The 144,179-nt window shown below is 41.9% G+C and overlaps 1 protein-coding gene across 2 annotated transcripts; it reads left to right on the top strand.

The window, feature by feature from the left end:
- The first annotated feature begins 39,169 nt into the window (after positions 1–39,169).
- Positions 39,170–139,801, top strand: INPP5F (inositol polyphosphate-5-phosphatase F). Of its 2 annotated transcripts, XM_043551921.1 has the most exons (21): positions 39,170–39,355; positions 39,386–39,504; positions 67,627–67,707; positions 92,855–92,991; positions 96,577–96,705; positions 104,118–104,285; positions 104,663–104,719; positions 107,439–107,637; positions 109,127–109,306; positions 112,800–112,867; positions 113,360–113,484; positions 114,694–114,771; positions 116,484–116,604; positions 121,599–121,727; positions 124,009–124,126; positions 125,040–125,238; positions 126,530–126,601; positions 126,776–126,849; positions 130,284–130,412; positions 131,221–131,308; positions 137,058–139,801. In XM_043551921.1, exons 2-21 carry the CDS (start codon positions 39,408–39,410, stop codon positions 138,205–138,207), a joined length of 3,399 nt encoding a protein of 1,132 aa, XP_043407856.1. In that variant the 5' UTR covers positions 39,170–39,355; positions 39,386–39,407; the 3' UTR covers positions 138,208–139,801. The 2 variants fall into 2 exon arrangements, with proteins under 2 accessions (XP_043407856.1, XP_037760022.1); XM_037904094.2 differs by lacking the exon at positions 96,577–96,705 and having other exon boundaries at positions 39,170–39,504.
- The last annotated feature ends 4,378 nt before the right edge of the window (positions 139,802–144,179 follow it).

Here is a 144,179-nt window from a genome sequence, read left to right as displayed (position 1 = left end):
GCTAGGCTCCTTGCATTGGAGAACAAACATCTTAATTTTTGCTGTTTGGCCTCACTCACATTCTGTACTCTATTAGGCACGGTCATTCTACAGTCAGTATAACCTATTAGACTGGTATCTACACTACCCTTCTTCCTACCCATGGCTGTATCCTCTCTTACTTCGTTTTCTTTCCTCTCAATGCTAAAATCCAGCGTGGAGATTACCTGGACATCTCCCAACCATCTTCCCCAAATTCCTAGTTTAAAGCTCTCTTAATCAGTTGTGCCAGCCTCCATCCTAGAAGTCTATTTCCTTCCCTACTCAGATGAAGTTCATCCTGAGAGAACTGTCCTCTGTCCATAAATGCCTCCCAGTGGCCATATATCCCAAAGCACTCCTTATAGCACCACTGCCTAAGCCATGTGTTGATAGTCATAATCTTGTCACACCTTTGTTGCCCTTCTCTAGGAACAGGCAGAATCCCACTAAAGATCACCTGAGCCTCGATTTCCTTAAGCGTCTTCCCCAGCCTAGCATAGTCTCCCTTAATACTTTCCAGCGAGAATCTAGCCGTATCATTTGTTCCCACATGAAGGATAATTAGGGGATTCTTTCCTGCTCCCTTTAGAATCCTTTTCAACCTCAGGTCTACATCCCATATCTTAGCACCTGGAAGACAGCACACCCTCCTATTCTCTGGATCATCTCTGGTTACATCCGCAATACAGCGGTGCATAGACAATCCAGGAAGTTTTTGGAAAGCGTAGGGGACAATTTCCTGGTGCAAGTGCTAGGGGAGCCAACTAGGGGGGGCGCTTTTCTTGACCTGCTGCTCACAAACCAGGTAGAATTAGTGGGGGAAGCAAAAGTGGATGGGAATCTGGGAGGCAGTGACCATGAGTTGGTTGAGTTCAGGATCCTGACGCAGGGAAGGAAGGTAAGCAGCAGGATACGGACCCTGGACTTCAGGAAAGCAGACTTCGACTCCCTCAGGGAACAGATGGCCAGGATCCCCTGGGGGACTAACATGAAGGGGAAGGGAGTCCAGGAGAGCTGGCTGTATTTCAAGGAATCCCTGTTGAGGTTACAGGGACAAACCATCCCGATGAGTCGAAAGAATAGTAAATATGGCAGGCGACCAGCTTGGCTTAATGGTGAAATCCTAGCGGATCTTAAACATAAAAAAGAAGCTTACAAGAAGTGGAAGGTTGGACATATGACCAGGGAAGAGTATAAAAATATTGCTCGGGCATGTAGGAAAGATATCAGGAGGGCCAAATCGCACCTGGAGCTGCAGCTAGCAAGAGATGTCAAGAGTAACAAGAAGGGTTTCTTCAGGTATGTTGGCAACAAGAAGAAAGCCAAGGAAAGTGTGGGCCCCTTACTGAATGAGGGAGGCAACCTAGTGACAGAGGATGTGGAAAAAGCTAATGTACTCAATGCTTTTTTTGCCTCTGTTTTCACTAACAAGGTCAGCTCCCAGACTGCTGCGCTGGGCATCACAAAATGGGGAAGAGATGGCCAGCCCTCTGTAGAGATAGAGGTGGTTAGGGACTATTTAGAAAAGCTGGACGTGCACAAGTCCATGGGGCCGGACGAATTGCATCCGAGAGTGCTGAAGGAATTGGCGGCTGTGATTGCAGAGCCCTTGGCCATTATCTTTGAAAACTCGTGGCGAACGGGGGAAGTCCCGGATGACTGGAAAAAGGCTAATGTAGTGCCCATCTTTAAAAAAGGGAAGAAGGAGGATCCTGGGAACTACAGGCCAGTCAGCCTCACCTCAGTCCCTGGAAAAATCATGGAGCAGGTCCTCAAAGAATCAATCCTGAAGCACTTAGAGGAGAGGAAAGTGATCAGGAACAGTCAGCATGGATTCACTAAGGGAAGGTCATGCCTGACTAATCTAATCGCCTTTTATGATGAGATTACTGGTTCTGTGGATGAAGGGAAAGCAGTGGATGTATTGTTTCTTGACTTTAGCAAAGCTTTTGACACGGTCTCCCACAGCATTCTTGTCAGCAAGTTAAGGAAGTATGGGCTGGATGAATGCACTATAAGGTGGATAGAAAGCTGGCTAGATTGTCGGGCTCAACGGGTAGTGATCAATGGCTCCATGTCTAGTTGGCAGCCGGTGTCAAGTGGAGTGCCCCAGGGGTCGGTCCTGGGGCCGGTTTTGTTCAATATCTTCATAAATGATCTGGAGGATGGTGTGGATTGCACTCTCAGCAAATTTGCGGATGATACTAAACTGGGAGGAGTGGTAGATACGCTGGAGGGGAGGGATAGGATACAGAAGGACCTAGACAAATTGGAGGATTGGGCCAAAAGAAATCTGATGAGGTTCAATAAGGATAAGTGCAGGGTCCTGCACTTAGGACGGAAGAACCCAATGCACCGCTACAGACTAGGGACCGAATGGCTAGGCAGCAGTTCTGCGGAAAAGGACCTAGGGGTGACAGTGGACGAGAAGCTGGATATGAGTCAGCAGTGTGCCCTTGTTGCCAAGAAGGCCAATGGCATTTTGGGATGTATAAGTAGGGGCATAGCGAGCAGATCGAGGGACGTGATCGTTCCCCTCTATTCGACACTGGTGAGGCCTCATCTGGAGTACTGTGTCCAGTTTTGGGCCCCACACTACAAGAAGGATGTGGATAAATTGGAAAGAGTCCAGCGAAGGGCAACAAAAATGATTAGGGGTCTAGAGCACATGACTTATGAGGAGAGGCTGAGGGAGCTGGGATTGTTTAGTCTGCAGAAGAGAAGAATGAGGGGGGATTTGATAGCTGCTTTCAACTACCTGAAAGGGGGTTCCAAAGAGGATGGCTCTAGACTGTTCTCAATGGTAGCAGATGACAGAACGAGGAGTAATGGTCTCAAGTTGCAATGGGGGAGGTTTAGATTGGATATTAGGAAAAACTTTTTCACTAAGAGGGTGGTGAAACACTGGAATGCGTTACCTAGGGAGGTGGTAGAATCTCCTTCCTTACAGGTTTTTAAGGTCAGGCTTGACAAAGCCCTGGCTGGGATGATTTAACGGGGACTTGGTCCTGCTTTGAGCAGGGGGTTGGACTAGATGACCTTCTGGGGTCCCTTCCAACCCTGATATTCTATGATTCTATGATTCTACAGGCCTGTCTATTCTTCTCAGTAAAGAGTCCCGGATCACATAGACCTGCCTTTTCCTGGTGACGGTGCTATTCTCCATTCTATCCCCTGTTCCCTCTGGCTGCAAGTTCTTTCCATTCCTATTCTCCCTTGTAATCCTCTTCAACCCATCCTGTATCCTCCTGGGGCTCATATTTGGTGTAGTCTCCATTAACTCTTCCCCTTGCTGGCACCTGACCAAAATGACCAATGAGGAGACAAGATACTTTCAAAAGCTGGGGGGAGGGAGAAACAAAGCCTTTCTCTCTGTCTGTGTGATGCTTTTGCCGGGGACAGAACAGGAATGGAATCTTAGAACTTAGTAAGTAACCTAGCTAGATATGCGTTAGATTCTGATTTCTTTAAATGGCTAAGAAAATAAGCTGTGCTGAATGGAATGCAGATTCCTGTTTTTGTGTCTTTTTGTAACTTAAGGTTTTGTCTAGAGGGATTCTCTATGTTTTGAATCTAATTACCCTGTAAGGTATTTACCATCCTGATTTTACAGAGGTGATTATTTTTACTTTTTCTTCTATTATAATTCTTCTTTTAAGAAACTGAATGCTTTTTCATTGTTCTTAAGATCCAAGGGTTTGGGTCTGTGTTCACCTATGCAAATTGATGAGGATTTTTATCAAGCCTTCCCCAGGAAAGGAGGGTGTAACATATGTGAAGATTTTGGGGGGAAAGACGTTTCCAAACGGACTCTTTCCAAATTATATCCCTGTTAGACGTTTGGTGGTGGCAGCGATAAGTCCAAGGGCAATAGGTAAAATAGTTTGTACCTTGGGGAAGTTTTAACCTAAGCTGGTAAAAGTAAGCTTAGGAGGTTTTCATGCAGATCCCCACATCTGTACTCTAGAGTTCAGAGTGGGGAAGGAACCTTGACAAAGGGCTTTAAGAACTTATCTGATTTTCAGAAATACTCAGCAGTAGCAAATTTCACTGATTTCAGCTCTTCTGAAAACGAGGCCACTGATTTGGCTACCTAACTGCAGGCACCCAAGTTTGCACATTTTGGTCTACAAATAGATCATATGCTAGAAATATCTATCATGACGAAGTTAACCTCAAAAGTCCTGGGCCTATGATGTTAGGACGAGCATTTTGGAGTCAGCTAAGCAGGCAAGCAAGTAGCAGTAACAAGGGTAATTGGGCTGCCTGCCTCCTAGGCAGAAGGACCTTGAGTATCTGGCTGGCTAGCAGGTATTTAGCCACTCTAAGTGCATTGGTCTGCCTAGGGGAGGAGCTGTTCCCATTTGCTGGCTCTGCACAGTGGAGGAGAAGGGTGTGATCTGGTGGGAGAGGAACAAAGAAGTAGATTGGGGAGAGGTGGATGGGGGAGGAGAAGCAGAGCTGGACTGGACAAAGAGGGGAGCTCTGACAGATGAGAAGGTTGGAGCATATTCAGAGAGAACATGTGGAAGGAAAAGCACACAAAATGTTGGGGCTATGGGAGTTCATTAGATTGATCTGGCCATTCTGCTTAAAGGAATCCTAGCTTGTACCTAGTAAAATATGGTTGGTAGCCTGAGGAACAGGGAACTGTAAAGGGGGTTTTACATTATATTTGCAGTCCCCAGTCCTCCCTGCTGCTTTAGCTACAAAAGAATCAATCCTGAGGATCTGGTCCCATAAGTTCAATCAAAACAGCTGGACTTTCCAAAGAAGCAAATATGTGCAACAAACTACTCACAGACCTGCTCAGGGAATTTTTTCAGCATTTTAAAATAAATACATTTGTGAAAACTACAATCTACTTCTGGACTTCTACAAATAGGGGAAGATGTGAAATTCATTAACTTTTTTTTAAAGCAAGTTACTTTTCCAAGTCTAATCTTGTCCCAAACCATTATAATAGTTGACTTCTGTGAAGAAAAAGTTTAATGTTACATTTCTATGCGACAGACTTTATATTGATAAATATTACCTGGAGATATACCTTTTTCTACAAGAGGTTGAACTGGCAGTTTAGTTGATTCAAGAGAAAAAAATCTCAAGCTAGGATCCAGAGTGATAAGGGATTTCAAATTACCCTCGAGGGATATGGTATCTTCAGAAGGGTTCAATAATTTTCTCTAATATAAAAAGGTTCCTTTTAAATGGGTCATATCATGCTATCATTTTTTAAGTAAAATTCTTTCTCTCTCTCTTTCCCAGGAAGAAAATGACAATTTATCAGTAGTTTCTTGGACAAACAAGTCTATTCATATCTTTTAAATTTTGCTCAGGAATGTCTTTGACCTTGTCTCTAAAACATCCTCCATGGTAATGTTGACTCAGTCTGCTTAAAATAACAAAGTACTCCCAGCTTTATCACACATTGAGTAGAGACAATCAGGTTTTATAATTGATCTGGGAGGTATAGGTACTGTAGATGGGTGGTATTGTGGCCTAATTGAAGTGACAGGTGGAGGGAAAGGTATGCTAAAAATATGTGTGACACTGACAGGCCAGCTCAGGTCAGAATAACAGGCCAATTAACTTGTGGGTGAATATCAAAGGAATGTTAAGTGTACTAGTTCACTTGAGTGTTAATTTAGTTCAAAGGAAATGCAAATAATATTGTCTCAACCTGTTGATTGCTATCGATTTACATTATGTATATCCCTGTGCTTAATTAACCCTAGATCAAAAGCGTGTGTTAGCATTAAGATGAGAATTTACTTGATGTGTGAACTTCATGAAAACTAATGAAGGATTGTTGCATGTGGTTACATTACAATTTACATGGCATAAATCCCAGTAATTACATTTGCCCGTCAAATGCAACTGAAGCCTTGGAAATGTAAATGAAGAAGGTTGCTAACTTCCAAGCATAGGTCATTGTATTCGACAGTGGAATTTCACAAGCTCAGTTTGCATTTAAGAGCCTATGCTGTGATGAAAATACTTGCCAGATTGCTTTCCATGGAAAGCAGCCATAAGAATGGATCCAGGGATCAATCCTGTACCTCTGAGTTGTTTGGACACTTTCAGGAAGCATTCCAGATGTAAGACAGAGATCCCCAAAGTTATTTTGGGTAGTCCTGAAAGAGTTATGGAAAACTAGCAGATTATTATATCTCTGCTACCACTTTGGATTTACAAACTTGGATTCATCTGTTGATGTATTTTACATGCTTTAACCTCTCTAACTCTCATTTCTTTTTCTTACTAATAAACCTTAACTCATTTCTTTGCCTTTGCTAATAAACTCTAATTTACTAGAGAAACTGGCTGCCAGTGTTGTTTTTGGTCTAAGATCAAGAGTATCCATTGATCAGGGTAAGTGACTGATCCTTTGGGATTGGGAGCAACCTAGTGTGAAGTGATTTTGGTTTTAATAACCTCTCATCAAAGTCTAGTTTGTCTGGGCAGCAAGATGCACTGGAAAGCCTAAGTGGACTGTTTGTAGCTTCATGGTGAGACCATTGTAATCCAGGAGCACATATTTGTTACTGGCTTGGTAAAATTTAATTATAGAATACCTCCAGTTTGGGATGTCTGCCCTGTTTTCTGAGAAGCCTGACCTGAGTCTGGCACTCTCAGTTGTGAGCTACTCTAGACTGCCTGACAATCACATAAGGAAAAGACAATGATTTACATATTTAAACAAAAGTGTTATACAGGCTTTTAGAAAAGGAGTACTTGTGGCACCTTAGAGACTAACCAATTTATTTGAGCATAAGCTTTCGTGAGCTACAGCTCACTTCATCGGATGCATACTGTGGAAAGTATAGAAGATCTTTTTATACACACAAAGCATGAAAAAATGGGTAATTTTTCATGCTTTGTGTTTAAAAAGATCTTCTATACTTTCCACAGTATGCATCCGATGAAGTGAGCTGTAGCTCACGAAAGCTTATGCTCAAATACATTGGTTAGTCTCTAAGGTGCCACAAGTACTCCTTTTCTTTTTGCGAATACAGACTAACACGGCTGTTACTCTGATACAAGCCTTTATTCTTTACCTGGCTCCCTGCAGGCAGTCTTCTGCACCTGTGTCTAGTGCCACTGACTTCCAGGAGGCTCTGTGTGGGTGCAGGGATCTGCTCATATCCGTAAAGGATACTCAGGGTCTTTATCTTGTGTACTATGGAAACTGATGTACAGAGCAGTTAAGTGACTTGTCCAAGGTCACATATTCAGGAATAGAACTAAAATGTTCTGACTCTCAGCCCTCCATCTTAAACACAAGACCATTTTCTCTCCCTACATTACATAATGACTGACATATAATAGCACAAAAAATGCAGAGGCCAGCAAGAAATAATGTTAGCCTCTATATAGCAATGATCCTCTATTCTAATTATGCAAGTATAAAACATTTCATCTCTGAGGAAAACACTGTTCTTTTAATCTTTGGGTTTAGTCCTTTGACTTAATTCTGGAGCAAATGATCCAACAGTCACAACTTTCGTACATGGCTTCTTATGCACTATGGGGAAAAAAGCTGATGGAAAACAATTGACGTTAAACAGCACTTACAGCTGTGGAGATTCCACTTTTAGAGAGGAGGTGTAGCGTTCCTCTTGGAACTTTTATACAGTCTGTATTTGTCTTGCCAAATGTTGATGTGTTTGTTTGCCATATGAGTGTTTTAAGTTGAGGTTCTGTAACTGTGACTTCAGCTAGAGGGCAGTGTGTGTGTATTAGTGAGGCAGGCTCAGCATCTTCTTCCTCAGCCTGATTCTGTTGCCCTGCACCTGTTGCCCTAGTCATGCACACCCATACCAAGTGAGTGACAAGTGCATGTAAAAGAGTACCAGATCAGAATGGTACCGTTTTACACTCATTTTGCACTGATGTCGATGATTACACTAGGTGCAGAACAACAGAAAACCAGGCCCCTTCTGTTCATCGAGGTCCAGATTCTGATACCATTATACATACAGTACCTTACTCAACCAAGTCCCACTGAAGTCAGTGGGGTCACTCACTGAGTACAGTACTACTCCGTATGAGACTTTGACTCTAAATTAACTTGTGACACAGGTTACTGCTACCACTATCTACAGACGTTAAAACTTTTGACAACACTGCTCAATATCAGGATATGAATAAGTGCTAGCTGGGGAAAAGGTATAAAGTATTCCATACACTAATTTTGTTATTTTCACAGAATACACAAATACATTGATATATGTCAGCGGGACTGGAAAATGCTCATATCATAGGAAAGACACAGTTAAGCGTGGCTTGAGAAGGGGAAACAGGAGAAAAGCGACAAGAAAGAAAGGAAGCAAGATTAGAATTTCTTGATGGTTGTTTACATCATGTTCCACCAAGGGAGATTTTGGCACTGGCTAAGCCAGGTATTTGTCGTCATGCAGCCAACATAATTGTAAACAACTGATGAAAAGAGCTGTGACGTTGCTCCAGTTTTTGGCAACCCTTCCTGTTTTTTGTGAGGTATTTTATGCCAAGTCCCACATGGCACTTAAAGACAGGAATTTTTCTGCCAAGAAAGGAAATACACACATTGTTTTCTATTTATGGCATTTTGTACTTCCCTGGAGCCCCTACACTGCTTGAAACTATAAATTATTCTTGTTAATCAAGCTAATAATAGACAAAGAGAAACTCTGAAGTACTTTAAAGTCCAAGGAAAACAACCAGCAACAGTGATGAAAAATATCTTGATACGTATTGTTCAAGTTTCACCAAGCTTTCTCAGCCAGACCCAATAACCTAAAAAGCTTTGGAGCATTTTATTTACCTATAAAAGGTCAAATTTTGACCTTCGCTATGTCGGTGTAACCCCACTAAAGAGAGACGTAACTGTGGACATACCTTCTCCGCAGAAGGGCCTACACTAGTTAAACTCAGGTCTTGTCTACACTACCAAGTTTTGTCCCCAAAAACTGCCTTTTGGCGACAAAACAGCAAGAGCATACACACTACAATGGGAATTTTGTTGCAAAAAACGCCCAGTTTTGGCAACAAAAAACTTCCACCCCTACGAGAGACTTTTGTCTTTCCCCCTCCTTTACTGTCGACAAAGAGCCAGTGTAGACACTGCTGATTTTTTTGTCTGCAGAACTGGCTTCGGCCAGTATCACACAATGCCTGCCCTGATTGCTCTGCTCAGTGTTTTGATCTCTGCTGCCCTGCAGGCATGTACCCCACCCCTTTCAAAGCTCGGGAAGTATCTATGTGCACTCCATTTTGGAAACAAACAAAGGGCATGGCTACACTTGCAGATGTAGAGCGCTTTGAGTTAAACCCGCCTTTGGAGAGCGCAGTAGGGAAAGCGCTGCCGTCTGTCCACACTGACAGCTGCAGGCGCACTAGCGTGGTCACATTTGCGGCACTTGCAGCGGCCCTGGGAGCGGTGCATTGTGGGCAACTATCCCACAGCACCTCTTCCCATTCTGGTGCTGTGGCTTGTGGGAAGGGTGCAGGGAGTGCGGGGCACTCTGGGTCCTGTCCCAACGCCCCGTAATGCACCGGTTCGCATCCCAGCAATCCCTGTGCTTCCGTCCACATTTGGCGCCATCTTTCAACGTTTTTTGTACTGCGCGCTCTCTCTTCCCTTTCGGTCTGTGGGAATGGAGCCCGAACTGCTGAGGAGTATGCTGACGAGTCTCGCCAGCATGTCACGTTTGGCAGTCGAGTTATTCCTTATGATCCAAAGTGACAGTGAGAGCTCCGACGATATCGACTCGAGTAATGCATATGACACGAGACTGCTTGTGGCATTCATGGACATGCTCACCACCGTGGAACACCACTTCTGGGCTCGGGAAACAAGCCCTGAGTGGTGGGATCATATCATCATGCAAGTCTGGGATGATGAGCAGTGGCTGCAGAACTTTCGGATGAGAAAAGCCACTTTCATGGGACTGTGTGAGGAGCTCGCCCCCACCCAAGGACACGAGATTGACAGCTGCCCTGACGCTGGAGAAATGGGTGGCTATTGCAAGCTGGAAGCTAGCGACTCCAGACAGCTACCTATCGGTCGATAACCAGTTTGGAGTGGGAAAGTTGACCGCTGGAATCGTGTTGATGCAAGTTTGCAGGGCCATTAATCGCATCCTGCTCAGAGGAACCATAACTCTGGGTAACGTGTGACACTGTGGATGGCTTTGCACAAATGGGTTTCCCTAACTGCGGAGGGGCGATAGATGGCACAATATTCCAATTCTGGCACCATCCCACCTAGCCTCCAAGTATGTTAATCGGAAGGGGTATTTCTCTATGGTTCTCCAGGCACTTGTGGATCACCATGGGTGTTTCATTGACATTAACACAGGCTGCTCTGGAAAGGTGCATGACTCATGCATCTTTTGGAACACAGGCCTGTTCAGGAAGCTGCAAGCCGGGTCTTTCTTCCCAGACCAGAAGATCACTGTAGGGGAAGTCGAAATGCCCATTGTAGATCCTGCTTACCCTTTAATGCCGTGGCCCATGAAACCCTACACAGGGAGCCTTGACAGCAGCAAGGAGCAGTTCAATAACAGGCTGAGCCGGTGCAGAATCACTGTGGAGTGTGCTTTTGACCATTGAAAGGGCCACTGGCGCTCTCTGTATGGGAAGCTGGACCTGGCCAATGACAGCATCCCCGCGGTTATATCCGCTTGCTGTACCCTCCATAACATTTGTGAAGGGAAGGGTGAACAATTCGCTCAGGCATGGAACTCGGAGGTTTAACACCTGGAGGCTGAATTTGAACAGCCAGAGAGCAGGGCTATTAGAGGGGCCCAGCGTGGGGCTGCAAGGATTAGGGATGCCTTGAGGGAGCAATCTGAGGCTGAAAGCCACCAGTAATGTCTGGTGCCCTGCATGGGAGCGAAGGGCAGTAATTCCAATGTTTGTAGGAATCTGTGTTTGCTATGCTGACTTGCAGTGCCTGTTTCTTTCCTGGGCTAAAGTATCTTTTACTTTATGCAATAATAAAGAATGTTTTCAAAGCCAAAAAAATCCATTTATTGAAAAGAAAATTCATTTATTGAACAGAAACACAACTGCTTGGGAAACAGAAAGGGCAAGGGGGTGGGGTGGGGAATGGTACAATCACAGATTTGCGAATGTCCTGTTATCATACTCAGCCTTCCTGTCTGGAGTGCTGTGCAATGAGTGCTGCACTTCAGGATGGCTGTACTGCATGGTGATGGGGGTTGAGTGCAGTGGGTAAGGGTCGTAGTTTTCAGGGCTGGGTGGTGAAGCTACGGGTGTTGGAGGCAGCTGGTGGCAGTAAGAACCCGGATGTTGGGGAAAGCGGGTTGAAGGTGACATGGGGGCACAAGGGAAAGAGTTTTGGGACAAGGGCTGCAGGGGGTGGGGGCGGTAGTGCTCTGCCTGCATGGCTACGCGCGCCTGGATTGAGTCCGCTTGGCGCTCCATTATGCTTATCAGCCGATCCGTGCCTTGCTGCCGGAGCACCGCGCTTTTGTGCCGGCGCTCCTCATTCTGCTGGTGGATCCTCCTTTCATTGTCCCGCCACTCCTGCACTTTTCTATTTTCATTACTTGAAGGCTGCATTACTTCATGCAACATGTCTTCCTTGCTTCTACGTGGCCTCTTTCTGATTCTTTGGAGTCTTTCGGCCGGTGATAACATGGATGACTGAGATCTCAAGGTTGCATCTGTAAAGGCAAAATGCAACACTTAACAGAGGGAGCATTATTCACACCAGAGAGAGCAATGATTCCCCCATACTTAAGGGCAAGTACAGTCTACACAATAGCATAATTTGCCCATCCCAAAGGGAGCGCACATAACCCACAGGAGCCCCAAAATGGTGAGTAAGCATAGGGTCAAGTGTGACTGATTGTTTCACGGCTGTACTGTCCTCTGGGTTTCTGTGCCTTGGGCAGAGCCAATAGCGGCAGGGGGCCCCTATACTGAACACTGTCCCCACATTTTCCACAGGAGTTCGTCCTGGAAGATATCTCGCTGCTGAGGGTGACCTGGGAAGCAAGGGAGGGTCTTCTACTGCAATGCGGATTCCGACCTGGCCCATATGGAGCTTGCCTGTGTGCAGCAATGGTCCCCCCACCCCTCACAGCACCGTGGCACGGACAAATTAGCCTTACTGGGACAAGGACCACAATGGCTCTCCCGAGAAACCTGCGCAAGCGCATTGCCTAAGTTCTGGCTGAGACCTTTGAAGAGATCACTGAGGCCGATTACCGTGATGTGAGAGAGCACATCAACGCCCTCTTCCGCATCTAGGCATGCACGCAGCCCTAACCCTCCTCACCCCAAGAGCCCGCACAGAATAACTTCCTTCCCAAAATAAAAGCCACTTACCAGGAACCTCCTCTGGTGTTTGTCCTTCCCCAAGCACCAGCCGCCGTAACTGGCTACCTTCCTCCTGGCTTGTGAACAGCTCCTGGCTGCATGCGTCTAGGGACTCCGGGGTGTCTTCCTCTGCCTCAGCACCCTCTCTCCTGCTTTGCTGTTCCTCCTCCTCCTCCTGCCTTGTTGAACTGGGCTCTGTAGTGTCCATGGTGGTACTCGGAGTGGAGGTATTGCAAGTATTGCGCCCTCAAGTATTGCATCCAGCTCTGTGTAGAAACAGCAGGTCGCAGGGGAAGCACTGGAGCAGCTGTTTGCCTCACGGGCTTTGCAGTAGGCATTCCGCAGCTCCTTCACTTTAACCCTGCACTGCAGTGCGTCCCGGTCATGGCCCCTTTCCATCATGTCCCTTGATATCTGCCTGAAGGTATCATAATTCCTATGGCTGGAGCTCAGCTGGGACTGGACAGCTTCCTCCCCCCAAACACTGATGAGGTCCAGCACCTCACCATTGCTCCAAACTGGGATCGACTGGCGCATGAAGGCATGGTCACCTGGAAAGATTCGCTGAGAGAACTCCATGCCTGGCTGAGCAAACAGGACGGGGATTTTCAAAATTCCCAGAGAATTTAAAGGATGGCTCTGACGGTTGGTCACCTGAGGGCAGGGCAGTAGAGTTCAAAGTGATGACCAGAGTGGCTAGAACAGGCATTGTGGGACACTTCTGGAGGCCAATCAGAGCACATTGACAGGGCGTCCACACTGGCGCTGCGGTGCTCCAGCAGCGGCGCACAAAACGTTATTCCACTCGCCGAGGTGGAGTACCAGGAGCGGATCAGCCGTGGAGTCAGTTCGCTCTACATGCCTTGCCAGTGTGGACAGGTAGTGAGCTAGGGCGCCCGGGGCTCCTTTAATATGCTCTAACTCGCAAGTGTAGCCAAGCCCGCAAAGAGCAAATCATTGGAATGCTCCTGTTCTGCCCGGCACTAGGAACATAGCTGCAGGCAGACTGCTGCTGCAGGGGGAGGGGGACAGATTACTGCGCTGCTTTGCCATTCCTCAGCACGGAGAGCTCACAGAGCTACTCATGATGCTGCTCTTGGCAGCTGAGGGGACTGTGGGAGAATTCGGAGAGAATCCCAAGATGCGCAGCGATCAGCTCTTCCTTCCCACAACACTGCACTGTGGGACACATACCCACGGTGCATTGCTTACCCGTCGATGATGGTGTCCCCAGTGTGGACATGATCTGTCGAGGGAGGGAGCAAGTGTGAACACCCTTTGGTGATTTTTGTTTTGTCGACTTTTGGGTGTCGACATAAGTTTTGTCAACAAAACTTGGTAGTGTAGAGAAGCCCTTAGGCCTTTAATGTAGAAGGGGTGGTGTGTGTGAGGCTCTTGGTACAAAGGTATGTTAATCAGGCAAGTGTGTAAGAGTATACATAGTGTTGGGAGAAGCTGACCAGTTACAGAGCTACTATTAAACCATGGATGTACCTATGAAAGGGTGCTGAGGCCCTACTTGATTTCCAGCAATAATCAAGGCATGAATGCCCTGCTCAACCCTCAGGCAGGTGTTAAAGAAAGACTAATGAGGCAGGGCTATGGACCAGACAATTAGTTCTCACTTCATAAAGGACTTTGTGTTCATTGCTGGACAAGATGAGCTACTCATCAGCTTACTGTTTTATATTGTAGTGTTCTGTATTGCCTGGGTAACCCATTTAGGAAAAACAGATGACTTTCTGGTGTAAGTTCTCTGTGAACTTTATTAGAGTAAGACTGAAGAAAAATGCAGCCCTATGCAGTCAATTAAAGTTGACATCAAGCTGCATAAAATGCCAGCTGCTCTGGCCTTACTGCACCATATGAAACTACATTGTTGAATCTTTTTCTTGAGATAAGTTATTTGCATCTTTTCTGTCCAGTAGTACAGTGGAAAGCCCCTGGCGGGCCGGACCAGTTTGTTTACCTGCCACGTCTGCAGGTTCGGCCGATTGCGGCTCCCACTGTCCTCGGTTCGCTGCTCCAGGCCAATGAGGGCTGCGTGAAACGGCACGGGCCTAGGGGCGTGTTGGCTGCCCTTCCCACAGCCCCCATTGGCCCGGAGCGCTGAACCGCGGCCAGCGGGAGCCGCGATGGGCCGAACCTGAGGACGTGGCAGGTAAACAAACTGGTCCGGCCTGCCAGGGACTTTCCCTGAACAAGCGGCGGACCAGCTTTGAGAACCACTGCAGTAGTACCTTCCATCATCCAGATAAAGGACCAATCCTGAAACGCTTCCACACATGTGTAGTCCCTCAAGTATTGCTGGCAGTATCTTACGCCTGCCTGTAGTCCTTTATGTGTTTTGTCAAGGATGCCAAATTAAGATCAATATTCATAATTAAACCAAGTAATCGTTATGCCTGTGAACACACTGGATAGCAGAGTTTGCAAGATGATACAGGTAATTTTAGACTGTAGTAAGAGAGCATGAAGCAGATCATATAAGGCCAAATCCTTCTCACTTATTCATGCAAACAGACACATTGACTTAAGCTTAATATTATATGTTAATACTGAGTAACTGAGTGCAACACATGGAAACCAATCCACACAATACTCCACAAATGTTAGTAATATGCATATTACTTTTAAGGAATAAAATAGTTGAGCAAGTCATTTCCTATATGTAAAATAGGAATGTTTTTCTAGGCATTGATCCAAAGCCCCCTGAAGACAATGGAAACACTCCAGTTGGCTTTGAGTCGGACACTTAAAAAGGTTTGGTATGGAAGGAGGAAGGAAAGAAGGAAAAATGTGGATTTTTCACCTTTATTTAATAACGTTTCTGATCCCTGACATTTCAAAACATTTAAATGGAAATAAGCAACAGATAAACTTCAGAGCAAGAGTCTCACATCTAACACTTTTCTCCTTTTGTTGAGCAAAGTTTTGTGTTGTTGTCAAGTGCTGATGGTGATACTAATGCCTTAGTATTATTCTGATATAAAATATTGAAATTAAACAGATATTATTCACAGCATTAAATATTTAAGATACCCCTTTACAAATGCTTCAAAAGCATGTTTTATGGCTGTAACGTAAATACTTTGAATAACTTTGACAAGCAAGCAGAGGAAAAGAGATTTGTAAATCAGGACAGCCGACAGTGTTACTTTTCTTCACAGGAGTTCTTGTTTAAAGACAGACTTTGCAGAATGTCTGTTTAAGGCATATGTGACAAAGGGGGAATTTTCTGTAATACTTGTACGCATCCATGCCTCAGTTTCCCTCTGAATGTGGCACTGCTAACTAGTGGGTGCAAATGGGTTAACACTATTCCTGGAACAGCACAGGAGGCAGAAGGGGTGGGTGTGTGACCTTGCTGGGGGGCGGGGTTGGGAGGAGAAGATATAGGATCATTAAAGAACTGACTGAAACTGGCCAAAGTCAACAGAGGGTCCAGCAAGAAACAAGGATACTTCAAAGACTGAACTATCAACACCTAAGAGCAGGAAACCTCAGCAGGCGGGATTCTTGAGCTGCTGGAAAGCAGAGGTGTCAGGCATCCAGAAGAAGGGGGCTTTTTGGAAGAACCGAAGAGCCTGGACTGGAGGTGGGGGAAGAGAGTGAGTGCCAGAGATGGAGTCGATTACAGTTAGCTTGTCCATCAGGGCACTGGTTTGACCAAGACGGACTATGGCTTTTCTCCTGCCTCTCTGGGCTCACCTAAGGACTCTCAGAGTCTGTGTGCCAGGTGACTAATACATGGTTACCTTGTTTTGAAGACACAGCTTGTATTGCTGTAAATACCCACAGAGCATTGTGCTTTCAAGGAGCACAGTACAAGCCTCCTGCAGGAGTTTGGCTTGTCTGGATTCGCTGCAGGGAGCCACAGAGAAAGACAGGGAACACTGGTGCACAGGTCTCACACCAAAGACAATGTCTGTAGCCAATCCTATCTCAGGATTTATTAATTAAGAAAAGAAATGAGTTATTACTAGATTAAAGCAGGTATACACACAAATGAGTTACGGTCTATGGTTTAAAAAAATGATGGAGTTGTACTAATCTGTTAGTTCTGAATGTCTTTTAGGGCCAACCCAGCTTGAGCCTATGGATCTCTGCTTCTGTTTCATAGCTCCAGCCCTCAGAGAGTCCAAACAGCAAAATAGATGAAAAAGTTTTTTGTCAGCTATTTTTATTTCCTTCTCTCAGAATTCAAGCTGATGGGGTGAGCACTTTGGCCTATAGCCTCTTCATGGGACCAAGGGGGTAATTAACAACGTCTTTGTATTGTGATGTCCCACGGTGGCCCATTTAGTTTAGACAGGCCTTCTTGATGGGAAGGACATGATCCTTCCTGACTGGGTTCACAGTTTCAGAGCAAACATTTTTTTAAAGATACAAAGCAAAAACTGAAATATTACCTTATAGCATGTGATAAAGGTATTATAAGTGAGATTAATGCATGCAGCATCTTACAAATGTTTCATAAAGTCAAAACACTAAACACAGTTAGAAGTCCAATACCCCTCTTAACCATACTAGCACACAGGTGAAACAGACTGGTTTCCATCAATGAATTTGTTCGTGCTCGGCTGAGGCCTAAAGCTTTGGCAAGAGCTGGCACCTGGTCTGCCAGTGTCACAGATGGGCAATGAGATATATGGCATTTTACCTTTACAGTACATTACCAATATAAGTGTACCCTAAGTAAGTAGTTTGGTGACCAAAAATTACTTCCACCTTATCGTTGTTTGGTGGCTATGAAAACCTAGCTTGCGTTCTCAGTTCAGAGGAGCTGAACAAAACTGCACTAATACCCTTTTCAGGTAATACCCTTCTCAGGAAAAGCGAGGAAACCTTACACCTGTAAAGGGGGCTGCCTGGAAACACGGCAGAATCACTTTGGCCAGGCGGTGATGTGAAGAAATTTGCTCTGATTCTTCCTGTGCTGTACCTGATCTGCAGATAGAGGACTTCTCTCCCTGACTGACAAGCCAGAACATTTCATGAGCAAATAATATTGTTTCTTAGTCATCAGAAAATACAAGTAAACATGTTCCCCTGGTTTTTACACTGTCAGCATTTTATTTCAATGACATCATCCACCTTAGCTAGAGCCGCACATCTATCCAACAGCTGCTGCTAAATCAGATCCAACCACTTCCCATTTAGTCAAAATATTAATTGAAAATCAAAAACAAAGCTATCAGGTTATGTTATGAAAGAATGAATAATGATACCACAGCAGTATTTGCATATTATTAGCCCACACACTTCCTCTCCGCCAGCCACTGTCAATGAACTGCAAAAATGCCCCGTTTTTGTGCTAACTAGAGCTGACAGGATCATTAAAACCCTGCCAAACTGTGAATCCAAGGAGAGCACAGTGAAAGTCAATGGAGAAATACCCAAGGGGAGGAAAAACCCTGAACACGGAAGATCAAAACAAGTTCTGTCCTTGAGCGCATGTGTGGAGCACTGAATTCCTTCAATCAGTGTGCTCCTTGTGCATATTGCACTAAATCAGTGAATTATTTGTAACATTCATAGATGAGGGAAGCCATACAACAAAGATGAAGTTATTGACACAGGTATGTAGCACCTCATAACATGATATGTGGCAGATCTTAGTGCAAACTATGGAAAAACACAGAAGAGGGGAAATACACAAAATCCTAGCTGAGAAAGTAGGAGGCAGGATGTAAGAAGGTTCTGAACATTGGCCCTAGCCCAGGAAAGCACTGAAACATGTAGTTAACTTGAAACACTTGAATAGCCCCCTGAACGTCAATGAGCTAAAAGTTAAGCATGGGCTTAAGTGCTTTGCTGGGTACTCAGTACTTTTCAGGACCAGACCCGTAACCAGATCGTGAATGATAATATTTAACATGGAGATTTCCCCCTCTGACTGTCCTATCACATGTACTGTAGAACAAACACCAGATAGATGTATGTAATGCACTAATGGAGAGAGACTATATTTGAGCTATTTTAGTCTCTTCAGAGAAAAGATTAGAAAAAAAAAACACTGCAGGCCTCCCAACCAATGAAGTTGATGGCTTAAATGGGCAAATGCTTACATTTATTTCAATGAGGCACAATGGGTACGTCTCCCCAATCAGAGATGTGAGTGCAGCTCGGCTAGGCATACTGCCTTCCTCCCTCTGCCCCCCCCCCCCCAGCTTTAATTTAGCTAGCATGGCTAAAAATAGCAGTGAAACTGTGGCAGCACAGGTTCAACTACAAATAGTACCTTTCTGGGTAGTCAGGCTACCCCATGTAGTCCAGCAGCCAACAGACTGGGGGTGAATGGATGGTGAATGACACCTGGTCAGATGATTGGGAGTGGTGGCTTTGAATGACCGCCCAGGCACTAGCTCTTAGAAATGGATTTAAAGATACTTTCGGCTGAAGTATGGGCAGGGCCACAGGTGGGCTGTGACAGCAGGTAAGAGTGGGTTGGCTCCCACACACCCAGTGGGCACTGCAGTCTCCTTAGGCAGGGGCTGTATTCACAGAGCCGAATGCGCCAGCCCCATGCATTCTGCGTGAGGGAGAGAGTACGGGGCCCTCTGCGGGGAACTGTGACTCTCCACTGCCATGAGGTGGGCCGGGCGGCTCGGTATCCTTTGCTGCCTCGTCCCTCCCCCACCCCGGGCTGCGAGCCTGAGCTGCTGTCGGCTATAGTGCTGTTGGCCACCCCTCCTTCTAAATGGAAAAGCATCAGGTTTAAGATGGATTCCAGGATCATGTGACATGTTCACATGTCCTGTGAGACTTCATTACCCACTGGCTGGCACACACCTATACAGGAAGGCTTACAAGTAAACAGAGCCATTTACAACTAATTGTCCTAGTTAATGGGAGCCATCAAGATTTCAAGCCACCATTAATGGCCCACACTTTGCATAGTTACAACAGGACTTCAGAGTAATACTTCATATTTCTAGTTTTAGATACAAGAATCTTACATACATACAAATAGGATGAATACACTCAGTAGATTATAAGCTTTGTAATGAGACCTTACAAGAGACCTTTTGCATGAAGCGTATTCCAGTTACATTATATTCACACTCATAAGCATATTTTCATAAACATATGGAGTGCAACGTCACTCTCACTTAATGAAATTCACCTTTGCAAAGGCACATCATGTAGAGACATTTTTCTTGTTTTAAATCACAACCTGTTCCTTTGTTCCTCCAAACAGCAAAAAGGGGTCAGAATGATTCCAGCAGCCACTGACCAGGGGAGAATCGCACAAGAGGCAGGAACTGACTGCTAGTGTAATGCCAGAGGAGCTAGCTCCTACACCAGCCCAGTATAGGCGGCCTGTCAAAAGAGGGATGGAAAGAGGCAGTATTAGGAAGGGGTGTGATGAAGTGCCATTCTGCTAATCTTCCACTGCCATGATATCCTATAAGGACCATACACGTGGCATAAATGAGAGTAGCCCTAACTAATGTTGAGGCCAAGGGTAGCATAATGACCCATAGTTTCAGGCTGTAACCTGTTCCTTGACACTCCCCCCTCACAGAATCAGGAAGCTGTAATCAGCTCCATGATACACCCCCCCTCCCACACCTGCTCCAAGTGGAGCTTGAACGTAGTGACATTCCATAAGCCCCCTGCATAAACACCACTACGTGTACTATTCAGGCATCAGAAATAAAACGTTCACTCTTCCAATCATTTTTCGTTTTACATCTGCAGAGGCGCCATGCCCTGAGTTGCTCCTTGCTCAGCAACAAAAGAAAGAAATGACCAAAAATAGGCTGAGGATATACTTCCTGAATCCAGACAAAACAGGCAAGAGAGAATGGGGGAGGAAAAACAGAAAGCAGAGGAGAAGAGAGGAAGAAGCTTGCAAAAGGAGTCAAGAAAATGGGAAACTAAGAAGAAACTAAAGCTAAATGATAAATAAAAGAAAGATATGTTTTAGCCCAACAGTGAGCAATTGCAGCTTAGCTTCTGTATAATAAACTGAACATACAGTATGAAATGCAAACATTTCAGCCCAAGTATCATATTCCTGCATATTTTCTAAAGATATATATATGGAAGGGAAAGAAGGTAAATTAGGGAAAAAAAGAGAGGGATTAAAGGGAGGAAGAAGAACCCTTCCTTTGAGTGACATCCTCTCTCCTGTGCTCAGGGAGAGTTCTGGGATGTTGGTTTCTTCCACTTCTTAGAAAGAGTGACATCTTCTAAGATCATTACATTTCTGTTTGCTGTAGTGCAGGTTATAATCCACAGTGTAGCCTGAGGTCTGGAGTAATCCCTTCCTTACTGCACAGTAGAAAGTACAAAACTGAATGAGTTGGCTGACGCTATCTGGTACAGCTGAACTTGTAGCCTGGTAAATTGTTACAGCTGCCCCCCAAATGTGTGAATCATTGCTGTAGGAGCTACAGTCTGAACAGCAGCAATGGACATGGGTCTCATTGACAGAATAAACAAGATAGACATTTTCTGCTGACCTCCTCCTGGCCACCCTTATGCTAAACCAGCAATATTTATCTGTGGCCAAATGTATCCAGTAGTGTCACCATTTATTTATCTTGGGAGCGTGTGTTATAACAAATGATGTACTGTGAATGCTGAAATCACTATCCAAATTAACAAAGTAACTGAACTTGTCAAAAGCAGCACTGAATGTGTCAGGAAAGACCATGGATTTCATAACAGTTAGAGTACGTTTAAATAAATATATTAAGCTGTTGTATAAACCACCTTGGTTGTGTCAAAACAGAAGGATCAATGCCTTATGTGTTGCTTTACAAAGATTCTCAGCACTAACTAGTTTATCCTCTGAATGTCTCCAGTCTTAAAATTTGTAACTAAAGCTTCAAGGTGCTGCTATTCTTATGGAATTTCAGTTGAGCGAGGCACATTCTTCCAATGTCCCTGAATAGCTTTTAAACAAAAGTATTTTATGCCTAGTTATGGAAGACCAAAATCTCTATTTGAAAGATAGCTTGGAGTGTTGCTTAATGATGCTAACATTGCAGCTGACACTTGGGAGATCCTGAGAGCTCATCAAAGAAAAGAAAACTGCAATTGGGAAGGGACAGGTTATCTTTGAGGAAATCAAACTTTAGCCTCTCACCTGGAAAAAGCCTAATTATAAAACTAGTCAATCAACCTTTGCCATCACCAAGACAGTGCTTTCCACATTAATGACAAGTATTGATAATGATCAGTTCAATGTCTTCCACAAATATGTTTCTCTTCATTTGCTACAGTTGATGAAGAATAAATGTAAACTGGATATGTCTCTTGCTTCATGGTCTCTGGAAACTGAAGAAAATACTAATTATGTTTGACTAATGCTAGTTAAATTACTTGCTACTCTCAAATGAGCTAGGACCTAAGACAGCTATTGCTCCAGTTGCTTTCTGAAGAACAGGAATGACATACTGTAACTGCGCCTAATGCTACTTTTGTTCATAAAAATAAGTTGCATTTTTATAGATTTTTTTTTTTTTAATACAACTGATGTTGTATCCAAGAAGGACCAGTTTGGCACCTCCTTCTAGTGGTCACTCCATCACTGCAGTGGCCTCTCCTCCTGTACTTCACAGCACTCCCTCTTTATGACTCAGCCCTCCAGCTAGGTCACTATATAGTCTTGCCCTTCCAGGGTATCAAAGGCTTTCAAGACCAACCGTCTCTATACACTGTCCCAGGCAGTCCTCGGAGTGACTTCCCACTCTGTGCTACTTCCCTACCAGCTGGTAGGGGAACTCAGGCCCACCCGCTATTCCTGGTTCCAACCTAAGGACCCTATAATCAGCAGCCAAGGTCTATACATTCTCAACCCCTCACTGCATTTTCCCTAGGCTTCTTCCTGCTCTGCCTCCCACATGCTTTCTTCCCTACAACTCCTCTGGGTAAACCTCTTCCAATATCAGGGACAGGAGTCCAGGACTTTTGCTGCCACCATAGATTTCCTCTTACCCAGCTCTCTAGCACAGACAGCAAATGCAGACTCTCACCCTACAGCCCTTTTCTGCCCTCAGTTGCCTGGCTTTAAATAAGCCCAGCCTGGCTTCATCTTCAATTAGTAAAAAGAAAAGGAGTACTTGTGGCACCTTAGAGACTAACCAATTTATTTGAGCATAAGCTTTCGTGAGCTACAGCTCACTTCATCGGATGTAGCTCACGAAAGCTTATGCTCAAATAAATTGGTTAGTCTCTAAGGTGCCACAAGTACTCCTTTTCTTTTTGCGAATACAGACTAACACGGCTGTTACTCTGAAATCTTCAATTAGTGAATCTCAATCAAGCCTGCCTCTCCTCCAGCTGCAGCCTATAAGGTTAATTGGCCCCATCTGAGTCACCTTATCGCCGTCAGGGCTGGTGTGGGGTCAACACTCCATCACAGGGACTTAAACAAGTACTTAAATACGCTGCTTAACACAAATGGACTGATTACAGTGAAGTAAGTCCTGAAGTGGTTTACTGAACTGGGGACCTTATTAAGCCCTGAGCTGCTGTCTTTCAACTGAGATTCTGACCATTTGTGGTTATTTAAAAAAAATCCCACAGTACTTTTTGAAAGACTAGTGATGTTAGCATTGGTTTCCTGGGTAAGATCCAGTTGAGTAACTAAATTCCAGTTAACAATATCTCTGTAATTGTAGGCCCATAAATTAATATTGTTATTTGGAGTAACAAAAGGAAAGTGTTTCAACACTTTCAATCAAACACAGTAACAATTATGAAAGTTCATTTATTTTCTGCTTTTAAATTGTTCTTATATTCAATATCCATAGTAGTACTAGCTGTAATTTTTAAATAGTTCAGAAAAATCAGATGTGAATACATTTAATTTTCTTACAATCAGATTATTATTAATAGATGATATCCCTACATAACATCTTTTAGCCAAAGAACCCAATAACTTCTACCAATGTATGCAAATCATGGGCTTGGATTCCTTTTGCATCAAAAATACCCCATCTCTCTTTTAAGGCATCATGGTCAAGGGTATCATACTGGTGTAACACTATGGAGAATCAGGCCTTATCTATCTTCAAAACGCTACGTAAATATTATCCAATCTTCACAACACCCCCGTGAAGTAGTTATATTGGTGCAACAGTTGACATCAACATAAAATAATATTTTTTAAAGAAAGAATGAAGCACTGTGTACATTTGATATCTAGTGAAATGAAAAGGTAGTAGTGTATTATAACAAGTTTGACAGCCACATAATCTGTCCTCCATAGTACTGGTGTGTGGATTACACAGAGAGGAGCTTTGGATTGTTTATGTATATTTAAATTTATTCTTTTAGATCTATCCCTTCAAAGACAGGACTTCTAATATTATCTATATGGAACAAACCATTATTGTACTGTATTTCTGTGTACATCTGATATGCCTTTGAAAATGAATATGTGCTTATGGGAAAATCGATGAGAAATGCTGAGTAGCCATTTAAACTCTTTTGCCTGGTATCTGTAGGGTGACAAATTAATAGCACAGTTTTGCCTGTGACATTGACCTCTGCATCTAGAGATCAGTCAAGAGAGGAGCTCAGCTGAAAAAGGTAGAATGGTATAGTTAAAAAATAGTAACTTAATATTTTTAAAGGATGTGTGTCCAAGAAAGCATAGCAAGTCTTCTTTATACAATTGCCACAAGTGAAACACTGAGAGCTATTAAAGTCTATTGTATCAAATGTAACAGAGTTCAGATTCATTTCCATCCTCTGTATAATTTTCTTTTCACATATAAAGAGAAAAAAATACACAAGAGAACTCACATCATAGGAATTTATCTAAAGGCACAATGCCAACTTGTTTAGATCCAAAAATTGATATACCTTATAAATAGTCTGCTAAGAAAACTCATGCATACTATATATATCATTAAAAAAATTCCACCGCTCTGGCAAGGAAGACAGGCAGACAAACAAGAAAGTCAGCATTTATATACTATTCATAGATTCTTGCAAAGGATCCCAGGTAGTAGGACTCTGTCCTTGACTCCTCTACACCCTGTCTCTGGATGATCTCATTTACATTATGTTAACTATCATCCTCATGCTGTTGACTTGCAGCTCTCTCCATTCCAGATCTGTCTCCTCCTAGACAGACTAAAATCTCAGCCTGTCTCTCTGACATTGTGACATGGATAGCCAGCTTATGTTCAACATGGCCAAAACTGAGCACTTAATCTTTCTCTCCAAGAATTACCCCCTTAATGAATCACTGGACATAATCACCATCTTTCCTGTAACCTGGATGTTGTCTTTGACTCAACCCTCTCTCTTGACCAACGTCTAAATTTTGCTGCTTTTTTCTGCACAATATCCCTGAGATCTGGCCTTTCCACTCCATCCACACAGCTACATCTCTTGTCTGGGCCTTAATCTCACATCTCAACTAATGAAACCTCCTCCCCTCCGGATTTGACAAAGCCCATTTTGTGCCACTTTATACTTGTTCAGAAGACTGCTGTAAATATCATCCTTCTGGCTTGTCACTTTGACCACACCATCCTTTCTTTAATGTCTATTTGATGGCTCCTCTTCCTGCATTCCATCAAGCACAAAGTACTCACATTCACTTTCAAGGCTCTTTATAGTATGGGCCCACCCAACCTATCAATTCTTATATGTACTGTGAGAATCTGCAGGGCTGGAACCTGGGACCATGGGGGTTCTGGGCCACTGACACCTCTGCATTGCGACTGGAGGCCTAGGCAGGGCTTCCCGGAGAGGATGCTCCAAGGCTGGGCTCGGCAGGAAGTACTGCCGAGTAGGACCTGAGTGTCAGTCCCTCACAGCCCACTGATTGGCCAGTACTAGTACTAGTACTTAAACTAGGAAGAAGTGAAGGGAAGCTGTCTCAGCAACAACACAGACTGCCTGCCTGTCTCTGCTCTAGACCCTGCTTGCCATAAGACCATACAAACTGCCATACTGGGTCAGACCAATAGTCCATCTAGCCCAGTATCCTGTCTTCTGACATTGGCCAACACCAGGTGCTTCAGAGGGAATGTACATCAAATGATCCATCCCCTATCCATCCACTCCCAACTTCTGGCAAACAGAGGCTAGGGACACTCAGACCACGATATTGAAGCCCTGCCCTTCCTGACTAATAGCCATTGGTGGACTTATCCTCCGGGAACTATACACTAAATTCTGGCTTCTGACCTTGGTTTGTCCTTGACTTCACTATTTGATTGCTGTCTGTAACCTGATGCCCAACCCTGATCACCCTGTAACCTGACCGTGCCTCCTGATGCCTGATTCTTGGTCTGCCCACTCACCCCTCTCAGACTCTGACCTTTTGGTACCTGACTCCTGACTTCTGCAGTACTTAGCACAATCGTGCCTCATCTCTGATTGGGATCTGTTGGTTCAGAGTAAGCTGTACTTTTGAACCCTCACCCAGTGTCTCCATGGGTTTACTTTCCAACTTACAGGCTTTTGCCTGTATTTCTCTGACTGGAATCCTATGAGTCCCTCCACTTTTAGATTGGTCTGCAGACTACAGTACCTCCATTTACCAGCTGTATGACCTGAGCAGGTGCAAGTGGCTTTGGACCCTGCTATTGACTTATCTCTGGGAGTTGTGACCAGTTTGAAAATACACTGACAGAACGGTTTGTTCAAAACAACATATTTGTGTACCTATAAGAATATCACAAGCAGAGAGAAAAGGGATTAAAGTAACAAAAGCCTAAAAGCATGTTTTCACATCTGCCTCCTGGAAGTAGGTAGGTCTGACGTAGCCCCCATCCTCCTAGGAATCAAGTTGCAGCCTGCTTTTTTGCAGACTCTCTGCCTCCTGCCTCCGCAAAGACCCAGCATTTTAACCACTTGCAAGTTCTTTATATGAGGCCTCAGGGTTTCAAGCTGGAATCTCTGTCATCCCCCTGACCTCATGGGACCAGCCAGAGCCTGATTCCACATTAATGGATGTGGACCTCAAAGGAATTATCAGGAATTGTATGCACCATTAATTTTAGAAGTATACCAGAGGTAGAGTTCAGATCAGAAGCTAAGCTTCAGCAAAGCCTGTATATGGGATTTTATTTAATTGGTATGGGAAGCAGTGGTTTCAGTTCAGGGATTTTGGGCCCCATGCAACCTTTTAAATAGAAGATCAAGACTTTCAAGCCTATGACCAAGAGGCAGTTAGAGAATGCTGGGGGTGAGAAGGTTCTGAGAGCTGGATTTTGACAGTTCCATCTGACACTTCTGAGCTCTGATCTACACTAAAAAGTTAGGTTGACACAGCTAAGTCACTCCAAGGTGTGAAAAATCTCACACCCCTAAGCAACGTAGTTAAGCCGACCTAACTCCTACTGCAGACGGCGCTAGGTTGACAAAAGAATTCTTCCCTCAACCTAACTACTGCCTCTTAGAGAGGTGGATTATCTACACTGCTAAGAAAACCCCCTCATTGGTGTAAGTAGCATTTACGCTGCAGCTGTGCCACTGTATCATTTCAGTGTACACAAGCCCTTAGGATCATATCAAGTCTGGGGTAGACACAGGGGGCACCCCAAACACATCAACTCAGCAACTGCCAGCTCTGGTTCATGTAAAATGTAAAGTATAAATGAAAACTGAGTTATGGTATCAGTTGAAATCAAAGTTTCTTTGAAAATTTCCCTTAAACCACTCCTTGACGATGCCTGCTCCGTCAAACGTTTTCTTCACATACTTTTGGGGAGGAAGGAGTGTGGGGAATGGTAAGAACATAGAACATAAGAATGGCCACACTGGGTCAGACCAAAGGTCCATCTAGCCCAATATCCTGTCTTCCGACAGTGGCCAATGCCAGGACCCCCAACGAGAATGAACAGGTCATCATCAAGTGATCCATCCCCTGTTGCCCATTCCCAGTTTCTGGAAATTTAAATGATGTACTTAAATATAGTTTTATTCTGAATACAGTTCCCATTCACTTAAGTAGTGGTGACTGAGAATGACCAGTTGCGACCTTGAGGCTTATGCTGACAACCTTGTGGGGCCTAGGACAAATTGAAAAAAAAAAAAAAAAGTCTGATCCAGCCTTTAATGGGAGCAGGACTGGGTCTGATGTTTGGTAGTGTGTGTCAATGAGGGAGCACTCAGATTCAGAATGCGTCAGCTGTAAAAGCATTCAGTTCAATAGTATTGTTGCACCTTTTCAGAGCTCTAGGGATGTTTCAGCTGGGAGTAGAAACTGATGATGGAAACTAGTATTTTCTTTGATGCAGTTTTTATTTTAAACAAGGAACAAAGAATCCTGCTTCTCCAAATGCAGGAGGAATCAAAGGCAAAAGCGTTAGTCTCTTAGCTTACAGGCCAACCTTCTTTTCAGTCAGCATCCCTGACATCTCCGCAGGTTTCTCTCAGGGTCACACTGTGCTTACAGGCTTCTGCTTGAATTTCCTCAGGCTGTCTGTCTATCTTTCTTTGTCCACAACCCCACCCACACCAAAATCCCCACTGCTCATATAGTCCTGGGCAGTTCGCATTACACATTTGTCATAGGTGGGGCATTGTGATGAATTTATCCTTACAATTATGTTAATTGAAGGGTGCATTCATTCCCTTAAATTCTCAATGAAATTTTAATCCAACGCATCACAAGGTTTCACCCCGCTCGTAACACCCACCCCCAAACTCCGTTTCACTCATCATCCCAAATGGGGCCTAAAAAATGGTGGCACCCAATACCCCATTCCTCACAGAAAGAAAAGAAATAATTTGACAAATCGAACAAATTAAAATGATACACGGCTAACTATTTACATATATGCAGTGTCTGTCAAGATGTTTTTGCATCACTATCACAAATAGATTTTTATTCCCACTCAAACCTCTGTGGAACTTTTTGCTCCCTGATAGACTTTCTTTCAGTCACGAAGGACGGGTCCCTTTCAATCTGCCCCTGAGAAATGCCTGTTGTTTCCGTAGAATTTGCTGGCTGAGGCAGACTTTTTCCATTTGGGGAATGGGGAATTCAGCTCTGTAACAACTTTTGCAGCCTCAGCTTACACAGCTATGTTCTCAGATTTGGGGTGGCAACCATGCTGAAATCCTGTACCCTGGATACCTCCTTAGGTTTGTGGAACCATATCAGATCACCTGTTTTAAGAGTGTCTCCATGTGACCTTACATTATATAGCTTTTTCAACAATTTATCTCAAGACAACCTAAACTTTTGCAGTAATAAGCCACAAATCTGTAAAATTCTTTGTGTTCTTGTGTCAATACTGCCCCCCAAACCATAAGCACTAGCATCTGTGGCCAATATGAAAGGGGTTTTGAAACACACACAAATAGAGGGAAAGTCAGAAAGGCCTTTTTCAGCTCTGAGAATACTATATCATACTTTACCTCACTGCTGAAATGGTTTCTCTTTCTCATCCAATCTATACAGCGTTTTTGCCAACCCACAAATAAATCTTCTATAATAAGAACACAGCCCCTTAGTGGATGTCTAGGTAGTTGGCCTTTTCTGTAAAGCCTCAAGTTACTTTTTGTCAGTAAAAACTTCCCCTTGTAGTTTTCCTGTTCACCAGCATATGCCAGATATACTGGTTCATATTTTGCAACAGTGGTTCCTTTTTAATATTTGCTACTTGTCAGAAACATTCAGCAAATGAACAGGTATCAGTTCTTGTTTCAGATCCACAAAAACTTTAGCAGATAAAATCTCCTCTCCCCAGTCCTAGGTCTGAAAACAATTTTGAACCTCTCCCCACCTTTCCCTTCCTGAAAGCTGCTATAGCATATAGTTGTTACAATGGTTTCTGTCCTTAAGGGCATAATTCATTTACTGCAAACTAATTGTCTACAAACTATGTATCTCATGCAGGCCATATTTTTAAAGGGAATGTCCATAGACTGAATTTGTAAGACACCTTTACTGGCACTAACTACACAGATATTAGCCATAAGAAAATCCAGACCAATTATCAGTTCATCCCCAATTGCAGCCACCCAGACTTCTTATGTGAATTCCAGGAAGTCCAGTCTTTAAACCTAATTTTCAGACAGGTGCTCTTGCCCCAGTCATTGTCTCCACTTGAAATCAGATAGGTGGTTCAATTTTGGAACCCTGATTTCCCAGCTTTTTTTAGCCTGTATAGTTTAATAACTGTTGTGTTCAAGCTACTGTTCGTCACTGCTGAGCATTTTACCAAATTCTATTACACACTCAATAGCCAAACTCCCATTAATCTTACTTAATTACCCAGATCTACACCAATACTGTGGAGCTGCTCCTTGTACCTCCACCAAACGTTGCCCCCACAACTTGGTGTTCCCCCATTTCTTAAACTGGGAGAGGGGCTTCCACCAGACACATGTGATATGTTGTCTTGGCCTACACTAAGTTTATAACAATCCTTTTTGTGCCAATTTTGTCATAGTATCAGCATTTAACTAATCTGTTTCCTTTCATTTCTGCATTACAGTATACTCCCAATTATCCAAATAGCATGGGGGACATTGCTGTTAGTTGGATAATCAGGAGTTTCAATAATCAAGACGGTAGCAGCCATTTGTCAACGAGGCAGCCTCCCCTGCAGACAGTGGCTCATCTTCCTCCCAGTCCTGGCCAGGGGTCTCTGCTCTGCCCCACTCGCTCACTCCCATGACAGTGGGGCTGCAGAGGGCTCCCTCTGCTGTCACAGGGCTGGTCGCACCCAATCCGTAGAGGCACAGATGCTGGCTTGGCAGGGCAGAGCAGAGGCTTGGCCGGGTGTCTCTGCTCTGCCCCTCCAGGACCTTGCCCCTGAATGGACAGGATGTCACCGGCCCTGCAGCTCTGCTGTCACGGCCTCACTCCCAAGTCAGCGGGGTGCAGAGGGTGTGCCCTCCCCCGAAGCCAGGGGCTCGTACTCCTCTTTGTCGTCCTGCCGAGGCACTTCTTCTTTATTATCTGAACCTCTGCGTTATCCAGATTCCTTTCGTGTTCCCCAGCATGAGATACCCTGAGGGACAGAGGAGGGATGCAGCTAATGCAGAGGTTTGGATGACGGGTTTGGATAAATCTGAATATCCTGTATTGTCAGCTTTCCTTGTTTTACAAACTGAATTTATCAGTTTGTCTCATTGTTCAATAAAGGTCATGAATCAGATGAGAATCCCCTTTTCTCTCATACATATTAGTTGCAGAGCTGTAGTTACAGGACCCCTGGTGATCCGTCTCCATCTTTCTTGCTAGTGGCTGCTTCCTCTTCTGGTACACTGCTGCAAGGAAAGATTCAAGTCGGTGACAGTGTGCACCCTCTCTGCATGTATATGGTCTCCTTCCACTGATCTTGAGCTGCAAGTTCAAGTCCTGCTGAACACGTATAAATTAGTTCATTTTCAACTTATCCTGGAAGGCCAAAGTGAATACAAGAGAATGGCCATAGTGGGTCAGACCAACGGTTCATCTAGCCCAGTGATCCATCTGGCAGTCAGAGGCTTAGCCATCTTGGTTAATAGCCATTGATAGACCTATCCTCAATGAACTTACTTCATTCTTTTTTGCTTTTGGCATTCAAAACATCCCCAGGCAATGAGTTCTAAAGGTTGACTTTGTGTTGTGTGAAGTACTACCTTTTGTTTGTTTTAAACCTGCTGTCTATTAATTTCATCAGGTGACCCCTCGTTCCTGTGTTCACGTAACACCTTCCTTATTCACTTTCTCCACACCATTCATGACTTTGTGGACCTCTATCATAGCCGCCCTTCGTCGTCTCTTTGCCAAGCTGAACAAGTCCCAACCTCTTTACTCTCTCCTCACATGGAAGCTGTGCCATTCACCTAATCATTTTTTGTTGACCTTCTCTGTACCTTTTCCAGTTCTCATGTATCTATTTTGAGATGGGGGAATCAGAACTGCACACAGTATTCAAAGTGGGGGCATACCATAGATCTATATAGTGACATTATGATATTTTCTCTCTTGTTATCTATCCCTTTCCTAATGGTTCCGAACATTCTGTTAGCTCTTTTGACTGCTGCTGCACATTGAACAGATGTTTTCAGAGTACTATCTAGAATGACTCAAAGATCTCTTTCTGGAGTGGTAACAACTAATTGAGACCCCATCATTTTGTATGTATAGTTGAGATTATGTTTTCTAGTGTGCATTACTTTGCACTTATCAACGCAATTTCATCTACCATTGTATTGTCCAATCACCCATTTTAGTGAAATCCCTTTATGACGCTTCACAGCCTACTTTAGACTTAACTATCTTGAATAATTTTGTATAGCCTGCAAACTTTGTCACCTCACTGTTCACCCCTTTTTTTAGATCATTTATGAATGTTAAGCAGCACTGATTCCAGTATCGATCCTCTCTACCTCTACCACTGTGGAAACTGACCATTATTTCCTACGCTTTGTTTCCTGACTCTTAACAGTTACTGATCCATGAGAGGACTTTCCCTCTTATTCCACAACTCCTTACTTTGCTTAGGAGCCTTTGGGGTGGGACCTCGTCAATGGCTTTCTGAAAGTCGATGTACACTATATCAACTGAATTACCCTTCTCCTCATGTTTGGCCCTCCTCAAGGAATTCTAACAGATTCTAGCAAAAGCCATGTTGATTCTTCCCCCAACAAATCATGTTCATCTATGTATCTGATAATTCTGATAGAAACTATGGTAAAGAACAATTTGCCTGGTACTAAAGTTAGGCTTACTGGCCTGTAAGTGCCAGGATCACCTCTGGAGCCTTAAAAAAAAAAATCACCATTATATTAGCTACCCTCCAGTCATCTGGAACAGAGGCTGATTTAAAGTGATAGGTTACATACCACAGTTAGTAGTCCTGCAATTTCATACCTTAGTTCCTTCAGAACTCTTGGGTGAAACCCATTTGGTCCTGGTGACTTATTACTGTTTAATTTATCAATTTGTTCCAAAACCTCCTCTATTGACACCTCAATCTGGGACAGTTCCTCATATATCACCTAAAAGGAATGGCTCAGGTATGGGAATCTCCCTCACATTCTCTACAGCGAAGACCAATGCAAAGAGTTCATTTAGCTTCTCAGCAATGGCCTCATCTTTCTGGAATGCTCCTTTAGCACCTCGATTGTCCAGCGGCCCCCTCTGATTGTTTGGCAGGCTTCCTGCTTCTGATGTGCTTACATTTTTTTGCTGTTAATTTTTGTCTCCTTTGCTAGGTGCTCTTCAAATTCCTTTTCAGCCTGCCTAATTATGCTCTTACACTTGATTTGCTAGAGTTTGTGTTCCTTTCTATTTTCCCCAGTAGGATTTGACTTCCAATTTTTAAAGAATTCCTTTTTGCCTCTACCAATCTCTTTTACTTTGTTTAGCCATGATGGCTTTTTTTTGCCCCCTTAGTATTTCTTTTCATTTGGGGTATACTTTCAGTTTGAGCCTCTATTACAGTGTTTTAAAAATGTTTCCATGCAGCTTGCACGCATTTCACTCCTGTGACTGTTCCTTTTAATTTCTGTTCAACTAGCATAAGCTTCCTCATTTTTGTGTAGTTCCCCCTTTTAACATTAAATGCTACTGTGGTGTGCTTCTTTGGTATCTCTCCCCCCCGCAAGGATGTTAAATTTAATGACATTATGGTAGCTATTACCAAGCAGTTCAACTATATTCACCTCTTGGACCAAATCCTATGCGCCACTTAGTATGAAATAAAAAATTGCCTCTCCCCTTGTGGGTTCCAGGACTAGATGCTCCAAGAAGCAGTCATTAATGATGTCTAGAAATTTTATCTCTGCATCCCTTCCTGAAGTGTTATATACCCAGTCAATATGAGAATGAATTATTATGTTTTCTGCTTTTGTAGCCTCTCTAATCTCCCTGAGCATTTCACAATCACCATCACCATCCTGGTCAAGTGGTTGGTAGTATATTCCTACTCCTATATTCTTATTGTTCAACCATGAAATGTCTAGTCATAGAGATTGTATGGTACAGTTTACTTCATTCAAGATTTTTAATTATATTTGACTCTATGCTTTCTTTTACATATAGTGTCACTCCCCCCCAGCACAACCTACTCAGTCATTGCTATATATTTTGTACCCTGGCATTACCGTGTCCCATTGATTATCATTGTTCCACCAAGTTTCTATGATGCCTAGTATATCAATAGCCTCATTTAATTGCAGGCCCTCAAGTTCACCTTTCTTAGTATTTCGACTTCTAGCAGTTGTATACAAGCACTTATAAAATGTGTCAATATTTAATTGTCTGCCTTCATGTGATGTACTTGAATGGGACTCTTTCATCTGACTGTTTCGCTTCAGCTCCTACCTGTGCTTTTAACCTTTCCTAGGATACAGAGAATTGCCATTAATAGATCCTCCCCTAAAGGATGTTTCTGTCCAAACCAAGTGCTTCTCCGCAGCTTTCCCCCTGCTCTTAGTTTAAAAACTCCTTGGTGACCTTTTAAATTGTACATGCCAGCAATCGGGTTCTGTTTGGTTTAGGCGGAGCCCATCCTTCCTGTATAGGCTTCTCCTTTCCCAAAAGGTACCCCAGTTCCTAATGAACCTAAAACCCTCCTCCCTCCACCATTGTGTCATCCACTTATTGAGATCCTGCAGTTCTGCCTAACTGATCCTGTGTGTGGAACTAGAAGCATTTCAGTGACTGCTGCCATGGAGGTCCTGGACTTTAATCTTACCGAGCAGCCTAAATTAGGCCTCCAGGACCTCTCTCCTATCTTTCCCCATGTCACTGGTATGTAAATGTACCATGACCACGAACTCCTCACCAGCACAGCAATAAGTCTGTCTAGATGTCTCAGGAGATCTGCAACCTTCTCACCTGATAGGTAATTCACCATGCGGTTCTTCCTGTCATAACAAATCCAATTATCTATATTTCTAATAATCAAATCCTCCATCACTATTATTTGTCTCTTCCAAATAAGTGGTAATAAGAGGTATTCTCAGGGTGAGAAGATACCATAACATCTGGAAGCAGGGTCTCAACTATAGGATCGTTTCCCTTAGCTTCACTTTCGTCCTCCTCAGTAGCACTGACGCCATCAGACTCAGGGTGGGACCATTCTACTGTGCATGGAAAGTCTCGTCTATGTATCTTGGTCTCACTTAGCTGCTCCAGTTCAGCCATGGTGACCCAATAGCCTGTAACTGGTCTCAGACAGTCATGAGCTGATTGCACTGAATGCACATATACACCACTGCCCACAAGGCAGTGATATCTGGGGATTTCAGAAATGCAAGTCTCTGCAGATCCGCTGCCAGTTCAGGTGCAGTTTCTTCTTTTCCTCTCCTTCTAGCTCTTAGCTGTACCCTGTCCAGTTCAGATTGATGGCTAGCTCCAAACCACATGTCAAGGGCTTGTACCTGGTCTGGATAAACTCAGTCTCTTTTCAGTGGGTAAATTCTGCAGTACAATCACAGCTGGGCCACCCACATTGGCTTCTTGTTAACATCCCTTTCTGTTTTTCTTCCCAGGCATTCAGTTGAGCTATAATGTTAAATTGAACTAAATAACCCTTACAGGGAGACAGTGGGCTTTTGTATTATTTGAGCTGGAACAACCCATCCTCTTCCCTCTGTGGGTTACAAACAGAGTAGAAAACTATTAAGTGTCCAGTCTTACCGAAGTCCTCTGGCTGGTTCCATTCCTCACCCAGGTAGTTGCTTTCCCCTGTAGTCTGTGACCTTTCCTTCTGGAGATAAATTTTCAGCAACTTAAGTCTTTGCTGCAGTTCATCTCTGTTGGCGAGCTCCAGGTTGACTAAAGCTTGTTTAGTCTTCCGTCTTTCATGGAGGAACTTCTAGTGTCCAGCAGTCAGATTGTTGGCCACCTTGTCAATTCATTTTACTATTCCAGCTTGGGAGTTTTGAAGTTGAGTTTCCCCATCTATTCAAACACTTTGTAGTTGCTGCTCTAACAGAGATTTGACCTCTCCCTGCAAGTCAATCCTTAGCTCTTTCTGGGAAGGCTCTAGATGCTGCTTTAGTTCCTTTTGGGACGCCTCCAGTTCCTGTTTTAATTCCTGTTAGTTTTAATTCCTGCTGGCTATTTTTGATTACTGTAATCACCTCCGTTACTTGTTCCTAAAAGGTATATGCAGTCACCACACACTCCTAGTGGCCCAGGGTGATACTACAGGTGTGCCCTCACCTTAATTTTCTCAAGTGGAATAGCAATAGATTCACTTTAAACATCCAGAGCAAGAAGACACCAACATATGTTCATACAATACCATAAACCCTTTTTAAATTACACTTCAAGACAGGAATCATTGTAACAAACAATTCTTCAGGACTCTGGACCAAGCTTCCAAACTTACACCCAAGTCCACACCCAAGTCTCTGACTCAGTAGGTTCATCTCCTGGTATCTGACAGAACAACTGTCTTGCCCCACTGCACTCTACCTGACTTCTCTTCTCCTCTCCACCCTAATTTCCTGTTCCTATTCACCTCCAGGGCGGGATCAAGTTCTCCTTGATTAGAGCTGTTCTGCAGGTTGTAGGGTCCAGCCTGACCCTTAAAGGGGTAGTACCTTTTTTTTTTTAAACCTATTACATTCTTTCACAGTTCCATTTTGGTTCAACAGGAATCCCAGCTTACAGTCTCTCTCCTTGGACACTAGAGCCTACTCTCCCACTAGTGTTATCCATTTTCAATCTCAGCAGCTAGTCAAAATTCAGGGTCCGGAAATGTTCCAATTGGAAGCAGAAACTGATGATGGAGTCTGCTTTTTTCTTTGATTTATTTTGCTTTTTTATTTTTATTTTTACAAGGAATGTACAGACCCGTTTCTCCAAATGCAGGATGAATCAAAGGCAAAAAGAGTAGTTTCTTAGTTAATAGGCCCAAGCTTAGGGGTATGGAACGCCTTCCATATGAGGAGAGGTTTCAGAGTAACAGCCGTGTTAGTCTGTATTCGCAAAAAGAAAAGGAGTACTTGTGGCACCTTAGAGACTAACCAATGTATTTGAGCATAAGCTTTCGTGAGCTACAGCTCACTTCATCGGATGCATTCTGTGGAAAGTGTAGAAGAAGATCTTTTTATATACACACACAAAGCATGAAAAAATACCTCCCCCCACCCCACTCTCCTGCTGGTAATAGCTTATCTAAAGTGATCACTCTCCTTACAATGTGTATGATAATCAAGTTGGGCCATTTCCAGCACAAATCCAGGTTTTCTCACCCCCCCTCCCCCACACACAAACTCACTCTCCTGCTGGTAACTTCATCGGTGAAGTGAGCTGTAGCTCACGAAAGCTTATGCGCAAATAAATTGGTTAGTCTCTAAGGTGCCACAAGTACTCCTTTTCTTTTTGCGAATACAGACTAACACGGCTGTTACTCTGTAACTTTGCTTACAGGCTTCTGCTTGGATTTTTTTTCAGGCTGTTTCTGTCTCTCCCTCTCTGGTTCTCTGTTCTGCTTTCCATGCACCCTTTTTCATACCCAAAACATTACTCACAATACTCAGAGGGAAAAAAAAACAACTAACAAACAAACACCCCTCCACCCCCATAGCCCAAAACTCCTGGGCAGGTTTACATAACCTTTTTGTCGTATATGGGGGGTTGTGATGAATGTATCCTTACGGTTATGTTAATTGACTTTAGTAAAGCTTTTGACAGGGTCTCCCACAGTATTCTTGCCAGCAAGTTAAAGAAGTATGGGCTGGATGAATTAACTATAAGGTGGCTAGAAAGCTAACTAGATTGTCAGGCTCAACGGGTAGTGATCAATGGCTCCATGTCTAGTTGGCAGCCGGTATCAAGTGGAGTGCCCCAAGGGTCGGTCCTCGGGCTGGTTTTGTTCAATATCTTCATTAATGATCTAGAGGATGGTGTGGATTGCACCCTCAGCAAGTTTGCAGATGACACTAAACTGGGAGGAGTGGTAGATATGGAGGAGGGTAGGGATAGGATACAGAGGGCCCTAGACAAATTAGAGGATTGGGCCAAAAGAAATCTGATGAGGTTCAACAAGGACAAGTGCAGAGTCCTGCACTTAGGACGGAAGAATCCCATGCACCGCTACAGACTAGGGACCGAATGGCTAGGCAGCAGTTCTGCGGAAAAGGACGTAGGGGTTACAGTGGACGAGAAGCTGGATATGAGTCAGCAGTGTGCCCTTGTTGCCAAGAAGGCCAATGGCATTTTGGGATGTATAAGTAGGGGCATTGCCAGCAGATGGAGGGATGTGATCGTTCCCCTCTATTCGACATTGGTGAGGCCTCATCTGGAGTACTGTGTCCAGTTTTGGGCCCCACCCTACAAGAAGAATGTGGAAAAATTGGAAAACGTCCAGCGGAGGGCAACAAAAATGATTAGGGGTCTGGAACACATGAGTTATGAGGAGAGGCTGAGGAAACTGGGATTGTTTACTCTGCGGAAGAGAAGAATGAGGGGGGATTTGATAGCTGCTTTCAACTACCTGAAAGGGGGGTTCCAAAGAGGATGGATCTAGACTGTTCTCAGTGGTACCAGATGACAGAACGAGGAGTAATGGTCTCAAGTTGCAGTGGGGGAGGTTTAGGTTGGATATTAGGAAAAACTTTTTCACTAGGAGGGTGGTGAAACACTGGAATGGGTTACCTAGGGAGGTGGTGGAATCTCCTTCCTTAGAAGTTTTTAAGGTCAGGCTTGACAAAGCCCTGGCTGGGATGATTTAGTCGGGGATTGGTCCTGCTTTGAGCAGGGGGTTAGACTAGATGACCTCCTAAGGTCCCTTCCAATCCTGATATTCTATGATTCTATGAATTGAGGGGTGCATTCCTACCTATCAATCTCAACCAGGTTTTAACTCAACCCATACCAAAGTTTCACCTACCTCACAACAATATCTTATTGGCACACAAGTTGCTGCTATACAAGTGGTGCCAAACTATAAAAAAAGAGATAAACCCCTGCCTGTCAGAAACAGGCATAATAGCCCAGATCCTCAGAGGTATTTAAGCACGTAACTCATATTGAAACCAATTAATAAATGGAAGTTAGGTGCCTAAGTACTTTTGTGGATCTAAGCCAAAATTTGCTCCCTCCTTTGGAGGTTTATATCCTGTGCCCATTTGTTGTAACAGTCCATTCCTGACTCAGTAACAGGTGGCTGCATAGTGCAATTGCATCTTTGCTGTTTCTCTCCTTTTTCTCAGGTCCAGGGAAAGTTTTAGGCTTTTTTGTTTGTTTGTTTGTCATGCTTCTTGATTAAACGACTTTGCTGCGGGAAACATTTTCTTGCACTCTCTTGTATTTCACACACGGGAGGAGACAGTGCCTCTCTGCGTCAACCTCTCTTTTAAGATTGCACGATTGCTCCTTTCTGGGTTTGGGCTGGCTTGGGTCTGCCTGTTTCCACTTCTAGCTTAAGGTCACGGCTGGTTCTGTGTCTGGTGAGCGGCTGCTGTCGAGATGCGCTTGGCATCGCGCTCAGATCATCTGCCGCCGCTGGGTGAGGCTTCCGCGCCGGGACGTGTAGCAGCGGGTGGTGGCTAGGCGCGTGTCGTGCTTAGAGTCGTGCTGCGGCTTTGGGTGTCCATCGAGCACCCAGTCTAGACGGTCGGTGGGCTGCTGGTTCCTCACCCGGGGCTCGGAGCGGCCGGAGGGGCATCATATGCTGCAGGGAAGGGGGCCGGTGGCTGCTAGGGTGGCCCCACCCGCAGCCGGGCTCTTTGCCCCCACAGTTGAGGGGGAGGGGGCGCGACGCGGCCGGGGCCGGCGGAGGGGGTGACACCGGCCACGCGCACGGAGCGCGGCTCGAGGACTACGGGGACTCCCCCGGCTCTTGGTGAGACCGCGCGGCCCCTTTAAGTGGCCGGTGAGCGGCTGACGGATGGGATCACGTGCCCCGCGGCTGGAGCCGGAACCCGGCCGGGCTGGGAAGCTCGAGATAGCTGTGAGGCTGCGGAGCGCGGAGCAGTAAGGCAGGGGCTGCGCGCGCGCGCTCTCGCTCCCGCTCCCCCTCCCCCTCCCCCCGCCGTGTCGCGCGCCGCCGGGCTCTGGAGCCCCAGCTCGCCGCGGGAGCTCGCCGCGATCCCCTGCCTGGGGCGGCGTTCCTCGCTGCCCCCCCGCTTCTCTCGCCGGCCCCGCCGCCGGGCTCCGGAGGATGGAGCTGTTCCAAGCCAAGGATCACTACATCCTGCAGCGCGGGGAGCTGGCGCTCTGGTGCAGCCGGAGGGACGGTACCCTGCAGCTGCGACCCGGTGAGTCAGGCGCCGGCGCTCGGCGGCTTTCGGAGGGGAGCGTCTCCCGCCGCCGGGGGCTGGCGGGCAGGGCTGGGCTGGGGACAGGTGGGGTGAGGAGACGGGCAGAGCCAGCCGGGGGCGGGCAGTGGGAGGACATGGCCGACAGACCGGCTCAGGCTAGGGCACGGGGTAGGCAGGTTGGGGAGCGAGACGGAGGTGGCGGATCCCTTGGGGGCGGGACGAGCAGGGGGTGACGAGGGGGGTGGCGGACCCGCTGGGGAGGGGCGGGTGGGGTGGTGAGTGGTATGGCTGGGGAGGAGGAGAAGGGTGGGTGGGGCAAGCGGGGTGTGTGTGACCGGAGGGGGGGATGGCGGTATGGCGGGGGGGGGGGCAAGCGGGGTGTGTGTGACCGGAGGGCGGGATGGCGGTATGGCGGGGGGGGGGGGCAAGCGGGGTGTGTGTGACCGGAGGGGGGGATGGCGGTATGGCGGGGGGGGGGGGCAAGCGGGGTGTGTGTGACCGGGGGGGGGGATGGCGGTATGGCGGGGGGGGGGGCAAGCGGGGTGTGTGTGACCGGAGGGGGGGATGGCGGTATGGCGGGGGGGGGCAAGCGGGGTGTGTGTGACCGGAGGGGGGGGATGGCGGTATGGCGGGGGGGGGCAAGCGGGGTGTGTGTGACCGGAGGGGGGGGATGGCGGTATGGCGGGGGGGGGCAAGCGGGGTGTGTGTGACCGGAGGGGGGGGATGGCGGTATGGCGGGGGGGGGCAAGCGGGGTGTGTGTGACCGGAGGGGGGGGATTGCGGTATGGTGTGGGGGGGGGGCAAGCGGGGTGTGTGTGACCGGAGGGGGGGATGGCGGTATGGTGTGGGGGGGGGCAAGCGGGGTGTGTGTGACCGGAGGGGGGGGATGGCGGGGGGGGGCAAGCGGGGTGTGTGTGACCGGGGGGGGGATGGCGGGGGGGGGCAAGCGGGGTGTGTGTGACCGGGGGGGGGATGGCGGGGGGGGGCAAGCGGGGTGTGTGTGACCGGGGGGGGATGGCGGGGGGGGCAAGCGGGGTGTGTGTGACCGGGGGGGGGATGGCGGGGGGGGCAAGCGGGGTGTGTGTGACCGGGGGGGGGATGGCGGGGGGGGGGCAAGCGGGGTGTGTGTGACCGGGGGGGGGGGGGATGGCGGTATGGCGTGGGGGGGGCAAGCGGGGTGTGTGTGACCGGGGGGGGGGGGATGGCGGTATGGCGTGGGGGGGGCAAGCGGGGTGTGTGTGACCGGGGGGGGGGGATGGCGGTATGGCGTGGGGGGGGCAAGCGGGGTGTGTGTGACCGGGGGGGGGGATGGCGGGATGGCGTGGGGAGGGCAAGCGGGGTGTGTGTGACCGGGGGGGGGGATGGCGGGATGGCGGGGGGGCAAGCGGGGTGTGTGTGACCGGGGGGAGGATGGCGGGGGGGCAAGCGGGGTGTGTGTGACCGGGGGGGGGATGGCGGTATGGCGGGGTGTGTGTGACCGGGGGGGGAGATGGCGGTATGGCGGGGGGGGCAAGCGGGGTGTGTGTGACCGGGGGGGGGGGATGGCCGTATGGCAGGGGCGGGCCGAGCGGGAGGTGACAAGGAGGACCTGCTGCGGAGTGGGGGCAGGGTGGTGAGTGGGGGAGGGGGTGACGAGGAGGATGGTGGACCCGCTGGGGGCGGGGCAGGCTGGAGAGCGGGGCTGGGGTGTGGACCCACTGGCGGGGCAGGTAGGGTGGGGGTGACAGCCCTGCAGGGGGAGCAGGATAGTGAGTGTGGGTGATGGGGAGGTTGGCAGACCTGCTGCAGGGGCAGATGGGGTGGCGAGTCGGGGTTATGGGGAGGTGCTTGAGGATGGCAGACCCACTTGGGGCCATGCAGGGTGGGGGTGATGACTAGAAAGGGGGTAGCTGACCCACTGGGGTAGGCTGGTGAGTGTGGAGGTGATGAGGAGGATGACAGACCCACTGGGGGCAGGCAGGCAGACTGGAGTGGGTGGAGAGGTGACAGAGGATGGCAGGAGACTCATTCAGGCAGGCTGCTGAGTGCTTACAGGGTGAGGATGAGAATCTTGAAATCTTTGAGGCACTAATAAACACAGAGGTGGTGCTAGCCCATTGGGGGCCCTAAGTAGGAATATCCCCCCCCTCAGAACACATAATGAAAAGTCAATAGGGGGTCCCCTTGACCTGCCCTAAGAAATTGCTTAGTCTGTTTATGCCTAGCACTGGCTTTGGATAAACATGAGTTTTCATTCCTTCTTTCTTTTGCAGCCTGGCAATGCTGTAGGGATCATGTTATTCCTTACTCCTGAAGCAGTAGGGTTGTGATGGTTTACTACCCCTGCTTAGCAAAACATAACCCAATATTTACCGTCACCTTTCCTCATTATGTTGCTGCAGCCAGCTGTCTGAATCCAAGCACCATGAGGGGAGCTGGTTATACAGCCCTGTACATGGGAGTCTGGGATGTGTGTGGTTGTAGGTATGGGGCATGTAGTCCTCTGCTGATTGCCCAGTGAAGTGGGGGCTTTGTCATCTGGTCATTAGAAAGTGGGACTTATGCTGAAATGGCTGTGTGGTTGTTGACAGTCTCTACAACCTATTTTTTATTCTTGTACTGATGAAGGATTGTACATCAAGGATATATCTCATTCCAGTGGTGAATTTTTTAATGCTTCCTGCTGGTGATAGGAATTGGCTTCAGTCAGGTTTTGCTGTTGATAAATTGTTGAGGCTGCTACTCTAATAATGGTTTTAGAGAATTGCAGTCATTCACAAAATACAGAACAAGACAGAACGCTTGTCCCTGTGTATATAATTTAGTATAGGCAGGGTAAAACATCATGCATCAGTTCAGACAGATGATGGTGTTGAGGTATCACTGATAGTCTAAATCAGTTTAAAAGCAGTCTTTTTTTTCCTGTGAATTTTTCCCCCCTGTTAAAATAAACTGGAAGTGTGACTGCCAGCTGTTTATAGATTGTGTTCTCTCTTTATATTGTATGTGTGCCATTGAAATAGACTGGTGTATGATTGCTGTCCCTCTTGGACCATCGTGAAAATGAGGAAGGCCATCTTGTGTGACTAACAGTGTGCAAAATAAATGGTTCTTTGCTATTGATCTTAATACAGGCTGGTTATCTGGCACATTATCTCTTACATAGGGTAAACAATTCCCTCGCCCTTCTCCTGAGTTTCTTTTTGTGAGCAATCAGGCAGGTTTGTACTTTTGTGCATGTTGTTCTCATCAGACTCACTTCTGTGATGAGTAAGTCTGTTTTGAAGCAAGTACCAACTTTTTGTGTGTCACTTAATCATATTAAAAGATACAGTCCAAAAAAGTAAAGAAACGTAGGATTATAAACAAGGACTCAGATTCAAATACTGAGAAAAGAAAAATAAAACAAAGAAAGAAATTGCAACACCCCTTTTCCCCAGCAATAGGGTAGTCATTTTGGATATTACTAAATACAGTACTATTCTGAGAAGTAACCTTCTACCCTTGAGTAATAGACATAGGCTTAAAGTTAAGGAAATATTTGATCCTGACGAGTTTGTAGTATGGCATAAATACTTCGGCTACTTTAAGATAGCTGGGATATTTCACTGAAGAGTGTGGCAGCTGTTAATGGACTCTAGCTGTATCCCAGTCTTACTACCTATACCTGTCTAAAGTGTGAGTCCAAGGAAAACTGAGGAAAAATTGTGTAAGCATGTGTATAATCAAATCTATTACCGTCTTTTGAGTAAGCTAGTCTGTAAAGAATATTTCTAGCAACAAAATACATAATCTCAAATATTATCAATCTTCATGTATCAGAATAATTATTCTCTCTCTCTCATTTAAATAAAACCCACCCCAAACAACTTTAACATTTGGCCAGGTTTATGTGTGTATGCATTAAAGTATGTCCCTCTTGCCATTTTAATTTGCATGCTTCAGTTCACTTGAGATGGGTTGTAATGTTGTTCTAGCATCATTTATTTATTACATTTTGTCCAGGAGCTTTATTTATAGTTTAGGGTCTGAACATTTTAGTTTATAAACCACATTATAACTATCTTATAACAACCACTTATAAAAAGTCTGCTGACAATAGCTGGTCTACAGGATAGTTTATTAATTGAATAAATGTTTATACAAACTCTAATTTAAACTGATATAGTTATAGCTTTCTATCCATTTGTAGAAAATTATTACTCTGCACATGAATAGTAAAATAACAAACTTGCACACACTAGTCTTTGAGATTGACGTTCTTGGGGCCTAAAGGCTTTTAATCATCTGTATGCTGTCAGTTGCAGGGATTACTGTGGTCTTGTGGAACCCATTTACTTCAGGGGGGCCTTGTGAGGGTGCAGCAGTCTGTTTGCACGCTGACAATTGCAGGATTGGATTCTTACTGACTGAAAATTTAAAGGAATACTGTAAACCTGAACTCTACTCAGTTCAAAATAATGAGTAAGTGAAAAGTAATTTGATGCTACATCTGCCCCTTTGCCAATTTTTGTTGAGGTTACAGCCACATTCCTTATTTTTAAATGTTTTTTTCTTTCCTGTCTCTTGCTGACCTTTGCAAACAGGAGAAAATGAAAGTAGTGAAACTGATTATACACAAAGTACTTTCAAACGTGTAAAGTAAATCTGAAAAAAAGTGTATTTCTGTATTTCTAGCTATTTCTTTTAGTAATAATAAGTTAAAAAAGATGCATTTGTCTGAATTTTGTTTAAGTTGATAGTGTACTTTGTTCCATTATAATGGTCCATATTCCCCAATGATGTAAGTAATCAGATTATATGCCAGTGTTTTATCAGTTAGTAAACAGTAGAGCCATAATCTATGTCATTGAAATGTTTCATAATTGTGTCAGTTGTCAAAATGTTTCACGTGGAATATGTATTGCTCTTTTTTTTTTTAAAAAAAAGCTTCACTTTCATTCTGTTTAAACAACGCGTGGGTATGGTTTGGACTGAATCTCAGTGAGTGATAAGCCATGCAAAATATTAGTCTATATATCTAAGGCCTTCCATTTGAAGAGCTCAAATTAATTTGCCAACACTACTGAATGTAAGGCTCTTGACATCCCTAGAAATAGGTAAGTATTCTCTCCATTTTATGGATGAAGGAAATTGAGACACTGTCTCAGGTCAAAATCACACAAGTCCTGTGGTAGAGCTTTTATTAGAATTCTGCTCTCAAATACCTAGTTCCTTTACCAGTAAACAATGATTTCTCTATTTCATATATTTAAAGGAACACAGCCATGTGTTAGAAACTCTTTACCTACTATTGTTGCAAGTAATACTTAAGATTTCTATAAGTGAAAGACTGGGTCCCGGGTAGGGCCAGCAATATGTCTCTTAGTTTGTGCATTTGATAGCCCCTTTGAGTGTGTTCATTTTTTTAAACTGCATTCAGTTTCTGTTGTGTGTATGTTTTTGCACACAGCAACAAGGAAAGAAATATGAAAACCCCAAACTGGCAGAGAGACTCAGGTCAAGTGTAGTACTTGATATCAAAATGAATTGATTTTAAACAGTGTATTATGTAACTTGGTATGTAGACTTGGTAAAGGAAATCTATTACAATATTAAAAATGAAAATTGGCTCCTTAATTTTTTTAAGGATGTCTAAAAATGTATATCCATTAACAGGAAACAAAATTTGTTACTGGTCCTGGACCAGTAAATTTGTGGAGATGGGGGAGAGCTTCAAAACAGCTGTATTGTTTGTAAAAGTGTTCCTAAAACCGTCAGGGCAGGAGGTATTAAGAGTAAATGTCTTTTTGATATTTCTTCAGGATTGAATAGCAAGTTTTGGACCAATAGAACATTTAAATTCCTGACTAATCTCTTAGATAGTGGAAAGAGCAACTTAACTGGATTGGCTTTATTACAATGAATGTATTCCAGTTGTTTGACTTCACAAGAAGGCTGACATTATGCCCTAATTTGAGTGATATCTGCTTGTGTTTACACAGGCTTTCTCTAATCATAGCTGTTTTTTTGTCTGTGGACCTAAAGCGTTATTGAATCTCTATATAGAATCTTTAGATTACTCTGGCACTATATGTTAGATTCTTAACTGTCCATGATATATGTCTGCAGCATGAAAATCTAACTGGGTGATTACAACATATTAAAACAAAGTATGTTTTGAACATTTATTGACTTGTTCTAGAATAAATTGTTAGCAGTTCTTGTTTACATATTACCTAGGATCTCCTGGCATGTATCACCATGCAGATTACAAATATGGATGTAATGACTCTTACTACAAGGATATATCTTAGTAGAAGATGAGGAATTCCTTGGTACTAACTGATCAGTTAAAAACATATGACAAGAGACTCTTAACCAGGTGGTCGTCCTCAAGGGGGAGAGAAAGCAATAAAGAGCTCTTTGGGCTAAGAGGAATTGTGTGACGAGAAATTTTGAAGGATAAAACACACGCCACCTGCAACCATAATGTTTTGGACTGTGATCTCTCAAACTGAACAAGATTGATTGTAGTTACTGCTTGGATCAGACACTTGTGAAGGGAGAAACGGGTGTCCAAAAAGAGTTTTGACTTTAGGTGATATTTTTCTTGCTGTTAGTACTGAGCCAGTATTTTCAGGATAAATATAAAATGTCTGACATTTCACTCAGAAAACATTCAGTCTAACACAACTTCTCACTGGTTGGTGTCACCAAAGACCCCATGCCTTTTTGCAAGAGCAGAGGTGTTTTTAGAACTACCTTGTAATTGGATCTATAGGAGCAAATGTGAATTAACAAAAAAGGGCACTTTCCTAGGAAACAAACTATTATAGTGTTGGTGCTGCAGAAAGGCTCCTGTTTCTGTGGAGGAGATGGATGCATATCAGCAGTTGAAGTAATTCCCTGCAATGGAATATACCCTTTTATAACTCACTTCAGATTCAAGTGTTTATAGAATATCTACATGGAGAAGAGATTTTTGATAATAGCTCTCTAATCAAGCAGAAAAAGGCATAGTCAGATCAGATTAAATAAGGCACATATTTTAACAGTGAGAGTAATTTAACAATTGGATCAGCTTACCTAAGGAAGTGGTGGACTTTCAGTTACTTTAAGTGTCTTTCTTTCTATAAGATATGCATAGCTCAAAGAAGATACAGGCTTGATCCAAAAATTATTGGATGAGGTTTTTTGGCCTGTGTTATGTAGGAGATTGTTGTAACGGTCTCTTTTCACTTTAAAAAAACTATAAGCGGTGTTCATGATTCCTGCCAGTATAGGCTCTGATCCTGCGAAGACTTAAATGCATGGTTAACTTTAGACACTGTGAGCAGTCCCATTGAAGCAACTGGAACTACCTGCCATGCATAAAGTTAAGTAAGTGCTTAAGTCTTTGCAGCACTAGGGTCCAACTTTGTTATCCATTGGCATATCCCAAAATTTAAGCAATTTCAGATAAAACCTGATGCTTTCCAAAGGTGAAATAGTTTTGTTTAGAAGTGGCCTAATACATAGAAAGAAAAGGAGTACTTGTGGCACCTTGGAGACTAACAAATTTATCTGAGCATAAGCTTTCGTGAGCTACAGCTCACTTCATCGGATGCATGCAGTGGAAAATACAGTGGGGAGATTATATATACACAAAGAACATGGAACAATGGGTGTTACCATACACACTGTAATGAGAGTGATCAGGTAAGGTGAGCTATTACCAGCAGGAGAGGAGGGAAAAAACAAAAACAAACCTTTTGTAGTGATAATCAAGGTGGGCCATTGCCAGCAGTTGACAAGAACGTCTGAGGAACAGTAGGGGGGGAAAATAAACATGGGGAAATAGTTTTACTTTGTGTAATGACACATCCACTCCCAGTCTCTATTCAAGCCTAATGTAATGGTGTCCAGTTTGCAAATTAATTCCAATTCAGCAGTCTCTCATTGGAGTCTGTTTTTGAAGTTTTTTTTGTTGAAGAATTGCCACTTTTAGGTCTGTAATCGAGTGACCAGAGAGACTGAAGTGTTCTCCGACTGGTTTTTGAATGTTATAATTCCTGATGTCTGATTTGTGTCCATTTATTCTTTGCATAGAGACTGTCTGGTTTGGCCAATGTACATGGCAGAGGGGCATTGCTGGCACATGATGGCATATATCACATTCGACCTAGCTACTGTGTCTCAGGAAGGTAGATTACCTATGTCAGTGGGTGAACTCCCGTTGCTGTAGGGAGTCTACACTGAAGTGCTACAGCATTTAAAATATAGACAAGCCTTAAAAATGGGGACCTATGTTCTAGTTTGTGAAAATTTAACTCTTCACTTAGATGAGAGAGAAACTGCATCTGTACCTAAGGAAATAAGCCTTAAGAGAAAATGAACACTTGCATTTCTGAGATTGTCATGCAGTCAGCTATTACAATACAGGGACATGAAAGTATGGGAGGTATTACTATAGGATTTTATTCTCTCCCTTTCCCCCCCAACCTTGGGGTACAAAAGTGTGCTCACGTCCAGAGACCAGAGGTCCAGAACATAAAATGGAAGTAGGATACCTAAGCTGGCTGGCCACTATCTTTTTTTAGAGTTTAATTGAAAGAGAGCAAGTAGTGCTGACTGCATTCATGTGACTGATATAATTGAAGGTTTGAAACAGTCATCGAGCTCCTCTGAAATTTTAACTGTGACTTGCTACTTCACCTTATTAGAAACTAATGATGGATTTTACCATTTGTCAGCATAAACCTTTCACAACCATGTATAGTACCTTTTTGCCTAAATCTGTATGGAAACTAAATAAACACTCTTTAGAAAAAGAGAGATGAGTGAGTGAAACTTCAGAGTATGAAACCAAAATTATTTTCTTGTTAATGATTAAGGAATGCTGCCTGTCTTAAATCAACTTTCAGGATAGCTTTATGAGCAAGGAATAATTCAGTAAGCCTTGGCAGATAAAAATGGATCTAGTGTGTCAAAAGCTCTGAATCTTCTAGTTTTAGACTCACATCCTCATCCCTGTCATTCTGACTCACTTGCTGGTTGCTGTGAGACCCTGGACAGCGCTACATTCTTTGATTCATAAACAAATATATGAATTTATTTATGTGTGTGTATGTATAGGTTCTCTTCCATTGGCAAAAACACTCTCAAAAACAGACTGCTTTCAGTCTTCGGAGACTATTCAGTTTTTTACTCTACATTTTAAATCACTGGTTTCAGAGTAACAGCCATGTTAGTCTGTATTTGCAAAAAAAGAAAAGGAGTACTTGTGGCACCTTAGACTAACCAATTTATTTGAGCATAAGCTTTTGTGAGCTACAGCTCACTTCATCGGATGCATACTGTGGAAAATACAGAAGGTTTTTATACACACAAACCATGAAAAAATGGGTGTTTATCACTACAAAAGGTTTTCTCTCCCCCCACCTTACTCTCCTGCTGGTAATAGCTTATCTAAAGTGATCACTCTCCTTACAATGTATATGATAATCAAGGTGGGCCATTTCCAGCACAAATCCAGGTTTTCTCCCCCTGCCAAAAAACAAAACAAAAACACGCCCCCCCCCCATTGTAAGGAGAGTGATCACTTTAGATAAGCTATTACCAGCAGGAGAGTAAGGTGGGGGGAGAGAAAACCTTTTGTAGTGATAAACACCCATTTTTTCATGGTTTGTGTGTATAAAAACCTTCTGTATTTTCCACAGTATGCATCCGATGAAGTGAGCTGTAGCTCACAAAAGCTTATGCTCAAATAAATTGGTTAGTCTCTAAGGTGCCACAAGTACTCCTTTTCTATTTTAAATCACTGTTTTTCTACACAAATGTCTTTCTTTGTCTCAGAAGATTTTGTGCTAAGCAACTATTTCCACAAATCCTACTGACCATCCCTTCTTTCTCCTTTTCCCACCCTCCCCTACTCATCAGTCCTTTGTAACCTCCAGGCATTTAACCTTTCCCATCCTATGCAGTGAGGAGAAGACTGGGAGAGAAAAGCATTTCTGAAAACTTTCCAGACTCCTTGTTCACATCATCACTTGCAAGAATTTTTGGTGAAGTGCTGTATCTGTTGCATGTTGGAATAGATAGATGGCAAGACTTATGTTTGGATATTGTGCCAATGTATATATATATTTTTAGAAGTGACTTATCAAAATATATTAGCACAGTTAGGATTACACTTGCAATTTGCAAGTGATTGGTTTCTTTGTCTTACTAAATAAATGAGGGCCATTTATATACTTATCTGAGCGTATCAATCTTTGATGTATTTATACTTGCAACAATGTTGTGAGGTAGGGAAGTACTGTTACCCCTGTTTTACAGATGGGGGAACTGAGGCACAAAGAGACTGAGACTTGCCCACGGTTACAACTAGAGGGAACAAAGACTGAAGAGATTCCCATTGGAATTGCTGGATAAGTTCCTGATTAGACAGTGCTAGACTAGAGAAGAGGTACCCAAAGGTAGTGTCTTTATGTGTGTCATCTTTTAGGGAACCCCTGTTCCTAGAGTTGCCAGCTCTCCAGGATTGTCCTGGAGCCTCCAAGAATTAAAGATTGGCATGTGATGAAACCTCCAGGAATACATCCAACCAAAATTGGCAATCCTACCTGTTCTGCAGATGTTGGGAGGTATGTGTGAGACTCTGTTTAACCTCAAGTGTTCTGTACTATGCATACACACCCTTCTTTCTTGATCACTGTGGGTAACACCTATCATCTGTAGTGTGGGAGTCCTCGTCGATTCAGCCCTTTCTATAGCCTCACATCCAGGCTGTATCTAAATCTTGCTGATTCTTTGAGAATAACTATCACACTTCAGGGCAATTGCACCTGCATTTCCCCTCTGTGGTTCAACAAAGGCACCCTGCTCCAGGCTCCTCAGCCATCACCTCTCTTGGGTGGAGAGCCTCATTTCTCTCCCTCTTGATCAGGGTATTTCCAGACTGCACAATCTCCTGACTATGCTGTGGTAGCCACAGCAGAAGACAAACTGCCTAAGCAGGCCTGCTTTGCTTCTCTCTGCAGACAGTACACAATGTAATCGCCACAGTTAAGTTACCACACAGCTCTTTCTAACCAAGAACGTTTATTCTTAAAGTACGAGCATTACAGAAAGAACACCTTCCAAGGGAAGCAGTGGGGGCAAAAGATCTATCTGGCTTTAAGATTAAACTCGATAAGTTTATGGAGGAGATGGTATGATGGGATAACATGGTTTTGGTAATTAAATATTCATGGTAAATAGGCCCAATGGCCTGTGATGGGATATTAGATGGGGGTGGGATCTGAGTTACCCAGGAAAGAATTTTCTGTAGTATCTGGCTGATGAATCTTGCCCATATGCTCAGGATTTAGCTGATCACCAAATTTGGGGTCGGGAAGAATTTTTCTCCAGGGCAGATTGGAAGAGGCCCTGGAGGTTTTTCGCCTTCCTCTGTAGCATGGGGCACGGGTCACTTGCTGGAGGATTCTCTGCTCCTTGGAGTCTTTAAACCACGATTTGAGGACTTCAGTAGCTCAGACATAGGTGACAGGTTTTTTGCAGGAGTGGTGGGTGAAATTCTGTGGCCTGCATTGTGCAGGAGGTCAGACTAGATGATCATAATGGTCCCTTCTGACCTAAATATCTATGAATCTATGAACACATTAAACACCAAACTGAACATAGACATATGCTATTAAGCTTACCAGAGACCACCCCCTCCTTCCAACAAGAATTCTGGTTGGAGATACTTCAAACCCCATACAGGTTTGTGTCCCTTCCCCCCACCCCCCGTGATCACAAGTTCATCACAACTTCAGTTCAGAACAAGCACCCAAATCTTATGGGGCCTCAGAAGGTCAAAGACCTTCCAACCCCTCTTGGATCAGAGGTCCTGTCCATTTGCTGTATTGGTGATCATTTGGTCAGTTTAAGCTCAGGCTATTGAACCAAAAATCCTTTCTTTGTTTGATCCCTGGAGAATCCAGTTTGAACCAGCATATTTGAGTCTCTCTCTGGGTAGTGATAACTCTCTCTGGAGGTGTTAAAGCATGAATTAGTTTGCCTAAACCCTCCCCCCCCCCCCCCCGCACTGTTCTTAATTCCTGCAGGGCTTTGTTCCCTCTCCTTCATGAAAACACATACAGTCCCTCAGCAGTACAATGAACTCCTGAAATACTTATACTTAATTTAATAAGATGTAACGTTAATTTAGTAAGGTTGTCCAGGATATTGTCCTATCTGTCATAACTTCTTTAAGGTATGGCCTTTCCTATCATCCATACAGCTAAAGCTTTTGTTGAGGCTTTCCTCATTGTGTCTTGATTACCGCAACTCTTCTTCTTTGGTCTTGACAAATACTGTCTTGCCCAACTAATATCATTCAAAATACTGCTGCAGGGATTGTTTTCCTAGCTCATTGCTTTGACGATGTCACTCATTTGCATTCCTTCACTGGCTCCCCTTTCTTTGTCACATCAAATATAAGGTTTCAGAGTAGCAGTCGTGTTAGTCTGTATTCGCAAAAAGAAAAGGAGTACTTGTGGCACCTTGGAGGCTAACCAATTTATTTGAGCATAAGCTTTCGTGAGCTACAGCTCACTTCATCGGATGCATAAAGTGGAAAATACAGTGAGGATGTTTTTATACACACAGACCATTGGAAAAAATGGGTGTTTATCACTACAAAAGGTTTTCTCTTCTGCTACCCCACTCTCCTGCTGGTAATAGCTTATCTAAAGTGATCACTGGACAGTCTCTACGTAAAAGAATAAATGGACACAAATCAGATGTCAAGAATTATAACATTCATAAACCAGTCGGAGAACACTTCAATCTCTCTGGTCACACGATTACAGACATGAAAGTTGCGATATTACAATAGAAAAACTTCAAAACCAGACTCCAGCGAGAGACTGCTGAATTGGAATTCATTTGCAAATTGGATACAATTAACTTAGGCTTGAATAGAGACTGGGAGTGGCTAAGTCATTATGCAAGGTAACCTATTTCCCCTTGTTTTTTCCTATAACCCCCCCCTCACTGTTCCTCAGACGTTCTTGTTAAACCCTGGATTTGTGCTGGAAATGGCCCACCTTTTTTATCAAATATAAGGTACTTGTCTTCACTTTCAAGGCCCGTTCCCACCCTACCTATCATCTCTTGTTGAAATCTCGATAGTAAATTTCCATTTCTGGCCAATAATGCCAGCTTTCATTGCCCCCTTGTTAAATTTTCACAGGCACCTTCATGCTTTCTTCCATGCTGCCCTTCAGCCTTAGGAGGAGCCTAGGTGTTTAGTCCCAGGTGACAGGACCGCCTGACCTACTAATGTCACAGCTACATCCCAGAATGCCTCTCAGGAAGGGGAGAGATTAGTATCTTCCAAGTGTTATTGTTTCTTCCTAATGGCCCATCAAAGCTGATAATGGCCTGTTGTCTAGTGCATGTCTCCCAAATACACACACAATTGTAAATGTCACATAGTCAATATTCCTAACCTTAGATACAGAAATTATACATGCATACAAATTGGATAATCACAGTCAGTAAATTATAACCTTTCCAATGATACCTTACAGGACCCATCTTGCATAAAATATGTCTTAGGCCATATTCATATTATAACAATATTTCTATGAAGACTATGGAATGTCACTATTTTTCATCCTTCCTTTTTACTAAGCAGCTGAACAGTTTTTTGTTTGTTTTTTTAGCTTTATCAAAAAGACATTTGGATGGAAGTGAAGTCTTGTAACCTTTCATCCTGAAAGGTGAAAGTTAGGAGTCTGAAAATAGAGGTTGGTAACACAGTTATGCAAACTTACCTTGTTGGCAACAGTGATTATCAGCAAAACCCAGAGGATTCAGTTGTTAATACTTTGCCCCCCTTCACTCCTTTCTCCAACTGAATCCTCTGTCCACTGCTACAGTGCAGGAAGTGCTGTGTGCCAATGACACTGAGGGGTAGTCTACACTAATGGGTTACAATGGTACAACTGCATTGTGTCTGGTGAAGAGACGCTATGCTGACGGGAAAGCACTCTCCTGTTGGCATAAAATTGCTTAATTTCTCATTTTGTCTGTATGAAATCTTAATTTGCACTAACTTTGCTAGTGCTTTTTATGTAGCCTGTTGTAAAACTAGGCAAATATCTAGATGAGTTGATGTATCCCTTGGAAGACCTCTGCATACCTCCAGGGGTACATGTACCCCTGGTTGAGAACCACTGGTGTAGACAAGCCCTAAGTGTGGACATGCCAGCTTGTGAGGAGATGGAAAGTAATTGTGGGATACTGCGTCAGTGGCATAATCCTACACTTTGGAATTGACCCTGACAGTGGGAATCTTGATACACTCTTAATATGAAAATTAATATCCTGTTAGCACTGCCTCTTTTTCAAGACTCTCTAACATATCTCCCAGGAGGCTAAAAATGGTAGTCCCAAGTGGATTAAAACTGCATTAAAAGTGTAGAGCTAATGATGTATGCCAAAATTCACTGTGATCACATAGTATCTCATATCCCCTTCATCTCTGGGGTGAAGGTATGATAGTCTCATTGTCTTTATAGTTCCTAGCATACTTCTGATGCTATGTTTTGTGTGTTAATTCTTGCAGCATTGGACCTTTCTGCATTCACAGTATGCTCTTCTAGAGTTTGACTTGGATATACAAACAGAATTTCCCAAATATGATGAAATTATTTACTCATGAACTAAAGAATAATGTGCTGTACGTGCTTGGTTCAGGGTGTGACACCTACACGTTAATCATGAACTTGAAATGAATGACTCATGCTTTATGCAGGTTTATCGGAGAAGCTGTCTTGCCACTGCATAGCAGGACAGTAGGGGAATTTTTAAACAAAGTTAACGTACTATATGTTGAAAGGCTATACTTTTGATTTTTTTTAAAGAAAGGCTTATTAAAACATTGTACAGCAAAAATTTTTTTCTTTCCCTTCACCATTTTTTGTCATGCCAGACGTCCATTCTTTTCTTCGTCCAGCTCTCTAACTGATTTGTGTAGCCTCAGTAACGACACTGGCATTTCAGAATGTATAGAGATAAGGTCTGTCCCAAAGATCTTACCATCTTGGGGCCTGATCCTGCAAGCACTTAAGCAAGTTCTGATGTTGTTTAGTGGTGGGTGTGTGTGTGTGTTTTTTTTTTTTTTTTTTTTTTTTAATTCTAAATCATGCTGAATCTCCTCATTCTTATCTCTAAGGTGCCCTGCATATCGCTTTTCCACCTCCATCTCTATACTAACTTCTTACTATGGTACTGTTTGTGAGCTGTGCTCTACCACCTGCTCTTACCTTACTGATCCCTATCCCTTTTCTTGATTCATGCCTCCCTACCTGTTTTCATGCTGCCTAATGGCTGAAAGAATATTCCAGGCAAGCAACCTTGCTTTCAAAGCCCTTCCTAAAAACTCATTACTTCTGTTAAGTCTTTTTTTTCCTCTCGTCTGCCGTATATGTGCATGCATATATATATAAATAACTATAGCATATTAAATATATATCCTGGAACTTTAAGATAAATGGGTTTACAAAAGTCATTTCACATGTTTCTTTTCTTTGTACATTGTCTGACTTAGCTTGAAATCTTCAGTGCAGGGACCATGGGTGAAACCCTGACCCCGTTAAAGTCAATTGCAAAACTTTCACTGACTTCAGTGGGGCCAGGATATTACCCTATGTCTAAGTTCCATGCACACTTTTGGTTCTGTTTTTTTCTTTTTTTTTTTAAATTTGTGAATTACATCTCATATCAACTTTTTGAAAGGCAAAATATTTTGCCTTTTTAAGGTAACTTGTTTTTGATGCATTACAAACATGCTGTTATGTATAAAACCTACATCTTCATATGCAGAGTGCAACTTTCAAACTTGTGTTCAATATATTTTAAATCTAGTCTTCAAGAATGGTTTTACAATGACACATTGGTTATCTCTTCCCATTCCTTCCTTTTTTTTACTTCCCCTTCCTCAAAGGGACCATACCTGTGTCTGAACTGTGCTTTAGCTAGACCAACTGGACAAGTTCTCCTTTTCCTGTCTACATTTTCATCACTTTCCTCTTCCCCAAGAACACAGCATGTGCCAAACAGTGCTACCAGGAAATGTAAAAGGCTGAAAATGATGAAGATTTAATTAGCTTAACCTTACTGCTCCTATCATGTTACTGTGCAAACAGTATGCACAAGAGCAGTGCTATAGATAGGGTTATCCCTAGAGAATTCCGACATATAGAGGGAGCTGGAAAATGTAGGATATCTAGGACTTCCTGCCAAATCAGGCACCCAGACTGAAAAATTAAAATACATGTACTTGAAACAAAAATTTGTTTATTGTTTAAAAAACTGCTCATTATCAGTGTGCAATCTGACATCTAATATAAATACAAATTATCATGTATCAAGTACAGGAATGCTTTTTGAATATTGATTCTTCACAAGCCTAAATTAATGAAAATAGCATGCTATATTAGTATATTATGGCTATTAATTCCTGTAGTAGCTGCTAGCTGCTGTAATTAAAGATGAAATTAAAAATTGGATGTGCTTGTGCTGGGTGGGTGAGTGGGTAGGGGAGGGAACAAAATGAAAAGTCAGAGCTCTGTTAATTTGGAAGTTCACTACAGTTGTGGCAGGTGGGGAGAATAACAAAGATTGGCTCCTTTTGAGAGAGCCCTGAAGTCGGTAGTCAGACGAAGAACTGACTGTAATAGTCTCCTAACTGATCTTAACTACTACCATGGATTTTGGGAGCATATGTAAGATAACTGTGTGCCCAAGTCATCCAGGGCTGCTCAATGTGCAGCTGTACTTAAAAGAGCAAACACAGTGTTAGGATATGTTTCAGAGTAGCAGCCGTGTTAGTCTGTATTCGCAAAAAGAAAAGGAGTACTAGTGGCACCTTAGAGACTAACCAATTTATTTGAGCATAAGCTTTCATGAGCTACAGCTCACTTCATCAGATGCATTCAGTGGAAAATACAGTGAGGAGATTTATATACACACAGAACATGAAAAAATGGGTGTTATCATACACACTGTAAGGAGAGTGATCACTTAAGATGAGCTATTACCAGCAGGAGAGCGGGGGGAGGGGGGAGAAAACCTTTTGTAGTGATAATCAAGGTGGGCCATTTCCAGCAGTTAACAGGAACGTCTGAGGAACCGGGGGGGGGGGGGGGGGGGGGGGGGGGCGGGAATAAACATGGGGAAATAGTTTTACTTTGTGTAATGACACATCCACTCCCAGTCTCTATTCAAGCCTAAGTTAATTGTATCCAGATTGCAAATTAATTCCAATTCAGCAGTCTCTTGTTGGAGTCTGTTTTTGAAGTCTTTTTGTTGTAATATTGCGACCTTTAGGTCTGTAATCGAGTGACCAAAGAGATTGAAGTGTTCTCCGACTGGTTTATGAATGTTATAATTCTTGACATCTGATTTGTGTCCATTTGTTCTTTAGCGTAGAGACTGTCCAGTTTGACCATTGTACATGGCAGAGGGGCATTGCTGGCACATGATGGCATATATCACATTGGTAGATGTGCAGGTGAACGAGCCTCTGATGGTGTGGCTGATGTGGTTAGGCCCTATGATGGTGTCCCCTGAATAGATATGTGGACACAGTTGGCAACAGGCTTTTTGCCAGGATAGGTTCCTGGGTTCGTGGTTCTGTTGTGTGGTGTGTGGTTGCTGGTGAGTATTTGCTTCAGGTTTGGGGGGCTGTCTGTAGGCAAGGACTGGCCTGTTCCCCAAGATTTGTGAGAGTGATGGGTCGTCCTTCAGGATAGGTTGTAGATCCTTGATGATGCGTTGGAGAGGTCATAGTTGGGGGCTGAAGTTGACGGCTAGTGGCGTTCTGTTATTATCTTTGTTGGGCCTGTCCTGTAGTAGGTGACTTCTGGGTACTCTTCTGGCTCTGTCAATTTGTTTCTTCACTTCAGCAGTTGGGTATTGTAGTTGTAAGAATGCTTGATAGAGATCTTGTTGGTGTTTGTCTCTGTCTGAGGGGTTGGACCAAATGCTGTTGTATCGTAGAGCTTGGCTGTAGACGATGGATTGTGTGGTGTGGTCTGGGTGAAAGCTGGAGGCATGTAGGTAGGAATAGTGGTCAGTAGGTTTCCGGTATAGGGTGGTGTTTATGTGACCATCGTTTATTAGCACCGTAGTGTCCAGGAAGTGGATCTCTTGTGTGGACTGGTCCAGGCTGAGGTTGATGGTGGGATGGAAATAGTTGAAATCATGGTGGAATTCCTCAAGGACTTCTTTTCCATGGGTCCAGATGATGATGATGTCATCAATGTAGTGCAAGTAGAGTAGGGGCATTAGGGGATGAGAGCTGAGGAAGTGTTGTTCTAAGTCAGCCATAAAAATGTTGGCATACTGTGGGGCCATGCAGGTACCCATAGCAGTGCCGCTGATTTGAAGGTATACATTCTCCGCAAATGTGAAATAGTTATGGGTGAGGACAAAGTCACGAAGTTCAGTCACCAGGTTTTCCGTGACATTATCGGGGATACTGTTCCTGATGGCTTGTAGCCCATCTTTGTGGGGAATGTTGGTGTAGAGGGCTTCTACATCCATAGTGGCCAGGATGGTGTTTTCAGGAAGATCACCAGTGGTGGATTGTAGTTTCCTCAGGAAGTCAGTGGTGTTAGGATATATAAGTAAAGGGATGGAGAATAATATAAAAAGTATAATGCCCGTTTAGACTTGGCAAGCCAGTCAGTTGACTGCTTAATATATATAGCATAGTCAAATATTTTCATATATTGCAGCAAGAGTATCTGCGGCCTGATTTAGGCCACAGCGTACCTTTTTGGTTGCATCATGGTGTCATCTGTTAGCACGCCTACTTAAATGTCTTGATTACTCCCTTTTTACTATATGATAATGCCACCTATTGGGAGAAAAAGGTGAACTAATTGAAAGTTGAGCATCTTGATTGGCTAGAATCTTCAGGAACAAATGTATGTATATCTTTATTTGTATACCAGGCCATCGATGTATGTGACAGTTTACAAAGCATATTAATCAAGTTAATCAATCAACCAAGACCTGGTCCTTGCCCCAAAGAGTTTACAATCTAAACTGACTAGACAAACATACAGAAATTAACTCAGAAGGGAGTAGGCGTCAGGGAGGAAAGTTCAATCATTAAACCTCCTTTCCTGACACAAAGGTAAAAGATGCGAAGCCAATAAGCTTCTTCCAGAGTTGGCCTGATGCCTAATTAGCATAAGTGGTATTTAAAAATATATATTTTTCTTATGTAGTTGCTGTTTTATTTTTGTTTAATTTCTTTTTTATTTTGTAACAGTTCAGTCTTGAATAACATTTTCACTTAAATGCTAACCAAACAATGCACAAAAAAAAAGTTGGTAACAATAATAATCCTTTTTATTTTTCACATTTTTCAGAGTTAAAATAACTCAGTTAAGGAGCTTGTTTTTTGTAATTGGGCATAAGTATCTATGTAAGAATAAGCTTGTGGGAGACCATAAAGTCTTGCTGTTTTTTGTTACTGTTGTAATAAATTAGTATTTTAAAATATATGACCATTTTTGACATTATTTGATAATATGACCGGTCAGTTGACCAGTTATTTTTGGTCTGGTCAAATGCCCAACGCTGTTTTCTTATATAATCACTTACGTCTCCGATTACATCACAAAGGAATAAAGAAGCCACTAGAGAGACTGAAATATCTGTTCCATGTGCTAGGTGAGGCCTGCAGTGGTCTGGAAGTGAGCAGCTTCTTTCTGCACCAAGCCAATATCTTCAGCTTCCTTCACTGCGGAATCAAACGTCTTGTGTCCTAGATAGCTTATACAGATTGCTGCTCTTAACTTTAAGGAAGACGACCATTGGTCTATCTTAAGGCTACTCTGTTAGCTTCCCACTTTCATAGGTTTTGGTTCAAAATAGTGTGTAACCTTACCTCACACACACAGTTTTACTTTTCTGTAATTCCCTCTCTTCTCCATGTCCAACTTAAAAAAAAAAAAAAAAAAAGTCCCCTCCCTTTCTCTTGCCACCCTTGACTCTTCCTATATAGATTCTGCTATCAAGAGCATCCTACCTTTAGCTGTCTGAGTTGCTCTCTTCTGCTTACTCACATATTTGTGAAAAGCTAATCTTAACACTTTTTCTATGCTGTTTTCTTTCCCTTTCTCTGTCTTATGATTGCTTTAATTTATTCATCAGTGTCATTTTACACTGTTGCTTTCAGTTACTTAAACCGCGTGCTGCCTTTTATCATTATACAGTTTGTATGCAGGATTCTTTACAAAATAAAGTTGTCTGCAACTCAGAATTTCAATTTTATATGTATTTGTGATGCAGTCTGTATTCTTATGTGGCTTTGCTATTTGAAGTGTTTTAGTGGTATAAACTATTTGGGAATACAAAGTGAGCGCACAAGATTCTTTACTAGTCTTGCTGCCTGAATTGGTGCAGATGCATATTTGAAACCTTGTCTCTTCCTTGAGAAATGTAATTGTCTTCCTATTATAAGCAAATTTGTATATAAGATGGTAAATACTCTTGACGATGTAATTGTATTTTCATTAAGGGGTAGGTTCAGAGGATGTTGGGACTGGGTGGGGGAAGAAAATGCACGTAAAATGTCTGTTCTATTCTATTTCTTTTCATAAAGGGTGTGATGTATAGTACAGGTTGGCTGTGACTCCTGAATGGGTTCCTTCAGCGCTCTTGCTTTATGCCTTAGTATTACTGCTGGGACTTTGCCCTGCTAAGCCCCCCACCCCCCCCCACTATTTTTGTTGTTGATGGGAGGGAGTGCTTCCTTGAAATGAAGCCACTGGTATGTAGCTGAGCCTGCAAAAGCTTGTAACATTTAAAGAGGGCTGGTATACTTTTGTAAGATGAAGATAGGGAACTGTACAGACCTAAGGGCTGTCTTTTGTGTTGGGATAGCTTGGTAGAGATGTATGTGTGAAGGGAGTGTGGCCAGATGCTTCTCTGGCTGTGGTGTGTGCTCAGTAAGAGCTCTGGAAATTAAACTGGCATCCTTAAAGAATTGTTGCTTAACTGGGCCTCCTGTGAATTTTTTGTGGCTCAGACTCGGGTCCTGCCACAAATGGTAATTATGATATACTTCTCTGTAAGGTCAGTTTGAGTTGTGTTGTACCTTGCTGACTCAGAGGGAACCTTTACTGCCACTGTAGATTGCAGTCCTTTGTTTCAATGCAAGCTGCAAAGCTTCATTTCATTACTGTTTACAAAGGATATTAAGACTCCTGTAAGAAACTAACTGGTGGGGGAAAAACAAACAGTGACACATGATCAGGAAGAGGTTGATAATTGTTTCTGGAGAATTAGTTGCTTTGAAATTTGAATACTGATTATAGTAACAAGGGAACTTAAAATCTTCTTGGTGGATTAACCAGCTACTGAAGTCTGTCATTTTATTATGTTCCTGTTGCTGCAAATGAAAGAAATCCCTGTTCACTCTCACCCATTATGAGTTCTATATAATAAGGTTATTTTTAAATATATGCTTTTCATCCAAAGTGTTCGCATCTCAAATACAGAAGGAAAATTCCACAAGTAACCATAATAGTTCGGTTATAAAAGAATTGCATTTAGTTAATACTGTCACTTGCCGAGATATAGACTGTGAGGACGTGTACCTGCTTGTATTCTGTGCTTCTATAGAGAGCTTGCTCAGACACACCCAAGAAAATGGAAATGGTTGTATTTCTGTTTTACCATGGTAGTTGGCTTGTCTCTTTCCCCCTCTTCCCCCCCCAGCCCAGAAATTAAAAAGGGCTGTAGTTAGCAATGAAACAAGCAGAAGTCAACATCCCTTCTTTACAATGTCAGCACTCCTTTGTCAAGGTAAACTCCCACTGACTTCAGTGCTTTTGGAAATAGCTTTTTCTTAATCTGAAGTATTTGCATTGTGCTAATAGTTTGCTAGGTACATTACAGAATTAAGAAAGAGTCCAACTGGAAATAGTTTAGTCTAAATAGTGTACAGATGAGGGAAAATGGAAGGCAACAAAGAATGCAGACAAGTAGTGAGGTTAAATATGCATATTACTTCCACAATTTTTTTTTTTTTTACTACACTATTTGAGTTTCTGCAATTGTGGTTTTCATTAGCTAACCCACCTCACTCAGGATGAGGAGGGGCGGCTAAGTTTGTAGTCTTTTTGGAGGAAATGCCTTTTTCAATAGAAGGTCAAGAAGGAGAAGGTCAAAAGTGTAGCTAACCAGGTCAAGGATGTTTTAAAAAATACCTTCATAAGAATGACATAAGAATGCTTGCCAGTTTTAAGCTCTATGAAAAGTAAATTTTTTTTTTTTAAACAAAACCTAGGACTAAAAACATTTGTCCCCTTTTTAAAAAAAAAAAAAAAAAAAAAAAGCACATGATGGAAAGCTTTTAAAGCCAGTATTTTGCCTATAGTGCCTGGAACCCAAGCATTGCATTATTGTGTGACTGCATGACTACTGCAAAGTGAAATTAACTAGAGACAAGTGACTGACTGATCTACTTTTGTTACCAAGATAAGAAATGCAAAACTAAATAGCATAAAGAATGAAAAGTAAATTTAAAAATAACTGGAAAGAATCCTACCTAGTCTCTGCACTTATCAGAACTTGAACATTTTTGATTTTAAACATAAGCAATTTTTCTGTTGTAGTTTGATGCAAGCGACTGCAAAATATCACTCCTGCATGATGGGAATTATAGGTATTCATATACTTTTGGATACTTTGCTAGGGTCGAACAATATTCAAAAACAAAATGTCAGTTATACTTGTGAAGCATTCTCGTACTTCTGCTTTAAGGTGGTCTTTATTTACATGATCACATACTGTACTGTTTTTTCCTAGAACTCTAGTTTTGGGCTGGTGTATGTATTATTTTTCAAAGCTCTGATACTTTTGAGCTTCCCCTTTTTAAGAGGTTTCAGAGTAGCAGCCGTGTTAGTCTGCCTTTAAAAGTGATTGCTATTTTTATTACAGTACCCCCAAAATGTTTTCAACATCAGCACAACTTGAATTTATTTATATTCCATTTCCATCTTTAAAACAAAAACTCTACTTTCTACGAGATTCATTTTGCAAGCTCTCTCTCTCTGCCCAAAGTAAAGAACCCATGCAAGAGGTTAATAGTTCACAACGTCAGCTGTATGTATTGCTGCTGGTGATAACTAAAGTGTTAGATTAGGTTTATAATTTAAATAGTTTTTAATGGTCTCCAGGCTGAAGCAAGCAGGGGCAAAAGAGGAACATGTATATAGGTTAGAAAACCTGCACTTAAGATCCAGTTTAAAAGTGGCATATTACGTTTGCTGCAGGCACTCATTTTACTCTTTCATAGGAAATAAAAAGGGCAATACTTCTAATTCATCCTCATTCAGCTGTAGTTCTCCAGTCATGCATAACATCTTTAAAGAAGGAGCTGAAGCAGACTGAAACTGAAAAACAGACTGTTCCTTTTGTGGGTTTTCAAGGGAAATAGCAGGTTCCAATGACCTTAATAGTCAATTCGATCTTGTTGTTTTATCTAAGCAAACAAATTTTTTTAACAAACAGCTTATTGATTAAGTTTTTGGAAAACAAATGATTATTTACAGTAATTGCCATTTCTTTAATAACTGGAATGTTAACAGTAAATATGACCTCAGTTGAGTTAAACTCTATTTATTTCTCATTAATATTTGCTATAAGTTATTGGTAATTTCTTCTTTACAGAGTTGTATTTTTATTATAGACTCCATAGAATCACAGAAATGTAGGACTGACTTCAAGAAGTCACCTAGTCCTGCCCATTGTACTGTGGCAGGACCAAGTAAACTTGGACATACATCTATCAGAGATGGTCTGATCTGGCTTTAAAACTATCCAGTGATGGGGATTTCACAGTCTCTCCCTTGGAAGCCTTTTCAGAGCTTAACTATCCTTATAGTTAAATCTTTCCCCCTCATATCTAACCTAAATCTCCCTTGCTACAGATTGAGCTCATTTCTTCTTGTCTTACCTTCAGTAGAGGTGGAGAACAATAGATCGCAGTCCTCTTTATAACAGCCCTTAACATCTTTGAAGACTCTTTACTGGTCCCCTACCCTCAGGCATTTTCTCTCAAGACTAGACATGCCTAGTTTTTTAACCTTTCCTCATAAGTCAGGTTTCCTGAACCTTTTATCATTTTTGTTGTTCTCCTCTGGACTTTCTCCAATTTATCCCCATGTTTCCTAAAGTATGGACCAAGAACTGGACACCATACTTCAGCTCAGGCTTCGCCCACGCTAAATAGAGTGGGACAATTACCTCCTGTGTCTTACATACAGCATTCCTGTTAAAACACCCTAGAATATTAACCTTTTTAGCTGCTGCATCACATTGTTGATTCATATTCAATATGTGACCCACTATAAACACCCCTTCCCCAATCCTTTTCAGCAGCACTACTGCCTAGCCAGTTCCCCCCGTTTGCAGTTGTGAATTTGATCTTTTCTAAGTGAAGTACTTTGCGCTTGTCTTTATTGAATTTCATCTTGTTGAATTCAGACCATTTCTTCCATTTGTCAAGGTCATTTTTAATTCTGATCCTGTACTCCAAAGTGCTTGCAATCCCTCACAACTTGCTGTTATCCGCAGATTTTATAAGTGTACTCTCTTCTCAATTATTCAAGTCATCAATGAAAATATTGAATAATACTGTACCGAGGACTGACCCATGCAGGTTCCCAGTAGATAACTCCTTCCAGTTTGACAGCAAACCATTGAAAACTGTCACCCCGAGTGCAGAAGGTGGGGGCCTGCAAGGATTCTAAAAATTAATACTTGCCACTCCAGGTTTGTATTAAACTCCCAAGGTTACAGCTTTTCTCTGACCTTGGCTTTATAAACGCTGCCATCACGCAAATGCAAAAAAACAACCGTGGACCCAGGAAGGAGCACTTGGGAATTCTTCCCTGTGGGGTACCCTCAAGCCCTCTCACCCCTCCCCCGGGGAAGTGCTGAGAAAGAAAACAAAGGAAATTAGCTGTTGCCACCAGCTAATCAAACAGCATATGGACAAACCTCTTAGGACACCAAAAATCCAATCCTGTTCTTAAAAAAGGTAAATTTTATTAAAAACAAAAAAGGAAGAAAATACATCTGGAACTTAGGCTTTTGCGATATTTTAAAAGAACAATTCCAAAAATCAAACACCCAAAATAGCTTTCTTGGGGGTTCAGCTTAAAGGTTACAGCAAACAAAAGCATCTGGGGTTAGCACAGAGAAGTCCACAAGCCTTAAAAAATAAACAGAAATAAACCTAATCGCGTCTTCCTAAACATTCCTAATTTACTTACATATTTGGGTTGTTAAAAGTAGTTCTAGATATGATCTGATGGTTTTCATATCTGGTTCAAACTTTACACAGCATTCCTGCTTATAGCATTGCTGCTCCGTGTCTCCTCCTCTCGAGAACAGACAAAGGGAAAGTTTCTTTCCCAATTTTAAAGTTCTGCCTTTCCATTGGCTCTTTTGGTCAGGTGCCCACTTCCTTTCCTTTATCTGGGGGACTTTTAACCCTTTACAAGTAAAGCAAGCAGAGAACAGCTACCAAGAGGGATTTTACAGCTCACTGGCTGGCTGGGTGTCCATCAAAGAGAGCTTACCCCCCCCCCCCCCCCCCCCGCACTTCATTTGTCACATCTAATGTTAAAATACAATAAACAATTCTTTGTTCTTATAGCACTTTTATTTATGGATCTCAAAGCACTTCACAAAGGAGGTCAGTGTCCTTATTCCCATTTTACAGATGAGAAAATTGAGTCAAAGGAAGACAGTAACTTGTCCAAAGTTGCTGAGTTGTGAGTAGAACCCAGGTTTCCTGAGTCTCAGTCCAATGCACTATCCATTAGACCATGCTGCTTAGTTTAATGTGAAACATTCCTTCTTCGATTACTTTAAACTTTGATTTTGTATCACCTCTAAATGATCCTAATATGGGAATTTTAATTTTTAGCTTTTTGAAAAATATTTTAGTTTTTGAGCTATTGGCGTGTGAAAATTCTTCAAGATTAACCAATATATGCTCAATGTGGTGTGGTGGTTTTTTAAAGACCCTTCATATAGAATGCGTACGCTAGCAGTAGGTTGTTTGACTCTGCTTGTGCCTTCACATCACCTCTTGGAAGTTTTGAACAATGAGCTCTAACTTACTTCTGTAAAGTACAGGATATTGCTTGATGCTGTATATTTTTCTATGCTCGTGCTCTCTCTCACACACACACACACAATTTTACTGGATTACCTAATGTAATGGGAATAGCTAAAGCCAGGTTGGACCTGATTTTGAATTGTGGAATATTGCCTAGCCTGGCCTGTCAGACTTTGATTCCCTGTGCAAATTACTATTACTTCACAACTCCCCTGATGAGTTTGGTTCACTGTTTCCAGTACAGTATACCCACTGTTTTGTTAAATTTATGGTATTGGAAAACAAAATGCATTTGGCATTTTTAATGCAATTGCTGATAATTTAAAATTGAGCAAAGCTGAGTGGGAAAAGAATCATTTAGGTATCAGTTTGACATTAAGTTGTCAGCTGCAAACACTAAACTTAATGATTTGTAAACACTGTTTAGTTTCTTTTTAAAACTTTTTTGCATTATTAAGATGTATTATGTATCATTATTATAGTATGTTCTTTTCGTTCTTTTAAAGGCTGTTTTTCTAATTTGGGAGGATATTTAAAAGATTTGGTAGAATTGATTGACATGTCTTTGTGGTAGCTGCTAAAGGAAGTATATGAGAATCTCTCAGTGAATCTAGATATCTTACTTTTGTTGTAAGCAAACTGACAAATAGCTCGAATTCTTGATGGCAGTGGAATGAAGAATCTTTTGCCTTTTAGTTCTTATCTTACTAATATCTAAGTGGCGTGCTCTCTTTTTGAAGGCAGCTTTTAAGTCGTATTTAATAATGGAAAAATAATACAAAAATGAGATTCAAAGTAGAGTCTTCGTTACAAGCTCTGGTCTTAGTTTGTAAAAGGTTTAAAAGAAAATTGAAGCTCGTGATCACTGTTTTTAACTGGCAACGCAAAAGACTGTTGTCTTGATGATTAAACTGAAGTCATCTGAAGTGGGGAGGGAACAAAATTGGAATAAAAAGCTTACTATAGAAAACAGAAGTGCCCAATCTTATTTCCCCACAGTGTTCTGGATGAATGATTCTCTTTTCTGTGTGTCATGTTCCCTGGGATGATTTAGTACATAAAGTATTATTGTGATCCGTTGTTATTATCAGATACATTTGAAGCTGTAAGTGGAGACTTGAATAAAACATCTAACACACATTGCTTTATTCTACCATGAAGAGCATTTGTGGAGTTTTTCCTTGTCTGTAAAACTCTGGGAATAAGTGGTTTTCCTTAATCAAATAATTTCACCTCAGTGAGGTAGAAATGGTTTCAAAGGATGTTTTCTAAACTTCAAGAAAGTGTTTGTAAGCATGCATCTTGAGCATCTCACTTGAGGTACAAACTTACCTTCATACTTATTTCTGTACTATGCTGGCTTGTGACAATGACACCTTTTGGAAGGAGCTGGCTTTACTTCATTCTAGCACTAATCATGCAGTTCAGGGTGATATGCCTATCCCCCAAATGGTAATCTCATTATATTCTTTATGCACCATGTCCCTATTGGATGAGTTGGATTTTATTTCATAGTCTATATCAAAGCATGGCTGGGATGTGTGTTGCGAGGGAGGGTGATAATTTTTGCTATTACATGATTGAGACTAAAGAGCGCCAGTAATTGCCATGGCATTCTCCTACTTTGGACACTTGGATGAGGCAAGTTTCAATGATAAATATGCGAAAGTGAACAGGACTAGTTTTTACACTAAGCTTGTCTCATTAACTTGAGATTTACTGGGAATCCATGAGACTTGGATAGAAGTCACAAAACTGAGTTTCATCCAGAACAGTAATTAGTAGTGCTGATTAAGGTGTCAAGGGTTAGTAATTTATGTCTTTAGAATATTTTAGGATTGATGATGAAAACAACTCTTTACACTGTGCATTAGAAATTCCTGAAGGGTAAAGTGTTTTGTTTTTTAATGTAAGTGCTTCTATTGTTACATTTCAGATTTTCTTATAAGCCTCAATTTTTCTTGCAGCCACTGATCTTCTTCTGGCTTGGAATCCTGTCTGTCTGGGCCTGGTAGAGGGAGTGATTGGGAAAGTTCAGCTTCATACAGGTATGATTTGTTTAAACATGTTTTATATTGTAATGTGATTGCATAATAAAAAAGGAAGCTTTGCAGTGTTCCGTGCACCAATCTGAAATGATCAATCCTCCATATCACTAGTGGGTAGAAAAAAGGATCTGGACCGTGGTGTTTTGTCCTCTTTTCCTGGTCTAGTTTCTTTCTGGGTGGGAAGAATAGTCCTGGTAGAGTTTTCTGTAAATTTTGATGGACGCAAATTATAGTCCAAGAATTGGGGCTGTCTGGAAACAGATTCTTGTCTAGGTTTCTAAGTTCACTGGCTGTATTGTTGTCTGGTTTGGGTAGCCATATTCAGCACTATGTCAACTAGAGTTGCTATGAGAGAGCTAAAAATGGTTGTCAGACCTGGAGACCTAGGTTCTTGGTGTAGCTCAGGGGTCTCAAACACATGGCCCGCGGGGTTATTTTCTGTGGCCCGCTAGCTCTCCGCGGTCTCTCTTCCTCCCCCAGCATTTACCTAGAGCGGCTCCGGCCCGCGTGCACCGGGGGCAGGACAGGCTCTCTCCCTGCCCCTGCGCCGCTCTGGGAAGCGGCCAGGACCTGGGGGAGGGGGGAACAGGGGTCTGTGTGTTGCCCTGGCCGCTTCTCCAAGTACCTCCCCAAAGCTCCCATTGGCCGGCCAATGGGAGCTTCAGGGGAGATACCTGGAGGAGTGGCTAAGGCAACACACAGACCTCTGTGTGGGGCCCCCCACCGCAGGTCCCGGCCGCTTTCCGGAGTGGCGCAGGGGCAGGGCAGGCAGGCAGGGAGCCTGTCCTGCCCCCAGTGCACGCCGGGCCAGACCCGCCCCCTCCCCGCCCCCAAACCCCTCCTGCACGCCGACTGCCTGCCCTGAGCCCCCTGACGCACCCTGCACACCACCTGCACCCCAACCCCCTGCCCTGGGTCCCCTTTTGAACCCTGCACCGCTCCTGCACACCCTGGGGGCAGGTGGGGGCAGAGTTGGGGTGGGGATTTCAGGAAAGGGGTGGGAAGAGGCGGGGCAGGGGCGGGGCCTCATGGAAGGGGTGGAGTGGGGACGGGGCCAGGGCAGCGGGAGGTGGGTGGTCAGTGTTGCAGCCCTCGGGCCAATGTACTAGTCCTCATGTGGCCCTTGTGGTTGTTTGAGTTTGACCTTGGCTACAATATGCATTTTTTGTGGGATGGGAGTGGAGAGGGGAAGCTTCAGATTGTAGTACCTCATCTGCAATCAATTGGAGAAGTGCTTCTCCCAGAATGATTAATGTAATCACTTTATTCTGTCAAAAATGTGTGTAAGAGTTTGATCATAAAAATACATTGGTCCACTAGCACCTATGGTACTCCAGGCATATCTGGATAAATGCTATTCTCGTGTGATTGAGTGAAATGAATAGCATCAGAAAACTTTATGTAACAATTAGGAAATATGTAAGATGAGGAAGCTGCTCAGACATCTTAAAATCTGAGCCATATGGAAGGTTTGTGTAGCCAAGCCCTGAGACAGTTGTGGTAGGTAAGGAGTTACTGTTAGCTCATGAATGAGGCTGATGGGATAAAAATTAGGTGGGGGGGAATGGGGGGGAATTCCCTCTTCACTATATTTTTCCTGAGTGAGTTCCAAAACTCATTTCTTCTCATGTTCCTCCTTCAAATGCTTGCTTTTGCAAGCCAGTGTAGGAGAATTTAGGCAAGCTGGCTCTCATTAGTGGAATGTCTCCCATGGACACAGACTGCCAGCTATGTGGTACAGTAATACAAAATTCAGATCGGCATTAATTAGGTTCCTGATAATTTTGTGTTTTCCTGATAGCCTTGTAGTAATAATCCTAGTCATCTAGCAGGAGAGTGGATTTGTGTGTGGGGGAGGGGGTGTGAAAACCTGGATTTGTGCTGGAAATGGCCCAACTTGATTATCATACACATTGTAAGGAGAGTGATCACTTTAGATAAGCTATTACCACCAGAAGAGTGGGGTGGGAGGAGGTATTTTTTCATGCTTTGTGTGTATATAAAAAGATCTTCTGCAGTTTCCACAGTATGCATCCGATGAAGTGAGCTGTAGCTCACGAAAGCTTATGCTCAAATAAATTGGTTAGTCTCTAAGGTGCCACAAGTACTCCTTTTCTTTTTGCGAATACAGACTAACACGGCCGTTACTCTGAAACCTGTCATCTAGTTGTCCATCAAAACTTTTCCCCAGTGAACCAGTGTGTCATACTCCTGTCAAAATATTATGAAGTGCTGAAATGGCTGTGAATTATTTTCATCTGTCTCCACTGATGACCAGTTGCCACAAGACTCACAAATTCCTTTTCCAGTAGGATAGTTTACTTAACTAAGTTGCGGGCTCTTTTTCTTAGCAAAGAAAGAAATCGTGGATAATTGCAAATTCTGGTTAAAGTTTCCTGTGCCATTTCCTTCTTTTGGTGGAAACGCAGAACATGACTTTCCTACAAATATCCTGAACCATGAATGAAAACTAGTACCTCACCAACTCCAATTTACAACTACAGCTTGCAAATTCTTGACAGTTTGGGCAATGAAATGCAGATTATAACTTAAAATGCAAAAACATCACAATGAGCGTGTGTTCTGACTTCACTCTATTCTCTGTTTAGGAGAGTCTCTATGCTGATAGTGGTCTGGATAAAAGTGCATTGTTGAAACTGTGTGGGGGAAAGCTTGCATAGCTTCTGTTTACATTATTTCTTGTTCTCAATGCTATTTTTAAATTTTCATGAGTGCTTAACACAGCATTTAAGAGTGATTTTTTGGCAACATGGTCTATGTAGGTAAAGTTTCACAATAAGTTACAGAACACTAGGATAGATTAAGTGGTAAAATGGATCAGACTCTTGCTAGCTGTCAAAATAAGAAATGGATACGGTGCAGTATTAGAGATGCTGAAATAGAGCACTGCCAGTGCTGTTATAGGGCAAGAGCACAGGAAATGCTGCTGCCTGCATTGTGATGATAGATGTACAGCTATGGAGAGTGGGTGAAGAAATCTCTAATCCCTATTTCAGATAAATATTCTAGACTTTTATTTTCCTTAAAATTAACTAAATCAATCTTCTTTTAAACTAGGGAAAAATTGATGTGGGGATCAAAATAGTTATTGCCTATTTGTTTGAATTATTTTGAATTGACATTTGGTTTATTAAGGGACAAAATGCTGTTTTCATGCTATCATTTCAGGGTGGCTTATTTTTATTTGTGCTTAATGTTTGCATTTATATGTATCCAAGTGTAAGGGGACTCTTGCCCCCTTACTAACATTCAGTGGGGGTGTTTTAGTTGCTAGCTTCCAGTACTAAAAAGGGGGAAGGGTCGATGGGGAATCAGGACCCTGAGACTGACAGCCCCCAGGAACGATTGGGAGAGGCCAATGCTCCAGGGCGAGCAGGCTAATCAGGGAGTCAGGAGGCCGGGGAGGTCCCGTCCTCCGTGTGAACTGGATTTGCCTGGGTCAGACAGAGTGGGGCTGAGCTAAGGAGAAAGCAGGGGCCCAAGCTAAGCTGCGGAGCAGAGCTGTGCCAGGTCCAGAGGGACCAGAAAAGCTGCCCAGAGAGAGCAGACCCTGTCGTTGGAGCAGAGCTGCAGCCCCAAAGCCAGAGGCACAGCCCAGAGAGAACAGACTTGCCCTGGGAGCAGAGCTGCCGCAACCAGAGCCAGAGGGGCCAGAAAAGCAGCCCAGGAAGCAGGTCAGTGCTGGGAGCAGAGTCACAGAAGCAGCCTACAGAGCAGACCTCTCCTGGGTGCAGAGCTCTAGCAACCAGAGCCAGAGGGGCCAAAGAAGCCGGCCAGGGAGCTGGAGGCAGAGCAGCAGCAGCAGCAGTAGTAGTGTAGAGACAGAGTGGTGGAGCTGGGGCTGGAGCAGTCCGGAGTTGGGTGTGGTGAGCAGCTGGGGAGACCAAGGGGGACCCAGCACAGAGAGACGTCTCAGCCAAGAGGCTCTGCAGGCCAGGCTTGGATCATAACCCTGACAGGGTGGGGGCGACACTGGGAAGAAGGGTCCTACCACTTAGAGCCTGAGAGCATGTGGTCACCACCAGATCAAGTGTCCAACCCACAGCATCCCTGCAGCAAAGCCAGGGCCTGAGAAGGCGGCCTGGGACTTACAAGGAACAGACTGTGAACTGCCCTGACATTCCAGAGACGCTGTTTGTGGTGATTCCTGCCACAGAGGGGTTGATGTGTTTCCTTTCCCATTTTTTCTTATTTTTAAAATTAATTGTTGATTAAATAACTTGCATTTGCTTTAACTTGTATGTAATGGTCAGTGGGTCAGAGAAGTGCCCAGTGCAGAGAGAGTACCCTGGAGTGGGGACACCCTAGCCCCTGTCCTAGGTGACCACAGCAGGGTTGGGGGTCGAGCCCCACAGGAATCCTGGGCCCAGCCTTGTTGGGGTTACGAGGACTCTGGAAGGGTAGTCCTCAAGGGCAGGGATGCCACTGGGTATAGGAAGTGGGAGTGAGGTCTCAGATCCTTTCGCTAGCCCACTTCACCGGGGTAGTGCAGAAGCCAGGAAAGTTCCCCACAATAGTGGGACTGTTCCCCCGCTTACACAAGGAAGTTAGATATATTCTAAAATATTGACTGACAATATGGGAGGAGGATGTCTTTGACAGTTGAACCTCTTACACAACTCACAACTGACGTGGAGTTTCTGGCCCCTTTAAGGGTCTTACATTGTTGCTAAGGCTTGGCAATGGCGCTCTCTCTGGAACTAGTAAACACAGGCCAGAGCGGCTGCTAGACAGCATTAATGCTCCATCATCGAGGGGTTGAGTTTGCTGCCTCGGCTTCAAACATTATGTCCAAGGGTGGATCCTGAATAGCCCAGAATGGCATAACAGCATGTTGCATTGCTGCTGGACAGCTGAAACTCTACATTTAATTCCTTATTTATACAAAGAGGAAATGAGTTTGTGAGGTTCACCAATTATATGTATACATTTTGAGGTGAGAATACACTTATCCCAAAGCACAATATTTTTGTTGAGCTTTCTCTATCAAGGAGAACGTATTGCTCTTTTGTCGAGAAATACAGATGACCAGATTTGGTATGTGACTAATAACAAAGTTAGAAGAAAGCACCAATTACCTCAAAAGAAAAATGTGGAAGTAGAATGGCAACAAATGCAAGAGTTTTTTAATCTCTCCAAAAATGACATAGAATATGAAGATGGAAGTTGTAACTATCCTGTGAAAAAGAAGGTAAAGGTAACGTTAAACAAAGTTGTTAATGGGTTGAGAAGTTAGTGAGCCATTTTAAGAGGATTAGCCATTGCTTAAGAATTACTGCAATGATCAGTTTAAAGAATTCCTTAGCGTGTTAATAAAACCCATGGTGGGTTTTAAATAAAACATTGCTTTTATTGTAAATTTGAAACAAAAGATGTAACTTGTACTAGCTTGTATCTATCTTATACTAGCTAACTAACTTGTGGAATTGTATTCTTAGGCTCAAGGATAATTAGCTTATGGGTTAAAAGAAAAGGAGTACTTGTGGCACCTTAGAGACTAACAAATTTATTTGAGCATAAGCTTTCGTGAGCTACAGCTGTTGCATCCGATGAAGTGAACTGTAACTCACGAAAGCTTATACGCAAATAAATTTGTTAGTCTCTAAGGTGCCACAAGTACTCCTTTTCTTTTTGCGAATACAGACTAACACGGCTGCTACTCTGAAACCTAGCTTATGGGTTGATACCCATATGTAACTGAAATTTGAGTGTTACTTGCCATAGAAGAGTTTAGTAGTGCTTTATAAAGGATTTGAAATGTCATCATTTTGATTGCCATTGATGTTTGGTAATTGTTCTGTTGGTGCTAGTGTGGGTGTGCAACTCAGTAGCTGTAAATTTCTAGCCCCAATCACAAGTCAAAGCTATAAATGATGGAACTGTTCCAGAAATGCCTGTTCGTTTTGTTTTTTCAGTTGGGACACTTCCACTAAATTCTGTAATGGTGAGAATAAACATTCTTCTCAAAATCTGTCCTTTAGTACCAGCTGTAACTAATAGGTATTTCAAGCTCTGTTTCATTATCTTTGGTTTAATATTTAACTAATTAGCAATGTTTAAAAAAAAAAAGTTAGGAGAACTTCGATAAAGGCTTTCATTGTTAAGAAAAAATGAGCGTCTTTCTGTGACACCCAGTCTTCATTTCTAGGATTTGACATGCATTTAAAATAGCAGCATACACTTGTTTGTTGTATTTAATAGTAACATCACTAATAGCTTAAAATCCCTAAGTAGTAGTATTTTTCCAAAGGGGATCCCTTTTAGTTTTGCAACCCTTTCATAGGCTGATTCTTATGCAGATTGAGCTAGATGGGACATTCTGGTGTTAGTTTCTGTGCTGGTCTATACAGACAGCAATCGAGCCCTTCATTATACATTTTTGAAGCTGCAGGCTATTAAATGTGCTCTAAAGTCATTTTTGCTGTTACTTAAGTGCTGTTTTGTGAAATTGGTGAGGGGCAACGTCATCAGAGTTCTCTCTAAACAAGCAGAATGATGCTCTCGCTCTTAGTTGCTCTGTTGAAGTGAAATCCCTGTAGGACTGATGTCTGGCTTTGTTGGATGCAATCTGTGTGTGGCCCCTAACCTTGTCAAACAATGTGCGTTCTTTGCTGGTAACTTAAGTCAGAAGCCATAAAACCAGCAGGAGAAATTTCTGAAGCAGTCTGTGATGGACCTTCCATTCAGAACATTCTTTTCTTAGAGCTCTGCCACAAACTACGAACAGGTATGGACGGTCTCCATCAGATATGCTCCTGTTGGACTGGAGCAGAGACCTACTATAAGCTTTTCAATCAGTCATCTTTTACTAGTGATCATTAAGCGAAGACAGAGGTTGGATTATTCTGATGGTGCCAGCTTGTACCAGGTAATAATGGTTGAGATCTCACCATGAATACCTTACAGGAACTTGCATATTATCTATCCGTGTCTGTAGACCTTTTAACCTAGGAATAGTCTAAATCCGGGATTGGCAGCCTTTGGCACGTGGCCCATCAGGGAAATCCACTGGCCGGCCGGGACAGTTTGTTTACCTGCAGCATCCGCAGGTTTGGCCGATCGCAGCTCCCATTGGCTGCGGTTCGCTGTTCCAGGCCAATGGGGGCTGCAGGAAGTGGCGGCCAGCACATCCCTCGGCCCACGCCACTTCTCGCAGTCCCCAGTGGCCTGGAATGGCGAACCGTGGCCAGTGGGAGCTGTGATTGGCTGAACCTGCAGACGCTGCAGGTAAACAAACCGTCCCGGCCTGCCAGTGGATTTCCCTGACAGGCCGCATGCCAAAGTTTGCCAATCCCTGGTCTAAATCCAGAGTAATTTTGCCTCCTTATTTTGATTATGGGACATGACTACTTCTGACTTTACTTGTTCTGCAAGAGTGCAGAGCATCTTTCTGCAATCCAGGAAATGACAATAAAATAATGCGCCTGGAGATGAAGATGCCTTTTCCCTATGGGCAGAAGATAACTATAACCGTTGGAGCTATGCACTCTGTCCTTTCATCCGTTCTGGGCTATTTATGATACCTGAAGACTATCACCCTTTCCATATTGCCTATGAAAGTATACATTTCTGCAGTCTCATTCCACCTTCCAGTTGACAACTGTAAAATCTTCAGCAATTTTACGATCATGAGTGTCCTTAAAAGACAGAATAATCTCTCTCTAGTCAAAGAACCTGTTCCAGTGTGGAATTTTAACCCAGTGCTGAGAAGGTTAGTGGATACACCTTTTGAACCTTTGGAAGAGTGCTTTTTATTCCATCAGGAACAAAGTTGTTCTGTATCCTCATCTAATTTTTTTTTCCCCCCTTGAATGTCTTTTTTCTACTCAAAATAGGCTATTAATCTTTTGGCTTCTTTCCAAAACCTCATTCTTGTGATTGGGAAACGAAGCTTCATACCCTAGACCTTGCGCTTTAAGCATGTGTTTGAGCAGAACTAAGTCATTTATAAAATAACCTAAGCTTTTTGTAAGCTTTGGCAATCAGTGTAAGCAGATTGGTGCTTGCATTGGAAGCCTGTCAAAATGGATTAGGGTAAACTTACAGCTAGGATAATCTGAAAGTTTTAAGATGAAGACGGCATTGATGACCTGCTCTGTAACATTTCTGTCAGAGAAACCTGAGGGCTGCTACTTTTTTATGCCTTTTACGTAGCCCTGCTCTGCATATGGCATCTAAATCTGTTGTTGGGTTTGGGATGGCAGTTCTGTAATCTTTGTTTAATTGGGACTCCTCAAACCACTTCCCTGGAAGTTGTGCTACTAGCCAGAATCCACAAGTGGAATATGCAGAATCCAATTCTGAGAGATTATTTACCAGTAAATGCTGTTGCCCAGCATGTTCACCTGCCTGCCTTCTCCTCTTCCTAAGAGTTCTGATCTCTTAATGATGTTGGGGTTTAGTGGAAGTCCCCTGCTTGCAGGAAGAGCAGCCAGTTGGAGCTAGCTGGTGGGGGTGTCAGGGTTCCTTCCCCACTCTGAACTCTAGGGTACAGATGTGGGGACCTGCATGAAAGACCCCCTAAGCTTATTCTTACCAGCTTAGGTTAAAAACTTCCCCAAGGTACAAACTTTGCCTTGTCCTTGAACAGTATGCTGCCACCACCAAGCGTTTTAAACAAAGAACGGGAAAGAGACCACTTGGAGACATCTTCCTCCAAAATATCCCCCCAAGCCCTACACACCCCCTTTCCTGAGGAGGCTTGAGAATATCATAACCAATTTGTTACAAAATCATCAAAGACCCAAACCCCTAGATCTTGGAACAATGGAAAAATCAGTCAGGTTCTTAAAAGAAGGATTTTATTTAAAAAAAAAAAAAAAAAAAAAAAAAAGGAGAGAGAGAGGTAAAAATCATCCCTGTAAAATTAGGATGGAAAATACTTTACAGGGTATTCAGATTCAAAACACCGAGGATCCCCCTCTGCACAAAACCTTAAAGTTACAGAAAATAGGAACAAACCTCCCTCTTAACAGAGGGAAAATTCACATTAAACAAAAGAGAAACTAATCCGCCTTGCCTGGCTTACCTGTACTGGTTGCAATATTGGAGACTTGGATTAGGATGGGTTGGAGAAGATGGATTTCTGTCTGGCCTCTCTGTCCCAAGAGAGAACAACCCTGTAAACAAAGAACACAAACAAACCCCACCCCACCAAAGATTTGAAAGTATCTTGTCCCCTTATTGGTCCTTTGGGTCAGGTGCCGGCCAGGTTAGCTGAGCTTCTTAACCCTTTACAGGTAACGGGATGTTGCCTCTGGCCAGGAGGAATTTTATAGCACTGTACAGAAAGGTGGTTACCCTTCCCTTTTATATTTATGATGGGCTTGGAACCAGGGTGGACCGGCAGCCCACCATCAGCTCCCCGCTCCCCTAAGCTCCCTGTGCGGCAGCTGCCCAGCAGGCTATCAATTGCTGGCAGTTCAGCTGTCCCTCCCCCCACTGCCGTGTGCTACTCGTGCCCTCTGCCTTGGAGCTGCTCCCGGGAGCCTCCTGCTTGCTGTGTAAGAGTGGGGGGAGAGGGGTGCTAATGTCAGGGTGTCCCCCTCCACCCCGCTCTTTTACCTTATCTCCATAGAGTGGGGGTGGGGGTATGACAGGGCTCAGGACAGAGGGAGCTTGCCGGCAGCAGCGGCTGTCTCACCTTGCTGATCTACTTAAAAAGGCAATGTACTTAGTGGAGTCAGTGTACTTAAAGGGGCAATGCACATCTCTCTCTCACACATACATGCTGTGTCTCTCTCTGCCATGCTGTCTCCCCTCCCTCCGTTTGTGCTGCCTTAGAGCGTGAGGTGACATTAACAACGATGTGTTAACCCTTGAGGGCTCAGCTGAGTATTATTCATCATTTAGCAGTAAGGCATTCCCTGGGAAATATTCTACCCTCTGATTCCACCGCCTCAACCAAGCTTCACAATCATTGCTGTGTACAGTATTAAATTGTTTAAAACTTATACTGTGTGTGTATATATGTGTGTGTGTGTGTATGTGTATATATATATACACACACACACACAATATAGTCTTTTGTCTGGCAAAAGAAATTTCCCTGGATACTAATCCCCCTATTGACATTAATTCTTATGGGGAAATTGGGTTCGCTTAACATTGTTTCGCTTAAAGTAGCATTTTTCAGAAACATAACTAAAACATTAAGTTAATTTATTTTCAGAGGTGTTGAGCACCTGCAGTTTCTTTTGGAATGAAAGATTTGGGTGCTTGGAGGGGAGTGAAGGGAATGAACTTTTGGCATACACTGAGAAGGAATGAAATGACTTCATCCGGAAATGATTCATATAACCAATCTCAGCATTGTGTATCTGAATCAAATCAATATGGACAATCTATTCTAATTTGATCATCACTTTTACAAAACGATGATAAATTTTGTACAAAGTACACCTTGTGAGGTATCATTTGAAAAGTTATAATCTGCTGAATATAATTATCCTGTTAAAATGTGTCGTGACACTTCATGCAAAATTATAAGCTTCTACTGCATGATTGTTACTGAAATATGTTGTAATTCTGGGTAACACCCACAAACCAGTTTTTCAGAGACAAAGGCACACTAGCATCCCAGACAGGTGTTAAAGGGCCATCACCTACTTAAGCAGACATCCCCCAGCAAGGGGGAGATGTAAACAGGAAATTTACATTACATCTCAGGAATGTTTCAAACCTCACATCCACAAGAGACAGCTTGTTCCCTACATCCCAGCAGGGAGTAATCCTTGAAGAAGGGAGAGGGATATAAATATGAGAGACGGTGACCTCCAACTCAACTCTTGTCCTCCCATGTCTCTGCTCATGACCTCAACTACTCATTACTCTTTTTGGTAACCAATCCTGATTTTTATGGATCATCACTTATAATCACTTAAAATCTATTTTTCTATAGTTAATAAACTTATTTTAGTTTTATCGTAACCTCTCTGTTTGGATTAAAGTGTGTTGGAAACTCCATTTAGGATAACAAAGCTGCTGCATATATCATTTCCTTTAATTAAATGCTGGAGTTTCTGTGAGCTTGCATTGTTCAGTAGTGTGCTGGTCAGTACAAGTTGCACATTTCTTGGGGAACAAGGTTGAGACTAAGAATTTTTGGGTGTTGCCTTGTATGTAATTCATGAGTGACTGGTCAGAGTGCTCATGTATTTAGCTGGGAGTGAATTTGCATGCTGAAGGCTGTGTGAGCAGGCCAGGTGTGGCTGTTCTGACAGCAAAGCAGTGTAAAAGGCGCCCTAGGGTGCCACTGAGTTAAGGGGACACTGCTGTTCAACAGTCCGGATTGTATCCTGGGGAATGTCTGTCTCACTATTTGTTTAAGAGGTTTATTTTCCTGTTTTGCTGAAATCCTTTCACACATTAAAACTCTTGGTAACATGGTCTTTGTCTCTTTGCGGTTTTTGAGCCCTATTTCTGTCATGTTTCTTGGTAGTCTATTTCTTTGTCCTTTTAGTGAAAGAGAAACTAAAACACTGAGTGTCACTGAGCAGGAAGTGGGGAGAAGAGGTTGTAGAAAGTCTCATTAAAAGCCGGGGAGGGTTTGTGACAAGTAACTCATATGCATATTCGAGGACATGAATATAAATTCTGATAACCTTGAAAATGTTGGCAGATAGCCATTTCACATTATATGTATGTTTTGTGATCTTGCATGTGTTGGTGCTTCATCCTTTAATAATAGAAAATTTCCTTTGCAGGGGAAGCTTCAGTGAGCATCCCCTGCTTTGCATATTACTCCTGCGGGAATTCTGCGCCAAAAAATTAAAATTGCACAATATTTTAAAATTCTGAATTTTATTTGTCAAAATTGTACTATATAATCATGCCAGTTTCAATTATTTTGGTAATTTATTTCAAAATACTTGTCAGCAAGTATGTCTGTAACAATACAGACACACCCAAAAATTCCCCCAGGAGTCGAGAGTTAAACCCCTATGACAACCCAGTTCCTGTTTCTCTGCCCCCCACCCCACAAAGCCCAGCTGGGTGGCCAGACACTCTCACCCCTCCGGCCCAGACACTCACACCCACTATCCCCCAAAGGCCAGCTGCAGGTCCCCCCCGACCCAGACAGTCACACCCCCTACCATCCCAGAGCCCTTCCTGCATGCCGCCGCCTCCTTCCTTCAGGGCATGCTGGGAACTGCAACTGCTGGTAACCCTCCAGTTCCCTCTCCCTCCACTTGGCCATGTCTTCTATTTGAGAGCTGGGCTATGCCAGATCCAGCGGCCCCTAGTGGCGGCCAACATGTCTGCAGCCCATTTCTGTGGGGTGGAGGAAATTCTGCTGACACAACACTAATTTCTGCAAAATTCTGCATTGTGCAGTGATGCAGAATTCCCCCCAGGAGTAACATGTGTAGGTCACATAAACTTAAAATATCAAAGAATTTTTACCTGTGGGGTGGATTGTTACATAAGCGATGAATTTCACCCAAAATAAAATAAAAAACTGGCTTCATCTTGTCTCTAAAATACATCAGCAGTAACGAGTAATCAAAGGGATACTATCTAGGGTAAAAATCACCCTTAAATTGAGCGGTCAGTATTATACCAGTTGGCTTTGTGTTGCTATAGAGGTCCTATAGTGGTGCCTTATACTTTCCCACCACTGTTTTTTTTTTTTTTTTTTTTTTTTTTTTTGAGTTAGGCTTTTCTCCTAAATCTGTGGTTTGCGTTTTTGAAAGATTATTACTGTGAACTCCTAAGTGGTAGCCTGACAGTTCCAGCTGGCTCTTGTGCCCACTATAACCTCTATCTCCCCATTCTATATACTTTGGTTCTTAACTGTGCTCATTAATGTGGTATTGGACTGTGCCCTATCACTTCCTTTCTGAAATATTAACTTCTAATTCTTTCACTGTTTTTTAAAAAAATGTCCATTACAATAGCACCGAGTAGTTCCAATCAGTTTTGTTACAAGCACATATAAAAATAGACTGTACCCTGAGAGCTTGCAGTACAAGTATAAGCAAGATTACTAGAAATAATTTTGGCTTTTATGTAGGTCACAAATTGTTGAGTCTCAAAAGCTGAGAAATGTCCCTTCTGCGTTTACCTTTTAGAGATTCTTTAACCAGGTCTCCATTACACTTTTCTGTGCAATCCTTAATAATCACCTGTGTTTTCAGAAATAACTCATACATATTCTGTGCTATAGAAGCTGCTGTAGAGAAACCAGTAGAATGAAGGGAAAAAAAAGTAAATGGCTAGAGTGAGCTGAAATGTGGATAAAAGATGTTTTTTCTGATATAGCAGGGTATATTGCTTTGAATATTCTATTGCATGCAGCTGGCCATTTCAACATAAGAGCTGAGCCCGTCTTTCAGCACAATCATGTGGGGTTGGAGGAGCTGTTTAAATGCAGTTCTCCTGTTGGTCAGTGATCTCTCTGATTGGTTTTATTAAAGGGTTTCTATCTGTATTTCTGGGGAAGATATGGAGAGACTCTTTTGATTTGTGGCGGGGATTGGGGTAATGGAGATTTGTACTGATTTATCCTAGACTTGTAGAGGATGCTCCATTTTGTCTGTGACCTTAAGTACTTTGTGTGGGAAGGCCCTATGGGGAGGAGAGTAATATTTGCAATTTCTGAAGCCCAATACCTACCTGCCCCTCCAAAGCTATTTCTGGAATACTAGATGGTTTTGGTGGATAAAGCATCCTTTAATTCATCTGTCTGACTACTTTTCTGATGTGAACTTTGCTATGCTTATCCATGTGTTTCTGATTGCCAAAGTGGATTATTTTAATGCACTTTACTTGGGGCTTCCCTTGAAGACCACTTGGAAACTGTGGTTAGAAGACGGTATAGTGGCCTGCTTTGGTAGGAAGCCTGATCATGAGTAGCACACTACACCAGTGCTGTGCAGATTTCACTCATGTTGAACACACCCTGACTTGCACCTGAAGGAGGCCTACAGTCAGTGAAAAGATATATCAAATATCCCTCAGTGCTGCCAGTCAAGATAAAATTGTAATTAGCCGTTGCATAGTCTTTATAGTATGTAAATAGTTAACCAGCTGAATGCAGCAGAATAATTATCCCAGCAGACGTGAAGGTTCATGTCTGCTTTCACTGAAAGTTAATAGCTGAACCTAATGGTGTTTCTGGTATTCATGTTAGAAGATGAGAATATATAAAAGTTGAAGTAGGCATGGCTTGGGAAGGGTGCCCCGTAAGATAAGATGGATGAAGTGCCGGAAAGCTCTTTGAGTTTGTTGTGCATCTCATTAGCAGAGCTGGTTGGGAAATTTTTTTGAAGAAATGCTTTTTGTCGTTTGGAAAATGTTGACTTGTTGAAACCAAAAAACTTGAGAAAAGAGATCTCGTATCTTCAACAGGACATGACTACCTCTACCTCCACCTCCACCCAATCAAAAGCATAGGTAGAAATTTGCAAGAAATAAAATATGCATCATTTTGGCACTTAACAAGGAATTTGCTATTTAGCTCAGACAACAATCCCAATGTGACAAAAATAAGGAGGTGGCAATGTTTTCTGAGCAAACTCAAGCAGCAGTGTTCATAGAGGAAGGCCATGTGATTGCAGGTTTAGGACTTGTAATACTATAGCAATGTCACCTTGTCAAGGGGAGAAAAGTGTGACTAGACAGTATGCATAATGTGTTACTTGAGATGTTGCTGTACACTGAGTGTTTTAGGAAGTGTTAGAAAAACACTTAAGTGGTACTGGCTGGTAGTTGGAGCAAAAATCTGAACTAAATTCCAGTTATAGTGAAGAATCTGAAGTGGTAGGTTATTTTAACAGATACAGTGCTTTAAATTAGCTGTTGCCATCTGTTCTTCCCTAGCTGCTTATGCAGAAACCCCACAATAATTAAATCCAGTGAAAAATGAGGCAGATGACTAAAATGTACACTTCTAAAATGACAAGAAGTTGTGATTTCCCTGAAGGCGGGAGTTAGCGTGCATACAGAGTAAGAAACAATTCCAATCAAATATGTTGTTCAAAAGCTGTTTTAGGAAACTGTTCTTACTTTATCCATAAGAGCACACATTGTTGGATCATATTAAAGAAGTTCTGTATTAAAATCACAAATGAGTTTGATTCCCCATAGTTTAAATTCCAGGGTATTACTAATTAAGAGGTCTCTTGGTTTTTGGTACTGTTTCTCTCCCTCTGTGTGTGAAACTTGCAAGCTGGTAATTGTGTTAGTACATTCTAAGACAGAGTCTGTTCTCAAAGCAATTCACAGAGACTCAAAGCAATACTCTAACAACAGAAACAGCACCCAGAGACTCCCCGCCCTTTTGTTGTATTAACAATTGTGATTAAAATAGAGATAGAGGATGTATGTGGATGGATGCTTGGTGTGGATAATAACTGAATGATCAGGGAGGTGCCAGCCTAAGAATCCAGTGTCCATCGGCTGAAGAAGGCGTCAAGTGGAAATAGCCAGAGGATCCCCGGAGGGCAGACTGGAATCCACCCAACAGCCTCAAGAATGGGAGAACCAAAGAACAAGATAACATCTTGGAGCCGTCAGGAATGTGCCATCTGCTGATTGATTCAGCAACAGCATGATGCAGCAATTCCCATAGACTGGCATAGGAAGAAATTCCTATAAAAATAGACTCTAAAAAGTGAGAACTTTGGGGTCTGATTCTGCAAACCAACTTCCAGGAGCATCAGATGAGCATCTGACAAGGCCTTGCTCCCTCCTCATGTCCAGGCCACCTGGCCAGTGGCTTGGCATGAGCAACTCTAAGGCTGGTAACTATGATAACAACTTTGCAGAACCTGTGTGTGTGTGTGTGTGTATGAGTGAATGTGTGAATAAAGATGAGATTGAATGGAATGTTATAGCTATAACTAACTGCTTACTATGATAACAACCTTGCAGAACCTGTGTGTGTGTATGAATGAATGTGTGAATAAAGATGAGATTGAATGGAATGTTACAGCTGTAACTAACTGCTTACTATGATAACAACCTTGCAGAACCTGTGTGTGTGTGTGTCCATTTTAGGGATTCCTTATCACAGTTGCAAGCAATATCTGAATAATTGAGAGCCTTTCCTGGCCATTGTTCTAGTTTTTCCTTCAGGTCATACTTTAGCTGCATAATCACTTCCTGATCGGCATTCTCATCTTGCCCTGAGATTTAAGCATCATTTCTATTATTTTGGCTCAGGGATCAGAATTACAGTACAAGCATTTTTTTTTTCAATGCACCCAAGCATGTTTTCTGTACACATTTTGCACCTTAAGTGTCTGGATCCTTGCTTTTAACAATAGAGCTAAGTAAATTAATCTCTTTAGTTCTTGTTCAGCATTATAGGAGGCTTTATACTCCATTGTGCAGTAAATGGAATGGGGAATGGCCAAAATATCACTCTTGACTTTGTTAAGCTTGCTGCTGCTTCGAGTGCTTGTTCATGTCAAGTCCAATCAGGTGTGTGTGCGCTGCATGCACGACAGCCAGAAGATTTTTCCCCTAGCAGCATCCATAAGTCGTGCCTTCATGGCGCCCAATATAGGGCCCTGCCGACCCATCACCCCCTCAGTTTCTTCTTACCGTCAGTGATGGCTAGCTGGAACTTCCCTCGCTCTTGCTTTTGCAAGAACATTAGCAGTGTCCTGTTATTTGTATATAGTTAGTAGTAGTTTTTTGTTTTTGATAGTAGTAGTAGTAGTCTAAGTTTTCGTTGTGGGGGGTTACCTCCCCACCTCCCTGTTTCTCCCCCACCGCCGGGGTATGCATCGGTCACCAGGATTCAAACCATGTGAAATCTGTGGAAAGTTGATGCCAAAAAGTGACCCGCACACTTCTTGTTTGAAGTGCCTTGGCGAGAGTCACCAAAAGGACAAATGCCACATTTGTAAAGGGTTTCAGCCGAGGACCCTCAAGGATCGTGAACAGAGACTCAGTCCTATCCTCATGGACGCAGTCCTCCGCCCGCAATCCGACCTTGGGTCAGCAGAGCCCGTGCCAGCCGCTGCCTCCTCCGTGTGCAGTGCACTGGTGCCGATGTTGTGCGAGTCGGCTCCTAGAAAGGAGACTAAGGATTCCCGGCACCAACATGGCGCCAAACATAAGACTTTAATAGGTGCCGATCTGTATCTCTGGTGCCCAGAAGAAAAAGAAGCAGGAAAGAGGGCGCTCTCCCCTACTAAGCCTAAGGAGACAGGAGCAGGGAGACCTCAACTCACGCAGCCTACTTCGGGCCCAGCAGCTCCAAGGGGCTCGTCAACTCCTGCCCCGCAATGGGTCAAGTTGACTGCATTCCACTACTGCTCTCCGGACCATCAGGGCTGGGACATTCAACTCCCCTCCACTCCGGAGACTTTTGAGGCAGCCCAGGACCTCATCTGCCTGACGCCTCTGCCTTCTTCAGGGAGGGAAGAGGCACTGGTGTTAGCCAGGCCACCTAGTCCATCTAGAGGCAAGCAGGCTATGATGTCACACTGCTCCCCATCTCTGGCGTGCCACTTCCCAGCACCGGCCGCCCCCCCGGGGGAACCACATGAGTCCCCAGAGGCTCAGCACTGCTGTTCAGCACCACCAGTATCGCACCTCCGTGGTCTTTTTTTCGGAGACCTCTGAGGCAGAGTCCTATTGTTCGGATAGGTCCAGCAGCAGCAGGTCTAGATCTAGGCGACATCGCCAGTCTCCTCTGGTGCCGCGGCCACCTCAATGGCAACAACCCACTCAGTGGCCCTTTTGGACTCCCTGGGCTTACCATCAGGTCCAGGGTCAGAGCCAGGCATCGAGATCCAGATCAGCGTTGATCGCGTTGGCATCCGTCGCCCCTGCACAGCTACTGGCATTGGATCCATCTTCAGTGATGACTCCTGCCTGCTGCTTTGGGTTCTGCACTGATGATCCCAGTGCCAACGGCGCTGATGATCCCAGCACCAGCAGCCTCTGCTCCATCAGCACGCTAGCCCCATGAGCATCGCGACCCCCTGGGCACCGAGGACAGTAACCAGGGCCATGGGCCAGTGTTTTCATCTTCGTCCTACCCAGATGAGGCCGTTGCAGGCATGTCAACGGCCCTGGCTTTGGAGGACAGCAGGGTTCTACAACAGTTGTTGCGCAGGGTGGCCCAGAACCTGGTGATCCAGGCAGAGGAGGTGGTAGAGGATGCGGATCCCATGGTGGATATCCTTTCCCCCTCTGGACCTTTGCATATTACGCTGCCACCTATTAAAACTATAAATGAAACCACAAAAACTTTATGGCAGACCCCGGCCTCCTTGCCCCCCACATCAAGGAGGAATGAAAGACACTATTTCATCCCCTCAAAGGGCTACGAGCACTTGGAAACTCACCCTCCACCCGACTCCCTGGTGGTGAATTCTGCAAACCAAAGGGAGCACCAGGGATTTTAGGGACCCTCACCTAAAAACCAGGAGGCCAAAAAGGTTGACTTATTCGGGAGGAAAGTCTACTCCATCGTTGGTTTGCAGCTATGAATTGCAAACCAACAGGCCATCATTAGGAGATACTCCTTTAACACCTGCGGAGCGATGGCCAAGTTTTCTGAGCTGTTACCATCAGTCTCCCATTCTGAATTAAAGGCCTTGGTGGAGGAAGGCAAACTCATTTCTAGGGCCTCCTTGCAGGCAGCTCTTGATGGTGTGAATGCAGCCGCCCATACAAAGACTATGGGGGTGGCCATGAGGAGGTTCTCTTGGCTCCAGGTCTCTGGACTACCTAACAAAGTCCAGCAGACCATCTAAGACCTGCTCTTTGAAGGTCAGGCTTTGTTTTCTGAAAAGACAGACAGAAGACTGCATAGTTTAAAAGATTTGAGAACTATCCTCAAGTCCCTCGGTATACACATCCGCACCACACAATGCAGACATTTCAGGACACAACCTCCTCTGCAGTTTTACCGGCAAAACCAACAGGACAGTTCCCAGAGGAGGAATAGGAGTGGCAGGAAGAGGCCGCACCTGTCCTCAGGCCAGGGCTCTGGCCATACCAAGCCTTCTGGGGGCCAGAAACAGGCCTTTTGAAGGCACGCATGAGGATGGTGTACAATATTGAGAACTGGATCTACCCCACCTTACCTTCTCGTCCCGATTTATCCCCTTTCAGCCATGCATGGTCCCGTATCACTTCAGACCGCTGGGTACTCCACACAGGAGAGAGGGGATACTCCATCCAATTCTGTGCCCTCCTATGACCCTTCCCTGTTCCTCTTCAGGGACCCCTCTCATGAGCAACTCCTTACACAGGAAGTGCACTCGCTTCTTTTGCTAGGGGCAGTGGAAGAGGTTCCTCAGGAGCAGAAGGGCAAGGGCTTCTATTTCCGGTATTTCCTAATACCGAAAGCCAAAGGCGGGCGCAGGCCCATCCTAGCTCTGCGAGAATTCAACAAGTTCATGAAGAAACTCAAATTCCGCATGGTCTCTTTGGCCTCCATCATCCCTTCACTGGATCCAGGAGACTGGTACGCTGCCCTTGACTTGAAGGACGCTTACTTTCACATAATAATAACTCTGTCCCACAGAAAATACCTCAGGTTTGTGGTGAACAAGACCTACTACCAGTGCACAGTCCTTCCGTTCTCCCTGTCAGCGGCACCTCGAGTATTCACCAAGTGCATGGCAGTTGCGGGTGCTTTCCTGTGCAGGCGACAGATACAGGTGTTCCCATACCTCGACGACTGGCTGATCAAAGGCCGATCCAGGGCTCAGGTAGAGAGCCATCTTCATAAGTGCGTCTGTCGATGAACTGGACCTGCTACTGAATGAGGGCAAATCAAAGCTGTCCACGTTCAGAGGATAGAATTCGTAGGGGCGGTAGTGGACTCGACACAGGCCAGGGCGTTCCTTCCCAAAGTAAGATTTCGAGCTCTCGGCGACATCATTTGAGGTCTAACTAAGTTCCCCACCACCACAGTACAGAACTGCCTGAAACTTCTAGGACACGTGGCTGCTTGTACCTACGAAGCCAGACTCAGACTTAGACTTCTTCAGTCATGGCTAGCCTCAGTGTATCGGCCAGCCCGGGACAGTTTGGACAGGATTGTAACCCTGCCTCGTCTGGTACTCAGCTCCCTCTTGCGGTGGCTCGATCCTCAGGTCATATGTGCAGGGGTACCCTTCACCAGCCATCCCTCTTGCTAATGACAGACATGTCAGACTTGGGCTGGGGGGCACATTTGGGAGGCCTCTGGTCTCAGGTGGATCTTGCTCTACTCCTCAATGTCAGAGAACTGAGAGCGGTGTGCCTGGCATGCCAGACTTTCCGAGCCCACCTAGCAGGGGGATGTGTATCAATCATGACAGACAACTCCATGGCGATGTTCTATATCAACAAACGTGTGTGTGCGTGCTCCTCTCCCCTTTGCCAGGAAGCCCTCATGCTATGGGACTTCTGTGTAGAGCACTCAATACATCTGCAAGCATCATACCTCCCTGGAGTACAGAAGGAGTTGGCGGACCATCTCAGCAGGTTGTTCCACGGCCACGAGTGGTCCCTCCTCCTGGATATAGTGAACTCAATCTTCCATCAGCAGGGCTTTCCCCAGATAGACCTGTTCGCCACGCGACGCAACAGGAAGTGTCAGCTATTCTGCTCCTTCCTGAATTGCAGCCTGGACTCCATCGCGGATGCGTTCCCCCTCCTATGGGGAGGCAGTTTCCTATGTGTTCCTGCCTGTCCCTCTCATTCACAAGGTGCTCCTCAAGATTCAGAGGGAACAAGCTTTGGTGATATTGGTAGCTCCAGCCTGGCCTCACCATCACTGGTACACATCACTCTTGGAAATGTCCATGGAAGCTCCCGTCACCTTGCTGCTCTTCCTGGACTGAATAACTCAGGATCATGGTCATCTGCAACATCCGAACCTCGAGTCGCTCCACCTCATGCAATGGAAGTTCCATGGCTGAACCCAGTTGAGCTTTCTTGCTCTGATCAAGTCAGACAAGTTTTCTCCTGGGCAGCAGGAAACCCTCCACGAGAGCTACCTACCTTGTTAAGTGGAAGAGATTTTCAATCTGGTCTGCACAGCACCATTCATCTCTGACGCTCTCCTCAGTTCCACTAATACTGGACTGTGTTCTCCACCTCAAGGAGCAGGGACTGTCTGTGTCGTCAATAAGAGTTTACTTGGCTGCCATCTCTGCCTTCCATCCAGGAGCAGAGGGATGCTCAGTCTTTGCCAACCCGTTGCTCACCCATTTCCTTAAGGGTCTCGACAGACTATACCCGCTGGTCTGACAGCCTGTCCCGGCTTGGGACCTCAATTTGGTCCTATCCAAACTTATGGGGTTACCATTTTAGCTCTTAGTGACCTGTCCCCTGCTCGTGCTCTCTCTCTCTCATACAAGGGGGCATTTCTGGTAGGAATAACTTCACCTAGGAAGGTGTCTGAGCTCAGGGCCCTAACATCAGAGCCCCCTTTACATTGTATTCCATAAGGACAAGGTTCAGCTCAGGCTTCACCTGGCTTTTCTCCTGAAGGTTGTCTCCCAGTTCCACATCAACCGGGACATCTTCCTCCCTGAATTCTGCCCTACCTTCACTCGAGCATCAGGGAGCAGAGGCTTTACTCATTGGATGTCCACAGAGCGCTAGCCTTCTACATCGAGAGAGTGAAACCGTTCCGAAAGTCCGTCCAGCTATTCGTGGCAGTAGCGGACAGAATGAAAGGTCTTCCTGTCTCCTCTCAACGTATCTCATCATGGATCATATCCTGCATTTGTGAGTGCTACAGCTTGGCAAGGGTGCCTGCTCCTTCGATCACTGCGCACTCCACCAGGGTTCAGGCCTCTTCGATGGCGTTCCTGGCGCAGGTTCCCACCCAGGAAATCTGCAGAGCAGCGATGTGGTCCTCCATACACACTTTCACCGTGCTCTATGCAATCACCCAGCAGGCCAGAGACGATGTGGCCTTTGGAAGAGTGGTGCTCTAATCAGTGGAGGACTCTGACCCCACCTCCTGAACTTGGGCTTGTCAGTCACCTGATTGGAATTGACTTGAACAAGCACTCAAAGAAAAAACAGTTACTCACCTTCTCATAACGGTTGTTCTCCAGATGTGGTGTTCATGTCCATTCTAATACCCACTCTCCTACCCCTCTGTCGGAGTAGCCAGCAAGAAGGAATTGAGGGGGTGGCAGGTCGGCAGGACCTTGTATTCGGTGCTATGAAGGCGCGACTCCAGGGGGCTCCCAGGCCGACCCTACAGATGCTGCTAGGGGAAAAATCTTCCAATCGTCATGCACACACCTGATTGGAATGAACATGAACAACACATCTCAAAGAACAACAGTTACGAGAAGGTGAGTAACCGTTTTTTCCTCACTTCGTTAAATGCAGTTTCACTTAATATCAACATGGCTATGCTGGAAAAACAACTTCAACCTAGACCAGTGGTTCTCGACCTATTTACTGCTGTGGGCTGCATATGTGGCCCACAACGTGTTATGTGGGCTGCATGCAATATTACCTCAATGGCCCTGAGGATGTCAAATGGGCCGTAGCTCTGGGCTGATTGGGCCCCAGGTTCAGAACCACTGACCTGGACGGTACCCTCTCCTGTCAAAATATCTTACTGATGTGTATTTGCAATAAACTGATTGCAGCTCAGGTCTGAGGAGACTGTGCCCGTAGGTGCGGGGGGGGGGTACTGCTGCGGGCTTGGCATGCTGTGCCCATAGGTGCGGTGGGGGGGTGGGCGCTGTGCCCGTAGGTGCGGGGGGGGGGCGGGCGCTGCTGCGGGCGTGGCGCGCTGTGCCCGTAGGGGCGGGGGAGGGCGGGCAGGCGCTGCTGCGGGCGTGGTGCGCTGTGCCTGTAGCTGCCCAGAGACTAAGGTGGTGCTGAGCTATTAATTACAATGCAGATCTATTTCTAAGATCTGGCCTGACTTGTATGTCTAGGGTACAGCTTTTTTACTAGAGTGACAGAGCTTCTGTTTTAAGTGGAAATTCGATTCCTGTTTGAAGTGTCTAATGTTAATTTTATCTTACAGCAGTTCAGTTTCCTTTTTTAAAAGGTATAAATTTTTTTGGCTACTCTTGGCCTTTTTTGGAAGGCCGTGTGGGGGATAGCCACTTCTCCAGAGGCTGCCAATGCAGAACAACACAGGCAAAAGGAAGTGCTCTTCAGGTCTAGTTAGTGCTTGACTCCAGTCTTGTGCAAACAGATCTGTTCTTTTTGCAAGTAACTCTTAGGAGAGCCTCTTCAGTGGTTGTGACCATCCTTCATTGCTTTTTAAACTCACTTGAACAGCAGTACTGATATAACACAACACCGTTTCCAGCAGTTTTGGGCTATATCTGGCTTCCATGTTGGTAGGTTATAGAAGTATCTTTGCTTTGATAGTTCTATGCTGCCTTCATCTTCAGTCAATAGACAGCAGGACTGGCATACGTATAGTATCTCATAAAAATTGGCCAGGAAGTCAACTTTTTTTTCTGTACGTGGGAATCAACAAAACTCTAGTAGCTGAGTTTCTAAACATGTTTTTCTATGAAAAAAGTTTAATCCACCCGAAGGCATCTAGATTTTGAGTCTGGAAGACTTTTTTTCTCACCCTTAATGCACTTGTGCAGTAGATAAAATTTTGGACCTCAAACATTGACTTTTGTTCAATATCTTTAACAAAGTACAATGCCCAAAATTATTCCTGTTTTTTCCCCCCCCTTTAAATACTTATTCTGTATAAATACCTTTAATGAAATGATTTTCCTGCTCAGTAATTTTTTTTTCTTCCTTTACATTTTTAAAAATGTCTGTAGCATTGCTCTAGTGTTTTTTCTGTACTGGTCTACCCTTTAGTTGTAGGCCTAAGAGAAAACAGAAGTCCTAAAAGTGCTTCCAGTTTATCCTTGTCCTTTAACTCCCCCCTTCTTTGTGTGTGTACTAGTTTACGTCCTTCCTCCCTTCTCCACCGCCCCACAAGTACATATACTGATATGTGCTGCGGCAGTGCTTCACTTGAATCAGTTTAGACTTTTGTTTTTCATTTTGGTTGGGTTTTTTCTGTTGGATGAATGAGCCAACGATCCATTGTAATAAGAGTAAAAGCAAAACTGCGATTGTGATCCTTGCTCACAATTAAATGTGCACACTGCGTCGTAGCAAATGTATTAACGTAGCGATGTCAACGACTTTGTGAAGCTTGCATAGCATTATACAAAAATCCATCAAAATGTACAACGCCATCTTGTTACTATTGCTGAGTCCAACAAATAGCAAGGATATGTGTTTTTTAAAAAAAACAAACAACAAAACCCAGCATATTGGACAAGAGATGGGGTTAGTTTGATATTTTTGGCTTGTTAAAACAGTGACAATATAGTTTTATGGATTAACCATGGACAGGAATTTAGGAGGCCTGGGTATGCCACTTAACTTCTCTCTAGTTCCCCATCTCTTTTTGAATTGTTGAGGGTGTGATAAATGTGTCTGCTTCACATGGGTGTCAGGTATTACACAGTTCTTTGTGTTACAAAGATTGTTTAGGTGCCAGTATAACTAACATTTCCCTTGTTACAAAACTAAGCTTTTGTCTCTCAATCCCCAAACTGGTTAACATGCACATTAAAAATACAGGCTCTGTAACTTGATTAAGCCTGATTTTAGGGTATAGCGTTCATGTCTGTGCACTGAAGTGATCTGTTCACATTATGACCATTTAAAATGGACACAGCAGCTGTGTTTAAATGTTTTATTTACTTTCCATTTTTGTGTGATACAGCCTTGTGGAAAAGCTTTTCCCTGTTGGCTGACTTTTTTTCTGTACGGTGAACTCTAATTTTCTTCCTTTTCTGTTTCTAATGATACAGAAATCAAATTGACTGACCTTGTTTTGAATGTGCACTAGCATTATTGATGTTGGCAGGAATGTGCCTGGGATCATTTTAATTGCTGCCAGTGAAGCAGTGGTGCCCTCTCCCTTAATAGCTTATCCCACAACATGGTGACTTTCCTTAATATTTCAGTGATAGAGTAGCAGAGGGTTTTTTCTTCCCACAAAGCTCAAGAAAATCTGGAGGGAATTGGCCTATGAGATTATAACACTTTTAAGGTAGGAGTAAGGTTTTGGGTTTAATATGATTGTGTCCTCTCAGTGAATATGGTTTAATTATTTTCTGTTGTGACACTAACAGACTTTGCTGACATTTTCCAGATCTACCATGGTGGCTACTTCTCATTCGCCAGAAAGCATTGATTGGCAAGCTTCCAGAAAGCCATGAAGTATGCAAAATAACCAAAATTGCAGTGATTCCGCTCTCTGAAACGGACCCTCAGGATCTGGAGTTGGAGGTATGATTTTAAAACCTTGAAAACATCTAATTTGAAATTCTTAGAGATACAAGATATGTGAGGTAGTATCTTTTATTGGGCCAACATATCCCTTGGGATGCCTAGGAAGTGACAGATGTTGGCATGGATGCCCATTGCCTCCACTCTGACATGCAGTCCTGCTTGCTTTTGTAATCATGACTCCTGTAGGAGTCCTTCATACACAAGCTTCCCTTACTATGTCTGCCCCAGGACATTTCTAAAGGGGGACTTCTCAGAAATGAGGGAAAACTACAAATTAAATGCACCCTCAGACTGTATTAATTTTCACTGTCGGTTGGGAGGAAAAGAATCCAGAGTAATCTGATCAGATTGTCAGTCCCCTCAAATTCTGCAGAGGCTGAAGCTATTGGGGAGGCTTTTGTGTATGCCACAGAGGGGAAATTCACACCACCTTTAGGCTCAGGCTACCCTCCCTGCAGAGATACAGGGGGAGGATAGTGCCTATAAAGATATGATAATCAGGGGCTTCAGTGGGAAATGACTGACCGCCATTTTATTTAGTGTGTATGCTCATGCTTATTTTGAGGTATGCAATAGGATATCTTCAGGACTGTAGAGCTTATGTTCTTGTTAGTAAGAAGTGCTCTAGTCTAACAGATCCAGAATGTATTCTTTAAATGTCAATACAATTAAGGTGTGACTCTAGTCTTATAACTAACTGGAAAATAAAATCTTTTAAAGAATTATTCATTCAGTAGTTCTGGAAAGTTGCTGTTGTGTGGCAAAGCACTCTTTCTGTCAGACTCCCTTGTTGGAGTTTGAGCGTGCTACTTCTACAACAGTATTAGCTCCTGCCTCACAGAGTCTTATAGCAAGTTATGCAGCAATAGGAGTAGAACTGCATGAATATGTGCATCCAGTGTTGACAAACTTCCAACTAGGATAGTATCTGGTAACTATACTATTAATAATCACCCATCAATAATCAAATTTTCGCTCTTCTGTCACAAATTTGTGGAAGAAAACACCCAGATAATTGTCAAGGAATCTATATAGCTTATTTGGTTTCTTGGTAATCTGTAGTTGAGACTTGAAGATTACAAAAAAAAACTCTGTAGTCTTCTTTTTTTTTCCTTAATGAAATTTAAGATGATCACATTATTTACCTCCATTCTAAACAAGAGATTATGGAAATAACTAATTGCTAACTATCAGAAAATCCCTGAAAAGACACCGATTTACTGAATTTTACAAAACCTAGTCTACATAAACAGGACCAGGATGTTTGTTTAAAAAAAAAAAAAAAAAAGGTGGGTGGACGGATGGCTCAATGAAATATATGGAGCCTTTCATATTTAGGACAGCGTTTTAATTTGGCAGAGGTCACTATTCACTGAACAGCAAAGTGGTTTATGTCAACTGGAAATTAAACTATTGTTTTTATGTTCCTACTTGAATAAGTGATATTGCTCTCATATCTAGTTATGAAAACTTGTTTTTGGCCTTCCCGATGTTTAAATTTGGATTTCTGTAAAAAGTTGTGTTCAGTACAATAACAATTCTCTGAAATAATCTGAGATTTAGTGATTTCATTCTGACTTGTAGCATGAATAATTAATTAGTGCACGGATGACAGTTAACAGATGATAAATTTATGTTCTGCAAAGTAAATGAATTTTGTAAGCCTTTGATTCAGTCGTAACTGTCAGACGTAAATGTATAAAGTGCTTAAGGGTATGTCTACACTGGCAGAGTTACAGCGCCTCTCAGCGAGCGCTGAAGAGAAACCACTGTTGTGTGTTCACACTGTCAGCTGCTTGCACAATAGCATGTTCGCACTCATGGCACTTGCAGCGGTATTCAGAGTGGTGAACTGTGGACAGCTATACCATAGAGCATCTCTTCCTCTTCTGCCACTAAGAGTTGTGGGAAGACGGAGGGGGTCGCGGGGCATCCTGGGTTCTGTCCCAGTGCCCTGTGATGCATTGCTTCGTATCCCAGTAATCCCTGTGCTTCTGTTCGCATTTTTGGCGCTATCTTTCAACGGTTTGTGTACTGCATGCTCAGCCTCTTCGGTCTGCAGGAACGGATTCGGCACTATTGACAAGTATGCTGCTTGCTCTGACTAACCCATCATGGGTGGCAGTGGCGTTATTCCTTAAACTACAAAGGCAAGAGGAGTTTGACATTGATCTCTCCATGGGTAGTAGCTACGACACGAGATTGCTTGTGGCATTCACGGAGGTGCTGACCACAGTGGAACGCTGCTTTTGGGCTCAGGGAAACAAGCACTGTGGTTGGATCACATTGTCATGCATGTCTGGGATGATGAGCAGTGGCTGCAGAACTTTCGGATGAGGAAAGCCACGTTCATGGGACTGTGTGATGAACTCGCGCCAGCCTGTGGTGCAAGGACACGATAATCTTGGAATTTTATAATTTAAAACTTATTGCCAGTCTAAAGATACAATTAAACAGATATGCTAGAAGGTGTATGAACTTATCATCCTTTTACTTTCTGCTTTTTCTCTTTCTGTAACATGGTGGTTAGTACCTTTTGGTTTGTTCAAGGTAAATAGAATTGAAGAGCTGGACTAACGAATCTTTGGTAATTACTTACAGATGCCTATGGACGGATTTACATTCTGTCCTCTGGGGAGGCAGAGAGACGTAAAAGTAACTGTTGGTGTGCCATATCAAAGGCAAAAATGAGGACAGAGGGGGGAGAGTGCCTTAGAACAGTTCAGTAGTGGATGAAAGAACCAAGGTGTACAAGGTTCCATAAGTGTAATTCCTCTCCTTACTGATACACATTGGTATTTTAGGATTAAAAATATTTGTGTATAAATAGAAAATGAAACTCTCATGTATTGTATTCACAGTTCTTTTAACTGTATCATTTTAAAAATAAGACATAATTTGAAGTCTTTTCTGAAGACACAATCTAAAAAGGTGAATGCACTTAACAGGAAAAAAATGACTTCTGTTTTATCTACCAAACACAAGAGAAATTAGGACAGAACTGTAGAATTATGCACAGTATTATTATGTAATAAGTAAGAAATATTGAGTTTAGGAGTGAATGACTTGAATCTTGCAGAATTATCTATGGAAGTACTGCTATTAACCAGTAATTCCCTGTTTAAAAAAGAATTTATTCAGCAATTTAAAATATCAGTCTGACTTCCAAAGACTAGCATAACACTTAACAGAGCTTTTTATGATCCATGTTTATATTGTTTAGTGGCAGTTCAGTATTGACAGGCATTCTTTGCGGGAGCATGCTTGTATTGTACATGTCAAAATACTTGGTTTGATGTGTGTCACCTTTTTTATTATGGGTATAAGTAGTTACGGCGGTGACACATTATAAAGCATGCAATTAACACAGCAAGAAGTAGACGGAAAGATGTAAATACTTCTTTTATTGTTGAACTTGTATTTAATCTGATGAAGATATTAGCCTTATTTTTAATCTTACTGAAAGTCTAAGTACATGTTAATGAAATCTAATTTTATTTAAATTTTATTTATAAATAAAAATTGCTGTTGGGACAAATGTTAAGTATCAACTTTAACTGACACAGTATTTTTGTTATTTAGCTCTGTAAAAAGCATCACTTTGGGATAAATAAGACGGAGAAGATTACACAGTCTCCAGATGACTCTAAATTTCTACTCAAGACCTTTACTCAAATTAAATCAAATGTATCTGCATCAAATAAAAAGAAGGTGAGGATTTACTATTTTATTTGTGATTTTTCAAAGCATTTTTGATTTAGTGATTTGAAGGCTGTGGTGGATAACCAGAGTAACATAATACACCCTGTAAAGAAAACCAGTAAATGACCTAGAATTATGTAGTATATAACACAAAGAAAACAAGTTGACTTCCATCCTGAGTGTTTCATTTTAGTCCTCATGCTCATTCATTTGATTTTATGTAATACAGATTTTCAGAAGATGGGGCCATAGCATTAAAGGTTTAACTGTTACAGAATTATATTCACTTAGAATGGAAAGTACACTTGAAGGGTTCTCCTGGTGAAGTGGAGTTAATAGAGATATTTTTCATCTTTATAAAACAATACTAGTTGCTAACGCTGTAATAAAGAGAAAAATTATGCATACAAAACATTCTTCTATCTTATAACCCTAGTCATAAAGTCACCATCTTGAAACAAAATTCATGAGGGAATGATGGAACAGAGCAGAGGTCTGTAGATATTGCAAAAAGGAGTACTGATGGCACCTTAGAGACAAACAAATTTTTTTGAGCATAAGCTTTTGTGAGCTACAGCTCACTTCATCGGATGCATGTAGTGGAAAATACAGTGGGGAGATTTTATATACACAGAGATATTGCCTAATTCATTTCAGGAATTTCAGTTTCCAGCAAAGTAGAAAAACAATTCAGCTTTTCACCTGGAAAATAGCCTGAAAAGAATACAAACACTTCAAATTATTTTTGGATTTGTGTACCTAGTGGATGAGATGAAGGTTTCTCCAAACTCTGTAGAAAGAAATCTGAAGTGACACGGAGGAACTAAATCTAACAAACAATAGCACATGTGTACATACTGTTTGCTATACAACAAGCTAGTTTCACTAACTTCAGCACTTCAGAATCCTTCTCTAGATGATCCCCATGATCTACTTAAACTGTATTTCTACATCCACTCTTGTATCTAGTGCTTTTTTAGTTTTGTTCTTAAATCCTGACTGGAATAGAAAAAAACCAGTGGTGAATAAGTTCGAGACGTTTTTAAAAACAGTCTGTGACATCACACACAGTAAAAATCTCTTCTTTATGCTTTTAAATAACTTTAAAAGTTAAAGGGACAGCATGGTTATTAATGCATTTATTTTTGTAATCACCTGTTATTTATTGCAAGGTCTCTGCAGTCTGACCTGGCTGGTATGTGGTTTCTCCCAATAATTATTCCTAAATGTTGGGGTCCTTCCATAGAACCCAGACGATAGGATTGACTTAAAGGGAGGGTCCCTTATGTATTTGTGGTAGGTGTGTCCAAGTCCTCACATGTTAACTGATAAATTTTGATAACTTGAAAACTTTAGATTTAAAAACAGGTGCTTCCATTTTTTTTATATTTGAGGAGATTGCAGAACAATGTTTTGTGATAGTTGGACATATGCTTTTAGGCTGATGCTGATGTTAAACTCCCATAGAGATAGTGCTACAAAGAATGTTCTGTTGAATTCTATCCTGTAATGAAGTGTATATACACATTCAACATTTTTTAGGGGAACTAGACGGAGGCTTAATCTTGAATCAGTAGTTAGATTTTTTTTTTTTTAACTTATGGTATGTGTTCTCTGTTTCATACGAGTACCTCAAAGCCACTTTTTTCTTCTATAAAAGATTTTGGTTTGGCTTTTGAATCTGTGGAGTTGGTATTTTTATCACGTTTGAACAAGGTGTTAGCACTTTGAAGCTTGATAATGTAATCAGCCAGTTATTGATAGTAACGATATGTAAAGAGCAAATAAAAGAAGAGACTCTTCATAAAAGACTTAATGTTTTGAGTGTGATCTCTAGGAAGATTTTCCTTGTGGCAAATTATGCTTTCGAAAAGAATGTGCTTGATATTTTTGGGGGTTTGCATTTTTGAGGCACCAGTGGAGAACAGGTTGATTCATGGATGATATCTAAGTTAAACAGTTTTCACATGTGAAATAGAGAAATGTTTCATCAAAGAACAGATGAGTTGACAGTGTTTTGCTTTTATAATGCAAACCTGTTTAAAAAATTTATTTCTGAAAACGTTTGATAAACAATCATAGCTTTATACCACCATGGCATCTTATCTATCAATGTCCTCTACCTTTTCTTCCCTTGTGCATTTTTCCAGTAAAGTTAAATACATATTTTTAATACACTTGTCGTTCCCGATACTGATCGGGATATACTTTAAATATTATTAGTTTTGTATTGCTGTAGTACCTGGTAGCCCCAACAGCTTGCACCCTGTTGCCCCAAATAGTTAACAATAAGAACATAGGACTGCAAGGGAGCTCCTGGATCATCAAGTTCAGTCCCCTGCTGTCGCAGGCAACCAGGTTATATAATCCTGTTCATAAAGATATTAAGTTCCATCTTAAAACGGGTTAGCTCTCGTGCCCTCACTACTCCTATTGGAAGGCTGTTCCAGAAACTCACTCTGTTGATGATTAGAAACAGTCTTCTAATTTCCAGCGTAAATTTACTCATGGCCAATCTAAATAGACAAGAAAAGAAAAGGGGATGGGGAGGAGGGGAAGGTTTATGCAAGCCTTGAGTTAGTTCCACAATGGGAAAAAAAAATGTTGAAGGTGGGGTTGGGCAGGGGATGGTAGGAGTGGAATACCTAAACCCAAAGGCAAAGGAAGGGGGAGTGAGGAGAAGATGAGTGGGGAATTCCATGAAATCTCCAAGGGGTTTTGCTGCTGTTGACTTTATATGGAAGATGCTTGGATACTGTGGTGATGTGTGACAGTATCAAACCCAGAGCTGGAGGGAGGGAAGGACTGAGAGTGGCGTGGAGGGAAGTGGGGGTAAGAAATGGTGTCTGTGTGTGAGTGAGAGAGAGAGAGCGCTGGGGCGGGGCGGGGGCGGGGGCGGGGAGCGGAGCAGTAGCAAGCAGTGAATCAGTAAAAGGGAAGAGCGTTTCTAAACAAGACATACAAGTGTTGCATTTAATTTACCTCAATGATCACATGCGTTAGGGCCCAAGACTTCAGTGTCACGATTATAGGTAGGCTTGGAAAGATTAGATTTTTGTATTGGTAAATGTCGATTTTACTATACATACACACAAACAGACAAAAATTCCCATAGATGATGACTGCAATTTATGGGTAGGCGAAGTAAGAAAAATGCAGCTTGAGAACTTACTAATGTTTGATGTAAGGATATTTCCTTTGACATTTGATGTTGACAGTTTGTGTTTTAACACTTATAAAGCTTTAACTTCTTAAGTCATAATAGATTTAAGAAGTTATTGTCTGACCCCCATAGTTTCCAGGAACTGGGAAAACTTAAATTGGTAAATAAAAAAGCTTAAAACAAACATATATGTTAGTGTCAAAATTATAACAAAATGAAAATAAAATTCTGCCAAGCCTAATTACAGGATAAGACATTTCTTAGTCATTTTCTTGACTTTCTTTTCCTGGGTATACTACCTGTTAAGGTGACGAGTGTCTTGTCTCCTGAAACCACATCCAAGCTGCACCTATCCTGGAGCTTCCATAGTCTGGCAAGCAGCTTTCTTACATTAATTCATTTATTTTTCCTTTTAATTTCACAGTTTGTCTGTGAGAGGGGTGATAAATGATAGTTTATTTTGAGTCCTTTAGCTGCTAATCTAATTGAAGGTGATAGCTTGATTGGTCATTAGAAAACACTTCATAATCTCCATTTGTAAAAATCGGGCAACTCTTTTTTTTTTTCTGTAGTTTGTTCTCTCCTCTCTCTTGCAGCCATTCCCTACCTCCACAGTAAGCAGCAAATATATTTAATTTGTCATGGAAGTAAGTCCCCACTCCCTCTTCTTGTTGAAGGCCGCATTGCTCAGAATGGCTATAGCAAAGGGCAGTGTGTGTGTGTGTGGGGGGGAGAATTCACAATGTTTCACACCCCCACTCCCAGAGCTCAGTCTGACTTAATTGGCTGAAACACTCAAGGAGGAGAGTTTCAGCCCCTTGCTTAGCACTAACTTTCAACTGAAGGTGAGATTCTACTGGTAAAGTATATCTACTCAGTTGTACGTTCAGTGTTTTAAGCCCTGCTCTCTTTCTGTGAGTAACATAATAAAAATGTGTATGTTTATAAGCCGAGGTGTTAACGTTGAGTTTAAATGTCTAGAAGAACCAAATGGTGGAATGTAAAGATGTACATCAATAATGATAAGGAGTACTTGTGGCACCTTAGAGACTAACAAATTTATCTGAGCAAAAGCTTTTGTGAGCTACAGCTCACTTCATCAGATGCATACAGTGGAAAATACAGTGGGGAGATTTTATATATACAGAGAACATGAAACAATGGGTGGTTACCATACACACTGTAATGAGTGATCAGATAAGGTGAGCTACTACCAGCAGGAGAGGAAAAAAAAAACCAAAACCTTTTATAGTGATAATCAATGTGGGCCATTTCCAGCAGTTGACAAAAACGTGAGAGGAACAGTACGGGGGGAAAATAAACATGGGAAAATAGTTTTACTTTGTGTAATGACACATCCACTCCTAGTCTTTATTCAAGCCTAAGTTAATTGTATCCACTTTGCAAATTAATTCCAATTCAGCAGTCTCTCGTTGGAGTCTATTTTTTGAAGTTTTTTTGTTGAAGAATTGCCGCTTTTAGGTCTGTAATCAAGTGACCAGAGAGACTGAAGTGTTCTGCAACTGGTTTTTGAATGTTATAATTCCTGACATTTATTCTTTTACGTGGAGACTGTCCAGTTTGGCCAATGTACATGGCAGAGGGGCATTGCTGGCACATGATGGCATATATCACGTTGGTAGATGTGCAGATGAACCAGCCCCTGATGTTGTGGCTGATGTGATTAGGCCCTATGATGGTGTCCCCTGAATAGATATGTGGACACAGTTGGCAACGGGCCTTGTTGCAAGGATAGGTTCCTGGGTTAGTGTTTTTGTTGTGTGGTGTGTAGTTGCTGGTGAGTATTTGCTTCAGGTTGGGGGGCTGTCTGTAAGCAAGGACTGGCCTGTCTCCCAAGATCTGTGAGAGTGATGGGTCGTCCTTCAGGATAGGTTGTAGATCCTTGATGTTGCGCTGGAGAGGTTTTAGTTGGGGGCTGAAGGTGATGGCTAGTGGCGTTCTGTTGTTTTCTTTGTTGGGCCTGTCCTGTAGTAGGTGACTTCTGGGTACTCTTCTGTCTCTGTCAGTCTGTTTCTTCACTTCAGCAGGTGGACATTGTAGTTGTAAGAATACTTGATGGAGATCTTGTAGGTGTTTCTCTGTCTGAGGGGTTGGAGCAAATGTGGTTGTATCGTAGAGCTTGGCTGTAGACAATGGATCGTGTGGTGTGGTCTGGATGAAAGCTGGAGGCATGTAGATAGGCATAGCGGTCGGTACGTTTCCGGTATAGGGTGGTGTTTATGTGACCATCGCTTATTAGCACTGTAGTGTCCAGGAAGTGGATCTCTTGTGTGGACTGGTCCAGGCTGAGGTTGATGGTGGGATGGAAATTGTTGAAATCATGGTGGAATTCCTCAAGGGCTTCTTTTCCATGGGTCCAGGTGATGAAGATGTCATCAAGATTAATAACAATGTGGGCCATTTCTATTGGTGGCCGTGTATGGTATTTAAAAGCCACCACTTACTTCACAATATTTAAAAATAATCTACTTTTAAAACATTTATTTCCAGAGTACAGTAAAATTGTGGACTTTGTCAGATGTTTGCCCTAGAAAAGTGTGATTGAAAATACAAATTTCCATTTTTGCTTAGGACTAATATCTGAAGAGCACTGGTTATTGATAAGTGTAACTCATGGAAAAATTTCATTCAATAACTTCTAGCTCTTTTGCACATGCAAGACCCCATGTATGATTCTGCGGTAGTGCAAGTGACCCCATAATTTCAGTTTGGCTAGATGCCACATATTTGTGTTCTCTGAATCAGATAATTAAAATGTCCAATTTCTTGCCATCATTAAGATTGTCCACTTGCTGTTTTGCCTTGCTACAGTTTTTCTGGACATTCCCTTCTTACAAGATGGGGTTCAGTGGATTTCTTGTCTGCTGCCCTTAAAATGAGAATGGGAGGCAGCAAGAGAGACTTTGTTGGCAATTCAAGGTAGCAAAAATGAGTGGCTTGCTCAGCTGGTCCTTTTTCTAAGAAGTGTGGGCAGAAGAGACTGAAGTGGAGATGGTTGCCATCTACTGCTTCTGCATGGCTTAGGGAACTATGTAGTAAGAGAGAAAGATGGCTGTTATGTGTGGCCCTAAACTCATCTGTTTCTTCATGATTTAAGGACCTCAGCTGAAAACTGCTTCCTCATGTTCTCAAGATAATTCTTTTAGCACAATTTGTTCTCCCTTCCTCAGCCCATTTGCCTTTGTGGCCACACAGCCCAAAAACACACAGCACCCAGATTGGAGTAGCATTCCTCTCTTACAAAGACAATAATAGGGATTGTTAGGAATTTACATTGTGGTGCATTTCTAGAACTTTTTCATTTGAGCTGAAATATGTTGGAATGAACATTGTGGAATGATCCTCACTTTGGCGCAGAATCCAGTTTAGCTTTGCTGAATAAATCCAAGGGGCATAGGGCATTTTCATTTACTAATTTGCTTGTTTTATTACAGTCAGCTATATAATATTACCTCAGCATCTGCAGCATTTTGCTGTAGCAACAAGGCCTTTCTAAGTGCAAGAGATGCTTATCCATCTTATCCATTTATTTTTGTTCTGCTCATGATCATGAGAGGAAGAATCTTTTACAAGCATCTCTCTCCCTCAGTCAGTTTTGTCTTTGAACATCCTTCTGAAGAATCCCTAATAAAATAGCTTAAATCACCAAAATTATTCCAGGTGAGATCCCTAACTTTTATAGCTGTGACTGTGACTGCTTGCTTGATAAGTGCCTGTTGTTGTGTCGTCATAGTGTTGGAGTTAAAAAGAAGAGTTGGAGCTCAAGTCTTCTCAGAGAAAGACTTTATAGCAAAATTCTTCTATTAGTTTTCAATTCTAGGTTGAAATCTCCATGGTAATATTCAGTAGGTTGAAATTTTGAATGAAGTAAAATTGAATAAACCTGCGTAATTTTAGTAAAACATTTTGTTAAGCCAATAGTTTTCATAAAATTCCCCCAAACTATCTATAAAACTTGTTCATGTCCAAGTTGCTTGCACCACCTTCTGGATACTGTTCTTGGCAAAATGCTTTCCCATACATGATGCACAAGGAAAGTTGCGTTTCTGCCCAGCACCTCTAAGGATCTACTACGACTACTTTGTTTTATATTAAATTTGATCTTGCCTACATCTACATGGGCCTCTTCATCAGGAAAATTTGCTTTTGTTAGAGTGTGCATGCTGGTCTGCAAGTGTCCTTACCTGATTTTTATTTAGCTCCACTAAAAAGGTGGTAATATTCTTCTGTCTTGCAGATAAAAGAAAGTAAGGAGAAGGAGAAACTGGAGAGGAGGTTATTAGAAGAACTCTTCAAAATGTTCATGGATTCAGACTCCTTTTACTATAGTCTGACTTATGACCTAACAAACTCTGTCCAGAAGCAAAGCTCATGTGAGAAGACTAACTTGTCGCTGTGGAGGAAAGTAAGTATTTATATGTCAGAAGATGGCTGCCCAGTCTGTGTTTTCAACATACTATATTTGTTCTGAGTCCTAGTGGTATTGATTTTGAAACTTTTAAAGGCCAGATCATCAGCTGGTATAAAATATCAACTGGCCCTACATTAGGCTTCTACATAATGAAAACAAAATTAAAAACTACCAAGTACATGTCTTGGTCTGAGATCTGTCAAAATGTTTTGGATTTAAAAAAAAAAAAAAAGAAAAAAGCGAGCAGTGAAGGGTTGGATAACCAGTTGGAGTTATTGGGTAGCTAATTCATGTTTGGGATTACATCTGTGTCCTTATTGAGAGGTTCTGAAAAACCTGGTTTAAAATACTGCTGTTTTATTCTCTTACAGGTTGATGACAGATTCTTTTGGAACAAACACATGATTCAAGATCTCATCAATACTGATGTAAGTAATTGTTTTCTAAAAAGTGCATCTTAAATTTGTTAAAGCTGAGCACTATTTAGTAGAGGTGGTCAGAAATTTTCAAACATAATTGTTCAAAGGAAAACGCAGGTTTGTTGCAATGGAAATATTCTGCAGGATTACGTTGATTTTAACTAAACTTTCCACAGAAACCTGCCTGTTTTCCTGGTAGCTCATGCGCTGGGCTCCCCAGCATCTTGTCGGCCTGCCTGGAAGGGGACTTGGGAGGACTTCCAGGCACACTGGCAGCATAGGGGTGCCTCTTTCCTTGGTTGGCTGGCTGCCAGGTTGGCGAAGTCTGTGCAATACTTAGCACAGTGGCGTCCTGATCCTTGACGAGGGCTCCTTTGTGCTACAGTAATACAACTAAGTAATAGTAATACTGTTCAGCGTTACAAAGTGGTACTGTGCATCAAAGTATTCTGAGCTTTTGTTAGTATGTATGGCTGATATATAAGTGATAAAGCAGCAAACAAGCCACTTTAACTTTTCCTTAAATAGAAATGTGAATTAGAAATGCTTCATTAAGACTGTCTTCTAAATTTTCAAGCTCATAGATGAACATAGTTTTAACCTTTAAATCTTTGTGATATATTACACTAAGAAGTTGGGCTCACTAGAAACTTCAAAACAAAAGTTTAACACTTGCCTTCAGTCATTTGTGGTTTAAAAAAAATAAAACTTGGCCATCAAATGTGCCATCTTTCTGTGGGAGTCTTCTCATTTGCTGAGACTTGGAAGACCAGGGCCTAAATATATAAAGGTTTTGTCCACAAGATGAAAAATGTAGAAAATTAGTTTGTTTGTTTTTTTGAGTCTGTTTTTTGAGCCAAAAAAAAAAGATAGTTTGGGGCAAATTCACACGATAATTTATAGGAGAATGAGAAACTTGATGACTTATGACACAACTCACAGCCCATTTCAGTAGAGACTTCCTTTTGGAGCAGTGGTGCCCAAACTTTTCCTGTCACCTGACCCTTTACCAGTAATGGAATCTGTCTGTGCCCCGCCTCCATTACTGCACAGTTGGCTCAGCAGAGGAGCTTGGGCTGAAGGCAGGGCTGGGGGCAGAACTGGGGATGGGGGAAGGGCTGGAGGTGGCCCTGGCCTGGGGGTGGAGAGGGAATGAGGACAGAGCTGGGCTGGAGGTGAAGCAGGGGGCAGAGTGGAGCTGCGGGTGGGGCCAGAGCTGGGCTGATGGCGGAGCAGGGGACAGAGCTGCAGCTGGGGGTGGGGTGGGATGGAGTTGCAGCTGGGGCCAGGGCCGGGGCCAGGGTGGGGCTGGGGGCAGAGCAGGACTGGGTGGTGCTCTGTCTCCGCCCCCTGCCCCAAGGGGGCTGGCCCAGATCCTGATGTGCTTCCCTCTCCCCCCTGCACATTCCTCCGTGCCCTCCTAGGGGGTTCTCACCACAAGTTAGAGACTATTATTTTAGAGAATACAACTAATAGCAAGCATAGTATATGTCTCTTATCTTTATTACGTTTTCTTGTTTTATGTATACATTTAGAATATAATAAGTTAAATATAAATGATAAACAGAAATAAAGGGGAAACTAATCTAAACTATATATGCATCATTTAAGATTTGAACGTTTTGGTTATTCTTTATACTGTGTGGTTAATTGCTTCACGTGTGATGCCTGACTTTCCACAAATACGTCAGGCTCTTCAAAGTAGAAGTAGCAGTTGTCTCTGACATTAATTTTGATCTCCTGTGCATTTGATCTGCTGAACTTCTTCCATTTATGGCAACTAATTTAAAAAGGTAAATGGAATGTGTAATTCTTGTGGCACAATAGTATACCTGATCCTGGCAGGATTCTTTACTTGCACTATTTTGAAAGTGACTTGAACAAGAGATTTTGATGAGCCAGACAAAAAGCAGTGTACCATAAAATGCAGCTAGAGGAGAATTCCACAAAGAAGGAAAGAACTGCTTTTTCCCTCCTGAAAAGACTGATAAGAGAGAGATTTCTTATCTGAAAGCCTTCTGGAAATTTTTAAATGAATAGACTTTGGTCTGACATTTTAGCAAGGATAATTTAATCTTTCAACATTACAACAGGATACTGATTGTGGATGTTTAAAAAAAAATCCAATCTGAATATTCTGATTTGACATTATTACAGAAGGCTCTTTGCTTCTTGTCTGAAACGATATTATTTACCCAACAGATCTCTTCCATTGACAGAACACTTGAATCTTGTGTTTTAATTTGACTGTTAACTGTCAGTGTTCAAGCTTTTTTTTAAAATAAGAGTTTAAATTATTTGGATGCTGTCTGTAAGACACAAATGAAATCCTTTAAAGAATGTAACTTTTTAAAATTGATAGTGAGCAATATGACGCAACTTTTAGGTTACATTGTAATGTGCCAGGGCAGCTCCTTTGGTTTTATTTTTCACCAGTCTCCCCAAAAAGACCCTCTCCCCGCTCAAAAAAACCCACAACCCTCTGGTTCTGCTGATTAAAATAAAAGCACCATGAGAAGAGAAGGTAAAAAAGGTGTTCATACAAAATGAAGAGGCAGGGATTCTGGGAATTTTTGTGGAATTGGACCTGAATTTTGAGAAGACTTCTCTAAAAGCCAGAGTAAAACCAAGCACACCTGCAGAAATAGCAATAATATCAGAAACCTCTGTAGATTAGCGTAACTGTTAAAACTGGTATAGATGTATATATTTTTTTTGTAATTTACAGAACGCAGAAGTGGACTCTTGGATTATACCCATCATTCAGGGATTTGTACAGATTGAAGAACTTGTAGTTAATTACAGTGATGCGTCTGATGATGAGAAAAGCAGTCCAGAGACGCCTCCTCAGGAGTCAATTTGCGTAGATGATATTCACCCTCGATTTCTGGTAGCACTTATTTCACGCCGAAGTCGGCATAGAGCTGGTAAGCAGAGTGTGTCCAAGATACTAACCGTGCCAAAAGGGATGTGAAGGATAAAACTTTGAAAATAATAGTGCTGCATGGTACAGTCCAGAATCACACTCCAAAATTCACTGATAAATGAGAAACTGAAGCGCTACCTAAAATGTTGTGAAAAAATTAATTCGTCCAAATCTGTACATAAAAATAGATTTAAGCTTTTGTTTTTAGACCTTGCCATCCTCTAGATGCCTTAGAAATTTTGAGGAAAAAGTGGTGATTTAAAGTTTAGATACTGTTAGTTACATAACCTTCTTCTGACACCCCCACGCAGCCACCACACAGTATTGTTTAACTAATGCTCCGTAGTTCAGAAGTTCAGTGCTGTTTCAGGGATTGATTCTTATTCTAATATTGTGGAATTACATTTCCATGTTTTATATAAATTTAGTTTCCTACTTAATATGAATGTAATTACTCAAACTTACTGACTTTCTTGCCTTTGGAATACTGATGTAAACCATTATAAACTTTTCCAAACTACTGTACTTGGCAATCAGGTCAGAGGACACTGGATGGAAAAACAAATAGTAGCCACAGCAGCAAGAAATGTTTAAAATGCACAGAGCTAGGTATATAGATGGAAATGTAATTGCTTTCATTTGCTAATGAACAATTCTGCCCATATTACAAATCTTGAAGCTGCTCATGGAGCTTTCTTCATTACTGTTCTGTAAACTGGAGCATCTGTCAGTCAAAGATGATCTGTAGTTTCTTTCAGTTTAGTATTTTGGGTTTTTAGTGTTCAGGTTTTGCTTGTACATGTTTATTTGGTAGAAATCTGCTCTATCAAGGTTATATGCCTTTTGTAATGGATTAATTATTTTAAATCACACAGTTTACTTATCACAAGTCTATAAATCACTGTCAGACCCCACCCGCAGCCCTTAAATTTTTTTCATATAGTTAAACTCCTGCTATAGGGCTGCTCCAGTAATAGCACACAACACTCACAAATCAGAACTTGACTCTTACCTTCATAGTAGCGCAGGAACAAGATTAACACTCACTGCAACAGTGTATAGGGATTAGAAGGGGAAGGGAAGAATGAAAGTGAGGTTACCGAAGTGACATTACCACTGTGGTTTGTCCAGGAAGTACTGCCCTAATGGTAGTACTGTACTTACAGCGAAGACCCTGCTGCAGTACAGGTGTATAGACAAAATTAACCCTTGGGAATAGTTGCAGGGGAGGATAAGGATTAAAACCAAAGCCTTGTTCCATCTCTACCAAATTAAAATAAAACGGGAGAGAGGAGCCAGAAAAGGAACCAGACATCAGTGTTGTTGTCAGTTGGGATAGCCTGGTTGATTTGTCTTGTATTTCACATTTACTTCTGTACACTTCTGAAAGTCTTTTTGGTGGTGAGGAATATCCATATTTTGGATTAATTTTCAAAAATTTCACAGCTTTCTTGAGTTAACTGATCAACTGATTTCTCTTTGTCTTCTAGGGATGCGGTATAAGCGAAGAGGTGTTGATAAAAATGGGAATGTGGCAAATTATGTGGAGACAGAGCAATTGATTCATGTCCATAATCATACTCTCTCATTTATTCAAACACGTGGCTCTGTGCCAGTGTTCTGGAGTCAGGTTGGATACAGGTACAACCCACGACCACGACTGGACAAGAGTAAGTATTGGTAATCTGTGGAGCTTGTAAAACGTACCCAGATCACTTTAAAATAATAGACTTGGAAAACTGTTACTCTATTGACCTCTGGTCAACACTTTTTTTTTTTTAAAACTAAAAGTAATGATGGTGAGTTGGTCCAATTTAAAATAACTTCTCTGTCCTTTAGTTGAACTCAAAACTTGATTAAGGAGTCCCCATTTCTCCCAGATACAGGAGGATAATTGAGTTCCCAAAATAACTGTATGCACTTCCACCCCTCTTTAATGCCCCAAACTCTTTTATGCAGTGGCAGGTCTTCAGGGTTGGGGAGGGGGAGAGTCTGGTCTCCTTTGAAAATGGAAATGCTAAAGGCTTTGGAGGCAGTATGAAACTTACACCACAGAGTTCACTGATAATAAGATTCTTCCCTCTGCTTTTTAAGAATTTCTTTTTCTAATCTGGTAGGAATGAAAATGTACAACATTGTAAATTTACTACAGTGAGTTCTGGGACGTGCATTTTCTAGACTTTCTTCTAAATTTAAATGAAACCAAGAAGTTCCTGCTACATCAATTTTGAAGTATGCTAATTGGTCGGTCTCTCTCTCTCTCTCTCTCTCTCTCTCTCTCTCTCTGCACCACTAAGATGGCACAAAAAATAGAGTTCTGAGTTGGAGAGAATCTGGGCTGATCATGGGCATCAAGTTTAGATTAGCACCCAGGCTTCTGGATTGTTCTCCAGAATGAAATTCGAAAAGTTGAGATTTGCCAGTGCTCTGTATCCCAGTGTTACGCCTGGGGGAATTCTGCGCCACTGCAGAATTCGTAGGCCATGCATATTTTTTTGTCCGTCCCCTGCAGAAAATAACTTCTGCTGGAAAGTTGCTGCTGCTCTGCCTTTTACCCACCAGGGGGTGTTGTGGCACTAGAACACAGCAGCGGCTCCTGGTCAGCCCCAGCTATCATAGGGAAGAGAGAGAGACTGCCTGTGCCTTCTTCACAGCGCTTGTCGGGCCAGGTTAGGAGAGGGGACATGGGGAGACAGCGTGGGGCACATGGGGCTGTTTTGGAGTGTGTGTCACAGACTGGGGTTCATAAGGACTAGTGAGGGAGGACAGATTGGGGCAGTAGCTGAATGGGAGTGGAGATGCAGGGCCACATGGGATTGGGTGTCTGAGTGAGGGTGGAAGGACACATGGGAATGGAGTGCAAGGACACATGGGGACAGGAGCAGATGTGCCTGACTGAATGGGAGAGGCTAGGGATCAGCCAGAGTCTGCAGAGGAAGCTCCCTAACACCCCCTGCCAAACCCCCCCCCCTCCCCCCCCAAAAAGCCTGTTCAACACTTTTCCCACCCATACCCAGCAACCCTCCAAGTTCACATCCAGGTTCCTTCCCAGCAGTTACTACTTTCCCTCAGCTCCTCCATTACCCCGACTCCGTCAAGTCTTTGCACTGCTTCTGATGGCTGTGGGAAATGCAGTTCTGTATTATAGTTTAAAATGAATTATTACTCAGAATTCTGTATTAATATACCTAGCAAGGAATCTATTTATCAAAAAACATTTCCTGAATCTTTGTTGTTCTCTGTATTATTACAGATATACTTGCTGACAGGTATTTTTAAATAAATTACCAAAATAATTGAAACTGGTGAGATTATATTATGTTATTTTGACAAAAAAAATGTAGAGTTTTGCAGAATTTTAAATTTTTTGGTGCAGAATTCCCCCAGGAGTACAGCATATTCATTACCGCAAAGGGAAAAATACTCGAAGGGAAAAGTGTTTTGACAGTACTGTCATAGCATCAGAGAAACAGACAGGGCTCATAAGTCCATTGATGTGGTATTAAACCCACCACAACAGAAGCATGTAATTCAGCAAGACTAGGATTTGTATGTGTGTGATATTTACTATCTCCTATTTCTGATAACTACAGACTATATTGAACAATCTGCACTTAAAGTTAGTTGCTGATTTAGGACTAAAAGTTAATGTTAGTCTGTAAACTCTCCAGGAGAGAGACTTTCTTGTTTTGTTTTAGGTGCTTTCTCTTAAAGGGAGGATTGTCTTTTTCTATGTGTTTGCACTAGCTGAACGGGACCTTGATCCTGATTGTGTCTTTAGGGACATGTCTATACTGTCCTGCTGTTTGGACTGAAGGGGCATGAATAGCAGTGGACACCAAAGTGTTGCACTGTAACTCCCCCCATGTAAATGTTGTGGGTGCAAACAAAGTTTCCTAGTTCACATTAATATAGTTCTCTTCAGACAAGACTCCATTAATTTGAAATAGGAACCTTTTAGTCTGTGGCTGCAGCATCCACACAGGGAGTTACAGCATAGCATTTTGGTGCACAGTGCTGTTCGCACCTCCAGAGTCTGAAGTGCAGGGCAGTCTAGACATGTCCTTAACGCTACCATAAAACAAAAAGTAAAGGTATATCTTTATGGTAATGCTTAGCTTTTGGCTGTGTTAGAAGGGTAGTGAAGATTATTATTTTTGCCAGCATCATTCCGTCAGGTTCAGGTTTTTGTAAAGCACTAACAAATTCAACTGTCTTGTGAAGAGTTTGCTAAAACCCTTAAAATAGCTGAAAAGGGATCTCTTGCCAGATCCTAGAAGAGCAAAGTGTGAACAAATTTGTACTAAAGATGAGAAAAAACAGTGAGCAATAGGAACGTTTGAAAATCCCCCCGAAAATCATATCAAAACAGTTTGAAATGCTAAAGACTCTCCGTGTGTGGCATTTGTTTATGGGGCTGGGCAATTCAATACTGTGGTGATCAGCGCTTCTGAATTCCTAGCAAAATTGGTGGGTAATGTGAAGAGGATTTCAATTAATTTGAAAGATTTATAGGTAGGTTATAGCACCTGTCGGGATCAGTTTTAATGTCAAAGATATAAAATCTTACCTCATTAGTTAAACGTATTCTAGATAGTTTCTCCTAGTCTGTGCTATTACATCTTTAAGAATATAGTCTACTTTCAGTCTTGGACAGTTTGTGAAATTTTTTATTCTTTAGAAGGCTCTGTGCTATCCTATTCTAATGTTTATACTTAAACCAGCTCTACATACTTTTACAAGATTATTTAAACATTTAAGATACTTCTGAGGTGAAGGGAGTTCATCTGAAGTATGGAGCTTGCATAGAAAGGTTGAAGAGGTTTGTAAATAAGAAAAGGAAGGAGTAGACTGGCTTGCACCCAAAGTATAAAAGAGAATGTTTTAGTTTGATACTCCCATCTGCACTTTGATGGTAAGTAAGTAGCACAGTAGTAATATGGCATAGCATTAACTGGATCTCCACTGTGTCAGTGTTGGACCTCAGAAGGTAAAATGAATTAATATGGTCCTGTAGAATGTATCATGCTACCTGCATGCACATGCAGGTTTTCTTAATCCAAGGTACCTAATAATGTGAAATTGAATATGAACTAATACCTTTAAAAATTAATCAAGTGAAAGGAAATGATTAGTTCTTCACAGTGTCCTTCTACTTTGTAGGTGAAAAGGAAACTGTACCCTATTTCTGTGCCCACTTTGAAGAACAACTGAAAATTTACAAGAAACAGGTGTGTTTTAGGCTGGCACTTCTACTTTTATGAGTGTATTTATTACTTAAACTTAACTAGTGTGAATTGTTTAAAAATACTTCATAAACAATCTGAGTACTTAAAAGGACAATAAAAAATTAGAACTTTAGGTGTAGCACTTGATTTTCCTGAATTATACAGCAATTTCCAGAAATAGTAATTGAACCCATCTTTTTGGTAACTTTTTTTTTAATTGGGCTTGTCAAATCAGCATTTGTTTTTTATTGGAGATGAGATTAACTACAGCAGTTAACCCGATAACTTGGGTTCCAAAACAAAAATGGGAAAAAATGGTGTCTGAAGAGAACCTTGTGTTAGATAAGCTAAGTGGAATTACTTAACTTTTTTTTTTTTTTTTACTGTTTTCATGTTTTTGTAATTTGTTTTGTATGTTGCCTTCCAGAGAGAGTGTAATTCTGCAAGTATCTTCACTAAGATTGCCAAACTATTAAATTATTAATTTTTGAACAGGTTATTATTAATTTGGTGGATCAGACTGGACGAGAGAAGATTATTGGAGATGCTTACCTTAAACAAGTGCTACTATACAACAATTCAAACCTCACTTATGTTTCCTTTGACTTCCATGAGCACTGGTAAGAGGGCTTTCTAAAATGTGTCATCTTGTAGTATTTGCTAAAATGAGAGATGTTGTTGAGGGTAGGGGAAACCGTTTTCTAATAGTGTGTGAAATGCATTGACTTTCACAGAGAGAGAGAGAGAAATATTGTTTTTTGTAAATGAAGGTAATATAACTTGGGTTTTTCATAGCTTAGCTTGCCATTGTTTTCTGCTGGACAGTTTTGGTGTTTCAAAAAGCATCATTAGTATTTTGGTTGTTTGCTCCAATCCTCCCTTTCCTCACAGTTTCTTCAACTCAGCTTCACTCCACACCTGCCCCTTGTAACCTATCCTTCCCTGCTCTGTCCCCCAACCCTGTTCCTTTCAACGCCTCCTTACCCTTCCCTTTTCTTTCCATTTAGCTCATCCCCTCTGGACTAATCCATCCTCACCCCCAAAATCATGGAAATAACATGACTGTTTCTGCCATCACATTGTTCACTCTGCCTTTGTGTTATGGAATTCCCTGCACCCTTTGTCTGTATTGTCCATTTAAATTGTAAGTTCTTCATGGCAGGGACTGTCTACTACTCTGTACAGTGCCTAGCACAATGTGATCCTGTTCTTGGCTGGCCCTCAAGTGCCACCATAATAGATATGATTGATAACTCCTCTGGTCCCCTTTTCTGGCTCACATGGTTGGGGAAGGGCAGGGGACACAAGGAGGATGTTAAATCCTATTATGATGTTGCTGGAGCAGATTGCCTACTACATTCCAGTACTGAGGTGGCTGCATTCTGCTGATGGGTAATGCGATCTCTACATATATTGTCTGTCAGGCTTGTTGAGCACCTTCAGGATGAAAATGACATGAATGTAAAGATTTGATCATTTGTCACTTTTTTTTGTTTTGCTTTTGGTTCATACTTTAGCACCATACTATAATTGCCCCCCAAATCCTCTCCCATTTGTAAGTGAATGCATCGAAAGAGTTCTTGAGAGGCTGGAGGGAAGATAGGCATGGCTATAATGTAGCTGTTTGAGTATATTTTTAAATGGTTTAATTTGCAACTGACATTTGAAAAGATTTTCATAAACTTTGTACATTGCCCGATAACTGCTGTGAATAAATTCTGCTTCATATTTAGCTAAATATCAGTTTATATTTGTCTGTACTTGACTTGTGTGTGTTGCATCATTATTCTAGTTGAAACTTAATTTACTTTTGTGAACTTTTATTTTAGCAGAGGAATGAAGTTTGAAAATGTTCAAACATTAACTGATGCCATTCATGATATCATCCTTGATATGAAGTGGTGTTGGTAGGTATTTGCATGCTCAGGCTGGTATGAAATGTTTATAGAAAAATTTGAATGAAAGAATAGGGGAAAAACAGTTTAAACAATGTTTGTTTAGATGGATTTTTATGGCCTTGCATTTCTCCAACGATTATCTTTTCCCTCCAATCTTACCTGTCTTGAACATTAGTTCCTGGTTAGCAAATCAGCATCTTGGAATCAATTTTGTGAAGTATTCTACTTATGGTTCTACCCTTTTAACAACAAAAGAACTCCCAATAACATTGTCCCTTCCCTGAGGTTCACTGTTGTTAATTTGAAAAAAAAATCTAAAGAAATTATGTATGAAATATCAGGCAGTTCCCCCACCCATAGAGCTCCAACCTTACCCTGAACAGCCAGTGAAAACCCTTGACCTCCAGCCAGGTATATTGGTTACATATTTATGCATTTTGATATATGATTGATGTGGCTTTCATGAATTACATTGTATATGGTTCAGTACACTGTTTCATATTGGTGTGTGTGTAAATAAATGAAGTGTGCTGTCAGATTGTCACTGGTGTCTGGGAGAAGTTTTTCTGCAACATTTAGGAAATTTTGTGAATGGTTGTCCTATATGTTAGCGATTGTTCTAAAGCTGGCATTGTTTTTATATAGAAATGAAATAAGTAAATTTGTGTCCATGTACTAGAATATTGAATTTTTAGTAAAAATGGGCTTCCTTGCAAGTTCAGGATAATGGTGGAGAAATGTGGGCGAAGGGGAATGGAGGGGGAGGTAGCTATTCTGAAAAGGGGGCTCATGTCAGCTGGGCTGACTTGGGTTTGCTGGTAGTTCTGAAAAACTGAAAAAAAAAAAATTGGTTTGTCTCAAACAACCTGAAAATTCCAAAAAGTTTTGATGAATCAAAGTTGATGAATTTCATTTTGGGTTGAATGAAACTTGCACTCTTTCACATTAAAGGAAATAAAGTGCTAGAACGGGTGGAGGTGATAGTGATGGTGCTGGTGCTCACCTTCTAACTGTTTAGCCAAATAGGGCACTCATCTGGGTTGTGGGAGACTGGGGTTCTGTTCATCCCCTCTGTCTGATGTGGAGCAGGAATTTGAACTTGGGTCTCCCCTCCTGCAGGAGAGTGCCTTAGCCAGTAGACTATGGGATATTCTGGGGTGAGTCTCTCTCTCCTGTGTATAAAATACTTGAATAATCCATTGGGCTGGAGAGAAAAAGTGAGTGACTATAGCCTGGTGGTTAGGGCACACTTCTGTAATGTGAGAGATCCAAGTTCAGGTTTCTGCTTCCATATCAAGTAGAGAGGAGAATTGAGTCTGGGTCTCCCACATCCCAGGCAGGTGCCCTAACCACTGGGCTAAAAGTTAAGGTGGACTCCACCACTACCACCTTCTCTGACTGTTTTGTTTTATGAATGGTTTTGTATGTTCCTCCTTTTTTGTTTGAAACTTTTTGACAAATTAGCAGGAAGCTTCAGGTAGACAAACTGCATTTTTCAGCGAATAAACTATTTGTCTGAAAAACTTTACGCAGTTCTAATGGAGTGTAGCTGGGATGTTGAATGAAACTGAATGAATATTCCATGGTTTAGTCTAGTAGAAACATGTTTTCTAACTTAAATTTTCTGTTTTATTTGCATGGACTGATCAGTTCTTTTATATTTAAGATCTCTCAATAAACATTTTACTACTGCTATTTTTTTTTTTTACCACCTTTGAAAGGGTTGATCAAGCTGGTGTGATTTGTAAACAAGAAGGAATTTTTCGTGTTAACTGTATGGACTGTCTGGATCGGACCAATGTAGTCCAGGCTGCTATTGCAAGAGTGGTCATGGAACAGCAGGCATGTATGACGTGTAAATTTTAAAGTGCTAAATATCTTAGATTTTTTTTTATTTATGAAAAGATAATCAGCATTTTTGTGAGTGAAAATAGCCTAGAACTTGTTAAGTTATGAAGGTAACGGGATCTTCTAGGAATGTGCATATGCCCCCCAAATGTTTAAACTTCTGAATAGTTCTTGGATTGGGAGGCATGTCTTTAACATTTTTGGGAGAAGAGACTGGCATTAGGGGCACCAGAACTATTATCTCACTTTTATTGTGTAGATTTGTAGTTTGTTAGTTCATAGGCGGTGATTGTCGCTTGCATATACTTTTTTTCTTTTACAAAATTAGGTATAGGTAGAAAAATGAGTAGGTCCAGAGATGTACTTTAGTTTCAGGCACTTGAGAATAAAATATCCCATGAATCTGCATATTAAGTGCTTGATATGCCTGAGAGATCATTCCCCTTGACTATAGAGAGACCATCATTCTCCATCTTTCCAGGTATCCTAAACAGGTAGTTGACAGATCATCTCCTCTGGAATGAATCTGTCCCTTTCAGAGATGGCATTTCCAAATAGGAGTAGGAGGAGATGATTAAGGAGCTTTCTTATAGTTCAATGATCATCTGCTTCCTTCTTTGGAACCTCAACCTTGGTTATATCTTCTGCCTGAAAAGGATGTTAAGTAGATGATCGTGCATGTAGCTTATTCCTTCACCTGCTTACTTCCCTGGTCCTTCTCGCATGAACAGAGAGCAACCATACCCGAAGTCCAAAAGTGCAAACAATTGAATGTTTATTGGGGTGAACTTCCAGCAAGCACGATTCCAGTTTCCTTCCTTAGTGTCCCCCTTCCCAACTCTGACCCCAGAGAGCCTTACCTGTGTCCCTGTTCCCATTCCCTCCCTTAGCAAAACATGATTCCAATTTCCCCACCTCCATTCCCTGTTCCCATTCCCCCCCACTTCCTGATTGACTGCAGGCTACATAGTAAAACTTGAGTTCTGCTTAGCTATACCTTAACCAATCATTTTCCTGAAATTTAACTAACCAATTCTAACATAATGTAACATGATTATTTAACCAATTATATCCCACCACCTTAATTAGTTTACACCCAGCAAAATTAATTATACAGCAGACAGAAACAATCACAGAACCAGACAGAGATTCTACAACAAAACAATAGGGAAATGGGGACTACAATGATAGAACAAACCCAGAAATGAGGATTTCACAACCCAGCTATTGATAAGTGAGTTCTTGACAGACAGGATGCTATCAAACTAAGTTTCCTTTTACATTTTCTAGGCACTTCCCTTTTTCTGGAAGTGATAGGCACTATCAGGACAGGATTGTATTCCTAACAGCCCAATAGCACCTTATTTCAATGTGACTAGCATTCGCTTCCCAGCTTATGGCTGCCTCTGCTGTTTAGCCAAAGGCCTTAGCCTAAGAACAGGGCCTCAGACTATCACAGTGAGAAAAGGCCTTATACAGTCAGTGATTTTGATTCTCTCTTTTGTACCTCTATAACTAGCTAAGTGATAAGAATACACCTAAATTCTTAGCGTATAGGCCTTTACAGACAGGCCTGAGTATCTATATCCTAACAGTAGCCTTGAAAATTCAACATTGCAGTGCAGGAAGAGATGAAAAAGCTCCATGATGTGCTTGAGATAAAGGATAAAGGCAAGCTGGCCCTTCCTATAAATAAAGAATGAATTGATCTGACTATGAAAATAGGTGCTGCCAAGTTCCAATGTCATCCGCAGCAAGGAATCCTGACCATATGATTCTGGTTGTACGATTGATTTTGATTTTTCCTTCTAGCATCTTGCCTCTGATTCTTGGTCTCTTCTGCCTCTGAATAATCAAAGCAAGATAATCTTTCTAGAAATCTTAGGTTCGAGTCCTCGGATATGTCTGTGCTGCAATTAAAAACCTGTAGCTGATCCATGCCAGTTGACTTGGCTTGTGGGGCTTGGGCTAAGGGGCTGTTTAATTGTGGTGTAGGCATTTGGGCTTGGGCTGGAGCGTCAGCTCTAGGACTGTGCACGGTGGAAGGGTTCCAGGGGTCAGGGCTAGGGCTGCAGCCTAACATCTACACTGCAGTTAAACAGTCCATTAGTCTGAGCCGCACGAGCCCGAGTCAGCTGGCATGAGCCAGCTGCAGGTGTCTAATTGCAATGTAGACATACTGATTGATATTGAGTTATGGAGTGGGGCCTTCTGCAATAACATTAGAACAGTAGATCTGTGAGACTGTCCCCCCTGTCCCACCCCAAAGTAGATTAACAATTCTAAAGTTAATCTACTTTAGAATTGTTCTACGGTTGTTAAGCACGGTATGACTCCTACAATACAGACCCGCAGAAGCACAGTATTCTGAGAACTCTAGTTGCCTGTAAACTTGTCACATTTCCCAGGAGCATATGACTTATTGTCTTTATGCTGGAAATTTGATAACACTTCTCAAATCAATAAAGAGTTTTTAATACAAATTCTTTTCTTGTCCACAAATGGTGTTTTAGCATTTAGACTGTAAGAAAATAGTCTAAAGTAAAAAGTCACACTTGTGATTTAACCCAGTGAAGCCCATTGGAAAGCCATAGCTAAGGTTGCATTAGAATTAAATTTATAACAGGAGCTTTAAGCTTTTTTATTTTGTAAAACTCTCAATGAAATGGCAGAAACCAAAACATAGAATATGAACTTTGAGTGCTATTTGAATTGTTCATGGTGGTTTGATGAAAACTGAATTGATAGAGGGAGACCTCAGTAGTGTTAAGGCAGAATAACTTTTCAAAGGCATGGAATGTCTGATATAAAAATATGAGATCAATGTTAAGGTTTGCATTAGAGTACAAGTTTGACAAAATTGGGATACAGTAATGTTTTTTGGTATCTGTTGGAGATGAAAGTGAATTTCTCGTGGAATATGTTACTGACAATGTTGTAAGCAATTATGCACATGGAAAAGGAATGTGCAGATCTTTCCCCTTAACTTCTTATGTCCATGCTTTTAAGATTTTGGGTGGAGTGGGAGTGTGTGAGGTTTTGCAAGTCAGATTTTTACCTATTCTGATGCTTAAATTTCAGTGCATTAATTAATCTTGGAACCCAGATGTATAATTAGTGGTCTTAAATGTTTAGATTAATTAAACTCGTGGCAGTAATAACTAATTAGTGAATACTATATCTGGGATTGTTATTCATTAAAGTTTCCCTCAGTTCAGCTGTATGTCACCTCTGAAGCCTGACTGCTTTTCAGTTGTCAGTTTTGTGTGGCTTGTGTGCTGTGAAGTTTCATTTTAAAACTGAAACAAAATTTTGCCACTAGTTTGTACACTTACAGGCTGTAATCTGAAACTGTTCTAACCTGACAGTGACACCAATTTTTATTCAACAGAATATTAAAAACTATTTGAAAAAAGAAAGAGGTATCACTGATCAGGCTAATAAATGGGAATGAGGAGTGCCCAAAGCACTTTGAAATAAGGCCACTTCTATTTCAAACATGGATTTAGGAACACAACTTCAGACATCCAGATTTGAAAATGTTGACCCATCAGTTATTTCTTCTTCCCTTGTTACAACAGTTTAACACCCTGTAGCTTATTAAACAGTATACTGCTGTATAGCCTGCTACACCTTCTCCTTGGATTTGTCACGATTTTCGTTTCTCTTGCTAATGTAAAACAGTCAGGTTGGTACCCGAGTTAAAGCTTTCCTTCAGATAAAGCTGCCACAGCATTTGTGAGTAATGTCCCAATTGTGGACATTTGCAGAGCAGCAACGTGGTTTATGGTCTAGACATTACGTGATTGCTGCAGTAAAGGAAGATTCTAATGTAGGGAAATCAGTTCCTCTTCTGATAAGATGCCTAGCCCCACCTCTGTTGGAAACTGCTTGGAAGTCCCCTAGTGTAATGGATATATGCCATTACTCAAAGAAGAAAGACTGGTTACTCACCTTTTGTAACAATTGCTCTTTGCGGTGTGTTGCATATGTCCATTACATAACTCACCCTCCTTCCCCAACATGGGGTCTGGTGTGAAGGAACTGAAGGAAGGACAGGGCATTTCCACATTTTATACTCCTCTTCAAGCATGAGGAGCTTAAGGCTCAGGCATCAGAGGCCTGTGGGTATCACTAGGGAAAACTCTGACACTAGCGCACAAGACATACGCGCACAGAGTGTAATGGACATATGCATGCATCTCAAAGAACAAGTTACAAGTAAGTGAGTAACTATTCTTTTCTTCAGAATGTCAGAAAATGGCCTCAAACAAAATCCTCACCAGTACCAGAGCTATCTTAATGGGTACTGGGCTGAAGAACAGCTCTTCTCTGAGACCATCTTTAACCAACTAGCTTGAAATCTTAAAGCTTGCTTCTTTGTTATTTTTGCCTTTCTAGTTCCTTACTTTCTCATTAATGCTAGGTCAGTAGCTTCCACATTGCTCAACAAATGTATTTCTTTTCCATGTGGCACCTGTTAATTCCATTGCGTTAGCAGTATTCCAGTTAGCTGTTCCTTTGGTTCAGTGTAAGACCTCTATATAGAAGTGGTCTTTCTCCTTTGTGCCTTTTGGTTTTCCTCATGGCATGCTCAGAGGAGGAAAAACAAAAACATGACCTATGGCTGGCTGATAGGGGTAAAAATTAGTTTTCTCTGCTTAGATCACTAAAAAATAAATCTGGTAGTTTTTTGTGCTCAAAGAAATGTCACTTTTGAAGACACTGAAACTAAATAAATGAATATTTGATATCTTCAAATATTTAAGGATAAATCCTAAAAATTAAGGATGTTGGTTTGTTTTTACAGTATAACCTAATGATTCTTTTTGTTCTGATTTGTAAAATGAAATAACTAAGAAAATTTAGTAAATGGTGTTATTACTAAAATGATGTGTATCATATTACCTTTTTCTTTATTGAATTTATATAGTTTAAGAATGAATGTCACTTTGACCTTATCCACTAATAAATGTGTCAAATTCCAGCTGAAAAAGTTGGGTGTGATGCCACCAGAACAGCCTTTGCCAATGAAATGCAACAGAATCTACCAGATAATGTGGGCAAACAATGGAGATTCCATAAGCAGACAGTATGCTGGAACAGCAGCTTTAAAGGTAAAAAAAAAAAAAAAAAGAAGAAAAAAGAAAAGACGCAAACAAAAAAGAAACAAACCCCCAAAAATAACCCCTCTCAAAACCAGCGAAACAAAAACATTAGTATAATGAGTACCTTAAGTTTTGTGATCTGAATTATTATGCAATACGCAGTAGGACTCATTTAGTTTATTGCTTTTAAAAGATGCACATAAAAATGACACAGTAAAATCAGCTGAAGTTTGATTCCTTCTATACAATTCGTAGAGACCTGTGGACTCTTGGGGGATTTCTAAAGAATGACATTAGACAATTGGAGAAACACTTCTTGGACTCAAGGAGTGAATGTCTAGTTTTGCCTAAGTTGCCAGCATTCTTCAGTACATGACACTTTTGGTGTTAAATAGCTTGACTCTGTTCTAAAGAGAAGAAAAGTGTAAGAATTGAATTAATATTGAAACTGGAGATCTGTTTTAACAACCGTTTGAGTATTTCAGCAGAATACATACATAGTATTTCAAAACACGTGTTGAAGAATTTGGTAGATAGCAGATGATAGTCTGCCTTTTTAGCTACGGTGAGAAGAATCAACCAGCTATCATTAAATAATGGAAAAATAATCCATACAAGTATTTGTTTTTTAATGTTGTAGGTGAACTTTAAATGCTTTTTACCTGCCAAGACTAGAATTGAGGGTTCTGTACTTCTCACAGCTGTGACCCTTTCCTCTGGTAGAGGCTGCTTCATTTATTTTTACAAGGGATCATTAAGGAGCTAAAACAAATTGCTCTCAATACACCCAAACACCGGTGAAATCTTTCCAGTGCTCCCAGCCCTTGGTGTTGCGGGGCCTGTATGTTGTCAGCAGATTGCACTGTTATTAGACAATCTTTTGTAATTGTACGCTCCTCAGGGTAGGAATGGTTTTTGTCTGCTACAGCACTTTGTAGTCACTTAACAAATTAATGAGGCTGCCTGGCTAGAGCCTTCATTGAATAAACTATTTATTTTATTTTTTCCCTCCATCGTATCTTTAATTTGTGTCTGTCAAGCAACTAGATTGATGCACAAAGATTGGTTTGTTTTCAGTTAGTTTACACAAAGATGCTTGTATTTTGACAGTCAAGTTATTCACCTAGAAACCAACGTAAGCAATCTTCCAATGGATACATTTCTTAGGGTCCTAAAAATTAAATACCCTGGAAACATATTTTTCTTTAAAGATAACTGACCTGATTTTCAGAGGTGCTGCCCACCAATAGTTCCTGTTGGCTTTGTGGGTGCCCAGCAGCTCTCAATATCAGGGTAATTTTCTGCTAGGATCCTCTCATGAAGTAAGATCTAGGAGTGACACTGGCAAAACTCTTTGCTCTAAAGAATTTTGACTCCTGATGCTGCAGGCCCTACTGTGCCTAGACAAGTCGACTGCTTACTGAGGATCATGGTTATGAGGGCAGCTATTTGGATGTAGATGACTGACTTAAAGGGAGCTTATTGTCCCTCCATGCATGGTGCTTGGCTCATATTAATAATAAAAGCCAAAAGATTCTAAGCTTCCTTTGCAATGCCCCAAAAAAGAATTCTAGAATCATAGGACTGGAAGGGACCTGGAGAGGTCATCTAGTCCAGTCCCCTTCACTCATGGCAGGACTAAGTATTATCTAGACCATCCCAGACAGGTGTTTGTGTAACCTGCTCTTAAAAATCTTCAGTGATGGAGAATGATGCATGTCAAACTAGTCTGAAGAATGGTGATGCCTTTATTGATTTTAATTTAAAAAAAAAATCCTACATGACCTATCCTAATATTAACAGATAGGATAAATATTCAGACTATTGATTTCTTTCTTTAGTCTCTCTTATTGTTGTGCATGTACACTCCATGCAATCTAAGTGTGACCTTGATTCATTTTACTTTGAACTTGTGTCCATGAGACATTTATTCTATGAATTGATAGAAATGATTTCTTGGTAGGTGTAATTTATGTTAAAACGCTATGGACCTGGTTGTCAACAGCATTTTTTAAGGTTCTCCAGATTCAAAGATTCCTTGAACTATATTTGTAAATCTATTTTTATGTTTCGCAGGTAAAGGACATACTCTTTCTATTATTCTTAATATATCTTTATTTTGTATATGCAGAATAGCAACTTAAATTTAATTCCCTGAAATTTCACTCATTGAGTTATGGAGTATGTACACTAACCTCCAAAACGGCTTTTTGAGAACTGAGAGGGTTGTTGTTTAAATGCCACACACTTTGGCTAATTAAGTGTTCAAAGGAGTGTTTCTGTGTAACAGGGTGACTTCACAAGAACTGGCGAAAGGAAACTGGCAGGAGTAATGAAAGATGGAGTCAATTCTGCAAATAGATACTACTTGAATCGCTTCAGGGATGCTTATAGGCAAGCAGTCATAGGTAAGGGGAAAGTATAAATATATTTTCAGCTGAATTATTGCTTATTTGTCTACTTTTGTGAATGTTTGTGGAAAATATCTTGTCTTGTGACTCATGCTTTCAAAAGGGTAAGCAAGTATATGTTACCACAGTCTGTGTGTGACTTGCACTTTATGCAACATGGCTTAAGTGCATTGTAGTAGATGCCTGTTCACTCAGTAGGATTATATGGCCATAACCTCATTTTGTCTAGGTAACTTAAGATGCACCAACAGTTCGACTTTATCCGTTTATCTTAGTATACAATATAATTAGAAAAAACTTTCTTCTTGGAAACTGTTTCCAGTAATTATTTGTTTTTTAAGAAATGGTTATAGCTAAATTTTTCTGAGCAAAATAGTCTTGTTGATACTTCATTGTATAATATTAAGACAAGCATATATTTAGGAGATGTTGAGTGACAGTTCTTCAAATCCACCATACAGTATAACTTTGATTTTTATACATACCAATCTTACGAACAACCAGTTATACAAACCAGTTTTTTCAGTGGGGGCGGGGGGGAATTACATAACTTAAGTGATGTCTGTAAAGAACAAGTCAATATCCCTTCACATTCTGATGCCTTCAGTACATTGGAAATCACTTTGCAGTGGTTTGGAGGACAAGAAGAAAGTGTCATACACCCTGCCTTCTGTAATTTTAAGATGTTCAACTTTATGAACTTCTTAAATTTATGAACTCCTCCAGTCCCCAATGAGCTTATAAAATAAGGGTTCTACTGTATTGTAGACCCCCAAGTTTCGGAGCATAAAGCTTATTCAAAGCCGTACACTAAGGTGTTGAGAGACTGCTTCTGTATGTGTCTCCCTAGTTATTTATCTCACTTATATTTGTCAGTTCCTTATATTTATCTCCTATATTTGCTGTCTAGATTTGATGCAAGGTATCCCTGTGACTGAGGATCTTTATTCCATATTTACAAAAGAGAAAGAACATGAAGCACTGCACAAGGAGACACTGAGAAGCCATCAGGAACTGATCAGCCAGCTATTGCAAAGTTACATGAAACTACTCTTACCAGATGATGAAAAATTCCATGGTGGATGGGCACTTATTGATTGTGACCCAAGGTGTGTAGAACAAGATTACAATTGATTGATTTTTCTGTTGGTCATCTGCCAACATGGAGTCTTTCACAATTATTAGATAAAACCTGCTAAATTACTTAAATGTATTTATAGCTTTGATAGTTGATACATCCATACTCTAAGCATGTTGCAAATGAAGGCTTTTACAAAAAGTGACTGTGTCCTACAAATCACTTTAAAATGTGATTTGTTCTGAATGCAGGAGAGGATTAATGTGGTGAAGATTTCTTAAATGTATTCTCTTAAGTACCCTAAAAATGGGTGCGTAATATAACTAGTTCTGGGAGACATCACCTGGCCATGCAGCCATTCTTAGTCTCTTCGACTTTTAAGTGTGGCGGGTACCATAAAGAGACTTCTCAGCCATTTGTGGACATTGAGAGTAGGTATGTTACCCTCATTGCTTTCAAGCTGAGGTATGCTGCATACCTATAACTTGCAGTGTCATGGAGCCATATCTGATTAAGTGAATTTAAGATTTGTGAAAGCCCGGTGTCCTCTTGTTAACCACAGAGCGGGCACACAGGGGCAATAAGAGTGCAGACTTCCATTGTGCCAGTGTGCCTCAAACTTGTTCAGGTGAGGTGACCTATAAAGATAAAACAGTGGTTGTCTCTCCTGCCAGGTTAACCTTTAGCCTCTGAGACTGTCAGGGAAGAGTCAATTCAATTATGAAACTTTTTTTTTTCCCCCTGTAAATAACGATCCCCTAGGAACTGAGCTGAGTCTACAAAAGAAATTAACTTTGGACTGTCATAGCTTTGTTTAAAAGAACAATCAAGAAACAGCAGTCTAACATTAATAAATATGTGTACGTGACTTACTGCTGACCTCAAGGTGAAAGCTTCATATCCCTTTACCAATCCTTAGAAATGTCCAACACCTTCAGGTGGGAATGAACATTGCCTCTTCCCCAAGCCCAGTTGCATGATCCTACCCAATCTCATTTGTCGCTTCAGCCAGGCAAATTTGGCTTGGTGTTATTGATGCGCTTTATTTATATACCTCACAGAAAATTTTGCTCTTCAAAATTATATTTGCATTGTGCTGGTGTATTTTTATTGAAAACTGTAACATGGACAGATATAAACACACAACACATTATGCAGTAATTTAAATCTAGACCATTCACAGTTATAATTACTTGAATTCCTTTTTTATTTTGGTATTGTGGTCATGTCTTTTTCTGTCTAAAACATAATGTCTGCAAAATGCCTATCAGTTACAGCTGTATCACTAAACAATTGTGTATATTTGCCTACTTGTTTTGTAGCCTCATTGATGCTACTCACAAAGATGTGGATGTTCTGTTGCTGCTTTCGAACTCTTCCTACTATGTGGCGTAGTAAGTCACTGTTTTTTTTCTTCTTTCTTCGTGTGCTGTATTCTGTTAATAAACATACCCTATTTATATGCAGAATGACTTTACTTTTGACAGCTTTGTGCTACACAATAATTGTTTTTTAGCTATGAGTAAATAGAGATCTAACTTTGGACATTAACTGTTTTCTCTGTCTAGTTATGATGATGAAGTTGACAAAGTAAATCAGTATCAAAGACTAAGCCTCGAAGCCTTGGAGAAAATAGAAATAGGTAAGATTGAATGACACTGCACTTCATTACATGCTATCCCTGTTCCTTGAAGGTACTATCTTAAATAGAGTTCCACACTTGCTGCCAAACCATGCTATGAGTACAAAGGCTATTTCCTCACTGTACAGTAGGTATCTATAGATGGGAGTCACAGTTTCAGGGTAATTGCATCTATATATTCCCCCGCGCGCCGCCCCTCCCACCCCCCCGCCACTCCTTCCTGCGGTCCTCTCCAGAAGTGCCCAGTCAGGTCTCCAGTCATCACTTGTCTCTGGGTAGGGGCCTTTGTCTTGCTCCCTTCTGATTTGGGGGTTTTAAGGCTGCACAACTCCCTGCCTTCACTGTGATGTCCCTAACAAGCCAGTTTCACGTTAATGTCTTGGATAATGGAGTGGAGAGTATGCTTATAAAATTTTTGGATAACACCAAGCTGGATGGGGTTGCAAACACTTTAGAGGACAAGATTAGAATTCAAAATGATCTGGACAAATTTGGAGAATTGATCTGAAATTAACGAGATGAAATTCAATAATGACAAGCGCAAAGTACTTCACTTAGGAAGGAAAAATCAAATGCACAGCTACAAATAGGAATAACTAGCTAGGTGGTAATACTGCTGAAATGGATCTGGGGGTTGTTGTAGATCACAAAGTGAATGAGTTTGCGGTGTGATGCAGTTGTGAACTATATTCTGGAGATTATTAATAGGAGTGTTGTATGTTGGACACAGGAGGTAATTGTTCCGCTCCATTCAGCATTGGTGAGGCCTCTGCTGGAGTACTGTGTCCAGTTCTGGGCACCACACTTTAGGAAAGGTGTGGACAAGTTGAAGAGAGTCCAGAGGAGGGCAACAAAAATAAGATGTTTAGAAAACTAGACTTATGAGGAAAGGTTAAAAAAACTGAACATGTTTAGACTTGAGAAAAGAAAACTGAGAGGGTACTTAATAACTGTCTTCAGATATGTTAAGGGCTGTTATAAAGAAGACTATGATCAATTGTTCTCCATGTCCGTTGAAGATAGAACAAAAAGTAATGGGCTTAATCTGCAGCAAGGGAGATCTAGGTTAGATATAGGGGAAAAAAATTCTAATTATAAGGATAGTTAAGCTCTGGAATAGGCTTCTCCTGGAATAGAATCTCCATCAATGGAGGATTTTAAGAACAGGTTGGACAAACACCTGTTAGGAATGGTCTTATTACTTCGTCTTGCCTTGAGAGCAGGGGCCTGAACTAGATGAACTCCTGAGGTTACTTCTGGCCCTCCATTTTTATGATTTTGTAATCCCTGTTCCACAGTGTTACATAAATCATTAGTACGCTTAACACAAAATGGTCCCCACAGATAATGCATGCAGTTGCAATATCTGTCAGATGGTTGTAAAAACTTTCATGTAGTTAGGACTCTAGCAGAAGTTTGCTGTCTCGCTGGTGGTGTATAACCAGACTGAGCATGCATTAAGTAGTTTTTCTCTTCCCTTTGCCCACCTTGGATTCTGTCAGGTTACTTGCAGTACTATTTGAAAAGGAAAATGGCAATGTCTCCAGTGCTGGTCAGGGTTTCAGATCATAACCTCTATGTCCCATACCCAGTATTCTCTGAGAACACATTTCAGATTCCTCTGAGTTTACAATAATGGTCAATTCCAGGGTATACCTCTCTCCATTTCCAGTTAGCTCACATAATAATGCATAGTAGAAAGGGAATAATTTTTGAGTACATGGTTTTCAAAGAAACTTTGAAACAAATTTAAGTATTGACTTAATTTTGTCAAGTTATTACAGCAATTAGATGTCTGAACCAAATCAAAAACAAAATATGTTCTGTGGTCAGTTGCATCACATGCTGAAAAGTTTCAAAGGTGTCATGGCCTGTTTTGAGAGGACTGCTTGATTAGATGCCTTTCTGCAGAGTTTTCAGGTTCACGTTTGTGCTCTTGTATTCTTTCTTTCATAAGGCCTGTGGTAAATAGCAGAGATACAATGGTTACTTTTCAAAAAGTCTCTTCTGTTTTTGAAAGATTTCAACAGTCCGATGAAGTGAGCTGTAGCTCGCGAAAGCGTATGCTCTAATAAGTTTTTTAGTCTCTAAGGTGCCACAAGTACACCTTTTCTTTTAACAGTTCAAGAGAGATTCCTTCTACTTAAATGGGGAATATTGTTAAAATAATTTAGTTTTCTTTCAAAATGGTAGAAACTCTTTAAATGCATTCTTTGTAATTAGTAGGGACTGCTCACAATTGGACATCTTCCAAAACTGTGCTCCGTAGAGAAGAAAATCTATTTTTGAACTCTAAACATAATATTATCAATTCATCTTTTCATTGTTGGCTGAAAATGTAATCCCTGTCTCTAGTTAAGAGTTAGCCAGATTAGAACGCCAAGTAAACAGTTATATGAGAATTTAGTTGGCTGCTAAAGGAAGTAATGTCTAAAGGAGGGAATCCAGAGTTTCTAGTTATGGATGCCACTAGCCTAAGTGTTATCTGTATTTTCACCATAGTTGCTGAGGCTCTCAAGTATTGAAAAGGAAGGTCTTTTTATATTGTAGTTCCCCTGGAGAGAATGAAATCCCATTGTGTAGTAGGATAGATTCAGTCACCTTGTTTAATTAAGTCCTTTATTGTGCTCTTTTGCTTATTGTCATTTTATCACTTCATCTTCAATGTGGAGGCGGATATACGATGTGAAGGAGATATATGAATGTTCTTTTGTACCAGTGACCTGGCCAGCAATCTCATTCTTCATGAGGATGTTAGTTTCTGTTGATTCTGAGTTTCCATTCTTTATATGAGCATATACTGTAATTTCTGTGAGCTTTCACAGGCTCATATAATATGCACATCTCAAAACTTTTTCCAGAGCCTGTTGTAAAATGTGGATCTGCAGAGTGCGATGGTTTGGGTTGAGACTCAGTGTTTGCAAGGTTTAATTAGAACTCTGGATAAAATGGCTTTGTTTTAGCCATATTTTTTCAAAGGAAGGGTTTAGTGTTGATGAACCACAATGCAATACGTTAAAATTTCTTACATTCTTACTGGAACCAGAGACTTGTATTATTAAAGTGCTTGTTTTTGCTGAGTGACTTGGGATAGGGTTAAGTTTCTTTCTCTTCCCTTTCATTCTCGCTAGTATTTGTCCTAGAGATAGAGCAGCTAATGGATAGTAAGAGAATTTGGTTCTAGGTGAAGATATTATCTGGAATAATTTTTCTGGTAGAATGATGAAAAAGCAGCAGGTTTTCTATAGAGATTTGCACAGATGTTTTAGAAGTTGTTTGTTGTAGAACCAAATTCTCCTCTTTGTGTCCCAGAGATAGAGTAGCTAATGGATATTTATTATATATGCTGACAATTTTGCAATATTTGTTCCACTATTTCATGAAAGAACACTCCTCACCCTCCCAAAAATGTGGATGTCTGGCTTATTTCTCAGGTCCTGAACCCACCCTTTTTGGAAAGCCCAAGTTCTCTTGTATGAGGTTGCATTATAAATACAATGAAACAAGTGGCTATTTTCATACTCTCAGAGCTGTGGTGCGCAACCCTGAAGAAGACGGAAAAGGTAACAAATATACATTTTGCAATAACACATGATCATGTTCAATATACTAAAGCTTATCTTTTATATAACCCTTTTAATCTATCGATCTCAGACCACTTTACAAAGGAGGGTAAGTTTAATTATATTCCCATTTTACAGGTGGAAAGAGAATGTGTCTTACAGTGGCTCACTGTTTGGATACTAAATTGTGATGCAACCTAACTTACTAAAAAACGACAGGGTAAATTCAGATTTGGTTAGCTTAAAACAGCAGTCTTCCTTCTAGGGTCTGGACAATGGCTGTCTGAGTTTGTTCTGCTATTCATGTTTAGGGTAGGATGAATGTTAAACAAAGTCACTGATGCTGATGAGTATGGATTAAGTCAGTGTAATCCATGACTAAAGTCCTTGGTATTTTGTTTAACTTGGTTAACAGAACACTTATCAGCAGAAAAATCTTACTTCCTACCCGTATCTCCAAATTGGATGTCAATGAGAATTAAAATAAATATCATTCTGTCAGTATAATCCATATACTTTCTCCCCTTCCTTCTCTCTCCCCAAATTGAGTAGTTACAGTAAAAATTCCTTTCTGAATGTTTTTCTAACCCATCAGTACCAGGGCATGGGAAGGGAAGAGGATAGTCTACTCCCACTTTGAGCTTTACATCAGGAAATCACAACTTTTGGGGTATAAGTTTAAAAAAATAGAGAGATTTAACACGTTTAATTAATTGACAAGCAGCCTCTAAAATTAGATTTGCTAAAACGTGGGATTTTAAAAAGTTTATATTTAAGGGAATCTGACAGTCTGCTAACTGGATTTCAGACACCCTTCAGTGTATTGCAGAGATGCTGCGAATCACGAAGCAAGCTATGGGATTAGATGTGCCCATTATTGAGAAAAAGCTGGAGAGGTGAGTGGTGTGCTTCTTTTTTTTCTTTAATTGCCCTGAATCTTCAAGCCACAATTTAAATAACTCTTTTTAGAGACACCAAGTTATTTCTGCATGGGATTCTCACAGCAACTGTGTCCCCATTTTAGCTACTGTGCTAAGAATGACCTGATTTCTGTACTGCTTTCAGCACCTATGCTCTGTAAACATTTATTGAAGGATAGAATTTAAAATAGTTTCTCCCGGTCTGTGTTAGTGTATGGGACTGATCAAAGTCCATCAAAGTCAATGGAAAGATTTCCAGAGATTCCAGTGGTCTAAGGATCTGGCCTTCTATGTACACATGCATATAGCACTATCACTTTAAAAGTGAGACCATCTTGGGAGCCATGAATCCTTGCTACACAAGGTCTTCCAAGATGGCAGCTGCTTTTCTTTTAAGGACACTATTTGAATATAAGACAGTGTGTTGATTTCAGGTGTCCTTTGTTATCTTATGTTTAAACACACGTGTATTGTGTTCGTAGAGGCTGTCTTTAAAAGGAAAGCCCCTCTTGAAGCTGGTGCCATGCTGTTTGTTCCTTTAACACCTAAAAATAAGTAGTATTTTGCAATGTGTATTAAAACATAATTAGACCTCTCCCTTATTTTAATGCTCTCTTGTCGATAGTAGAGTAGGAAAACTGTGTCGAATAAGGCAGGCATGGTTCTGTTCCTCTCCTAATATTCAGTGGTTCTGAAATGTGTTCAGTATTTTATATGCTACAAAACAGAGGATAATATTAAAGGTAACCTTTATGGAACCACTCAGTATGGGTTGAGGAAGAGTCCTACCACACCTCAACAGACTGATGGGACATCTCTCATTGATGGCGAGGGACTGGACTTCACAAACTACAAAAGCTTGAAGATACCTTAAAGTGACATGCTGAAATACTCTCAGGCATATGAGGGGCATTGAATGCTATATTCCGGTCTATTTTTAAAAAAATGTGGCACATTACCATTAGACACCATTTTGCATCTGACAATTTAAGTTGAAATCTTGAAGAGCAATAAATGTTGTGGGAAGAAAACATTGCCACACTGTGTTCTGCATGAAACTCCTGGGAGAAAGTTATAATCTGTTGAAACCTTCCAGAAGCTACTCTGCAGGAATGAGGAGAAAGGCGTATGTGTGAAGCTAGATTGTCAGCATATGTATGTTGCTATATTGATTGAAAAACTGCTGTAAAATTGAGCTGAATTTAGAAGAAGTTTAATCTGATAAACAAGAAACAATTTATGCTTACTCTGATAGAATTTATTAAAAATGCTATTGTGAGAGCTAGAATGGACTCTTAAAATCAACTTTAGGGTCCAGTAGTACATACACAAAAATCATTCACCTTGAAGAAGTACTAAACTATCATTTAAGTGCTCTGTCAGTTTGATTTTTTTTTCCTGTTGTCTGACATGTCTAGAAGATTCATGTATCTAATCTCACCACCCCAAGACATGTTAAGGGCAAGTACACAGAGGTTATAATTCACTGTCTCCTATCTATGAAAGAACTGTCAAATAATTAAATGATAGGACTCTAGTTTCATCATACAAAAAAGGTCTTAGATAAATTTACTGTATATTGGCATAATACTCAAGAATGGATATGGATATTGTATTAAAACAGCCAAACTAAACAAGATAAACAGCTTTGTTTTAGAATTGATTGTTGAATAGGATGAATTTTAAGTTTATTTCTAGGAAAGTCCATGCCTCTGAAGGCCTAGCAAAATTAAACTTAAAACATAACTCATTAGAAAAGCAACAAACTATATACCCAATAAACAATGGGAAAGTAGCTCTACATTATCTCTGAAATATGGCTAATTGCTCCAGGCTGATTCTGCATTGCTTGATACCCACAACAAACATAGTTGTGGTAAATGGTATTAGAAGAATGTGCAGATACATAATGAAGCCAGTATACACTCAAGCTTAGTGAAGGCAGTGATGCGACATCAAGTGTAGTTAAATTAGTGATTTTTGTTTGGAAAAAGTTGATTTTACGGAATACCTAGAACCATTAAGAAGTTAAATGCAAGTGACGTAACTTTGGTTTTAACTTGATGGAAGATATTTTAAAAGCACAAATCAGAAAATTCAAGACTATTTTCACAGGAACTGTAACTGTTTCTCTTGCGCCTGTGTAATACTTTCATTACATAACCTTGTCTTTATCTCTGTCTTGCAACATTTGTCAGAGTTTCAGTTGCTATCAAACCCATAAGCTTTGAATGTCTTGTGTGTGTGTATGTGTGTTTAAAGTTTTAGTTGTAGTGGAACAAAAACAGTCCTTGTAAATCATAGTTATTATGAAAAGACAAAGGATCGTCTGAAATATTAAAAGCAAACAGTAATTGAAATTGGGGGGCACAAAAGCCCATAGAGAGATTATTGAGGTTCCCTTGGATCAACAAGAAAAGACAACTAGAAGATAGAGATTTTGCAAGGGAACAATATCTTGCCTATGGGAGAAAATGAATAGAGCCCTCAAGAAGTGCCTGTGTGGTGTGTATTTCAGAGCAGTTGATAACTGATGGAATAATTTAGTTTCCATAGTAGATATTTTTGTGAAGTTTTCTTGATTACTTTTAGGATTTTTAATACAGATCTTCCTGTTTTCAAAAGTTCATCTTCATTTATTGCTTTCTTGTCCTCTGGTGATGCAGCCTTGGTATTCTACATCAGCATTGATTGCTGTAGAAATGACTACAAACTGTCCCAAAGAGGGGTGAGATTTCAGGTTGGGAATTGCCACAGGTGAAGACAAATTCCATTTTTCAAATTAATTGTAAACCACTTTAAATGTATGAACTGAAGATTTTATTAAGGGTACCCCACATTTATATGCTGCAAAATGGATGGCATCATAAATTGGGAAGGGGAATGTTGTGAATAAGTTTAAAAAATGTTTTGAACTCTTGAGTATTTAAAAATCCTTATTATGCTCTGGAAAAATACAATGAGATGTCAGCTGCTCACAGATGATATTTCACTAGAGTTTCTTCATAAAGGTTAGAGACTGAATATGGGATGAAAATACCCACTATGTAAGAGGCAGTGTTTTCTGAGGTCAGAATTCAGGTTCGTTGCAGACAAGGCCTGCATTTAATAGACTTCGGATAATCTTATTTCAGGATATTTTCACTTGGCGTTTGATGAGATACAGCAGTCTAAATGGCCAGTACTTTTGGTGTTTGTATAGAATTGATCTCTAAACCAGATGTGTCAATATCTCTCACCAATCTGTTTTTTCTTTAATAGTTTGTAAGTCTTGTATTGCCATCTTTATTCGTAAGGTAAATAGTTGAAGGATACTTGTAAATGGAAGTTATTCTTGAGGTGTCATAACCCATATAATGAAATACTTATCTTCTGTACTATTGTGTTTTTACTTTTTTCTCAATTGAAAAATTTCCATAGCTGTAAATATTTACTGATCTTTAAGAACTAGATTTTTCTCATCAAGAACAGTATGATGGAAACCAGAAGCTTATTGAGATGATTCTCATATCTGAAATGTCAATACTTAGTATAATTTTGGAAGGGATATAAACCCTCATGCTTCAGGTGTAAGTCAGTCTTGTGCTTAAGGAGTGAAGAAGACACTTGCCTATGGACAGGTTATTCTGTAATTATCTACTTCAGAGTAGAAGGAAGATGGATGGGTTGTGCTTTTTCAGTTACCTTATTTTAGAGGTTCTGAGCACACACCACTTGCATTGACTTCTAGAGTGGTGGGTACTCCTCTTTTTTTTTTTTAAATGTTAGGGAGTTGCAACTTGCTCAGGGTGTGGTAGAAAAATTCCCTCCTTAAGGCTACAAGGAGTTAATAACAAGAGGAAACCTATGTAGACATTTGTTTATATACCACCAGTACAGGAAGAGAAGGCTTCCTAGCTCAATTCAGTGTTTATAAACTGCAGAATACTGTAATCATAGGAGATTTTAATTATCAGATATCAGTGGGGTTCCAAAGAAATCCAAACAGGCAACAACAGCAAACTTCCAAAGTTATGTAGAAAATAACTATGATCCAAAGAGTAGAGAAGGCGACATAGGGAGAAACTGATGGGATTTGGATGAATAACGGAGAAGCCTAAACAAGTGACTACAAGCTACTTTCCACTCAGGCAGGAGTGGGTACCCAGAACGCAGGAGTGTATGCATATTGTATTTCATGAAAGCAGATCACGGTGATTTAGAGACCCCATATCCACCAGAGTACAAGAAGGTGAAGAATTCTAAAGGATTTGCAAATTAAGGCACAGCAGACACTAGGTACTTCTGAAACAGAAGAATGAAAGAAAAAGCTTAAATGGTCCTAAGTAAAAGGTGATGGTAGATGGTAACATATTGAGCAAGGGAGGGACCATGTCTGCTGAGGTACCACAGAGATCAGTAGTAAGACTGGTTGTATTTAACATTTTTCCTTAAAATCTAGAAGTAGTCTATAATCAACTTTGCTGATGAGGATAAATTGGAGGGAAGTGCAAGTACTAACAAGGGCAGAGAAATAAGAAAAGGACGTAGAACGTATGAACATGAATAGAAAATAAGAGATTTTCCTGGAAAAAATGCAAGCGAAGTCATTTGGGTGGTTGGAAAGATTGAAACCATCTGTAACGTGCTCAATAGAAAGTAATGCTGAAGGAGAACAAGGAGTGATAATGGACACCTAATTAGATTGGAGTTTTCAATGTGAAATTGGCTCAAAAAAGAGGCCCCCCTTTTTCAGGAAAGTAATAATCCTGTTCTGTAGCACTGGTTAAGCTGCATTTGGAATGTTTCATTCAGTTCCAGGAATCTCATTACCATAAAGATATTGGCACATTAGACTGGAAGTTCAGAAAAGAATAAAAAGTAATCAAGGACAGAAGAGATTAACATAAACTCAGAAATAAATATGAATAGTTTGGCTAAGCAGGGGCAAACTGTCTGCAAATATTTGAAAGGCATTAACACTAAGGAAGAAAATTATTTAGTGATAAATATAGGTGTAAAGAGGATAGAGTAAAACTAAGAAAAGAAAATTTAGGCTATATTTAGGGGAAAAAACCTGACAGTTGAAGAATCAAGGGTCTCTCATCAAGTGGGACTTTTCCATATATCCTATAAAACAATCCTACATTGCCAGGGAGAGAAATCACCCAGTTCATCTATTATTACTATCTGTTGTTTTCTCCTGTACATCCCCTCCTGGTAATATTGTTATTTATGTGTACTGTTTCATAAAGCAGCAAACTTTATGAATATTGTTCTGTTTCTTACATTTAGAGTGTCATAGATGTGATGTCATTTGTCATGAACAGAAGTCTAGGTACTGATTTCAATCTGTGGTCATAAACTTGCCCGTAATAACTATTTTATTGAAATAGCCTTGGGTAAATTTAGTCTCTTCAGTAAATGTTTGCCATTTCATACAACAGTTTTTCCTTTTTTTTCCCTTGATTAATCTCAGTTATTTAAAGATCAGCAGGAAAAACAATGACTTTCAAATCTTAAGGTTTTTTGGTTTGGTCAGGTTAATACTAAAAGAACAGTTCATCATAATATCTCATTGGTCATTCTCTTGGAATGGTTCTAAAAATAAATTTCATTTGCTTGTATCTGCATCTATTAAAATATTAAAACAATATTAACTGGGATATTGTGAAACTTGTGATTTAGAAGTGTAACTGCTTGATTAACTGAACAAGAGAAGACATTATTTTCTTTAATTTTTCAGGAAGAGCAGTAAACCCCATGAGGACATCATTGGCATTAGATCCCAGAATCGAGGATCCCTGGCTCAAGGCAAGAATTTCTTAATGAGCAAGTTTTCATCTCTTAATCAGAAAGTCAAACAAACTAAATCCAATGTTAACATCGGCAATCTTCGCAAGTTAGGGAATTTTACCAAGCCTGAAATGAAAGTCAATTTTTTAAAACCCAACTTGAAAGTTAATCTTTGGAAATCAGACAGTAGCCTTGAAACTTTGGAAAATCCAATGGCAGATACAAAAGTCTGTGCTGAATCAGATATTGAAATATCAGATAATGACTCTTTTCATTCCGATGACTTCCTTACAAATTCTAAATCTGATGAGGACCATCAGTTAACTGGCTCTTTAGAGAATGTGGGACAGATAGACTACGTTTTGCCCAGCTGTGGTATCATTGCTTCAGCTCCTCGACTGGGTAGTCGGTCCCAGTCTATAAATAGCACTGACATCAACATTAGCATTCACATTCCTTCAGAGATCCATGTCACCCAGGCTAACAGGCCTGAGTGTGAAGACAGACCTATGCAGGGAAGTCCTTTCGCTGACAATGTGGCGATGGAGTTCATTAAACCCATTGATGCATACTGCCACAGATTTGTACAAGACGCTCAAAACAAGATGACAGATGCTTCAATGGCAGAGACTGCTCCTCAACAATCCTGCCAAAGAGTAGATCAAACCAGCAACAGTGCTTCTCAGAAAACAGAAACCTGGTCAGAAACAAACAGAGACATCCCTTCAAGACCATCTAAACTGGATGTACCATTTTCTGAGTCAGGTTCTCAGTTCTTAGCTGTTGAGGAGATTTACTCCAATAGATCTCATAAGAGCCCAGGATCTGCACCCAGTATTCTTGAAGTTGAGACAGGACTTCACATGACTCCTTCTCCAGCAGACAGTAATGGCAGCAGAGCAGTCTCCCCCTTTGCTAAGATCCGCAGTTCTATGGTCCAAGTTGCTAATATTACACAAGCTGGATTGACCCAAGGGATAAACTTTGCAGTGGCAAAGGTGCAGAAGAGCCCAGCAGAACCCGAGGCTGTAAATGATGTCCAACAAAATGAACTGATAGAAATGTTTACACAGTGCCAGACCCGAATAATTCAGATTTAGTTGCTAACTTAAAGTACTCTTGTTGTGGCTTGTACATATTCTTAAAAATTCATACTGGAAGATCTGTGTAATGTGAATTGCCACTGAACATTGGGATAAAATACCAATAATGTTTACAGGAAGTGTTTTTGATGCAAGTTGATTTTGGTTCTGAATAGGTTTTAGAATTCCCTCAAGCAGCCGAGATGATAGAAAGACATACCATACTGAACAGGTAGCCTATACACTGGTATTTAGTAAACACGCTGTTCATTTTAAATTAGTTGCACAGTTATCTTTGAGACAAATTTTGTAGGTCTTCTGATTTGTGTAGAATATTTATAGTAAAAGGGGCTGGTACTGCACTTCTTTTGTTACCTTACTACTCTTGCACTGCACCAGCAACATATTTTACTGGCAAATTACATTTATTCTATTTATATTTGAACTAGTTTTTTTTTTTTACTTAATCTTTTTTGTGTGGTTTCCATTGAAGTTCTAGACACATTCCTCAAGAAATGGTGTTTTTGCAATGGAAACTGATACATTTTCCTATACATATCATTACATTAACTGGAAGTTTAGACTCTTCCCTACCACAACTCTTGTCTGTCCTACCTCAATTAAAGGATAAGACAGGTTGCAAAAATCTATAATATCTAATTGCCTGAAGTGCAACTTCTTAAAGTTCGTGGGGTTTTTTTTTTTTGTAAAACCAGTGGGAACTAATGTTCTTTTAATTATCTTACTGGTGTTAAAGCTGTCCTGTTCCCCATTCTGTTCTACTAAACACACTGCTCTATAATTTCTGTCCCCTATAATAAGGTAAAACAAACAGGGTACTCTACATCCAGAAATAATTGCTTAGTGTATCAGGATACATCCTGATGTTCTGTTGATTTGATTAGAAATTTTAACTGTCCTCTAGCCAAAAGCAGCAAGTGATTAAGCCAGCAAACCATAGAAGGAAAGTGTACTCATTCATGAGGTTAGTCTGGTGATTTTTAAACTCCAATTATAGTAACACGTATCAAAACAGTTCATTTAGTTTAAACCAACTCAACCTTTGTGATATTCGCATGGATGAGGCTGAACTTATACTTGTGCAGGGAACTGGGTACCAATAAATGTGTGTGTAAGGAATTATATCTTTAGATTCTTGATTTTTCTCAGAATTGGTGTTCCAACACTGTTCTGTTGTAGGATGTCATCTATAGAAACTATAGCATAAAGCAGGATCTTGCTATACAGTGGTTCATAACTATAACCACCACTATTATAGAGCCAGTGCCTCTGTGTTTTAGTACATGTACTGTAGATAGATCACACGTGGTGTTCTAAGCAATTAACAAGTGTCATGATGGTAGTAAGGTGTCTTAGAACCTCTCTAGTGTAACCAAAGTAATTATCAACTAAACCTGATTGTCTGTCTGGACTTTGATAAACAATTTCAGTTTTGTTATTTATTTGTTTTATTACAGTAATGCGGTTTGTTTTGTGGAGTGTCTATATACATTTGTGACTATATTTAAAAATAAAATACATTGTATTTTAAGGTGAGGGATGAACATGAGAAATATTTTAATTAAAAAAATAAATAAATAAGGAACCCAAAGAGGCTTTCTGGTTCTTCATATTTGAAGGGATATTGGACTTCAGTTCAAGTTTCAAACCAAAGCAGCCATCTTACCAATTCAGCCCAGGGTCAGGGAAGGCAGTGTTTTATGCCTCCTTTTCATCTCCTTTTCCTGAGCTGTACTGTCCACTCCTTGGCTCCCAGGTTTCAGTCCTGTAAGTGCTTTCACTAAGATGTCTAAAAAACCCTAATTCCTCCACCAAGGGGAGCGTTGGATTCTCCATCTCCTTGAAAATATGCTTGAGCCAAACAAGTTACTAGGCTTAACACAGGAGTAACTGGATGCTGTTCTCTAGCCTATGTTATACAGGTCAGACCATGAATCATCACTTACTCTGCCTGTCAAGGTTCTAAATTTTCCTGCAACATTTGAAAAAATCACTAACGCTTAAGGCAATGAAAGGAGTGCAGGATGCCGTGCTATGGTCTTGGTACAAAGTGAAGGGGGAACGAATTTACAAATATAGTGACACACCCTATAACAACTACGTGCGTTTAATGTCTGTAGAAAGAGACAAAGCATTGCCACCTATGGCAGACAGAATAAGCTTGGGAAATTTGGAGGGATCAGTAAGCTTCTGATGCTTATGTGTCTAAAGAATGCATACAGAGCAGAAGCATATTTAGAGTTTGGGAGGGTGGGGGAAGGAGTGAGACACTGAAGATCTGTTCATCAGGGTTTTCCCCTTTTAGAAGACTTGTATATTATTCACAACTTAACTTTTCAAAGTGCTTTGTGCAAACAGTAATAAAATGCTTACATCATGCAACTTAAAAGAATGTTAGTCAGCTACACAGTAGGAATCCTCTAGTGACCCTGGCAAGCCACTTTAAAGCTCAGGGAGTTTCAGAAGAAGAGCTCTGAACGAACAGCGTTACTTGGAAGATAGGGTCTAGATGTTGTACAAACTTATCCTTAGAGCACTGCCAGCTGCACTTCATTTCAGTGGTCTAAAGCTGGGTCGTCTCTGAGCAGAGAATTCAAGAAGAGTTTGTTTGATTACATGCTATGTGTATATATTGTGAAATGCTTGAGCTGGTCATAACGAAACTGATTGTATTAAGCCTTTTTGTGAAGACTTGAGTTATGAGATGGAATAAGAATAAGAATGTCCTCGTGCTATCAGGAAAACAGCTGAAGGCTCCCTGTCTAGCTAATGTCCCTCCTCCCCCTTGACTCAACAAGGTTTGTTCAAAAATTTTGCTATCTAAAATGGCTTTAGTTAGACTGGAAAAAGCATCATCAGAACAACTTATTTCTTGGCTAGCTTAGAAGGAATGTTTTTCTCTCAGAAGTATAATTGGCACTGCAGTATAATGTTGTTAAGCAGAGCTAAAACCTGAAAAGGGTAAGTGCAGCTGCAGACCATCTTATTTCAAGAACTGTGTGTCCAGATTAATTGAGCGAATCGTATTTCTACAATAGCAAATTGAAACTGAAAATACAGCCAGCAAAGACTGTGACATAGCAGTCATAAAGAAAACATTGCGGAGAAACATTTCCCTTAAGAGGAAAAAGGGCCTTTTGTTAAATTTGCTGCACGAGATGTACATGGTTTCAGAAACATGGAGAGTAAATAGGCTAAGTAGCATTTCTCCTTCTCAAGAGGTGGCTTGAGTAAATTCCACATGGTTACAGTTGCTTCTCTTGAAAAGCTCCTGCCTATTGCTATGTATCTCTGTAGATACACAGAAAGAGAGCTTAGCCTCTGTCTTACACTTGCTGCGTATTGGAGCTATGTAGATTGTTGTCATTCTTGAATAGCTGCATGCTGTCGAAGTAATGTCTGTTCAGTACTTACCTTTACTGTGCAACCCCAACTTTAATTGAATGTAGGTTACACCATTGCTGTGCAAGCTCCGTGGATTAGCTTGAATTAAAAGGGCTGCAACTGAAACTCGTTTTGTCCTGAGGATAACCAGCTCTGCTTAGATTGGATGTGCTTTGCTTGCATGCCTTCAGCAGCTGAACCACAGCATAATCTTTTGTGAGGAAAGATGTCTGTCGCTGAACATTCAATTTAAATTAGATCAGCAACAAAAGTAATGGGGGTGGGGAGGCTGGAGTCAAACTATCTGGAAAACATGCAATTAGTGAAAGTTTGAGTTCAGGGTAATGCAGATAGAAAATGTAAAATGGGCAGTATTTGCATTCTGTATTTATGCTACAGCCCCCTCTTTACCTGACTTCATTGCTACCTCTCATAATGGGGTAGGAATCTGTCTTGAGAAGTGTAGCAGTTCTTCGAGTGGTCGTTCACATCGATTCCAATTAGCTATGCGCATGCTGTGTGCATGGTTGTTGGAAACCTTTCCCTTAGCTCGTGTTGGGTCTGCTAGGGAGCCCCCTGGAGTGGCACCTTCAGGGAGTGACCACCCCCACACAATGCCCTTCTGGACCCCTGGGTTTACCACCAGACCCAGGGTACCCCTTCAAGGGCTTCCAGGTCAGTGGTCTCAGGACATCACCCCTCCCACTCACCAAAGGACAGACCTGCCCCTTGTGTGATGGATGCAACCCTTGTCAAACTGCAGAGCAGTCAAGGGATGTGGCTCCAGTGCCACCTGTAGCCCAGGACACTCCTGCCTGGGCTGGAACAACAGGGGAGCCTAGCACAATCCAGGAACCAGGGCACCTTGAGGGCCATGAGGACTCTGTGTCCCTGATTTTCTCCCCATCATTCTCACCTGATAACATGGTGGCAGGAGTGTCAGCCTCAGGTCCTCAGCCCATTGACCCCAGGGCTCACCAGGACCTATTCTGTTGTATTGCCCATAATATGGTAACTGAATTGGAGGACCTAATGGTGGACAGTTTTGCTCTGGAGGGTCCTTCCAGAGTGGCACTACCAATAATTAAAATGATCCAGAACAACAAGAAGACCCAGTGGCAGACTCCAGCCTCCATTCTGCCCACTGCCAGGGGGTGGAGTGAAAGTACTTTGTCCCCTCCAAAGAATTAGTTTTTATTCTCTCATACACATTTCTCCCTGGTGATCTCAGCAGTGAATGAAAGAGCACCAGCGACAACAACTGCTGGCTCCCAAGGCTAAGGAGGACAAATGTATGGACTTATTTGGCAGGAAAGGGTATGCTGCTGGGGGCCTACAGCTGAGGATAGCCAACTAACAGGCATAATTAACTCTTGGGATACTATGTCCAAATCCAAAGAGCTAGTCCCTGTGGAGTCAAGAGTGGAGTTCTCAGCTCTGGTTGAGGAGGGGAAGGCAGTGGCCAGGACATCCCTTCAGGCCTCCCTTGATGTGGCTGACTTGGTGGCACAAACCATTTCCTCTGGGGTGGTGATGAGGAGAACCTCCTGGCTCCAGGTCTTCCCCCAGAGGTCCAACAGACCCCTCCAGGACCTTCCCTTTGATGGTACAGGGCTGTTTTCAGACCTGACCAACTAGAGACTCTGTAGCCTCAAAGATTCAAGGACAACACTGAAGTCTCTGGGGATGCATACGCCTGCTACCCAGAGAAAACCTTTCAAGCTTCAACCCTAGCAGCAGCAGGGGCAATATCAACCACTATCAATCCTGCCCAAGGCAGGACCCAGGCCATAAGGGCAGGAACAATAGGCATAGGCTGTCTAACCAGTCTTCAAGCCAGGGCCCAACTAAGCCACAGTCAGGATCTAAACAAGGGTTTTGAGGGGATGCCCAAGGACAGTATGCCAGACTCCATACTGCTGCCTTCTCCATTTTCCAAACCACCTATCCCACTTGTACTGTGCGTGGTCCCTTATAACATCAGACCGTTGGGTCCTTCACATGGTAAAGGTGGGATATTCTCTCCAATTCTGCTCCTTCCCACCCCCCTTCCCTGTCCCTCTTCAGGGACCCTACTCAAGAGCAACTCCTTGTACAGGAGGTGCAATGGCTCCTTGCCTCAGGGGCAGTGGAGGAGGTTCCTCAGGAGCTAAGGGGCAAGGGCTTCTACTTCCACTGCTTCCTAATCCCCAAAGCAAAAGGCGGTCTCAGACCCATCTTAGACCTGTGTGGACTCAACCAGTTTATGGTAAAGTTGAAGTTCCACAAGGTTTCCTTGAGTTTGATCATTCCTTCCCGGATCTGGGGAACTGGTACGCTGCCCTTGACATGAAAGATGCATACTTCTACATAGCCCTTCATCTGGCCCACAGACGTTTCCTGAGATTTGTGGTCAATTACAAGCACTACCAGTTCACAGTGCTCCCTTTTAAAGGAGCTCAGAGCAGTGGGATGAGTCTGACAGACTTCAAGGTCACTGCATGGCTGTGTTGATTGACAATACCACTACCATGTTTTACATAAACAGGGTAGAGCCTGCTCCTCCCCTCTCTGTCAGGAAGCTCTCCAGGTTTCGGATCTTTGTA

Source organism: Chelonia mydas, chromosome 7 (genome assembly GCF_015237465.2).
Source record: "Chelonia mydas isolate rCheMyd1 chromosome 7, rCheMyd1.pri.v2, whole genome shotgun sequence".
Taxonomy (NCBI): Eukaryota; Metazoa; Chordata; order Testudines; family Cheloniidae; genus Chelonia; species Chelonia mydas.
The sequence above is the reverse complement of the archived record's forward strand: the minus strand, read 5'-3'. Positions and strand labels throughout refer to the sequence as shown.

Excerpts from the sequence above, each read along its gene's own strand:
- INPP5F (XM_043551921.1), top strand. The coding sequence starts at position 39,408 with ATGGAGCTGTTCCAAGCCAAGGATCACTACATCCTGCAGCGCGGGGAG. Across the intron at positions 39,505-67,626 it reads TACCCTGCAGCTGCGACCCG|CCACTGATCTTCTTCTGGCT; the intron begins GTGAGTCAGGCG and ends TTTTTCTTGCAG. Across the intron at positions 114,772-116,483 it reads CTTGATATGAAGTGGTGTTG|GGTTGATCAAGCTGGTGTGA; the intron begins GTAGGTATTTGC and ends CACCTTTGAAAG.